This window comes from Drosophila persimilis, unplaced genomic scaffold, assembly GCF_003286085.1.
Source record: "Drosophila persimilis strain 14011-0111.01,24,50 unplaced genomic scaffold, DperRS2 tig00000579-arrow-pilon, whole genome shotgun sequence".
Classification (NCBI taxonomy): domain Eukaryota; kingdom Metazoa; phylum Arthropoda; class Insecta; order Diptera; family Drosophilidae; genus Drosophila; species Drosophila persimilis.
The window spans coordinates 2,325,547-2,468,683 of record NW_020825322.1 but is presented as its reverse complement, the minus strand read 5'-3'; the positions used below and the strand labels follow the sequence as shown (position 1 = coordinate 2,468,683).

Here is a 143,137-nt window from a genome sequence, read left to right as displayed (position 1 = left end):
TTGAATGGAGCTAAAAGATTAAAGAATTTAGCTTCTATCAGAAAATACAGAATATACATACCCATTGGTGTCTGGAGTAGAAGGTGTAGTGTTTTTTCTTATGTGATGGCATTGAAATGATCTAATACTTCTTCTTGTATTTTGGCGCCACTCCTCCTAGCTTTTTTATTTCTTTTACTGCGGCCATTCCTTCAGCCCTTCCCTTCGGGGAGGGGCGGATGGACAGGCCGTACGACACATGGATTGAAACTCTGCTCGAATATAGCGTCTGCATTGAAATCCTGTTTTAATTGTACCTCTGGTGGGTCCGGAAGATTATTTATATTACACAATGAAATTTTTACTTAAACTTTGAAATGGCCTGTCACGCCGATTTCGATAACTCCCACGAGATGGTCACACCAAATGCGCGAAAATTTCTTTAATTATATTGTATCATATTTTTTCAAATCGCCAACAAATAAGAAACATTTTCCTTGTCTTTTCCAATTTTTTGATGTTTTAAACCTTAATTTGTTTTTGTAATTCAAGCAAAACTTAAATCATAAACGCGTTTTTATTATTTTTAAGGCCGCACTAATTTCCGTACGGAGTGCGGCCACACTTCATACACAGCTGTTCGGCCAAAATGTGCGGGAATTGGAATTCGCAAATTTTGTATCACACTTTTTTTCGTGAGTAATAGAAAAATGCATTTGCAAGTAAAAAACAGCAATTTTCACGTGTCCAGCGAGGACACACAACATTTAGCTCTAAATATAAGCAACAAAATGAGGTACAGTATGATAATAATATGCACATATGTAAGTAAATACATATGTACATATGTATGTCTGTACTTTTCACATACAAAAAGTTATATGTACGTCTGCCAACAGCCACGACATGACTCCTGGTCAATTTTTTAACCGCCTCATCTTAAAGAAAGTGAGGCGCATCCATAACCATTATTGCTTTCAACCTACGTTCGGCCTAAAAAGCCAGTTACAGGAATATATGTACATATGTACATATTGGTGACTGTATGAAATTAGCTGTATGTCAATAAAATTTGGCATTTGGACTCACCGCGTCGTATTTAGTGGACTTTTCAGCCGTTGCTGGGTAACAATTAGTCGGCTAGTCGGCCTCAGCTCTCTCACTTTCCGTCTCTCTTTCCAGCGCTGCTCGATGGTTAGTGTTTTGTTGTTCTTGGTATTTATTTGCGCTCGAACGGTTTTAGTAGCAGTATAATTGCCCCACTAGCAGCGGAAGCGGAAGTGCTCATCACACACCCGCTCGCTCTCAACTCTCCCCCACAGCCTCCCCTCCCCTCCCATCACTTCACCCCCACCAGAACGTTCTCACTCACTTGAGACACACAAACACACAGAGGCGCACACAATAACAAAAAAAAAACAAAGCAAAAAAATAAATCTTCCATTTTCGTGTGTTTTACTAAATAGAAGTATCATCGATTCGACCGAAACTCATTTAAAAAGAAAAACAAAGCAAAAAATAAAAATAAACGACGCGCTATATATGTACAAATAATACATATGTATGTATGTATTTATATTAACAAAACACCGGATTAAACGAACAACTTTAAATGCCCGAAATTCTTTTCTATAGAAATGCCAGGTGCTGACGATTCCGCAAAACTGCTGCCAAAAACCAAAAACCAAAGCCTGGAAGGCGTTGGAATGCGAGTAACATAACGGATTTTTTGAGTGTTGAGTGTGCATATAACACTGTATAACAGGATTACACTCGAAATGCGTGTGCGTAACAGCGTCGACCCAATGGAACCAGGAATTCGGAGCCATTTGCCAATGGTAAGCAATCCAATTTAAAATTAATGTGCACACATTACAACGTCCCAATTAATTAATAATTAGTTATCAAGTAATTTTTTGATATTAATTATATATTCCCATATCGGTATTTAATTATCACCGGTTGAGAGATAAGGCCACCCATCATTCTAAAATCCGTTCGATCGTGCGTGTGTCCCACTGTGCGGCGCTGTGAAGACGGCGCTTGCTTCCAGCCGTTCAGCTGTCATCGTCTCATTCCAGCCACAAATACCATCAAAATCAACAGAGAACAACGTAATAACAACAACGGTAAAGAGGCTGAGCCCAAGCAAAAGAAACAACGCATTGCTCGTAAAATTCGACTCATCCATCCCCTCCTCCCTCACGCCAGAGAGAACAAACAAAAAAACGAAAACGAACAAGCAGCAACGGAGGAAGATGAAAATTCACATTCGTGAAGTACAGCAATTAGCGCAAACTGTCGCCCCCGCACGAACCAACAACAACACCTTTTTCTTGTGATGATCATCGCTCTCGGTCTCGTTCTCGCGCGCTCTCAGCGATTTCTCATTCCATCGTGCTCTCTCACTTGAGCGATCTCTAGTCGGTGCGTGCTATCTCGCTCTGGCCACTTACCCCACATACATATGTATGTATGTATGCATCATTAGCGGCGGGGGTGGAAATCGTTCGCTTCCATTAGCCTGTTGCTTTTGGCTTAGAGAAAAACAACGTGAGCGGCTCAACCACAGTGAATTCTAGCTAATGTGAATAGAAACTCCATTGAGATCGTTTGGTCTTTGATTAAATATTGTGTAGAATTTAATAGAACTTAAAGCGAATTCGCCACAGAAGAGGAGGCTACATTTCTTAGGAATGTAAGGGCTATTTATATCCTTTGTACCCATATACGGACTATTACTGTACTCTCGCTTTCGGCATTCCTTCTCCCCTTCGACAGAACATCCTCTTCGTCGTTTTGGCTCATTGGCATTTGAAGCGTCTCGTGTTTCCCGTCTATGAATGCCTTCTGTCCATCTGTCGGCCTTCGTCTGTCGCTTCCACTAAGTAATCCCTATGGATATGTGGATGATAACCAAATCCCAGGAAGTGTGCACAAAAATGTACATAAATTCGTTTTACTTTTGGGTCCGTGGGGGCCCACCGCCGATCAGACACGTGTCTTCGTTCGGGTCCATCTTCATCGTTGCTCATATTCCCTGCTTTTGGTGTTGCTTGCTCATCATCATCGCGGCTGTGCTCTCCCGTTTATTCATTCTCTTTCATTCAACGCTTCATTGCAACGGTAATTGCTTCCAAATGCTTAAATGCTTCCATTGTACCTCTTTGTGGGTCTGACATCGGCCGTACATCTCGTGCTCCTTCTTCGCGTTTCCAGTTTCGGTTTCAGTCCCCTCCGCCTGTGTACGGGATGTCCAACATGTGTCGTCGTCATTGATTTGTTGTTGATGGGCATGAGGCCTGTGTCTGAAGAGCGTCGGAGGGGGGATGGATACGTACAGCCGCCGCGCTCTATTGACATTTGTCTGTCAAAACCCAAAAATCAAAAACGAACAAAAAAAAATCTCATTCAAGGGGGCGTCTTCGGTTTTTATTTTTTGTGTGTGTTTCGATACCCTTGCAAAACGAGCATTACCATTTTGAACACAAGTTTAAAACGGAGGAAAAGAAATATCTCCTATCCTATACGTTGGAATAGCTACTCCGTAAGTGTTGTTTAGCCGAAAATCGAAGCGGTAAATCCTTAATATTGTCCCATCAAATCGGTCGGATAAGAATTCTCAGTGCTCTGATGATGAACCAAAGACCAAATTCGAACCAAAGTGGTTGTAAAATCGTGTCTATCTTCAAAGCTACGTCAATCGATCTGCAAGGGTATAACAATCTTCGGCTAGCAGAAATCTTTCCTGTTTGGTTTTTTGTGTGTTGTTCCAGGAGGCGTTACTCGTAAATTTTTACTTGGCTGCTGGAACCACGATTCTTTTTTGTTTTTCTTGTTTTTGGTACGGGGCAACATTTCGCACAACCCGGAGAGAGAGAGAGACAGAGAGAGAGAGGTGGAGAGAGTGCCAGAGATTGATGGAGCCATGTGTGTGAGGGGGAGTGTCAGAGTGCTGTAGGGAAGGGGCGGAGGGGGGAGTCTGAGCGCATGGAAAGTTCTTCGCTGCATTCTGGGCCAGTCGAACGCTCGTTTTAATTATGAGCCCAGCCTTTGTTGTGCCGTTCTGTTTACAGTTGTTGTCTTCGCATTACCTCTCTCCGCCACCCCCAACCCCGTACACCTCCTCACTTCTCCTCTTTCATCGTTCTGCTTCTTTTTCTTCTGCTTTTTGCATGCGCATTTTATTTAAATTTGTAACCTCATTCCCAATCGCATGCTGAAGAAGCTGAAGCAGCAGCACCACGAGCAATACCCAACACCAGCAACACCCAACACCAGCAATTGTCAATAGTTCTTCGGATTGGGGAAACGTTTTCAAGTGCTTTGTCACGAGATCGCACGGCCAGGGCCCCACACAGGGAAGGAGGTTCGTGCGAATTGGCCTGCTGACAGAGATGCAGTTTCATCAGCTGTGATGGCGGTGAAACCAGCAGTGACTGCGACAAATGCCCGACAACGGTTGGTCACATCATTATATCGGAGAACCTTCATCGCGAATGTTCAAAAAAATCAATGAATTTTCAAATATCAAACTCTCACTTGCACCTTGCAGCTTCCATATCAAGGATTTTTTCAACTCTAAGAAAGAAGCCGTATCCAAACCGGACCTTTTCGAAGTTTTGAGCATACAAGTAAATTTGAAAAGCTGCACAAATATTTTCCAAGGCAATTTTGTTCTGGTACCACTTTAAGCGCCTTAAAAGTAACAAGGCAAACTGAAAGTTTCCTTTCATTTAAATAAATGCTATAACGAGTGGGAACAGTACAGTATCTTGATTTAGCAGCTTTGGCTAACATCCTACGAGTATGCTGCAGCTTAAGTTATCGACATAAGCCGACTAGCTAAAAATAAATTAAATATTAATAACTAGGGGGCGTCAACCCCTGGCTCTCTCGCTTTGCTCGGTCGCGCCGATATGAGTCAAGTATGGGACGACGACGACGACCCAAAACTATTTTATATAAAAATGTTCAATAATCTATTAAAACTTCATAATTTTTTCCAGGTGTTTGCCCTGAATGGAGAATGCTAGATCATTCAGATAATCTTACTGTTGAGATATGGAAGGACACACTACCACATGTATGTATAAATATTCATTGGTGTACTCTATATTAAACGAAATCATTGTTTTCCCTAGGTTCTTTCCTGCGGACGAGGGATTTCATAAATTGTCGACTTTTTGGGAATGTTATATAGAAGGTATGGTCCTCCAAATATGAATGTCTGGATATGTATATTAAATCGCAGTTTTTCGGCTCCTCCCCGTCGGAACGACAAGCGCTGTCGGCCTACGGCTCATCTCCATTTCGGGGGCATTCCCGCTCCCGGGGCCCGGGATGGGGCCGTGGAGCTCTTTATGCCAGTTTGTCTTATCAATGTCAAGAGAGTTCCCTTTCCCATATAACACTTTTCCATCGTGTGATCGAACATGCAAGCAGCGTGTACATGCCCATACATACATACATACATATGTATATTTACATACTATCTGGTTGAATGGATGGATGGATGGATGGATGGACGGATGGGTGTACCTCTACAGCCTCTACACACACACAGAAACAGACAGAAACACACATGGCACATACATATGCATATGTAGGGCAATGGTGGAGCTGTTGCTGTCACTTTTGTGTGGCACTTCCGGCTAGGGGGAGAGAGGTAGGCATGCTACCGCCACCGCTGCTGCTGCTGCTGCTGCTGCTTTCTTTCGGCTGCATCTGCTGGCCACCAATCAAGATTTTAATGCATTGGACCCGATGGCTAATTTATGCCAGAGTATAATATCACTTAAGCTGACTCCGCTCTCGGGAATGGAAGTGGAAGTGGAAGTGTGGTAGTGGCAGTGGCTGTGGCTGTGGCTGTGGCAGAGACAGTGGGAGTGGGAATGGAAATGGTATTGGGATTGGGGACACTATCTATAAACAGAGTCATGTCATGTTAGCGACTGTCCTCCCCCCCACCATTTCTGTTATCCGTAACAGGGCACCCGAAGTGCTAGACAACGACCTGGTTTCCCCACGGCTGCCGAACGGTATGGTTCTGGGCCTCGTGGCCTCGTGCCTGCTCGGGGGACATCCCCCACAAATCGGGTTTCATTTTTTAGTACAGCCCGTGCGACACGACGAGCCGCCCCGAACAGTAGAGAGCGCTTGGTCGGGTCGGGTCGGTCGGGTATTATATGTATTTTTAGCGGAGGCACGCGACGCCACAATCGGAGGCTTGAGGCTGCTGGGAACAGATTCCCTGCCACAGCAAATGTTTTGCATGCCGATGCGCGTGCCTCTGCCACCGTTAACAGGGGCAGCGCTGTCTCTGCTGCCTCTGCTGTCTCTGCTGTTCTGCCACTGCCATGCCCCGCCACGGTGCAGCGCTACTTCGTACTCCAATGGGGTTTTGCTGCGTTTTCGTGGAACAAGTTTTTAGTACGTGTTCCGCCGTGTCAGCATACAGTCGTTCCCAGCAGCGACTATCGGAGCTATCGGACCCACAGAACCCGTACAGGTCGCGCTCGCTTGGGTTATCTGTCTCGGTTTTGCTCGCTCTCGCTCTCGCACTCGCACTCCGCCCCGCTCCCTCTCTCTCTCTCTCTCTCCCTCCAACTCCAAATCAACAAAAATAAAAATCAGAAGAGCAACAAAAATATTTAAAAAAAAAAAGAAAAACAAAACATAAAACACATCTAAAATATAACGGCACCGCCGCGACATACCGCTCCACCCAAAACGCTCCAAACATTATTTGTGTGATTTTCCCCTGGATTCTAACTGTTGGGGGAAATTTTGGTATATTTTTGGGTAAATTCAAAAGGAGTTCTAATTTTTTGCCTGTGCAAATTCGAGTGCAACAAAAATAAATCGAGAATAAATTATAATCAATGTGCCGTGCCGAATGACCGAAAGGAAAATCGCAATTAAAATAAATTAAAGATTTTTTTGTGTGTGCGTACCAGCGTAGCAGCCTGTCCAGCTTCCTGTGAAAACCGGTCCAGCATCCGACGCGCGATTGCACCTGCGAGAAGCCAAGAAATTCATAGAGGAGTAGGAGAAGTGGCACACCACAGCACAGCACAGCTCAGAGCGAAGCCTCCAATTCCAAGACGTGAAAGAAGTATAGGAACTGGCCGCAACAGGGGACAACGAAGAAACCCGTTTTTTGGAGAAAGGAAAAGGGAAAGAGGTGCTGGTTGCCCACCAAAAGGCTGCGGGCCCGCACCCCGAGAGCCTGCCAAGGCCAAACCGTAAGCCCCCCTCCCCGCCCGTCTATTGTTCCAAACAAAAGAACAACAAATATCCCCACAAAACATTGGACACTTCTTTATGGTAAGTTCTTCGAGTGCCCAAACACCTTCCCCCCCCTCCACCAGAATTTCCACCTCACTTTCGCACTTTTTGGCTGCACCTTAAGGGGGCTCTCTCTCTCTCGCCCTCTCTCTGTCTCTGAAAGCGAAATCTAATCCAATCCAATCAGTCAATCAATCAATCAATCAATCAATGCAAAATGACTTGAAAAAAACACTGTTGCAAGTCAATTAAGACGCAAGACGTTGGACATCCATAGACTCTGCAGGAGTCTGCAGATGAGGGCCGATAATATGCGGTGGGTGTGGGTGTGGGTGTGAGGTGGTAAGGAGGGTAAGAGGGGCCTTTCGCTTCCGGACAGGCAGGCCTACTCTAATGAACTTTGAATTTCCACCTTCAGTAGAATATTCCAATTTCCAATTGAAATCTAAATAAAATAAATTGCAATATTTTCGATTGGATAGATTAAATATCTCAAAGGTTTGCTGGTATTATCCTGCAATTTGGCTTAACTTAAATTTCTTCTGGGCCTATTTCCCAACTTTGTTGCGTTTCCCCATTGAATAAAAAAAATTTAATTATTTAAATGTAAATAAATAAAACATCTTTCAAAGCTGCAAATTTCGGAAGTTTCTTTTCAATTTGCTGGCAAATAATTCCCCCTAACTGGGTCAACTATTTCCGTATACCCATAAATCACTTGGCAGAAGCCGAAGTAAATCAAACGAAAACTTTATCAAGTCAAATGTTTTTTGTTTCTTGTTTAATTTTCATTGAAATTGTTCAGTGAATTATCAATTATTTATTTCATTAATTTGATAAATACATACATATTTTACTGGCCTGATTTCATATTGCACATTTTTGTTGCAAAAACACCACAAAATCGAGTCGAAATTTGTGTGTGTGTGTATTTTCCTGACAAAAATTCTTGAAGAATTTTTTTTTCAATTAGAAGTCCACAAAATTCTTATCGCACACATTGAGCTTCGAGATTTTCGATTTTAGGAGAAAGCTGTTTGACATTTTTGTGGATTCCGATCAATGGAATGCTCATAGGATTCCACCTTGTCGATTTTTCCTGCAAAGATTTGGCCGGGGGGTTGGGTGCCATAATTTAATTGCTGCTTAAACTCTCTAACCTTGGATACCACCACTCTCCCCCACCATCTACCTCTCCAGCCATCTGTGAACACTCGGTAAACTTTTAGCCAATTGCCAAATGACAAAACCAACAAAAAATCTTGTTTGCCAATCAAATTTTTCAAGTGAAGACCACAACAAAGCAACTCGAGAGAATCCAAGGGGTAAATGGCAGAACAACAGAGTGGGTGGTGGCATGGGTAGGGGCAGGGGCACGGGCAGGGGCGGGGGCACGGGCAGGGGGTTGATTGAGTGAGAGAAAACGCTCAACAAACCAGACCAAAAATATGTCCCTCTTTGCATTTTTCTTTCTGCTACCTCTCGATGCTTTTCAAGTCACAAAAACTGCTTTCATCCTTTGCACCCTTTAGAGGGTAATTTGCAAAGAATAGATATACATATCTGCACCTATTCTTGATCATCCAGAACAGAGGCCAAAGAATCAACAGTCTCTGGTTTCAAAGGGTATCAAATGGTTCGGCATCCGAAGACTTCATTGCTTGGCTCTCCTTTCGGGGTCTTTTTTTTAAGCTGAAACTTTTCTAATCAAATTAGGAGTCTGTCGGCATTTTGGCAGGGTGGATCCGGTGGTTGGGAGGGGGAGGCTGTGAGTGTGATGCTGTGAAAGTGAAAATTATCAAAGTCAATTTAGAGTCGGTGTGGAAGTGGAGATACATACATATTCCAAAGGCAGTGGCAACGAGGGATGGGAGGAGTCACTTTCTGCCACTCTCAGTTATGACAAAAACATGTCAGAAATCACCATTTGGACTACTTACTTGCCTTAAGGTCGTGAAACGCACTGTTGGCCCCCACACCCCCCCATAAAAATGTTCATCATCATTTGTTGCCTGGCCCGAACTGCAAATGGCCAAAACTTTACACATCTCAATGACCTTGGATCACCAGTCCTCCCCCCGCCTTATTGTACCCCCACCAGAAAACATATTTATTTATAAATGCGAAACGAAAATGGCAGATGGAAGCAGAGAGCCAGAGAGAGACAGAGACAGAGGGAGAGGCAGAGGCCAGAGGCAGAGAGGCGGTGGGAAAAATAGAAAAGTTTGCTGCATAAAACTGAATTACCGGAAATTGGCCAACAAAATAAAAGGAAAATAAACGGCAATGCGAAAAAATGCTGGAAGCTCTCTACTTCGCTCCACCCAAAAGTAGGTGCTGCCTGCTGCCCGAAAAGAAGGAATACGACTGCGAATCAGAGCGAGAAAGAGAGAGAGAGTCGAAAAAGTTTTTCCCAATACCTCGATGTACTTGTGGATACAAGGGTGTCTGGTATTCCATTCTGCATCGGATATTGATAGCCAAAATATCCAACGATAGGCAACGATAACGATAACAAATATCGAGAACAGCAAGCCCGAGTTCCTCGAATATCCCTTGAAATGACCCTCAAGAAACAGCCATATAACACCCATACCCATAGATGGGTATTTTCATGGTCGAGTCAATCGACTCTATATCGTTCTTACTTGTTTGTTACCTACTTTAACTCTGTTCTGGTGCCTCCTCCTTCTCCTTCATTGAATTTCCTACTCCTCCACTCTTCGCCGAAAGTGTGTGAAGCGAGTGAAAAAAAGTGAGCAAAATAAACAAGAAACTAGCGCAAAAACTTTGCTCCAACTGAAAGAGACAGAAGCACACAGATAGAATGAGACAGGAATGCCACAATACAGAGTAGGACAGATAGAGAGAGAGACAGGGAGAGGGAGAGGAAGAGATGTGCCAAATATGGAACAGAATGAAACCATTAACCGAAAATATGACAAAGGCAGAAGTCGCAGCCCGACTGTGGGAAAATGTCCCCAAGAGAGTGAAATTAGAAAAGAAATGGTAGAGAAAGCGAGAGGCAGAAAGGGGCTAACGACAAACATACGAGATGTGAGGAAATTTGTGAAAAATACTTTCAACTGTTTTGAGGACATTAATATAGGTTCAAAAGGATCTACATATTTGATAAAAAAAGGGCTTCGTCTGTGCTTGCTTCAAATATCCTTTATCCCCAAACTACATCAGTTTCCAGGAACTGTCGGAGAAGCTTTTCCCCAGCCCCAGCCCCTCGAAAATTATATCTTTCATATTTTTGTGCATTTTCTTGAGTTTTCATTTAAATTTCGTGTTCGCAGCCGTTTCTGTGGCTGTTCTGTTCTGCTCTGTTCTGTGCTACAATAATTGCAAGTGTGCCACTTGCTTTTGACACCTGCTTTCATCGTGGGTGGGCGGAGATGGTACTGGGGAAGGGGAAGGAGAAGGGGAGGGGGAGTCATTTATTATGGCCAAGAAGCTGGCCTTGCCCCGCACTCAGGCGCCTTCGTTTCGCCCTATTTTCTTCTCCACCTACATTATGGTACCCTAAATGAAAAGTACAATGATTTTGGTCAGATATTTGTTCGTAATATATTCGATACGATTATTATATGAAAGAGTTTTTGCAAGTCCATGACTCTGACAACAAATATAAGTTATGGAAACATTCGGTCTTTGGTTAAATATTATTTGGTAGGAAACATTAGTGGGGATACATCTGTAAGGGTATCAACGGTTTCGGCTCTTGATGCTGGATGCCATTGTTGTTGCTGGTTCTGTCGCCGTTTGTAATTGACATGAAAATTTAATGCCATAATTTTATTTTGCACTTGGCCTCGCACTCCACCAACCCAGCACCCCCCACCTCCCACTCACCTTCCAGTAAGGCATGGCCCCGCCCGCCAGCCATCGCCCACCGCTCCTTCAGTGGTGTTTGCCTTTGTGCTTTTTTAGATTAGAAAAGTTTTGTCGTTGTTTGTAATTTTTTTTATATATATATATATTTACGGATGGTGTTTCTTTTTTCTCTTTTGCCCTTTTGTTTAATGGGCCCGCAGGCGCGCCGCCCCTTGAATAGGCCAAGGGAGAAAAAAAGGGCATAGTTTTTGGTCAACTTGGAAGTGTTTGAAGTGGACGAAGGAGCCGAAGGAGCCAGGTTCATTGTCATTTAGTCCTCTTGCCGTCAGAAGTTTGCTTCCTTTTTTATTACGTATAGTTTTCAAAAGAAGTGGGGGAAAAAGTTTTGCGATCAATATATTTTTATTCAATAAATATCAAATTTTTTTTTTGTTTTTCGTCTGATGTTTGCAGTATTTAATTGAATTAATTTCCCATAGCAAGAACTAAGAGTTTTTAAATGGTTTTTAATGGAATTATGTGGATTCTATTCAAGGCAAATATTAACTGTAATTGAAAGCGATTAAAAGTGCGGCCAAATGTAAAGAAAAACCCATTTAAACTAAGTGCAAGACCATTCGAACAGATTGCAAATAATAATTTATGGTGTGCTACGGATGGTCCATGGTGCAGCTTTCATCAAGGAAAGTTCCAGCTATTCCGTTTCTTTTTAGGGACTTTTTTTCCCTTGGAGCTGTATCCTTCTGTTGTGGAAAAACTCTCTCCTCTGGATACGCTCGGCGTTTACTTACTCTGCTTCTTGTTGAGTGCAAAGTTATTAAAAATTAAACAACTTTAAAGTGGTTTACTTGTAATTAGAGCCAGGGTCTTCTTTGTGCTTAACATCTCGCTCCGAATGGGCTTTTCACGTTGGTTAATTCGCATTTATTTCCCGGCCATACCGTATGTCCGGGAAATGTTTCACTTTACGGGGGAATCCTGCTTTATCATTTTGGTTTTGGTTTTGGGTTTTTTGTTTCTTGTTCGGCTTTTCTGCCGGAGGGAGTTTGTGCTTCCATTTGGGCAGAAAATCGCACCGAAAAGGCTCCCGGGCGCCTTCTGCATTCGAATGACCTGCTCAATGCGGGCTACGCCCCCACGCCCCCACTTCCCCCGACGCCAACGCCAAAGGAGGAGAGGCGAGCATGCTTAATAATTCAATTCGTAGGCCCAGTCACGGGAAGGAGTCACGGAATACATAGCAAACAAAAAGGAAAGAAGAAAATGCCCACCAAAAAAAAAGCTAGATTCGGTGGCCGAAACTTTGGATACCCTTACATATCCAACTTTCGGTAGATGCCTGGATCCATATCTGCCATATCTTTAGCGGGGATTTCAAAATGGAAGTAGTCCCTTCTCTATCCGCAATGCCCCCTGCGGCTAGGTTAAGCCATCCTTAAGCAGAGTGCTGCTGGGCGGTGACCTGGGGCCGGCTTGAAGGCCGTGTCCTCGGGCCGCGTGACCATTTCCACCTGACCCGCACCGCTACCCAAACAGCAAACAGAAGCAAAATGAGGAACAGAATCATTCTGTTTTTTATGCTTTTTGGGTGTGTTATTTGCCTTCATTTGCATATACAATTTTTGAGTGGTGCCTCTCATCCGGCCATCTCGCATCTCCCACTGATGGGGGACCCCCTCCAGCACAATCTCTCTCTAGCAAAGTCTCGTCTCAGATCTACAACGGACTGCAGGATCGCCTGTGCAGGCTGTGCTCTAGAAACTGGATCTAGACGGGATCTTGATCATTGGTGGAACCTTCAGCCTACAGCCGGGCAGGAAACTTGTGAGTAGAGTCCCTTGCCACAAAACCCGAGAGACTTTTGGCCTAGAAAAATCAAGTCCAATAAGTCCAGTAACCCATCCAGTAACACTTGCAGCAGGATCTTAAGATCAAGATCCCAAATTGTACAGCAAACAGAAACAGAAAGAACTTGTAGAACTCTTGATGTTCCTTATGGTTCTTCCTGCCTTAGGAATACATACAGGCTTCATCATATACATACATACGTGCTTCAGGCATGTTACAGAGGAGGGTCGAGTGTTAGACCATTCGTTGGTTGTTCATTGGGATTAGTCCGCGTTAAGTCTGAATGACTATCAAGAGCATTGCTTAGCGACTGTTGATCCTGATCAAGAATATATGTAACTATGTATTCATTCTTTTTGTTTGCCGAGCATCTAATGAATGCCAAGATAATCCCTTCTATGGTTTGAATAGTGGCACATGAAGCCAGTCAGAAGCTGACTGTTACCACGAGGGACAGACGACGGGACGAGCTATTCCAAATGAATGCGGTTGGTGGAGCGTATACGGGGGGGCCTGTTGCCAGTTGCCAGTTGCCCGTTGCCCGTTGACTATCCAATCACTTACTCCACTCACTCATTCATTTGGTCATTCGGTTGGTCATTCATTCATTCATTTCGGGGCCGGACTCTTGGGTCGACTTTGCATTTAAATCAATTTAAGCGTTTTACAGTCAGTTGAACCTTTTGTGCCCCATGTCATGTGCACACACACACACACAGATAGAAAGAGGACTCACACTCACACTCACACACAGACAAACCCACAGGCATAGAAACAGAACAGAAAAATGAATGTTTTTTCCGGTTTGGGTCAGCGGGAAAGGCCCAGAGGAGGAGAAGAGAGAGAGAGAGAGAACCGAACTCAACCGCAGACTAGAGATGGAAAACGGAAAACCGAGCATTTTTACATGAAAGCTTAACCGCAAAACTTAAACCTCAAAAGCCAACAGCTAAGGGAATTTAAGGAGCCATTCCTTCGCCGGCAGCAACTATGTATTTATGGTCCAGCTTGAAGCCAATTGGAGAGCCATCCATTGGACAAGGCTCCGCAATTGTCACATCTTGAATACCGAATCAATGATTACTGAGAGGCCCAAATCGGGGACTAGGAAAATCAAGAAAACAGTAAAGGCTTAAAGGGATTCTTCGAGCAGGGTGACAAAAGCTGATTGCTGCCCAACCCAGAGCTGTCCGTTACTCGCATCTCTATGATGTTCTGTCTGCTTGGAATGCGATGGGGAAACCTCGAGGCTTCAGCAAAAGCCCTAAGATATTCCATGCAGAGACTCCACTCCACTCGATTCCGTTCCACATTCGATTCGATTCGATTCGATTCGATTCGATTGGAATTTGGTAACCCAATCACGTGCTCATCTCTAGCGCGCACACACACACACACACACACACACACACACACACTGGAAAAACGGTGGAAAGGCGGAATACGAGAGACATTTCGTTTTGCAACTGTGAAGCCGAGAGAAAATTATGCAGACACTTAAATATGCCATAAAATTATTTGAATTCTGCATCAATTCTTTGCATTTGTATAGCTCCTTGCCTGCCCCCTCTTCCCACAGCTATTTCATCCCTTTAGCAGAAGAGGAAGAAGGGAAGGATTTCGATTTTTGTTTTGTTTATAACTCGAAATTTATTTATTTTTGGCTCAGCTCGAAGGAAAAATATATACAAAAATACTCGCACTCGTATGTGTACGTATCTTCCAGGGTCTGTGCTGTCTTCCTGTGGTCTCTGTTCTCATTGGCAGAAGAGAGACCAATGGGCTCAAAGGGTTATTGAAGTTAGAGCATGGAGAGGTTTCCTCAAATGTATTCAACTTTTCGATGCATTGTTGTTATCTTGAATCATTTGATTTCGTTTCTTGAAGTATGAGTATTTTGTGGAATATCCTGTACACATAGTTTGGGTGCACATTTGATTCATTTACGGCATGTGTTTTATTTTATTATTCACTCTTTGGAATCCATTTAAATGACACTGGTTTTTGCCAGACAGATGCTCGGATAATACAATTTATATGTTCATTTCTTTCTTAATTTTTTAATGAGCTTTGGGCCTTTTTTTTTGGGTGGAAACCACCGTCCCACAAAATCAATGCTTCCATATGGACTCGCGACAAAATGGATGTTGGGATATGCCCTTTTAGAGGGTATTTCGATTTTGAGTTGATTGGCAGTTGGAGGGCCAGAGAGGGAAGGACTCTCCATTAGATGGCAGGATCTGTAAGGGTATTTAAAGCGTGCTTCGGGGCCGTGAAAATATCCTTTCAAACGTTTTGTTTTTTGCTTTTGCTTTGTGCTCTGATGATTTTAATTTTTATTGTTGCTATTTTTGTTTTGTTTTGCTTTTTTTGCTGCTTTTGTTCAGCCCAAACAAGCGTGTGAAAATTACAGCTGTGTGGAGAACAGGATGCAGGCCGCACACAGCACAGAGCACAGAGCACAAAGGACAATGGCCAGTCGCCGTATGGGAGTGCGTGTGTGTGTGCACCTGTATCTGTATCTGTATCTGCATCTGTATCTCTGTGTGTGTGTGCCTGGTCCTAGCAGCGACCATTGTCACAATTGTTAAATATTTATAATGATACAACAATTTTTTTATTGCTGTCTGGACACTCGGGTAAATTATTAAGCTTTCTGTCAGAGAGAGAGGAGAGGATGTCCAGCTTCCTGTTGCACTTGGACTGCCACGCCCACTAACAAAACAACAACAAAAAAAATAACACTTTTATTTACTCAAAATTAAATGCAACATGGAGCAGACACAAAAAAAACACCAACATCAGAAAAATGGGAATGGGAACAGTTTTTTGTTGTTTTTTTTTTTTTGTTGCTTGCAGTTGTTGCAGTTGCAGTGTTGCAACAATTGTCCTTCCTATGCACATGTCCTGCCAATGCCGCAGGACAAATTTTAATTTGCTTTCGCTGTTCGTTTTAATGAATTGGTATGAATTTATATGTTGAACACATTTCACTACCGCCGCTAAATGATGACAAAACAAAATAAAAAACAAAAAAAAATAAAAAAAAATAAAAATAAACATAAAGAAGGCAGGCCGCGGGGCACGCAGATTGATACTTCCTTTGGGATCTATAAAACACACTCATCCGATTCGTACAATAAAGAAACACTTACACACAAATAATATCGAATAAATGATAGGAAACTGTATAGAAGGCAGCGTGATCGTATCTATAGATAGATAGAACACTACCCTCCCCGAAAACTCTTGTCAGAGAAATATATATAATCATATTTAAATTAAATATAATTCACTTTGATTTAAATATAAATGTATTCAAAAGCCCGTAATCGAAATATAAAATACTTAAAAATACGTTTAATATTTTATATTGGTAGTAAATATATTTATTTTCATACCAATAGTAAAAAACTTTATTTTTTACTTAATTCTCGATGAAAATCTATGGGTATAATTATTCGATTTTCATGGCGTTTTTTTCCTCTGTGTCTACTCTGCACTCTCTGTGGTTTTCTGCCGTTCGCTAACGATTCATTCATTCATATTCCTTGTGCACTCGACCGAAATTGAATCGATTAGGAATCCCTTAACACCTCTCTAATAACCCTTAATCGAGACAGTAATCCCCGCACTTTACATGCCCATCACGGGCTACATAATTTTCGAAAATTTTACGCTGCCTAATTTTCGGCGATTCGGATTTTGGAGTACAGAAAAAATTGAATTTAATTGCTGGCCACCTGCAACCTGCCCACAATAGCGCGTCCACCTTTCGAGGGCATATGCAAAATGGTATTTCGCTTGTGAAAAATGTTCTAACTTGTTGTCCAGGCCAAACCGCCGCTGCCGCCGCACACAATTGATGATGATTAATAGGAACAATGTGGGCGGAAGCGGTGGTGGAGGGCGAGGGGCGGAGCGCGGTGCAGTGTGACGGATGGGATGGTAGGGATTGTTGCCCTGGGGATGCCCAGGCGGTAAGGGGCAACAGTTGGCGGTTGACGGTTGGCGGTTGACGGTTGACGTTAAATTGAAAACCCAATAAAACACTCAATTTATTTAAATTGCATACTATTGACAATCCGCCCCGACTGACGGTGCAGCCAAAGCGCAAATTCATTTCGTTTTATTCCGTTTCACACACACACAGGCAGGCACTTCCTTTTATTTTCTCTTCCTCTTGCCTCCCATTGTCTCCTGGGAGGGCCCAGAGTCTCGAGGAGCGAGTGCGTGTGTTATGGCTCTGATTAGCTAAACAGGACACGTAATGCTTGGCACAGCAAAAGGCGACGACAACAACAGGCAGAACGACCCACGAGCACAACAGAAAGGACAAAAATGTTGAATATGAATGCCGAGCAGAAAAAACCAAAAAAATTGGCAAATAAAAACGTAAGCAAATCGCAAATTTGTGAGCTGGTGGCATTAGGGAATCCGGGAATGCCCTAAAATATTTACGGAGATTCTAAGGGGGTTGGAACAAAAATTCTCAAACATTTTTGCCATACGATTAGATTTTGCGATCCAAGATATCGATGAAGCTCTTCTGCTCAAGTTTTCCAAAATTGTAAACTGAAATTTTGGTTCCCTTCGCGCAATATTCTATCACCAGATTTCGGGCTATCGCGGGGGGGGCGTGCTGCACCATCCAGCATCCACTAACACGCAGCCACCCCCGCAGCATCAGGCGAAACCCATTTGTCATAAAACATAACTCAGCAATTGCCCACGCCCCAATGAGCCCACGTACGCCCATCAATTGTCATTTTTATCAGCGTACCATGTCGCGCTTTCGTTACGTTTTTTCTCTTTTTTCTATTGTTTTGTTCCGTACTTGCTTTTTTTCATTTTTGTACCCTCTCCAAAGAGTATTTTGATTCGGACAAGAAGAGAATCAAACATTTTCGACCCTTTAAAATATGAATAAAATACTATATTTATTCTTAAACAGCATTTACATATCTCTACTTATTTTTTTCCATGCTATAACAATAATAATTCCTGTTAATAATAACAGGACAATAAACATTCCTGTTATTTATTTATTTAAAATTTTTATTGTTTTTATTGGATTTTTTATAACAAAAAATGTAATTTATAGTGCCTTTTATGATTGTAATTTATATATATATAAATTGTTTTTCTTTTGTAATTTTTAATTGTTCATTTAAATATTTTTTAATTGTTCATTTAAATATTTTGATATTTTTAATTATCTTTTTTTGATAGTGTTTTATATATTTTGGTGTTCATATTTTTGTTTTTAAGTAATTTATATTTATTATTATATTTTATTAATTAATTAATTAATTTCATAAAAAAATGTTCTATTTTATTGTACAAAACATGCAGTAAAGGAGCTCTTGAGCTGAGATAAACCGTATCCAAATCGGGTAGGAATAAAGGATCTGCCGGGGTCTAGCAAGAAATCGGCGCAAAGTGTCCTGCCTTGCATATAGCTCTGATCTTCTGTTCCTGCCCTAGATCCTGTTTCGATCTGCTTTGAAATTTGCTCTGTTCTCCATTTCCTTCTGCTGCCGATCCTGCTCCTGCCGCTCCAGCTCCATTTCAAGCTCCAGCTGATTTCACCTTTTCAACTTGTTGGGCCCTTTGCTTCCCCACTGCTTTTTGCCTACTGTTTAAAGCTTTTGCTTCCTTTTTTTGTTCTGTTTGCCCCTGATGCTTCTTCTCCTGCTCTGAACCGTGTCTTCTCCTTCTCCCGCACTGCTTGCTCTACTGCTTAGCCAGCGTGACGCTGGGCTCGTCTTCTTGTTGTTGCTACTGCTTTCCCCTTGGCAGCGTCTCGCATTAAAATTTTAAAATGCGTGCCCAAATATTCGTGCTTCCTTCTTTTTTTTTTGTTTTGTTTGCTTCCCATTGCCGTTACATGTTCTTCCCCCTGTGGCTGCCCAGCCCTAGCCCCACTCCGACATTGCCACTTGCGCAGCTCTTGTGGCGCTGCCTTACGCCCTCGCTGTTCTGTTTCGCTGTGTTGTTGCGTGGTGGCGCAACAATTGCCTGCCACCCAAACACCCGGCCACCCACCACGCAAATGGTCGATGTCAAACTTCAGAAAAAACAGCGAAAGTTCAGATGAAAAAGTGTTGCATACTTTTCAGCGTTGCTTTAAGAGCTTTAAGAGACGATTTCAATGCTGTATAAAAACTGTTGCTGCCGCTTGGAAAATAGGTAAAAACCTATTGAAATTATATTCAATGAACATCATTTCTTTCGAGGAAGTATCCCAGGGTCCAAATACTCGCATCTTGGCTTTATTTGCTGCCCCCAAACTGTTGCTGGAGATACATTTCATGGTCGTATCTTTCGTTGCTTTTGCTGTGGCTGTGGCTGTTACTGTAGTTATTGTAAGCCCCAATGCTTTATTTTGCTAATCAAAGAGAGCTTTAGCTGCCGGCCATGACATACAACACTCCGCCTGTCTTTGTTTCTGGGGGTGGTGTTGTTTGTGGTTGATTCACTTCAACTTCAACTTCAAAGCTGCTAAAATACTATGTATTTCAAGTAGATATTTCTGACATTTTTGTCTTGTTTGTGAATTGACTTAAAGACGTTTTAAATTGATGGACTTCTGTCTATTAAACTGTTTAAAAATGCACAAATATTTCGAAAAGCAAACTAAAAGTGACACAGCTTTAAAGCATATCAGAGTCAGCCGCAGGATTTGCACCTTCCGGGACCGAAAACCAGAACAACAGTTGCTTCTTGAGCGGTTCTCTGCGGTAAAACAACTAATTTTATTCCTTCCTTCCCCTTTCCCCCTTCCCCCCACAACTAATTGCCAAAGTCTCGAAATAAATTGAACTTATCAAAGATTCGCTGGGTAAAACTTTGACCAAAAATTAAATAATTTTCTTGCTTGGCGATGGATGCCTCGGGGCAGTGGAAGTGGGTTGTTTTTGGGCAGCATATGGTTATTGTCCTGAACTGGTAGTACCATCCGCCCATTGCTCATTGCCGGGGCAGAGGCATAAATATTCCCAGCTTCAAGTTCGTCCTCCTGCCTCTGTCCTCCGTCTCTGTCTCTGTTTTGCGTGCTCTGGACTGGGCCCAGGCGCCATCCATGTTGCTCTATTTGTCAGCTCGTGAAACAATCATAACTTCCCTTAGCTCCGTTGCCCCTTCCCGTCGCCGTTGCCGTTGCCGTTGCCCGGCCCTTGATCATTCCTGGCTGCATGGCCTGGCAACGTTTTTTGGTTTGGTTTTGGCTGCCAACTCATGTAGAAGGCTATCTCCCTTCCCCCCCGGCTGGAGTCCGCTGCATACATTTGTTATGCTATTTGGGCAGCCACCTCGACTATCCCCCTTAGGGGCCCTTCTGCTCACTTCAACGGCCTCCTGCTGATGCCCATCCCGATGCTGTTCCTGCAGTGTTCCCCCTGTTTGAAAAATTCATTGAATCATAGGACAAGACAGAAAACGCACTGTTCAGGGTGTGTACGAGAGGGGGCTCCACAGAGGGCTGGGGTGGGGAGAGGAACGATAGCCAGGCCCAAAGCAGAAAACAGCACAAACATTTCAGCTTACATACCACCCCCCTGCCACCCCCTAATACCCTTGGTTCCAGCCCCTCTTTTCTAGTGCGTGTTTTTGGGGGGGGACTCCAGGCTGATATATTGCGTATACGCAATTTCTGCTTGCAACAAGAGGTTGCAACGGGGTATGAGTGCAACGCACGCGAGAAAGAGAGGGAGTGAGACAGAGAAGGCGTGTGGAATGTGGAAAGTGGAGTGTAGGCTGAATGGTAAACTAACGATGCCCCAGCCACGACTCGGACATCCTTATCAGCAGCAACTGGGAATGGAAGCATATGAGAAACAGTTCGTTCGCCAAAAAATGAAACGAACAGAGCTACAGAGAGATAGATTTTATGGAATTTCATGACTCTTATGGGAGGCGGCACCGTTTAATGGTCTTCTACTGTGGTTCTTCGCTTCTGTGATCTCTAATTATTAATGAGCTTTCAGATAGAAACGAGGTCATACATTTATTCTATTTTTCGAATAGAAATGTGGGGGAGTAGAGGAAACTTTAAGGATAATTGGGCAAAGGAAACCCGTATCCTAGTAATTCTTTAAGCGCTACCTCAATCACTGGGATTATGCATAGATATGTTTTGATATCTTTCATTTTATATCTATCATAGAACACTTCACTGCTTCTTCTATACTCCTTGATGCTTTTAGCGTCCTGTTATTTCCTTGCCTCGTGGCATCTCTTAGTTTCCGCCCCGGTATTCTACCCCACAACTGAGCCACTGTCCCGCCCAGCCATTCCCCGAAAAAAAAGGACACCTTCAACATAAAAATTGCCATTCAATTTCCTCTTCAATATCCTCTAATCATGCTGAAAAGTATGCTACGAATGGCGTCCCCTCCCTTTTTGGTTTCTCTTTTCCGCCCATTTGCCCGAGCACTCCTCCTAATAGCTGCGAATGGTACGGAATGGAATGGAATGGAATGGAGTAGCTTTATATAATATCTATCTATCAAAATTAATATTTCAAAGATAACATCGACAGCGGCAGGAGCAGAGTCATTTCCTTGGACACATTTATATTTATCAAAATGTTCGGATTTTTTTTCCTACCTCGAACGACGTGACATAATTAGCCAAAAAACAAAAAAAGGAAACGCAGCGGTGGGCGTGTCCCCGGCATTAGGGCGTAAAAATATTAATTTCCACTTAAATGAAAAATTATGCTCAATTTAAGCGAATTTTTATGGCGGCTACGCTGGCAAATAAATTCTTGCACATAAATTTGTGCTCTCCTCCTCCTCCCTCGCTGCCTCGGCTGCTGCTGCCTACGCTAATAACAATAATAATAATAATAATAATCAGCAGCATTAGGGCGGGTGGAGTGGGGCGTGGCACACACACACACACGGCGGTAGAGGGAGGGGTGGGGGGGAGGGGCAAGCTAATGCGTGGCTATCGTTGGGCGATTACAATTTTGTTATTAATTAGATGCCTCCGACGGCGGCGTCGTGTAATAATTCACAGCTCTCTCATCTGTACATACGCACATGTGCGCGACTGTACCTGTGCCTCTGTGTGTGTGTGTGTGTGTGTGCGAGTTGTTAATGTGTTGAGTATTAGTGAGAGTTTAGGCCATTTCGTGTTTGAGTTATCGGCGGGCAAATGAATAATTGAGCAGTTAAAGCAAACCAAAAGCTCAAACGACCTTTTGAATGATGTTTCTCTGTAATTAAAAGAATTTTTCATTCGATAATTAGAAACAGGATCAATTGGAGTTCAAGTAGAACTCAAAAACATCTATTTAGTGTTGGAATTAAGAGGCGGAGATTTTATGTCGATACCCAAAAAAAACTGTACACGAAATAAATAGCCAAATATTTATTACCAAAATCGATGCCAAAATGAACACCAATACCGTTAACGAATAGCCATGACCCAAAGCCAAAAACGAGCAAATGGAATGCCACCATCGAGAGGGAGAGAGAGAGAGAGAGAGAGAGAGAAGGAAAAAAAGAAAATACCAAAAATGCAAAGCAAATGTATGCCCGGGCATTAGTTTGCCGCAAAATTGAACAGTTTTCCAGCATTTTGTGGCCTCGGCTACATTCCATACCAATCCTCTGCTTCTGCTTCTGCCTCTGCCTCGTACCACATCGCACTGCTCTTCAGGCCACTGTCGACCCCATCAAACGACTCCATGCCCGGCGGCCTCTATCAATTTCAATTGCTGTTACTGCCGCTGGCAGTGTAATCAGTTTTTCGCTTATTGCCGCTAACTTGGCTCGCACACAACGAGGTCAAATCAGACACGACACGCCTACGCCCCCGCTCCGGACTCCGCCATCCAGTCCTGCCGTCCTGCAGTCCTGCCGCTCGTCAGTCGCCTCCACTTCACTCCACTTTAGCGGCTCATGGAGGCTGGAGCGGGAGCGGGAGCAGTATATTGGATAATTGGGCAATGTGCAAAATCATTCGACACTTTTGCTCAACTATTTTTACCCCAGCCTCTGCTCTGCTCTGCTCTGCTCTGCTCACAAAAATGTGTTCATCTCTGGGCTCTATATTTTTTGTTTGGGGGAGCAAATGTTTTCCGTTTTATATGCTGATTAACTATTTGATGCCACTCATTACAAGTCGAGAAGAGCTTAAAGATATGTGAAAATGAAAGATAAAGATCGCTGAATCATGATGTATCGCGCCATCGGAAATATAATCGATACCCTCAAACCTATCGAAGTCTGTGAAGCGTCGCAACTTCCCATCAAGCAGACGTCAAGTCGAAGTACATGTTGGCGCTTCTCATCGATATATATCGATAGCCAAGATGCCTCATGCATCAAGGAATCCATCACGAATCCCTCACTGTAATGTCCATCGTATGAGGAGGCTGCTAAAAGGTATCCCCATAGTCGTGATATGGCTCTCGTTGTCTCCCTCGTGCCATATTTATGTTTTATCGTGTGCTGACTGTTTCTATTTGTGCTCTTTTGTTGCTATTCTGTCGAGGTGTACGCTGCACACAGGGAGTAAATGTGGCGTTTGTTCATTTTGTGCCTTTTTCAATTGGCGAGAAATGTAAATTAAATCAATTTCTAGTTTACCAACCGCCTATTTGTTGTTGTTTTTGTTGTTGTTGCTGTATTTGTCGCTTGTTGCTCGTTGGCTGTTGCCGATTGTCGATTGCTTTGATGTTGCTGCCGCCGCCACGGCCATTTATTGATAGTCAGTTTTTTGTGCGAGTGCAGAGTATTTTTGTTTAGCCAACAAGTGGAGAGCGTGGAAAAAACAGCCGCACAAAACTGCACTAGGAATTAAGGGAGCAAATATTTTACAACAAAATAAACGCCATAAAAATCGTTGTAAACATTGATTTTAAATATCCCTCTCTCTCTCTCTCTCCCTCTCTTTTCAGGTGAGTTGACAAACAGAGATTTTGGAGAGCTCTGAATGGGGCTGTAATACACGTCCAATCAAAAAGTGAGTTCGTTTTGGTACTTTTCGATGATGGGAATATACATATGTTATATTTATAAAAACTTATTCAAGGACGTGCACTGTACATATATCCTGTACGAGTATTAAAGTTGTAAGTTTTTTGTGACAGCGTAAATCGGAATGCATAAAAAACCCAAGGAATTGGCTGGGAAATTTCATTAAGGCTGCACAATTCTGCAACAACAAAAATCATTAAATGCACGAGTCACTGGGATTTCAATTAAATATAAAGCATAATTTATTCGATTGCCCTTTGAAAAAATATGCTATTTTTAGTTTAGTTTTCGCATTTCCTCAATTCATTGCTGCCTCCATTGAAATATTTATATTTATATATATTTTTTGGCTTACTTCGAAGACAAATGCGGAACGAGGTGAATTCTTTTTTTAATTAAAAAAATATGCCACATCCCCCCATCCGTGCACCGCATTTTGCAAGAGGTAAAACAGGAAGGCAGGAGAAAATATAACAACTACTAGTGGAAATATAGGAAATAGAGTGAGGGAAACCGCAGGCCCCCCCCTCCTCTCCCCTGTCTGTTCTTCAGTCAAATTCATTTTGAGTCGGAAATTTATTTTTTTCTTGACTGCAATTTTTCCCCAGCTTTCTTCTACGTCTTTTCCTGCTCTCCTTTTTTTTTTGTTTTGTTTTTTTTTTTTTTTGCTCTGCGACAGCTTTTCATTTGGTAAGGGAACCAGGCAATCCCCTCAACCCACTCAACCCTTTGCAATCCCCCCTTCAGCATCCCACGGCGAATGAAGCCCTTTCTGGCTTAATGCCTTCCTAATTGAAAGTTGCAAAAATTACAGGTGAAACAGAGTGCCGAAAGAGAGGAGAAACGAGAGGAAGAGAGGGCTCTGAGGAAGGCCAGAAGAGGCAAACCGCAAATAATAATACGAGGAGGGAAGAAGAACCGGCACCAACTGGAAACAAAGCTGTCTAAAAGGGGGTGGGGTGGTGCGGGGGAAAGAAAAGTGCCACAGCCACAGAGCCGAGAGAGAAAGCGAGAGAGAGAGAGTAGGAGAAAACTAGCTGGATGGCGAGGAAAACGAATCAGTGTAAAAAAGGATCGACTAATGTCGCCCAGAAAGAGGGAAAACTCTTTAAAATGGTAATTAAAAGATGGATAGAAAATATAGTAAAATCTACAAAAAAATCTGCAAAAATTCTACCTCGATTTTCTATGGATTTTTCACAATTTGCTGCCTTAAATTTGCAAAAAAAAATTGCAGACAGACAGACGACACTATTATGCGAACCTCGACTGTGCCGGAGTGGAAAGGAATGTAGAAGAGGGCCTCAAGAGAGGCAGGAGGTCCCGACTTGGCTAAGCTTCTTATTGAAAATCGAACCCAATCAGATCAAACCCCGACTGTACCTTCGTCTGTATCTAGGAATGACTCTATACCTCCCTGTGAACCCCTTGCTAGGAAGCCCATGTCTGGAGCGATTTAATTAAGTAGGCGTGGCATTGGATTATAATCATCGCCCCCAAAAAACGAGCCGCAAATCGAAACAAAAATCGAAATCCAAATCCAAATCCTAATTGATTGCCAAATTGAGTGGGGGCCGGCGGGTCAGAGCATGTATGACCTTGTCGACCATTTTGTAAAACAAATTTCTCTGCCTCCTTTTGCTCTCCTTCTCTCGGCCCCAAACAAAATGGCAATCTTTATTTAGTTTGCTTTTCCTGCTGGATGAACGGATGGATGGATGGCTGGCTGGGAAAACTCGGCAGAAACTGTATAAATAGTTTATTATCAAATCGGATCGGATTCACGGCAAAAGTTTTTGGCATAAAAATAAGAACTTTCCAATGATTTTTCGATAACTAAATTAATTTGTCAGTGCCCAAATATCCAGAATGATTATACGAGTATAATTGGAAAATCAACTTTCGACAAAAGGACGAACATTCAAAGCATTCTGCCTCAAAGTTATAAATTATTGCATCAACTGGACGACAACTTTATCTAAGAAATTGAGTAAAATGACAATCAATTATTTGATTTAATAAAATCGATTTTACGATGGTCGATTCTTCGATAACTCTCGATTCACATTCACTCATCTCTAAGTTCGAGGTATTTGTATTTATTTAATGAATTATTCAAGTTATTCATTCACTTTACTTTCTAACCATTATTTATTTGATTTAAAATCAAATATAATCGATTTTACGATGGTCGATACACTGATAACTCTCGATTCACATTCACTCATCTCTAAGTTCCATCAACGTTGTTTTTTGGCAACATGATCATTTATTTATTAAAGAAAATCATTAATTTTGATGATTCATTATTTTTGATTAGCTTGTTTCTTCCTTGTTTCATCCTGCATCGATATTTTCACGTTGCCGCCCATCGCTGATTCGCTGTGCCCTTTCCCCCTGGGGCCAAATCATTCACTTCAACACTTTTCATTTTGTTCGTTCATCTAATTAAGTGATTAATTGTTGACCCACGCCCACTGGCTCCACCATGTCCCCACTCTCTCGCTCTCTCTCTCTCTCTCTCTGTTTTGTTGCCGCCCCTTCTGTGCGTTCCCCTTTTTTCTCCTTCAGTTGCGTTTTCTCTGGGATGGTCCTGGCCTTGCTCCTTCCTGCCGTTCCTTGAGTCAATAGAATCAAAAACTTTTCAAATTGTCATAATTATTCAAAATTGTTTTCTGCCTAATTTGAAGTCAACGTTTTGCTTGTTTTGCTCTTAATTTCTTGGCTTTCATTTGAAAGCATTTCTTATTTTTATTTATTTATTTTTTTGCCTCGATTTCTTTGTAGCAAATGCAGACAGAGTTTTCTCCTCTTTCGGTGCTTCGTACATTTTTGTGTTTGGCCCACCCTTTGATTAATGGCCATCCTGGCAATTGACAAGAAATTCAGCTCAATCTACGGAGTCGGAGACGATGTAGAACAGAGCCCAATGGGCGGTACATGCCAGACCGACCTTAGAAGACCTAGAAATAGATGCAAAAGAGGAGAAATGTTGCCAAGAATTTTTGTGGCTGAGCCAGAGACAAGCGACAATGAGGACCAAATTGTCACAGATTTTTCTCCCTTTTGCTGTTGCCGCTGCTGTGGCCCTGCGGCATTGAAATATGCAACAGCAAAGGGCGATGGAAGGGAGCCTCGAGTGGGGCGAGGATAGAGGGACATACCAAAGGTGGCTGCCAATTTATTTTGCATTTTCTTGGGTGATTTTGGATTTTCTTACACTTCTTACACTTCTTACACTTCTACCACGTACCTCCTGGCTCGAAGGGCGTATTACTCGTATATTCTTAAAGGCTACCCGTTCTTTTATTTGGAAAACTTAAATTTTTTCCATATAAATATTTCATGAAAAGCGGGCATCCCATGGTCGAAGATGAGGCTTTTCCTTGGCTTCTTTTCGTTTTTATCGCGACATTTTGCTGCAGCGACTTATGCATGTATGAGAGGGCGGCTGGTGGGTGTGGCAATGAGTTAGGGGTGGGTGGTGGGGGGTGAGGGATATTTGTTGGGATAGGACCATGGCATTCCTGCATAAATCGCATTGATACGTTTACAACATTCTGGCCAAAAAAAAAAGGAAAAAAGGGGAAAAAGATGAGAAAAAGAGAAGAAGAATTTTTGCCTTTGTTCGGTTAAGCGAAGCCCCCGTTCAAGTCTTGGCCACGTTTTATGGCTAACCCCTCGCCCGCCCTCTGTCCTCGCACTCTGCTTAACCTGCACGTGACATGAAAGAGTCTCGCTGCTTGGCTCCGGCTCCGGCTCCGGCTCTGTCGCTGTCTCTGTCTCTGTCCCATCTGTGCCCCGTTCCGAGACGTGTCCGCATTGAGGTCGCTCCTTTCCGAACTTCGACCCGGACCCGGGGCTCGAGACCCGGAACCCGGCACCCGCCACCCGCCACCCGCCACCCGGCACCCGGACTCTCCAAAACTCCAAGTCCCAGTCTGCACTCCAGCCTTAATGACACAGAGTGAAGTTTTTCGGGGGAAAAGCAGCAGTCCTGGGAGCCCCGGGAGCCTGCCTGCCTCTGGTCCGTGCGAGAGGAGGAGAGTATGTGACAAATGAGGCTGAAGCTGGGCGGCGGGTTGGCACGGGGTGGTGGCGCCTGCAGCAAGTTATGGCCAGAAAAGAGTGCACACAGAAAAGGGCTCGGGGGGCAGAGATGGCGGAGGAGTGCTCGTATGGCATCGTGTCAGATGTGAAGGATGATTTAGCATGGATTTTATCTATGCCTTCCTCCGAATCAATATTTGATCAGCGATTACAAATTCGAACCATATCTTATTCCATATATCTTTGCCCATCGGAGGTCTCCTTCCAGTTGTCCATGATCTAGACCAGGACAGGGTCTCTCCCTCTCTCTCTCTGAATCGCACTCTCTGATTGACTGCCAAATGCGAATAATTCAAAGTTCCTGACAAACTTTCCTTTTCGCTGTTGTTTTTCCCCCATTTCTTTTGCTTGGATTTCGTTTTTCTGGTTTTCGGTTGCCCCGTCCGGGAACTTTTGGGCCTAGTAGAGAGAATTTATTTTTATGACTCACGCACTTTTGCGGCTTCCGCTTAGCTGCTGCTCCATCAAAATGGAGCCATCAACACCTGCTTAGAGGGAGATGGAGGGCCAGTTCGGGCCGAGGCAGGGGAATGGAATGTGTGCTTAGAGAGAAAGGGAGAAAGTGGGAGTGGGAGAGTGAAAGGACCAAAGCGAGAAATATTTCTTTTTTGAACGCAGAGAAACTTCGCTTTGAGTTATGGCCGGCAGTCGGCAGTCGGCGAAACTCAATTTGAATAAATTGTTGAAACAAAACACACTCACACACACGCACACACACTCATACTCCCACACATGTAGTACAAAACGAGGGGGAACGTTGTGAGTTGCTGCGGACACCGCAACTCTACAGTTATACCCGATACTAAGTCAGTATGGCTCTCCTCCGGCAGCGCCGCTAATATTAAACGACACGACAAAGAGTGCGTGCGAGAGAGACAGAAAATCAGTCTGAGCGTGACGTCGGGCGCTGCGTAGCCAATGCAAATTGATTTGTTCCTTTTGGCTACAAAAATTATCTGATCTGATCCAGATTCAGCAATCTGATAGATATGGTCATTATCTATGATTCTGCGTTTTTCGTTTTCGCAAATCTGCAATATTGTGGATGCAACAGATTTTCGTCCTTTGTGTGGGCGGAAGGGGGTGGGGCGAAATTTTGAGATATACGTTTTATAGTGAGATCTAACAGAAGTGCGGATACCAAATTTGGTTACTCTAGCTTTAATAGTCTCTGAGATTTGTGAATATCCCAAGATTTGCATTCTTTGCGGGGGCGGAAGGGGGTGTGGCGAAATTTTGAAACAAACTCGTCTCGGTCCGATATATTAGGAGTGTGGATACCAAATTTGGTTGCTCTAGCTTTTATGGTCTCTGAGATCTAGGCGCTAATGTTTTACTCTAAGCAAAGCCGCCTATGCTACGTGTGTGTTAGAGAGAGACAGGGCGAGAAAAAATGAAATTGTTTTCTTGATGCTGACTATAATAATAATACGATCCAATTCAGATTTCGCAGTCTAAAAGATATGGTCATTCTCTACGATTCTGCGTTTTTGGTTTTCTCGTATCTTTAAAATTGTGGATGCCACAGATTTTCGCCCTTTGTGGGGGCGGAAGTGGGCGGGGCAAAGTTTTGAAATATTTTTGTAGCAGTGACATATCACAGAAGTCTGGATCCAAAACATCGTTGCTCTGGCTCTTATAGTCTTTGAGCATTAGGCGCTGAAGGGGACGGACAGACGGACAGACGGACGGACGGACAGACGGACAGACGGACGGACGGACAGACGGACAGACGGACAGACGGACAGACAGACATGGCTCAATCGACTCGGCTATTGATGCTGATCAAGAATATATATACTTTATGGGGTCGGAAACGATTCCTTCTGGACGTTACACACATCCACTTTTACCACAAATCTAATATACCCCAATACTCATTTTGAGTATCGGGTATAAAAACACAGTCCAACAAACTGAAATTTGGGAGCAAACAGAAAGAGCAAAGCCATAAAATTTAAGGGTATGAGAAAAGCCGGAGAGAGAGAGAGAAAGAGAGGATTGCCCCGACCATGTGGATACCCAGTAGCTACGAATTAATATCCCATATGATACAGCTATTTCTTGATTTAAGGAACCTCACCAATCCTCATGGAGAGGCGATAGAGAGTCCTTCGTTCGTTGTGTTTTTTGGAGATCTGTAATATATATACCTGTCGGTATATACCCTACCTACGGACCAGGCCCACCCCCGGCCCTGTGCTGGGTGGGCGGGTGTAATGGGGGGGCGTGGCAGGGTACTGATTTTCTTTTTTGCGGCAGTCCATTGAGGCTGCCAAACTTTTGCGCGTTTCCGACTCTAAAATGAAATTTACAACGGGCCACGAGCAATGTGGGAAAAATATCGTACTTTTCCTGCCTCTCCTTCCCCCCTACAGCCCCCCCCTCTTCTCTCTGTCTCACAGAGCTGCAATTGCCAACAGTTTGAAATGTTATGGGCAATGGGGGTTTGGGGGTTTGGGGGGGGGACTGGGAGCCCTCTGCATGTGTGAAGAATCAAGACGCATAAATTTCCAAAAGCAACCAAACAATAAGTACAGTCAGCACAAGTACAAGTAATAAGCTCTGAAAAGAGAAACAAAAAATATATTATTTATTATATGGGATATTTTTTAGAACGTTGCAAAACTCGATGCCACAATGATTCGGATATTAATCGTAGAATTTCGATTTTCGCCAGTTGGGAGTCTTCACTGTAGCTGAAAAGGGAGGCTGAATGGAGCCGCCCACGCGGCTTTTAAGCTTATTTACTGCTTATATATTTTAACACTCCTCCCCCCCCCCCCTCCTCCTCCGTGCCCTCCACGTCCCCAAATCCAAGGCCTCTTTCGGATATCCCTCACAGAACCCCTCCCCCCCCTCACAGACTCCCTCCCCTCCAGTTCGACAACAAACGAGAAATGAAACCAAACAACAACAAACGATTTCCCCTCTTCCTCCCCCACCCCCCCACACACTCCGTTGCTCCCCGGCCATACCCTACAATATATTTTATTTTTCGGCAGCACTTCCGCTTCCCAGTCCCCCTGCATCCTGCATCCCGACCCCCCCTCCCCCCTCCCCAACAACATGACAAATGGCTGCAAATCGTCTTCCTGTCGCGACCGCCGCCGCGTTGACAGCAAATGGCAATGGTTCCAGGAGAGCAGGGGCTTTTGGAGAGCGTGGACGAGTGCAGAGTGCAGAGCGGAGAGCGGAGAGTGGAGCAGATATGGGGGGGTATCCGGGCGGCGGTGCCAGGGCAGGCGTTGGTATATTTTTTATCGTTATTTTTCATTATTTATTTATTTATTTAGCATTTCTTGTATATTTTCGTTATATTTATTCCTCTTTTGGGCTCTCCTTTTTTTGCTCTCTCTTTTTCTTCTCGCTGGCTCACGTTTTTGTTGTTGTTGTTGTTGCCCTTCTTTAAGCGAACACGAACCATTCTTATCTGGAACTTTTCCGGGTCCCAGCGCGGAAATCAGAGAGACGCAATTTTCTTCTCCAGCCCTGACTCCGAACGCCGGGAGGAAGAAGGGTCCAATGTGGGACGGGGGTAAACTAAAGAAGCCCATAAAGAAATCGCCAAAGAGCGACAGAGAGAGAGGAAGCCACAGGAGAACCAAATACAATAATAAAACACATTAAAGTCAACCAATAAAAATTTCAAATATTAAAGCGTACCTGAACAAAACATTGCAATTTTCAAGTAATTCAACCTCTCGGGTACTTGAAGCTTGAGAGCGGAGATTTATGGGGAAATTTTATATACGGATAGGACCACATATCCTCGATAATGGGGGACAATCCATGGCGATTTGAGTAAATCTCAAGATGTGGCATGGCCATAAACCATACCCTACCATAACTACTGAAGACTTTTTTACGAATTTTAATATATTTGGATTTTTGCATTACGGAATTTACAGTTTCAGGGAAACCTTTAATGCTGAAAAGTTCGACAAATTGACATTTTGTAATATTTTTTTGGAATTTATGACACAACTGACGGACATTTTTCTACAGAACTCTGCAAGCAACGATAGAAAGCACCATCGAAGGGGAACATTGAGAACAGAACCCACCCAACCACCTGCAAGGGACACAGAAGTAGACCTCAAAAGCCATGGTAAATGATGGTTCCTTTGTCACAAACACGAACTACATATTCTCCAGCCAGCCCACTGCCTTTTCAATTAACAGAAGAAAAAAAAAACACTGTAATGCTTTATAAACGTTCCACCCAAAAAATGACAAGCAAAAAGCAAATATCGATCGTAATATTCTGTACATTCGGATGTGGCCGAATCGGAGTCGAGTTGATCTACATTAAAGTTGGTCTAAACTGTTGTGCAACACCTCAAGCCAGATGTTCAACTTCCCAGCCTGCAACACCACTTAGAAAAGTTGTACGCCGGACAAAGAAAAATTTCATTTCCCACTCAATCGATAGGGAAAATGGTCGTTTTTTTACACCAAATTACAATCCAGGGCAGATATTACCATTACCAGAAGAACTTTTTCATGGCCCTACCCTTCATCACTTACCAATAATTTCCGTTTATAAAAAAATAAATATACTTTGTCAAGTTTGCGGTGCTGAACGGCAGTGGGAGTGGGGAGCGTGTCGTGTGGCAGATGGGTGGGTGCAATGTGGAAGGAGGTAATGGCCTAGGTGAATATGATTGTTGCCAACTTAATTGCCGCAATTAAGTTAGCGGTTAAGGACCAGGGGACCCAGGGCCAGCGCCAGAGCCACAGCCACAGTCAGGGCACCTCGAATGTCCTTATCCATCCATTGTTTAGCGGTGGCCTTCCATTCTGTTCCCGTTTCCGTTTCCCTTTCTCGCCCGTTCTCTTCGTTCCATTCCATTCCGTTTGTTCTATAAATGTTTTAAACATTTTAATTAGTTTTAATAAACGCAAGGCGGCCAGCAGCAGAGGTGGGTGTGTGGGTAAAAAACTGTTTGAAGTGGCTCGACTTCGTCAACAGTTTTGTGTCAGGTCCAGGTCCAGGTCCAGGTCCAGTTCCCGTTCCCGTTCCGTCCTGATCCCGTCCACACTTTCCCTACTGTTCCTGCCGGCGGTCTGCCTTTCTCTCGCTGCACACACGACTTGACAATGAATTCCGTGCAAAAGGTCGTCGCCCACTTTTTTGTACTACTCCGTATTTTGTACGAAGCCGGTACCCAGCAGAGGGTACTCCCGGTTTGGTGAGTTGTTGGTAACCTTGAGAAGGAAGTACAGATGAATGTTGATCCTAAGGTCCCCCAGAAATATGTAGGACTTCCAGAAATAATTATAATACTAATCTTAATATTTACATATATATTTTTTCCTTTGAACCCACTAGTTGGGGTTTGTTTTTTCATCTGTTCTGACTGTGGATTCTTTATGGCCATCCTCTGATTAGATTCTTTTATTGCCAGGGTATTTCAAGTTCGGTTTCGTCTTGGCCTAAATGTATTTCATGCAGTTCTTTTTCGTTTCGTTCGTGTTTTCTGTGAGAGCTTTGGCAGCTGCTGTTAGCTGTTAGCTGTTGGCTGTTCGCTGTTCGCTGCTGCTGCGCTGCTTCAGCTGCGGTCCTTTTAATGGAAAGAGAGAGAGAAAGTGTGTGGGTGTGTGTGGGTGTGTGTGGGTGTGTGTGCGTGTGTTTGTGTGGGTGTGTGGCCAGTGAGGCGTATGCGTAATGTTTAGTTGGTGGTCGCTGATGGGCTTGCTGCTTACAGCTCCTCCGCTCTCGCTCTCCCTGCCCTCCCTGCTCTCCCTGCTCTCCCTACTCTCTCTCTCCCTCTTTGGCTTTGGTTTGGTTCTGGGTTCTGTTTTCTGGTCGCTGCGGTCTGCGAAATTTCCCGCCGTCTAAACTAAGTTTAGTTAGTCGCTGTTGTTGTTGCTGTTGCTGTTTGGGTTGCGTGTTGTCAGTGCATTGTTTTTATGTACTCTATCCCGCTAACGCTTCACCCTTGCACCCTGCCTCTTGCCCCCTGCCCCCTGCCCCTTGCCCCTCTGTTTGTGATTGGGTTCTTGCGGCCAGGCACTAAATAAGTTGACAAGACTCTGCGGCTCTTGGCCATAGGTGGTTGCCTGTGGTTCTGGATTGTGTGTGTGTGTGTGTCGCAAATGGTCACCAAAACCTCAAAAGGCTTGAAATTTCGTTGAAAATGGTCTGTTGGGTTAATTTTGGTTCTTATTCCTGGGTTAAATCTGTTTGAACCCACAAAAAGCGGGTGACGGCTGACGGAACAAACGGATAAGGAAGATACCTTCCTAGAGTACTCCTTGATAGGGTAGTCCCACGAACGATTCAAGATCTGTTTTGTAAAAGAAAAGCAAAGACCAATGGCTTATAGATCTGTCAAGTGGAAACAGCTACAGCTAATAGATATAATCATAGAAGACCAAAGATTATGTCTCTACCAAGAAGAAGGATATACGCAGGCGAGAGAGAGAAAGTTGGCTGGATGGGGCTATGTTTATGTGCCTGGGGGGTAACGTTCCTTCTCTGTCAATTCCCTGGGATTACCGGAGGAGCGCAACAGAGTACAAATCTTCCGCAGTTCCCTTTTACTGATTTCGTTTTTTCATAGCACATAACTTTCTTCAGTGGATTTCCCCGCCCCCCGCAAAGGACAAAGATCTTTGTTCGCTGGCTCTTCATCAATCTAAGTCGTATTCTCACTTGGTTTTCTCCATCTTTCTCTGGGATTGTCCCCATTTTGTCCCTGTGTGAACCGTGGAAAACTGCGATAACTCCAAGCGAGAGAGTGAAAGAGAGTGAGAGAGAGAGAGATTCGCCATCTTTTTATATTCCTTTTCTGCTGGGACTGGGGCTGGCTCTGACATCGATTTGGCCGCTTTTCAAGTGCACAATTCTCTTTTTTGCTTTTTTTTTTGTTCGCCCCGTCCTGTTTTGTTCGGCTTAGTTCTGTTCCGTTCGGGTTCCCTTTTGTTTTCTTCGCGACTCTTTTTTGTTGGTGGATATCGCAGTGCGACATTTGCATAAGTCCGCATAGAGCCGCTTCAATGTGCGGCCTCCCCCCAGGCAGCGGCAGCGGCAGCGGCAGAGGCAGCACCTTACACTGCTGCTCATCCCTGTACGAGCAGAGTGCACTGTATGCGTTATGCAGGTGCGCTCTGCACCTCCACCCGCACCACAGGCGCACCCACATGCACTCTCCACCGTTTTGCACTTTATTATTTACTGCATTTCCAATATCGTCGTCTCGCTGCTGCACCTCAATGTCCATGTCCTTAGCCATGTCCCTACCCCAGCCATCCATCCATCCAGCCATCCGTCCACTCACGGCCGCAAGGACAAAATGCAATTCGTATTTTTTTTTGGATCGATTCGAATTCGATTCGAATTGATTGAACGCGTGCTCGGAAGGATAACTACATAATCAAGGAATTATTGAAATATAATATGTGCTCTCAAAAAAAAGGGGAGAAAAAAAAAAAAAAAAAGAGCTAGCCGAAAATAAAAGATAATGTGGAAATGCATGCAGGGAAAATTTTTTTGGCAAAGAAAAACGAACTCATAATTAACAATAAATAGTCGACTGGCATAAACAATCGCTTAATCGATATTTTCATAATTTATAAAAAAAAAAAGAACGCACTTTATCGAACATTTTTGATCGAATTTCCAGCCACGCCATGAGCTTCCCTGGAATTTACATTCAGTTGAACAATTTTCTCCCATTGATTATCCCTGCACTACACTTTTCTTTTTTTTTCTTTGCCGGCGCCAAAAATAGTAACATTTTTAGAGGAAATCGGACTCGAATATTCCTTCAGTCCATTAGGAATAAACCTAAGTACAGAGAGGCCTCTATCTGGGCGAGTGCAGAAAACCCTGTAGCTGAATGCATTTCCTAATTGATGGCATGGCCAGAACAAGCCAGAACAAGCACAAATAGGAAGGAGAACGAATAGCAATACCCAATACCAATGGCAGAAATAAGAAGCACAATTCAAACAAAGCAAAACAAAAGGAAAAGCAGAAACAGAAACAGAAGAAGAAGAAAAACGCAATGAAGTTTTGCACAATTTAGTGAACATTGTTGCCATTTAGTTCGTTTTTTCTTGTTGTTTCTGTAATGGAAAAAATTGACTTAACTGTACTGCAACAGCAATAATAGCAATAGCTGCCACCCTGCCTCTGCCACTGCCCCTGCCACAGCCCCTGCCACCCTGGCAGCACCCCTGTAGGCATTAGAAAGTCCTTCCTCACAGCCCCAGGCACGCCTCCATTTCGTCTAACCCTTTTTCCTTTTTTTTTCTTTCTTTTTTTTTTGCTGCTGTTGTTAGGAACTTTGTGCCCATTATTGATCCATAGCCTAGCATATAGTAAGTATAGTATAGTACATGCAGGGACTACCTTAACAGAGGGGCGTAGCCTACTAGAGGGCCTAGCCACCCCACCGTGCACCCCCCTTGGGCACCACCCCTCTGGGGCATGCCTAATACGGGTCTTTATTTAATTTAATGCCATTTTGTGCCACTACCACACAATAAAGAACAACAAAATTGTAATAATCCCCAATGAAAATAGACAGTAACATCAATTGTTTTTTGGTGTGTGAATAAATTTGCCCACAAAGTGGAAAAAACCAAGGGAGAAATGGAGGGGCGGTGGGGGACTGCTAAGAGAATCTTTTGAGGACAAGGGAACCCTGAAGAGTAAAGAATTGCAGAGAAGATTAATAAATATTAATTAGTAAATATATTCCCAATAGGGGACAAGCGCACTCGCTTCGTTTGTTCGCCTACCCCTGACTCACTCGCTTCGCTTGCCCGCCAAGCCCCTGACGCACTCGCTTCGCTTACTCGCCAAGCTCCTGCTCACTCGCTCGCGCCGATATGAGTAAAACAACGCGCGACGACGACGACTAAAAACCCTTTTTATATCCACAATAGAGAGAGATACTCTTTGAGTATCGGGCGGGTGTAATGACATCTGTTTGAAGGTAGCTATTCCCCACCAGAGAGAGGGAGAGCGAGACAGAGAGAGCGACGGAATGAGAGCTGCGTCAAGCCTAGGCTCAAAGGCTCCCTCCGCACAATGGGATGGAACAGGCCTTGCTTGCTTGGGCATCAAAGGACTCTCCCAGACTCTCGTTTCGCACCAAGAAACCCTCCTTCCTTCCAGTCAAGTCGCTGTGCCCAGAGGGTCTGTGTGTGCTGGCGGAGAGAGAGAGAGAGAGAGAGTGTTGAGTGATTTAACAAAAGGCGCTCAAAATGAGCTTAAATTCCCCAAATGCGCTTAGGTGGAAATTTTTCTGCAAGCAACAGGAGCGCCCACATAAAGAACAATTTAAAGCGTTTAAGCCAAGTAGGAGAGGAGAAACAATGCAGGCCAAGAGTGGGGCATAGAGTGGGGCAGGTCCTGCACCAAGATAGTGGCTGGGTAATTGCAAGTGTGTGCGTGCGTGTCTATTCATGTGCAACAAGGCGCCTGCTGCCAGGGGAGGCTAGGCCAAAGGGGGCCAGGGACAGGGAGAGGAAGAGGGAGAAAGCAGGGCGCCCAGCGGACATGTGTTCCTCATTTTTTTCCATTATTGCTGCTGTTGTTGTTGCGGAGTGGCAGCGAATAAGAGATAGAAAGCCCTCCCGCTGTTTCTGCTGTATAATAAACAATTCCTTTTTTTAAACACGCCTACATACATGCAAGCACACACACACACACACATGCAAGACATGAATGGCAACATACAGGCACACAGTCACTGGCACTGGCAGGACTCGCACTCGTAGGCGTCATTCTGCTACATTTGCGAATGACATTGATTCGCTGTAAATATTTCCCATTAGGGAATGACATCATTCGAATGATTTTGACACAAACACACACATCAATGGAATTCGCCGTGCAGTAATTCGGGATATTAAGGGAAATTATGAAAATGAATGGGGAAAAGCCACCGCACGACGAAGGATCGGTAGCTGCTGATCACCGGCATGGTTCCTTGCCCCTAAGGATCCCAAGTCTGTCGTCTATCATTTCGAATAAGTGGCATTCCCTGCTACCGACGAGTGCTATTCATGCACCATTACATGTACTCGCCTGGCCGGTCTATGCGTGTCGCACTCGCTTTCTTTTCAATTCGTTTTGGCGCTCCGTTTCCCCCACGGCATGCATACGCCACACTCGTAGGGTCCACAGCCCAGCCATCTGGAAGTCCTAGTCTTGGTCCCCCACGCCTCCTGGAAGTCCTAGCCCCTTCGCCGCCCCCAGAGGCAGCCGAGCGCAATTAAATCGATATTACGCGAGCCTGAACCTGCCTAATTGCGGATGACACGAAATTGTTTGCGCTATAACAATAAAGCAAAGCGTACCTGCTGCCCCACCACCAGCAACAGCAGGCTTTAGCACCTCTATTATGCCAGAACAACAACAACAAACAGGCCCATGAGTAAAGTTCAACTCTTGGCCTTGCTTGACCCAACGAGTACCGAGAGAGCACCGAGAGGGTATCGAGAGCGAGAGCGAGAACCGAGAACCGAGAACACTGCACCCTCGCCTTCTGAGCTGGCATTGAAATTGATTAAAAAGAATACAATACATTTCTAATTGGCAACTGATTCAATTTATTGGCCGCAAATTGAGCAGAACTGTGTAATTAACTCTGTGTGTGTGGGAGGGGGGGGAATACTCTACTCGTATTTCAATGTTAGATGAACTTTGAGGGGGTTCTTTCGAAGAGTACCCAATCTTCTTGAGTCCGATCACAGACCTCAAAAGGCACCTAACCATGGTACTATTACGGCAACCCTAGTGAACATTAGTAATCCATAAATTTATGGCCACTGAAAAGGTATGTAGATCGCATCGAGAGGTTGCCCGACTTCTCAGTCGTGTCGGAAGAGTAAAGAGCTTTTGAGCTGGAGATTCGATGTGGATTCTTTATGGTAGATCTTTGCGATTTGGGGTAAAGCTCAGGATCTTTGCAAATCAGTTTTCTATAAATCTAGAGCTTAAAGGTTTCCCCTTCAAAAGAATTAAGATACCGCTCATTTCTTGCCTTGGCCATGAAACAATAAAAGAAGGACACGTTTCGGCTGGGTCTTAGCACCGCCAGGCCCCCCCCCCCCCCCCTTAACGCCCACATGCATAATTGAATTTAGTGCTGTTTCTCTATCCCCAGCTCATTCAGGCCATTTCCCCCACTGCCAGTGCCACTTCCACTTCCACTCCGACTCCCAATTGAATGAGGTTCCAATTTGATTGCATTAACATTTGACATCATCAGCAGCAGTCCCGAGTACGGGACTCTGGTCAGGACGGAGACGTGCTCTTAGCCATAATACACACAAACACACGCACACACAGAGGCATACACGCAGGGCACTCTCAGATACAGATACAGATACAGATACAGGGACAGAGACAGAGACAGATACAGATGTGTGCATATATTAACAAAAGGTTTTAGTCCTTTCTGTGGCTCTTCTCGTCCTTCGGGCTGCTCTTGTGATGTTGCTGGTGCTTCTGTTTAATATGCAGGATTTTGTTATTAATATTCAATTAAAAGGTTTCTCCAGAAGTGGCCTGGGCGCGGGCGTGGACGTGGGCGTCATGGAGGTGGTGATGGAGTGGTTGCGGGGGGGTCAGAGGCACCCAGGCGGAAGCTGTTGGCTGGTGGGCGTGGCTGGTATAAGTATTAAGGCGTCGCGAAAAGTTTTGTTATGTGTTTTCTACTCCTTCTACTCTCTCTCTAGTCCTCTCTTTTTTTTTCTTGCTATTTTTCTTTGGTTAAATTGATGAATTTATTGGCCCTGCCACGCCCACATAACTCACATCCCCCCTGCCCCTTGACGGGCTGTGAAATGTTCTCTCACTAATTTATGGCTAAAGAAAAGGCGGGGGGGAAACGCACATAAATTTGATTAGGATTTCAGGGGCACTGGGAACAGTTTGTACAGGAGCGGTTTTTTTCCAAACTGTTCCCAGTTCTTGTTTGAGTTGATTTCGGGCGCAACAAGAGGGGACTTGACTTGATACTTTTAAATGCCCTTTTCAGAGGGTATTACGATTGCCATGTCCTCCAGGTGTCCCTTTTTTGTCCCTTTGCCCCGAAATTCCATGCCCGTCATGACGTATATACAATATATACCCTATGACGTACAATATATACCCTTCTGTACCGAATCGGACAACCCTATCATATGGCTTCTATAGGGAAACCCTGCACCGGCAAGTGTATCGAAAGTTTCGGCCTTAACTTCTTGCTTTGTTGTTGCTATCAAAAAATAAAGAACAAAAGGATAATGAACACATGACAACCAACAAAGGCACACACAGCAGAGTGTGTGTGAGAGAGAGAAGGATATATGGTATAGTTCTGTGTGTGTGACGCAGTTTTCCGCTGAAAAAGGAAGGGTTTTCCGACGCTGGAGCCAGCAGCAACCGGCAGCACCTTTGTTTACTCCCTTTTGCCGGCAAATGTAAGATATTTCCAGCGAAAATATTCCCCTCGTTCGTGAGGTATTCTAATTAGCATATTGCTCCTCCCCTCCAGCTACTTCCTCATAACTTTCACCCTCCCACTCCGCCATTTTGTGTGTCATTAGCGTTTTCGGGCCATGTGTTTTGCTGTTGTGCTGCCATCTCCGGTTTACGGTGTACGGTGTTTGGCGGAAAAATCTTGAAAACTATCTACACAACAATTGTTAATCGATTTCCAATTATCGAGCAAAGAAAGCATTGAGGACGAGGCCTTGACACCGAATCCACGAGCAAAGATTCGGTCGCATTCGCTGAACAAATTCTCTATAAACAAACAGACGCATTCGGAGCAGAGACCCTTTATTACAAGTAATTCTGAATGTTCTATGCTAAAGAACTAAAGTACTAGTAGATCTGGTAGTAGATTTGCTCGAATTTGGCCCGAAAGGTGGGACAAAAGTTAGACAGAAAGAGCGGAACCAAGGCCTCGAGTTATGTTCTAAAATTCTTGGACTCCGCCTATCATCTCTAGCCCTAATGACCAATTTGATTCGTTTCCATCTATGTCTCTCTCTCCCTCTTCTCACACCAACACTGGCCGTTATATTTCGCTCCTCTCCACCGCACTGCACTACGAAGAGTGTGTAAGAAACACAATTTAAAGTGTAGATAGATCTGATTCTATCAGATTTCTTCTTCATATCTATGGAAGTTTTGGAAAATCTCCCCGACTGTAGGGACTCTCCATCTTAAAGCACAAAAGTCATGTGACAGAGACTGAGAGAAGACCTTAAGTAATTTTAATGTCTCTCGCCTGCAAGTACTGCATAAAGGACAACTTTACGGAGACCCAAGCCAAGCCCTAGAAGCCACCTTCTTCAATCTTCCTCAGTCTCCAGGCCCCAGGCACGCAACATAAACGCAAAGGGAAGTCCCCGGGTGTGCGGCGGGGGCTGGGGGCAGGAGACTATCGGGGAAGTGGTTTTTACTATCCAACGAAAATCTACCGCAACTAAAAACAAAAGTTATGTGTGCACGAAAAATCATGTCCAGTCATTTCCTGTACAACTTTCGGCCCAAGGACCGGTGGACACAACGCCAAGGCACCAGGACGGGACAGGACAGGCCCGGACAGGACCAAGCCAAGCAGGGGGCCAAGAGTGCCTTGGCAAGAGGCTTTCTGGCGCTGGCCTTTTATGGTCATAAAAATTTTATTATAAATTTTAATAATTTAGGCAAGCATATTGCTGGCAGCGAAAAGAACAGGGACTCCGGCACCGGCACCGGCACCAGCACCGGCTCAGTATCCGTATCCGAGCACTATCCAAAGTTTTCCCAGCCCTGTCCTGCTCAGCCCTGCCCGCCCCTCTATATCACCTGGCACATACGCACGCCGGGCATTTCCGGCTCTATATGCTGGCACTTCTGAGCCAGAGCCGGACTCCACAAGCAGACCAACGGACAGACGGAACCGTACCCGTACCCGTACACGGACTCGAACACCGACACGGACACGGACAGAGGAGAACACAGTCACAGTCAAAGTGCAAATGCCGTAAATCATGGCGCTGGTAAACAAGCAACAGAGAACTGAACAGAAAACCAGAAAGAAAACAAGAAAAGGACCTGCCATTTCGAAAGGGTCGACGATTCAAATACGCTCGCAGACCAGATCTCGTAATAAACATATTGCCTGGATATTGGATATTGGATAATAATCGGATTTGATGGGGAACATAAAGCAATACACTGCCCATAATCCCATGATGTTTGGGAGGGGGGGAATCTTAACAGAAGGCCAGGAGCGAAAGGGATTCCCTTCCCATTTAAGCATCGATTCTTCCATGTTAATCGCATTAATTGTTGCCGATAGTTTGTATCCTCTTAACGGAGAGATATATGTATATATAAATGAAATAAAGAACAACGTCTGCACCCAGTGGGAATGCCCTTCCTCTGCACACGGGGTATCCAGCAAGAAACGGAGCCACCAAAAAAAAAAACAAACACCATAGCCGGAGCCGTACGGCGTTACGATTGCAGCGGAGTGAAAAGGATAGCCACAGCGATACGCGATATGAGGATATGGGTATATGGTGGGATATATACGGATATAAATACCCGGGTCAGCTGCTGTCTTTTGGCGCGTTTCGTTCCGTGTGCTCTCTTTTTTTTTTGGACTGCTTTCTTTGGCCTTCCATGGGGCGCCAATTTGATGAAATCGTTAGCATTACCTTTTCGGGGTAGATGTCGACGCAGTTAATGCCTCGGGCGGCTGTATTGGTGGGGCGTTGGGCTGCCATTTTTTTTATTGTTTTTGTTTGTTAGGGCAATGGATCACGTGTACCAGCACCGCGATAAGACCAGAAAGAGGGTGGGGAGGGGGTTTGCGTGGTTGCAAGGTGCTAAATGCATTTTACCAGCTATTTGGTGCTTAATTTATTAAATCCAACGCCAGGGGAATGGACGGGCCACGACTGGCCATTAAAAGAACGGGTATAAATTATATCGATTGAAAATCAAACTCTATCTCTCTCTGTCTCTCTCTCTCTCCCTGTGGAGATGGAGTGTCCTGCTATGTCTAAGGCAGCTTTAAGGTCCTTAGGTCAGCGGCGTAAAAAAAAGCTGTGAACGCAAAAAGCAAAACCGAATAAATAAAAGACAAAAAGCAAACAAAAGCCGCAAATGCCAAGGCCAAACCTGGCACGGACAAGGGGCTCAAAGAAGAGCGCCAAAAGGAACATATGTTTGTGTTTGTGTTTGTGTTTCTGTGTGTGTGTGTGTGGAATGCATTCAAAGAGAGGTGGGAGGTGGGGGTGGGGGTGGGGGTCTGGGGGTTAGGGTGGGGACAAAGCAGCGGAAAATACGAAAAGTAAAAGGAAAATGAAAAAGGAAACACTGAAGCAGATACGCGTGCAAAGCTGCGCGCGAATATGTTTCAATTTCACGGCAAGCGACCACAGACTTACATTTACAGTTGCACACTCTGCCGTTACCGTTATGGCAGCAGTTGCAGCTGACGTCCGTCCCTGCTGCTGCCTGCCTGCTGCTGCAGTTGATGCCACCAAATCCAGACAACTGACAACCCACGCACCCCCTGCTGTTGCCCTCTCTCTGTCCCTGTCTCTGTCTCTGTCCCTGTCTCTGTCTCTCTGTGTCCACACAGCAGCAGTGATTTTAAGCTTTCATGTTTTTGTACGCGTGGCTTACGGGTTACTCGTGGCACCCACCGGGTATATCGACGACTCTAGGCCCATTGGAATAGGGAAAACTAATCGAGTTGATATGTCCTGGATCCTGGAACCACACCGATCAAGGGGTTCCACACTCGTATCTGATCCTGCAGTGGATTAAGGATGTACACACGCAGCCAACAATGCATCAAAGTAGAACAAACTAATGTCCATAGATTCCGAAATAGTTGTTCCCAAATAACAAACAAAATCGTAGGCCTAAAAAACTAGATAGAAATGCACTCAAATTTTGTTCTTAGGTTTCTTGGCTTCGAATTAAGGTTCCAGTTAGTTGTTGTTCCGAAAAAACCATTCGGCTTTCGAACCATTCGAACGAAAAGCAATAGCAAGGTGCTGTTCAGCGCCCAAATGTGCTGTTGAGCGCAAAACACAGGGTTGATTTGATGCTTTGTTTATTTTCTGGAAACTGATTCGCAGGAAAACAACAATTTAAAAAGAAAAACCCAAAGATAGGTGGCTGCCGAGAAGCAGAAAAGATATGAGACTGGTTTTCTACTTTTTCACCTTTAACTCTCGCCTGAGCCCTTGAAAATCAATCAGAAATGTTAGCCCGAAGTCGAGAAACCGTCCCAAAATCGAATTCAAGAGGTGACATTTCATAAACTAAAGACAAAACAAGGTATATTCCTATACCTATCGTATATATATACCGAAAATGATAGCAATCGAACAAATTAACAGCGGTTATGGGTATCCCGAAAGTCGTAATATATTCAAAATATATCATTCGTATTCAGTTCTGTTTGCCTCGCGCCCTGCACATATGTACATGCACTCTACTCTCTTCTTATTCATTTGGTTTAAACTTGACCCACAAAAACAAATTTGATTGCATTCGTTGCCATGCGAGGAGCAACCCAGAGAGTGAGGTGGAGGTGGAGGTGAATGGTGGCTGCACCTTTTCCACCGTTTTGTTTGTCCAATAATTATTTTTTATGGAGTTTGTTTTCGCTGTTGATTTAATTCGAATTGCACCGAGGGGGCGAGAGCCGTGCTGTAATTCAACTAAAGGAATACGCGGAATTAAATTTAATACAAAGGAAAAATAAAGGGGTATAAATGTGCTCCCTTGGAGCAGAAGCAGATCCAATCTATTTATTTATTTACCCCATGCCTGTCCAACATCCTGTCCGCCCCAGAGAGAGAGACTGAACGACTAGCAGCCCTGCCATCTACTTGACATGTCGATGACTCCTTGCTAGCGCCACCTGGCAGTTATGTTAGGCTGTATCTCCGCCAGGTGGCGTCAGTATGCTGGTCTTCAAGCAACACAAGGTGGCGCCATATTCATATGTAGAATATGTCAAGATCACGTTTTTAAGAAATTTAAATCTGGATATATAAATATGAAAATAATAATTCTACTGTTAAAGTGTAACTTAATAAATTGAATCTCTCTCTTGCAGCCGTACTAACACTTCTGCGGCGGCGAAAATGAAGAAAATGCGCAGAAGTCAGCTTTTACGGGTGCTTCCCCTGGCCGTACTGCTGCTCGAAGTGGCCCTCCTGCCCGTCTCCGTGCTGGCCAAGTCGAAGAACAAGAACAAGAACAACCAAAACAACGCCCATCATGGCGAATCGACGGCCTCAGCGTCGGCCTCGTCCAACGACGACAACAAGCCCCGGAGCGGCGAAAACGGGGGCCAGCAGTTCGCCATGGAGCCGCAGGATCAGACAGCCGTTGTGGGATCCCGAGTGACGCTGCCCTGCCGCGTGATGGAGAAAGTTGGGGCCCTCCAGTGGACCAAGGATGATTTCGGCCTGGGCCAGCATCGCAATCTGAGCGGCTTCGAGCGTTACTCGATGGTTGGGAGCGACGAGGAGGGCGACTTTTCGCTGGACATCTATCCGCTGATGCTCGACGACGATGCCAAGTACCAGTGCCAGGTGGGACCCGGTCCGCAGGGGGAACAGGGTATCCGTTCAAGGTTTGCAAAGCTCACGGTTCTGGTGCCGCCGGAGGCCCCGAAGATCCTGCAGGGCGACTACATGGTAACCACTGAGGATCGCGAGATCGAGCTCGAATGCGTGTCGGTGGGCGGCAAGCCAGCCGCAGAGATCACCTGGATCGACGGCCTCGGCAATGTCCTCACCAAGGGCATCGAGTACGTGAAGGAGCCGCTCTCCGACTCGCGCCGCATCACCGCCAAGTCCATCCTCAAGTTGGCGCCAAAGAAGGAGCACCACAACACGACCTTCACCTGCCAGGCCCAGAACACCGCCGATCGCACCTATCGCTCCGCCAAGCTCCTGCTCGAGGTCAAGTACGCCCCCAAGGTGTCTGTGTCCGTCGTGGAGGGGGCCCTGGCTGGCGGCAAGATACCGGAGGGCGCCGAGGTCGTGCTCAGCTGCCAGGCGGATGCCAATCCCCCGGAGGTTACCTACAGATGGTTCATCAACGACGAGCTCATGACGGGAGATTTCACCACCAAAATGGTAAGTGCTGCCGCCACTACATACCTCTCTTCCTCTTATCTGACACCCCAAATACCCCAATCTCCAACAGATCATTCACAATGTCACCCGTTCGTACCACGATTCGATTGTCAAATGCGAGGTGGTCAATGCCGTGGGCAAGAGCGAGGAGAGCGAGACCCTGGACATAAGCTGTAAGTATCCAAGTACTGACCAGCAACGTAACCTCCTTTGATTCTTTGTCGCAGTTGGACCCGTGTTCCGCAAGCGTCCGCAGACCGTTGAGGCCGACCTGGGGGCCACCGTGAGCATGCGCTGCGAGGTGGCCGGCAATCCTACACCGGAAATCGAGTGGGTTAACGAGAACTCCGCCCAGGTAGGGACAACAAACGCTACTCTCGGGGGAACAACACTCACGCTCTCCCCTTTTCCCTTTCAGATCGTGGGCCGTGGCACGGAGCTGAAGATCAAGGTGAGCAGCGAGACGGCAGGACGCTATATCTGCAGGGCGGAGGTCACCGGATTCCCGGAGATCGGCGCCGAGGCACTGGTGCATGTGAAGCGGGCCCCAATCATCACCTCGCACAAGGTGCAGTTCGGGGCGGTGGGCAACAAGGTGAAGATCGAGTGCCTGGCCTTCAGCATACCCAAGGCCGAGCAGATCCTGTGGTCCTTCGAGAACAAGGTGATCAACATGAGCAGCGCCGATCCGGACATATACATTTTCGAGGAGCAGCACCTGCCCGAGGGCGTGCGGGCGGCCCTGATCATCCGCGAGAGCCGGGCGACCCACTTTGGCAAGTACAACTGTACCGTGATGAACTCGTATGGCAGCGACTCCCTGCTGATCACCGTGGTCCGGGAGCCGGGCAATATACCCGTGCTGCTGGTGGTGATGGGCTCGATGTTCTCCGTGGCCATCGTCCTGATGATCGTGATGATTGTGGTCGTGTACAGGAAGCGGCGCAACCGCAAGAAGCCCATGCCGGCGGACGTCATACCGGAGGCATCGCGCGGCGGCGACAAGCTGAACGAACTGAAAAGCGAGCTCCGATCCAAGGCCTACGACGTGGAGTACTCCGAGGCGGGCAGCGAGGGCCTGGCCATCACCCTCAACCAGTCGCCGATGCCCGATGTCCAGATGAAGGGCGCCACCCTGGGCGTGCCCCTGGCCGGCCCCGTCAAGTTCGATGAGCGCTTCTCCGGGGACTTCACCGACCGCTACAATCGCCAGTGCCACATCAAGAATCTGAAGAACCACCAGGAAAACGCCTACAAGGAGACCTCCGCCAACGGATACGCCCACTACTTTGAATACGCCCTCGACTACAGTCCACCCGCCGAAGCAGCCGGCGGCAAATCGGCCAAGAACTCCGCCGGTGGCAAGAACTCCGCCACACTGCCGCACTCGGCTGCCCCCGTCGGTGGTGTGGGATCCGTGGCAGCCGCTGCGCTCGTCGGTGGGGGCGGTGGGGGTGCCAGCCTACCGCGCAATCAACGTCACGATCAACAGCAGTCACAGCAGGCCAATGGATTCATGGGTATGCATAGTCGAAGACACAAATCTTCCTTTGATTCGAGTAATTTTACCGTGCCGTACCGTATTTTGCAGGACAACCGCTTCTACAGAACGGCATCGACAGTCGCTTCAGCGCCATCTACGGCAACCCCTATCTACGCACCAACTCCTCGATCCTGCCCCCTCTGCCACCGCCAAGCACCGCCAATCCAGCGGCCACGCCAGCCCCACCGCCATACCATGCTGCCCGACACCACCACTCGAACGGGGGTCTCAAGCACTACGGCCATGGCCACGGGGCCTCCCTGGCAGGCGCCACCCTGCACACTAGTCCCGCCACCGCCGGCGGACAGCTGATGTCCGGCGGAGGGTCAGCGGCGGCGAGCCTCAACAGCGGCATTGCCGGCGGGGCCGGGGGCAGTGTGAGCGGCAGCAGCTCGAATTTAACGGCTAGCAGCAATACGCTGGCCGCCACACCGTTGGCCCAGTCGGGCGTCGCTGGTGCCCAGTGTGCCCAGAGTCCATCCGGACAGTTCATACTGTCCAACAATGGCAAGGGTCACACCCAGAAGGGCCCATTGGCCACCCACGTCTAAGGAGGTGGCCAACGAGCAGGAAGAGTCAGTCTCTCTACCGATTTACATACACACATACACACATATACATATATACATCCATACTTAGACACACACACAACACACCACCCCACTACACATACATATATCGCATTAGAGAGCCATTAGCGTAATCGTAATCGTAATCGTAATCGTAATCGTATTTTAAAATGTGTCTATAGCGGAAAAAACTCTAGAAACCTAAGCGAGTGTGTAATTTTTTTTTTTCCACTATATATACATATATATATCTATACTATATACAAGAAAGAAAAGAAAACAAAACCGTATTGTGATTTATAGCGTTAATTATTTGATGGCAAGAGGAAAGCTCTCGTTGGAAAAACACGAAACGAAACGAAACGAAAAGAAATGTAACTCGAAATGAATGGCAAATTATATCAATTAGTGCAAATTTTAAGCAAATTTATTATCGATGGCAAGGCGGCGGGACCTTGTCCCCCCAGCCCCCTACCATATCATAGAACCTTATCAATTAAAACGCAACGTATCGAACAGCAAAAAAACAAAAAACCAACTACAAAACTTCAAAAGTTCATTTTAAACAGCGAGTTAAAACAAAAATTAAGAGCAAAGTGAAAACTATACAATTTTAAAGCAAAAAATAAAAAAGAAAGAAGAAAAGAAAAGAAAAATTTAAATTTAAATTAAATTAAAAATAGAAATATAATCATTAAATGCCTGTAGTTAGTTCCAAGTAAAAAAAAAGGATAAAGATATGTAAAACAGAAACAGAAACAAAAAAAAAAAACAATTTCTAAGCCAAAATTTATCAAATTTTTAGACTTAAAAAAAACAAGAGTAAATTAAACAAGAAAACAAAAAACGAAGAGAAAAAGTGTTAAGCAAAGGAGGAAGGAGAATAGCTGAATTTGACCTTTGACCCGGTCAAGCTTAGCCAAAATAAAACACACACAGACACACCCACACACACACACACACATATCGTTGAAACATCCAATGTTACCATATCCATATCCATATATATCCACAGTATGAACACTGAGAAAAAATGCCCTACAATGCCCCTTAGAAAGTCAGTATCATTTTGGGAGGGAACAAAATAGAAGAAATTGTATAAAAAATATGAAACACATGTATTTATAAACTAAACTCGAAAGTCCATGGATTTTTGGCGGGGAAACTTTCTAAATGAAGGCAGCTTTTTTTCTCTGAGTGTCTAAACAAATAAGCATGTACATATACCAGAGAAGATTGAGCGGAAATGAGACCTACTGGAATTCCATGGCACATACCTTTCAATTGGAATGAAGGAGAGGGCAAGCCAAGTACTGAAGGTGGAAGTGCCACTGCCCTTGGGGATACATCTTTTCGCATTCTCATACGCGAGTGATGCCCAATGCTGCTACCCAGTTCATTGCCCCACCCCGCCACGCCCCCCTAAATATATTATGTAAAGGATACTCCAGACTTGACCGGGTATCGGATACGCAGCGCCAGCATCAATGTGAAAACTTAGAAATTTTTTTGTCTAGCCCATAAGAAAGTAAATGAAATTTAATATTAAATCAATTATGTATAAAAAAAAAAGAAAACAAAAGAAAAATCAAACGAAATATATATGTATATCGAATATAGAGCATATATATAGATGTGTATGTCAACGCTTAAATAAAGTTAGTAACTAAGATTAGCGAGAACATATTTTTTTGTTTGCTTGTTTTTTTTATGTCAGCATAGCGGATTAAGCCTACTTATAAAGAAAAATATACATACATACATATATGCAAACAATTTTAAAAGTAACATTTAAAAAGCTTAGACACAATTTGTAAAACATTTGAGCGATCTACATACCAAAAAAAAACATAAAACAAAAAACAAAAAATAAAAATAGTAAAATCGATAAGTGAATGTGAAGCGAAACTTTTGAACACGAAATGCTGCCTTATGATTCCTTGTTGGGTTCTTAAAAACATTAAGCCAATACTGTAATTAATTTTTTTTTTAAATATACACACATATACATACATACATGCATACATAAGTACATACATATTTATATAGAGTAATACAGAAAATGCTTTAAATGTTTTTTTTTTTATTTATTGAATCTTTATTTATATTCACTCGAATCTACGCTATTCTTTCCTTGAGAGCTGAGCAGAGAGCTTTTTCCTCGAAAACAACTGAAAACTGAAAAAAATAAATTAAATTTTTGGATAAATTATCAAACGATTCAATTAAGCGTTCAATTAAATAGCAGTTAAACGAGAAACGAAAAACGAGAATAAATCCAAGAAAACAAAATCCTATTAAGCCAAGTATTCGTACATTATATTTGTAACAATTACGAAAGGGAAAATGTGAACTGCATGGAAAACGATAACTAAGAACGAAGTGCGTATAAAGGAAAAGCATGCAAGCAGAAAAAAGGAAACAACAAAAACAAAAAACGAAAACGATAATTCAATTAAATCTTAAGTCAAAAAAGAACTCAAACTAGTTGAAATGAAAAAACCATAAAAAAAAACGAAATAAAATAATTCAAAATGCTACCAAAAAAAAAAATTCTTTTATTTGGTGGATCCTTGGAGACTGTAAAGTACATAAATGGTAAAAATGTATTAAAACATGATTGAATATTTAAATCTTCGCATATTTTTTTGTTTTATCTTTTTCATATTTTTCTTTGTTATGTCGTTAGGACTTTTTTCCACGATATTAAACCCCATTTTATTATTAATTTGTTGCAAGGGAATACCTGTAATTTTTAGATGAAGCCATGCTTTCACTCAACTGAAACTTAATTTTAAAAAATCAAACCAAATTTTTTAAATCCTTAATTGAAAAGGAGAAAACCAAACCCACAGCTAAAAAATACCAAGACGCAAAAATACTCAAGTGCCTAACAACGGACAAAACAGCAACTACAGGGCGAACAAACAGAGTAGAGCAAAGAGAGGCAAGATAGAAGGGAAAACAAGTCTTTTAATTTCTGGTTGCAGCCATTTTGAAATTTCGAATAAAAATAATGCAGGAGTGAGAGTGAGAACGCAGGCCAGAGAGCGCAGTCGCAGCTGCACAAACAGAGCTCTCTGCGCTCTCTCTCTCTCGCTCGCTCGCTCGATCCCCTCGGCTGGCTGCGCATGAGCCTAACCACACGCTCTCCCTTAGCAACAATTGACTCGAAAGAGCGAGAGTGCGTTGTAAGCCTTCATGGTATGTTAAAAAAACGGGTGAGCTGAACCATGCATGCGCTGTATTTGGCTGAGTATTTTACCCGCTTTCCATACCTTTTTGTTTCTCAGCAACATAAGATCTCTAGCCCCATGCTGCCAATGCATCTCAAAATTCGCGAATGTAGGATAATATACGAGAAGAATTTACAAACAGTATTATCTTACGCGGTTTAGCTCAAGTTGTTCGCTTGTTTAAGTAGAGGGGCTTAAGTGGGCAAAGCTCGTTTTTCATTGCTATTTTCGGTATATTTTGAAAATGAGTGGTATAAATGAGGTATGTTTCGGTATATTTCTGAGGGTCAGACGGTATCCGCGGCCACACTGCTGCTCTGTCGTGCTCATACATGCAACGAAAAACTGAGTTGGGAGAGCGTAATTTGAAATGAGCAATTTATCGTTTTCATTTATCGATAAATCCGCGGTCCAATGTTATCAAATTTCCAATTTTTTTGAACCGAGCGGTTGCTGAGCGCGTCGTCGTCAAGTCAAAAAAGGTTCAAAAGTTGATAACGGGTTGTTGAGCCGGACAAAGACCACGAATAATAGTATATTTCACATTGCCTGCAGTTTAAATTTTTTTGGGTGACAGCAAACGAGAAAGAAGGAAAGAGAGAAATAGTTAGTGCATGTTTGTTCAAAAAAAAGGAGTGAAAAAGAAACGACAACCATAACAACAAACACGCAAATCGAGTGTGTCCCAAAAGCAGCAAAAACAACAATATGGCAGGCCCGATCTGGCCATAGCCCATACGGTGTTTCCTTCCAAAAGTAATATCAAACCACAGAAAAAAAGCCGAAAGGAAAACCCTAAGGAAAAACAGCAAATACTTCGCGAGTGTGTGCGTCGTGTATCGGTGTGTGCGTCTCTCTCTGTGTGTGCGTGCGTGTAATCGTCGGGAGAGAGCGCGGAAAGGAGCGTCTCGTGTCCGTTGAAGAATTTGAATTTCGTTTCCCTTCTGTTCCTGCTGCAAAAATATTTGCCACTATTCCTGGTTTTTTTGTTAATATTTTTTTTTTGCGTGGAAATGTCGTCGTCGCTGTTGTCGTCGTTGACGTCTCTGCCACCGTCGGCGTTGTCGGGAGCGCGACTCTTTTCAAATGTTCTGCCCGCCTGGCTCCTAAATACATAGAAAGAGGAGACGCAGGGAGGGGAAAAAGGTGCAACATTAACTAACGAGATTTGAAAGAGAAACAACAATAAATAAAGTGCAACAACAGAAGCAACAAAACGAACTGCAACACACAAAGCAAAAACACACACACAAACACACTTAAAAAGAATCGGGCAAAGAAACAGCAACTGGAAGGAATACTAATACTGGAAAACTGGATTACAATGCATTTGCAGCGCAGCAGACAGCGCAGTCGCGCATTCACTTGGATTAACAAAATGTTCGCTCTGCCGCTGCTGACGCTGACGCTGATGCTGGCGTTTGCAAATTTGCCGAGCAGCGTCCAAGGAACGGGTAAGTGGGGTACGAAAGAAGGAAAATAAGTACACGAAAAAGAGGCGAACGGTTAGGAAACGATCATACATACAACATAGGTGGGAGGGGTGGAGTTTCTGCTGGTTGGGGCTACTAGATATTTTTGAGGGACAAATTTGAAAAATTCCTTTTACTTGAGAAATCCATTCAAATAGAAATTCCTCATGTTTCGCGCATTCCTCTTATTTCCCCTTCCTTTGTGCTGCTTCAAACACCTCATTCCACCTTTTCCTCATTCTTTTATGCTGTTTTCGTGTTTCCTTTTCGTTTGTATGTTCTTCGGGGTTCCCTTTTCCTGGCTGGTTCGCTTTTCGCTTTGTCTGTCTTCGGACAGGTGGTCGGTCGTTCGTTCGCTCGTTCGTTCGTTGCTGCAGGCTCTCGTTCGCTACCGTTCTCTCCCGCTCCCAATGCTGCTAATGCTTGCTCTCTCAGCTGCAGCCCATGCCAGCCGCCTGCTCTCTTTTCTTTCCTTCCCCCCTCTCTCTTTGCTGGCTGCGCATGATCTGTTCTGTTCGTTTGCAGGCTCGTCTCTCTCGCTCTCTCTCTCTCCGATTTTGTATGCGCTGTGCACACCTTTACAGATCATTTATGCCGTCGGCAAATCAGTATTTGCTTAGTATTTTGATGCTTTTTTTTTGTTTTGTTGGTATGTATTTATTTTGAGTAGACATTTCCTCTACAGCAGATGAAGAAACATGAACTGTCCACGTACTTTTATTTGTCCATCAAACACTTCCATTTCCACTCGCTATAAAAGAAGAGCCAGCCAGCCCTATTTGCATATGGAAACACTCCATAAACAGGGCTTGGCCTGGCTCTGGCTCTTGTCTAATCATTATGTAAACACCATACATAAGTACATACGTTCATACATTTGTATGCATGCATGTGTGTGTGTGTGTAGGTGTACGGATAGCCGCAGTAAATGTCAAACTTTCCAGGAATTACAATTTTTAAGTGGAATTTTCACTGATTTGTGGGTAAATAACACATAAATAAAATAATACAAATAATAATTCCAAAGAATTTCTTTGGATTAAATCGACTTGTGAACGTATGAAAAAAATACTACCTTAAATAATCATTAAAAATCCTTGCTCAAAATCCATTTTCTTGAAAGTTTTTTTTCGGTCTGCGGATCATCAATCATGAGGTCTCTATCCCAGCAATTAAATAATCATTTCCAACAAAAAATAAAACCATGTACCTTTTCTCGGTGGCAGATCATTGAACCATTTGGTGGCAGCATTTCCTCAGCTCAGATTTCCGCCTCTCAAACAATTTTCTCCTGTTTCTTGACGAAAAAAAAAACCATTTGCATTTTCCCTAAAAGATACGAGATACAAGATACGAGGCATGGGATCAATCAATGGGCAATTTGTCCAGATTTTAGCTCCTCCTCCGCGGCTTTTTCAAGTTTATTCAACTTTTAAGATTGGAAAACAGTTGTTGGCTGTTTTTTTTTTTGTTGTTTTGCCTTTGAGTGCATTTTTTGTGCAGGTTCGGGATAAGTAACGGTTTCCACGAGGGAACCAAAGAACCAACCACCGCATTCGATTTCATCAGAGAACAGAAAACGACAGCTGTGCTGCGCTGCTGCTGCTGCCGCTGCTCCTGGAGCCAAAAATGGAAGCAGCGGCGGCGGCGGCAGCGGCGGCAGGAGAGTCGGGAGCAACCCCTGGGTATTCGGCTCTCGCTGGGGTACCGTTCCTGTTCCTGGCGGCATATTGCACAGGCGCGTCCTTTTTGCTGTTTGCTCAAAGATCGAATTACGATAAGCCAGAAAGAGACAGAGATAGCGGGCAAAAGAGAGACAGCGACAGCGACGGAGAGGTAGAGAGACGGGAATGGGAATGGGGAGGGGAAGGGGGAGAACCAGATGGATGGGCTCCTACCTAGAGCCCCGAACCGCAAACAAGTTCTCGATCTCTCTCGATCTCTCTCGCTCTCTCTCGCTCTCGCTCTCTCTCGTTCTATTCTCCAGATACTTTTGTATCTTTTTGCCTGTTTTCTTTTCAATGTCGTTCGACATGCACTCTCTCGCTCTTCGTGTTGGGTTCTTTTAGCTATTTCCTGTATCCTGCCTGGCCGCCTGCCTGCCTGCCTGGAAGAACACCCTAAAATGGTTCTTGACTTTTGTAAGTCACGCACACAGAACCGTCCTTAATTAGCCCCTGCCCATGCACTCCCTGCACTCGATCTCCACTCCAAGGAATTACTAGACGTCTGTATGTGTATCCTTCATACAGCAGACTATCCGTGTGGCTTGCGGATCGTTAATTGTGCATTTTATGATCGAGAATCGGAGTGGATCATCGCCCCGAGAGGTAAATGGAAATAAAATGAAAGCCTGGCTGGGAAATGGGAAATCAAATGGAAACCAAAATATCCCCTTAGAGAGCGTTGCAACCGTAGAGAAAAACGAATGAAGGGCGAAACCTCCGTCTCCTGGCAATGTGAAAGTGTCTCCAAAAAAAAAGGGAGGAGGCTGGGATCCTCTCATGGCGGCGTCTCAATTAATTTGAGACATCCACTTATCGACCATTTACTGTCACATTTTCATAATTAATCGATCCAGCCATCGATCCAGCCAGCCGTTTGGTAACTTTCTCATCGGTAACCCGAGAAGAGACTTAATTAAAAAATTACCAAAAAAATGCAGCAAAAACAGCAAAAAAAAATTCACTTAAAGGCGATGCTAATTTCTCAAGTGTTAAATCTGCTGTTACCCGCTGCTACTGCTGCTGCCCTTTCCCTTGCCGCAAACTGTTGCAAGCAAAACCTGTAAATTGATAAAGCCCAAAAGAAACAACAAAAAAATCAGAGAGCAGCAGGAGAATTTTATTTTGTTGCTGGTCACTTGATATAGTCCCTGCCCCTGGCCCTGCCCCTGCCCCGGGACCTGCCCCTGCCTGTGGCTGAAGAGCAGTTCCGTTTGGACAAGCCAGACTCCGACGCCGACTCCGTCTTCGACTCCTGCCCCCCGAGTCTTGCCTCAGGTTTTGGATCAGGTAGAATTTCGCCTTGCCCTGTTTTGTTTTTTTTTTTTTGGCAAGTCTCTCCGGAAATCCAAAGAAAAAGTTAACAGAAAAGATCGAAGCAGATCTTATAGATCATTCTGATATGTTTTCCCAAAGAAAGAGAAAGAGAGAGAGAGAGAGGGAGAAAGAGAGGCCGTGCATTGCATAAACATGAAATCTTGTATTTGTATTTTTTCCCAGCGATCTCCTCCCAGGCCACAGATACAGATACAGATACAGATAGATCTCTGCCTCTTCGCTTTGACAACTTTCCAAGTTTTTTTGTTGTCTTGGGAAAATGCCTGTTGCCACAAATGGTTGTGCCACTGCTGCTGCCCCAACTAATTATGAAAACAGTCGTCAAAGGATGGATCGATCTAATGGATTCGATGGGATCCAAATCTCATATTTTTGGGTGGTTTTTAATGATGGACCTGCCCTCTCTCTCCCTCCCTCTCTCTCGGGCTATGGATTCTGGCCAGTTTAATGAGTTTTCTTTATGGCCAGGGCGCAGCACACACACACACATGCACAGATACACAATCCATAGCCACAGCCACGAGATACATACAAAGACAGAGATACTGAAGAGACGCACTGACCGAACAAGTTTTTTTTTCTCTTCTTCTTTTCTCCTCCTCCTCCTTCTGAATGGCTGAAAAACCTTCTTCTTGGGTTTGTTTCTTGGTCTCCGCTTTGTGTGTCTTATTCTTGAGCATTGAATCAGTAGAAGGAGAAGGAGAAGCACAAGAAGACGCAGAAGAAGGAGGAGGAAACACTTCATGGCATGGCATGGCATGGCCTGGCCTGGGACGGGTCCAAAAAGGCTGACAACCTCAAGCAAAACGAAAGAGAGAGAACTCACAGAGAGAGAGAGAGAGAGAGGGAGAGAGCGAGAACGAGAACAAATGAGAAAGAAACGAAGCAACGGATCCGATCCGATCCGACCAGACCAACAGCAATTTTTATAGATATTACCCCCAAAGTGTCGTCTTGTCGTGTCTCTCTTTCTTTTTCCCTCTCTTTCTGTTGCTTCTTGGCCAGGGCCAGGCTTAGACTTCGACTGGGGACTGAGGCTGGCCCCCTCTTCATGCCCTGCACGCGAGATTCGGTTCGGTTTTGGGGCCCACATGCGATCCATTTCGTTTCTCTTATACAACAAATGCGACCATGGCTCTCTCTCTTCGGAGACAGTGCACTTTTTTGGCATAGGAAAAGCCTACTCCTTCCTCTCTCCATCTCTTGTGTCCATCAGGGGACTTGGAATAGACAATCATCATTATATACACTCGAGCGGATCGACGACAATCGTTGATTTCGTTCGTATCTCGAGCTGAAACTGAAAAGTGCTTCGCATCTGTATCTTTGGGCTGGTCTTCTGGTCTTCTGGACTTGTGCGTGTCTCGGATAATCATCTGTTGGCGCTGAGAGCAGTACACGGCAGAGGCAATAGATTTGAGGCTAAAGTGGTGCGATGCATAGATACTTTGGTCGTAGATTATAAAATAGAGAGCTAAAATGTATCTAAAGATGGTCTACACATCATAACGATACACTGTTTGACTTCAAATGAGCATAAAATGTACTAAAGATACATTCGAAATGGTATGAATACATTAAAGATATGAAGAAACTGCTAAAGATACAAAACGTTGAGTACAGGTGTGACCAATGGGCATTTACAGATATCTTTGGGCCTTAGGAATGCAATTACAATGTTAAAGATGTATTGGAAATAGCGTAGATACTTTTCTATACGACTAGATATACTTAAGATATTTTTGAAATGTTAAAGATGTACTGCAAAAAGCGTAGGTACATTTCCATGCCACTAGATATCTTTAAGATACTCTTGCAATGTTAAAGATACACTGCAAATAGAGTGGATACATTTATATGCTACTAGATATCTGAAAGATACACTTGCTATGTTACGTAGATACATTTCTAAGCTAATAGATATCTGAAAGATACACTTTCAATGTTAAGGATATACTGCAAAAAGCGTAGATACATTTATGTGCTACTAGATAACTTAAAGATACACTTGCAATGTTACAGATACACTGCCAGTAGCGTAGATACATTTATATGCCACTAGATATCGTAAAGATACAATTGCAATGTTAAAGATACACTGCCAGTAGCGTAGATACATTTATATGCCACTAGATATATTTAAGATACTCTTACAATGTTAAAGATACACTGCAAATAGAGTGGATATATTAATATGCCACTAGATATTTGAAAGATACACTGCAATGTTAAAGGTACACTGCAAATAGCGTAGATACATTTCTAAGCTACTAGATATCTTTAAGATATCCTGCAAATAGAGTGGATACATTTATATGCCACTAGATATCTTGAAGATACACTATTAATGTTAAAGATACACTGCAAATAGCGAAGATACGTTTCTAAGCTACTAGATTAAGTGGATACATTTATATGCCACTAGATATCTTTAAGATACTCCTGCAATGTTTCAATGTACATTTCTAAGCTACTAGATATCTTCAAGATACACTTTTCGTTGGCTTCAACCATTAAAGATACATTTCAAATGGCATAAACATCCAGAAGACACATGCAGCAGCCTCTGCAGCTGCCACTTCAGAATGTATCTCGAATGACAAGTATCTGCGCAGCTAATTAATGCTTCCACACGGTCATTAGCATCTTCCGAGTTCACAGTTGGAGTTGAAGCGATCACTTAGCATCGAATGACATCCAAATGTATCTGTCAGATGCAGCAACCTGTCGGACATTTGCATAGGGCCATTCCCAGTCGATGGGTTTATTGGCTGAAGCGCCACCACCAAAGGAGTATCTGTATCTTTGGCTCCTCTCTCTTTTTGTGTGACAAATTAGCAGCCCCCTCCCTCCCCCCCCAGTCCGTCTCATCCCTACCCACAAAAGCCGAACCGATAAGTAAATATGAATCCAAGTTGTGTTTTTTTTTTAGCTTTGGCTAAACATTCACACGCTGTCGAATGTCTGCCGGAAGTGTTAAATGCTTCAGTTTATTTAAACTACACAATAAGCCAGAAAGACGGAGAGAGAGAGACAGAGAGCGAGAGAGAGGGAGAGAGATACATCCATATAATATCACTCATATGCCCATTATTTTTATGGATTTTCAACTTGAAGAGAGAGAGAGAGACGGGCAACCCTTTTAATAAGGCCGTCGTCGTGGTCGTGTAACACCAACTGTATCTGTATCTGTGTCTGTTGGTTCGTGTAAAAGTATCTGAAAGTGTGCGTGTGCGCCTGCGTAGCGTTTGGCGCGCATTTTGATCCAGCCTCGACCTCTTGAACTCTCTCAAATAAAGGGAGGGATGGATGGTCTCTATGTTTCCCACGTTTCCTGAAATACTTCCTTTTACTCGCTCGCTCTCTCTCTCTCTCTCTCTCTGGGGCAGTGTATCTGCATCTCTTTCCTGCGTTGTGCGTGTGTGAGGGCGGATTTTGTCAAAGTGTCGCATATGTTTTCAAGTGCACTTCAATTACCCAAAAAAAAAGAACAGAACAGAGCATGGAATACTTACAACTGCAGATGCGCTTCTCTTCCGTTTAGGGGCTGTTTACCCAATGCCCTGCCCCAGCCCCTCCTCCCCCTCCCACTATCTCCCTCCCCGCTTATCATTCGCTCAATTACATCGTAGGGTAGGTCATACTCCATGTCGTCGTTTTCATAATATTATCTTTCATTTGGTTGGTCACATTATGCTAATCATTCGCGGGAACAGATGGGAATCAAGTGGATGGCTGGAGGGGTCCGGGGAGGCGGGGAGCACTCTCTCAACTGTAAGATCTTTGAGGTTATGCCCCATACTCTATCATCGTTTTTCCATGCACTTCTAAACAATGGCAAAAATATACTCAACGGCTAAGCCACACTGGAAGAAGGGGACTATCTTTCAATCACTTGTCAATGGGTAATGTTTATTTTTTCGCTGATTGAACCATGAGAGCCATGATTGATTGTGGCTTCAAGTGTTTTGTGTGTCATTCGATATTGGTATTATCTTTTGGCGGGTGGCGGGGGGAGGGGGTACTGAAATATGATAATATCCGCATCTCATCCACAATTTGCGACGCAAAAAGCTTTCTATGCTGCTGCACTGATAAGAGCGAAACAGACTCTGAGACTGAAGATCGAACGATCGTTCGGTGGCAGGGGCAGGGGCAGGGGCAGGGCAGTGGGGGCGACTTGAATGAAACGTTCAATAAAAATAAATACTTTTGTGTGCAATGGCGAATAGAAAATAGGTAGAAACATGGAGAATGGAATGGAGGAGACGAAGAAGAGACTGCAAGAGATGGGGAGAGGCATGCAGAGGCGTTGTAACAACAGCAGGGGCAGGGGCAGGGGCAAGGGCAGTGGCAGTGGCAACAAAATGCTGAAAGATTGTAAAGTGTTAATGAAAAAGTAGCCGAGATCTCGCTGGAGAGAGAGGCCCCAAAGAGAAGACCACGGCTATGGGGAGCAGCGGCGGGGTGTGGCGGACAGGCGGGGGGGGGGAGGGGCAAGTCGTAAAACGTATAAACGAGTGTGGGAACCAATGACTGCTCTCTCTCTCTCTCTCTATCTGGCTCTCTTCTTGGATCTTTTTGGGTTATGTGGCATGGAATTTTGCCTTTGCTTTTGCGGTTGCTTCTTCTCGTGCCGCCTCGCTCCCCCCCCCCACCATGTGCTGCAGCGGCCTCGTCTATTGTTGGTCTGGTCGAAGACCCATCGAAACGTCTTGCGTCTACGGCTTTTTGATAGATTAATAGGCCACACAACAAACACACACACGCACACAGTCGGAATTGTCGTCGGTGATAGCAAAAGACTCCCCCCATCCCCCTCTATCTATCCAAAACAAACCCCAAACCCCAGACCCCACCAATTCATTCGTAGAATTGGTTCATGCCTTTTTAAGGGGGAGGAAGTTTGTGGTTTTTGTGGTCTACAGAATTGTTGTTGCAACATGTGTAGATTTGGGGGCATCTGTTGCAATGGTATTAGGTTTTCCGATCCACAATTAAGGCAACAATCAATCATGGCTCTCTGGGATCTATCCGCAAAGACAGCATATCCGCAGATTGATAACTGATCGAAAGACACTCCCCTTCTTCCAGTGTGGCTTAGCCGTTGAGTATATTTTCGACATTTCAGCGATAATATTGATTGGAAGTGCAGGGAAGGGGCATTTTATGATCAGTCAGAGATGAAGAAAAGCCTTCAAGTGATCCTTGAATACAGGAGAGTTGAGAGAGTGCTCCTCGTTCTATAAAGCCACCCATTTGATGGAAATTGATTTGCATTTCATGGCGAAATACTGCTCGCACAGAAATCATGAATGGACTTCTTCTAATTCGAGTTGGGGCTGCGCTTTGCGGGGGGGGGGGGCCAAAGCAGGAGGAGGAACCGCCGATAAGGGATTTGCCTTTGGCTTCCATTCGTCGTGGATGGGGGGGAACGGCGCCCGGGGGCTCCGACGATAAGACCGAAAGAGCTTCTGGTTTCATTCATGACCCACACACACCCCATCCCCCCCCCCTCCACCCCCCTGCCAGTGGGGTTATATTTATTTACATTAATCGAAGATTTGTTCGCCTCCATCCTTGGGTTTTTGGTTGCCCTTTTTTGATATTTATTTTATTTTATTCTTACAGTCTTTCGTTGTATTTTTGCAGATATCTATATCTATATAATATATAGTTTTTTTTTTTGTTTGCTTTTGCTTTTTTGCTTTTGCTTTTGTTTTTGTTGCCTTTGAGAAAAGCGTGAGAAATTTTTGGCCGTGGTTTTGTTTTAGTTTTTTTTTTGTTTTTTGCCATTTTGTTGCTTCGTTGTGGTTTCTTTGTTGTTGTTGTTGCTTTTAGTTGTCGCAGCTGTTTTTTTTTTATTATGCTGATAGCGTTTTGCTGCTGCTGCTGCTGTTTTTTTTTATACATAATTTCTTGAGAGAAAAATTCAAATTCGATAAGCGCCACCGCCGCTTGGGAGCGTTTAAACATTCACAGTATTGTCTGGCCCCCGGAGACAGGACTGTTTTTTTTTTGTTTAGTTGAACATTTAAACCGGTTATCGATAAACGATAAACGATTACCAAAGGATACCCAGGTGCCAAGAGGGCCAGAAATGCAACGAATCCAAAGAATGCCTTCGAAATTTCGTTTTGTGGGTGAGCTGCAACTCAAGTGCTAAGCCACGCTGGAAGAGAGAATGGTATCCCAGAGATACAGATGCCGCCACTCCATGCCCGATCGCACAGAAGGGTGACAGAAACCCCAAGAGGTGTGGCCCACCCACCCATTGGCTACCTCTGTGGCGGCTTTACTTAATTAATTTCCACCCGCGAAAAACCGAGAGAGAGAGAAAGGGGGGTGGAGAGAGGTGGAGAATACTGAACGCTTCATCGACAGAGCGTGAAAAGATTTTGTGTTTGGTTTTTTTCCGTTTTGTTTTTTATTGCGTGTGATTTACCGGCACTTGTAAAAAATCTACATTGTATGGGGGAGGGGAGGGGGGGTGCTAGTTGTTGGTATTTACGCGCCGTTTAAACAGATGCCTGCACATGAAAATTGGCGGCTCTTCGGCTCCAAGCAGACAGACAAATGAGCTGTTAATTGCTTGAGTCGGTCTAAGCCCGGTTAAGACCCAATTAAAAATGCCTAACGATATGTGTAATGGATGGTTGGAGCGGGCATTGGATTTCGGAGTTGGATTTCGGATTGTGCATCTCTCTCGCAGTCACGACATTCGATGAAAACAGGCGTGACTGCGACTGTGACTTGGCGAATCTCTCGCCGGGCAGATTGTGATTTCGATCGTTGAAACGAAGCAAAGACACACCGAAAGAGAGCGAGCGAGCGAGCGGGATGGGTAGGTGCTAAGCCACAGTGGAAGAGAACCGCACCGCACCGCACCCATCATCGACTGACTGACTTTGACTTTTATTTGCTTTTCTCTCTCTTTTGCATTTGTTTATTGTTTTTTTTTTTTTTACATTAATTGAGGTCAATTAGTTTACACACAGATGCAGATACAGGCAGCTATAGATACAGATACAGATACGAAAAGGGGGAGAGGGAGCGAATCAAATGCAGGGCATCCTCTGAGGAGAGCACTCCATGTCATTCTTTTTTTTGGGAGATGAATGACTCAACTTTGAAGCTATGTATCTTTGTATCTTTTTGTTGTTGCTGTCGCTGTCATTAGCCTGTTAATCAGGGACTGCCAGTTGCCACAGATACAGATACAGATACAGATGTATCTGCAAGATTTATGCCACGTCTTGTCCACAAGCCATCGATCATCGAATGTGTGTGTACGAAGTCGCAGACAGACACTGAGAGAAATTTTCGCCAATACAAAAAATATTTCTCTCTCTCTCTCTCTCGCAGTGTGTCTTAGCAATGGACCCCCCCCTCTCTCTCTCTCTCGCAGTGTGGCTGAGCAGTAGATCGAAAGAGTGGCTTTATGTCGTTGTGTATGCAAGCCACAGAGCCCCCTCCTTCAGGGCAGAGCCTCTCCCCTTCCCCTTCCCCTTCCCCTACCCCATTCGGGGCCGCAGACAAAGCGATTTATTTATCTCTCTCTCTCCCTCCCTTCCTCCCTCCCGGTGGCAATCAAAACTTATTGTCGTCGGGGTCCGAGAACCGAATCGCGCACCCCAATCCAGCCCCAGGCCGGCCCCCAAGACTCCCCCCCTCCCCCCTCCCCCAATTCCTACCGTTTACCGTCGCGACAAGGCAGGAAATCGCCACACGCCCAATTAGCAAACAAATATATATTTTTATATATATGTATATATCTTTTGGCTGTTTGCGGCTTCGTTTGTTTAATTTCGTGTGCCAGATACTATTTTTTCTCCTTTTTTTTTTTTTTTTTTTTGCATTGGAATAAGCATATTTCCAGAGTGATTTTTTATTGCTGAACTTTTCAGTCTTTCCGCTTTCTTTGCTTGTATCTGGCGCCCCTGCTATTATTTTTTCTGCAACGCTGGACAGTTCCAAGTGCAGTGAACCTTCCTTCTTGTGCGATTGGCCACGGAACAGGGGAGCACAGGGGGGGACACGGCGAACGAGCGAAGATGATGACGATGTGACTTTGACATGCCGCCCGTGTGCCCTTAAAAGGCACAGAGATACACAGATACAAGCACAGACTCCCTCTCCTTGAGGGAATAGAAGAAGCAACAAACAAGAATGTTTCCCCCCGTGCCCCCCCCTCTCGTCTCTGTGGCATGTTAAGTAGACATAAATGGGCGACAAGTTGGCCAGATCTCACAGATACTGGTACTCGTCGCATGTAGTACTTCTCATGGCAGGAGTTGATTGACCAAAAGGGGAATAACTTACCGAAGAAGATACTTGGGCATACTTGGGCTTGCGTGGCGTGGATCGATCTATGTTAAATATCAACGAAATATTTCTATTTATTTTCACACACTTGCATTTCTGTGTCCTTCCAGATACCGCGTTGATGGCCCGATCCTGCACACATATGGGCTGCCAGAATGGCGGCACTTGCGTCACACAGAACAACGGAAAATCCTATTGCTCGTAAGTTATATCTTCTTCATTCCATTCCTTGAATCCCTCTAGAAATCTCACTCTAGAATCCCCTACTCCCCGAAAATCTTCCTCCAAATGAAATTCAAAGACAATAAAACACACACACCTTTCCAAATGCTGGCATTCCTCTATAATAATTTACTTAATTTATTTAAAAAGGTATTTTTTCGGTATTTTTTGTACTTTTTGATATTTTTCGGTATATTTTACTTCTTGATATTTGTTCAGTATTTTTTTTGTACTTTTTTTCACTTCTTGATATTTGTTCGGTATATTTCGGTATTTTTTGTACTTCTCTTTCGTTATTTTTTGTATTTTATAATTATAATTGTTTAGTATTTTTCGGTATATTTTGGTATTTTTAATATCATGATTTCCTATCTCCTATAAGAAAGCTGAACAAAATTCCACAGAAAAATTTGCCCAAAAAAAAAAATTGTCTTCAAATTCAAATTTATTAAAAAAGTATTTAAAAACTTATTTATTCCGGTGTCTTTTTTTTAATATTAGTTGAGTACTTTTTTGGTATATCTTGGTATTTTTTATACCGTTATATTCTGTTTTATTATCTCCTATAAGAAAGTTGAAAGAAGAAAAATAAATATAAATTTGAATCAATTTCATTTGAACATTTCTGTCGATTTCTTGGCTGTATTTATATGTATCTGATGATCCCAGAAGATGATTGGATCTCGAAAAATAGTTTTGGCATGATTCCGATTTTCGGATACACGAAACCGTAACCGAAACCGAAAACCCAAACCTTCCTCCGCCATTCCCCAGTCGCCATTCGCCATGGAATGCAATTCGATCTTTTCTTAAAGATATTTATTCCACATGCACTGAGAGATCTTTAATTATGCCATGTCTCTGTCTCTGGTCTCTGGTCTCTTCTGTCTCTCTGTCTGTCTCTCTGTCTGTCTCTCTGGTGTCTGTGTTTTCGTCTGGTCTGGTCTTTGCCGTCCGTTTGGCCCGCTTCACAGACTCGTAAAAATTGTTTCAACGACAGTCTGTCAAAATATATGGATACTCGTTCGTCCCTGTGCCTCTCTCCCTCTCTCTGTCTCTCTGTCTCTGTCTCTCTCTATTTATAATAACTCAAACAAAGTTATGCGTTGCGTACGTGCCGTTTGTTTTGGGCCGCATTTGATTTATTACAAAGACAACAAAAACAAAATGAAAGAAAACCGAAAACCGAAAACAAAACGAGGAACCACAAAACGAACCAAGTGAAAATCATGCGAACCAGCCCAAGGCACGAACCAGTCGCTCTCTCGCTCGTTTAGGGGCAAACCGATTTGCGAGGAATGTCGTTCAGCGTCGAACCCGAACCCAGACCCGAACCTAGACCCGAACCCGAACCCAAACCCGAACCCGATGCGATGATGCGACCGATCCGATCCGATCCGTTGAGGATTGTGCGGGCGCTTTTGTCTTGCTCTTCCGCCTACTCCTCCTCCTCCTCGAACTTTCCTTTGTCTCTCCCTCTCTGTCTAGACAAATTTCAAGTTAAATTAAAAGTATTCCACTCTCCGTGCAATGTGTCCTTGAAATGTGTGTCTCCTGGACTTGATTGACATATGCAAAAATCCCAAGAAAAAGGAACAACCGATAGACGGGGGATCCTTGTTCCGTCTGTGATGCAGGGAGGGAGGAAGGGGCATCTATCTTTGGGCAATTACATAAAAGCCCGCTTAGTCTCCTTCCATTTTTTGTTTATTTTTTTTGGAGCCAAGGAGAAAGACACGACCCAGCCAATGGCCTCCCTCTCTACCTCTTTGATAAGATCGCTTTGAACTTTTGAGACTTGAGAGCAGTTCTCTCTCTCTCTTTCTCTGTGGATCCTCCATGGCTGATCCATTTACCGCATTGTCTTGATTTGTGAATTGCTAGCGGCTAAGCAGCTACGCGAAATGATTACGGCCTGGCTGTGTGGCTTGCCTTTTATTTGGCTTTTACGATCTTTTACGAGTTACCTGGGAGACTGGGCCTCCGCTGGATCTCCTCTGCGGATCTCCTCCGACTCCACACTGACTCCCTGTCGTCTTGTTTGTTTAATTGACTTGATTGCTACAGTTTGATGCAGTTTGAGGAGACTGCCACGACAAGCGTTTATGTCGAATCTCTGTGGCTCTACGGCTCTTCGGCTCTACGGCTCTGTGATCTACGTTTGTTACTTGCCTTTTTTTGGCCATGTCAAATGTCGTGTAGCCAACCATCTATCGATCTCTCCTTCGCTTTGCTCAATTATGCACTCGACTCGACTCGAGTCTTCTACTCTTTTCGACCAGAACAATGGCTTTGATTTATATGGCAAATAAGAGACCCGACCCGCTTATAGCCTCCACACACACACACACAAAAAGAATCGAAAAACTTGCGGTTTATGACATGTTAATGAGCAGCATCGTACGACAGCAAACAGCAAACAGCAAATCTCTTTGGCGGACATTTCTTTTGAAGTATCGAAACGATCGATACGATCTCTAACTGTGTTTTTTGTTTCTCTTTCACTCGCTGATGAATCAGACCAAAAATGGAAGAAATATAAGTAGAAATCTCAAAACTTAAAGAAGAAGGAATGCATTTATCTGGATTTTAATGGCTTAAACTAGTAATTGGACTTGGGGTTGGCCAGAGAGCACTCCTGAAAGATACTCCCGTGGTTACGCACCACAAAGAGGGTCTTAAATGTGCTTGGGATTGAGCATATGAATAGATGGATGGATGGATAGCTGTATTCTCGCTGGTAGTAAGACATACTCGTTGAATGATGGGCAGATGTACTCGCTGAAAGGTAGATATTTTATAGGAAAGTATGCTCGTTCAAATATATAGATATATAATCGTTAAAAGACACATGTATGGATATACTCTATGGTAGAAAAGCACATGCATATATAAGATATAATCTTTGAAAGATAGATGTACTCGTTGACTGGTAACTGTACTCGTTAAGGGATGTTATCGTTGATAGAAGGATTCTACTCGTTGTTAGAAGGATTTCACTCGTTGATAGCTCGATTCGGTAAAGGCACTCATGATGGGATAGCTTTAACCTTAAAGATCTGGCAGATCTTGACATCGTTTTTTGGTTACCAAAAATTACAAATAAATAAATTTCGATTAAATATAAAAAATAAATTCTAAGAAGTTTTGAGTATCGATAATGATCATATGATTAGTTTTTGGATGCATAGATACATTGAGATATAGAAAGAAACAGTTTCTGATAGATAGGCAAAAATATGGTATTTGTAGATGGATGGCAGATAGATCGATAGATAGATAGATATAGAGCCGCACTTAAGTATTGGCAGCTGTTTTAAGAGGTTTTGTATCTTAATATACGATAAATTAATCGAAATTTCTATAATATTTCTAAAGATTGCAATTTTGAAACCAAAAATGGTCTAAAATTTGTTGTAAAAAACTGATGGCAGACCTCAGATAGATCAAAAGATAGATACTTGTATAGATAGGTAGATGGGGCGTTGAGGGAGAGAATGAAAGTGTTGCCTCTGTAGATGCAAATGTAGCTGTGGCCAAATCTGCATTGAAGGGAAGTTCCTTGCAACCAGACCCTCCCCCCCCCTTTCCGAGGGGAATACAAAATTAGATGCCAGAAAGTGAATCGCGTGGGGGAAGAGCGAAGGTAGCGACGGCAGCAGCAGCGAGTGGCTGTGTGGCAGCGAGTGGGAATGAGAGTCGAGTCGAAGAAGTCCAAGTTTGTTGCCTAAGTCTTTTGTTTGCCTGCCTCTTATGGTTGCTCTGTGCCTCGTCTGTTTTCTTGGCCACCACACACACACACGCACACGCATACACACACACATAGACACTATTCTCGTCTGAACAATTTACGTTTTTATTTGAACTCTTGGCTCACACGCTTTGCACTTGAAAAATGTTCTTTTTCTTTGGTTCTCGGATCACTTGTTTTCTTCGCTTCGCTTCTCCCCTCTTCTCCTCTCCCCTCTTCTGTTGCTTCTTTGGCTTTGGCGTTTTCTTTGGAAACACGCACACAGCGCAGCAGAACAAAAAAAAAAAAATACAAAAAGAAAAGAGAAAAAAGTGAAAAACCAGAAATGGAAAAACCAAAGAAGGGGAAAACCGAGGCTGCAATTACTTTAATTAACTCATCATTAAGCCCAAGCCCAAGCCCATTGGCCATGGACATGGACATGGCCACGGCACCCCACCCCACCCCCGGCCTCGGCCCCGGCCCCAAATCCAGGTCTCGAAGGGAAATGACAATGGAAAATCTTTCATCGGGGATAATCTGTGTGGAAAGGCGAACATTTGTGTATCTTTGGGATGACACATTTACACAGTGGCGGCCATTTTCGTATGTCCGGCCATCCTTCGGATGTGAATCGAGAGGCCAGGGAGAGCGCTAAAAGATGGAAGGGCTCTCTGGAAGGGCTCCCCAAAATAAATGTTGAAAAAAAATAACTTGTTTGCAACCTGCTCTGATTGCTTTTCTGTGTTACACAAGTCTCGAGATCGTTTCGATTCCCCTTGGGATCCTGCCTGCTCCACGTTTCGAGGTCTCTTGATTTTTTTATATTTTTTTTTCGGTGCTATCCCGAAAAAAAAACCCGCGCATAGCCGTAGCGAATATTTTTATTGTGCATTCCGTTTGCATTTTACATTCTTCGCTTCGATCTTTTTTGGTGTGTGCGTGTGTCCCTTTTTCCTGCCCTTTGATCTGCTTTTGGCACTGCTTTTTACTCCCTTTTTGGCTCTGTATTTTGCTCCCTTTTTGCTCCTCATTTTACTCCTTTTTTCTCTTTCCATGTTACTCAGTTTTTGCTCTTCATTTTATTCCCCTTTTGCAGTTCGTATTACTCCCTTTTTGGTCCTCATTTTACTCCCTTTTTTCTCTGAATCTTACTACTTTTTTATATTTCCACTTTACTCCTTTTTTTCTTCGTTTTACTCCAAAATTGTTCTGCATTTTACTCCCTTTTTGCTCTTCATTTTACTCATTTAACTCATTTTTTGCTCCCCTTTGGCTCTTCATTTTACTCCCTTTTTGCTCTTCGTTTTACTCCCGTTGTGGTCCTCATTTTACTCCCTTTTATGCTCTGCATTTAACTCCTTTTTTGCTCTTCATTTAACTCCCTTTTTCCCTGCGCTTTACTCCCTTTTTGTTCGACTTCTTCTCACTCTTTTGGCTCCCTTCTTTATGTTCATTTTCTACCCTTTTTACTCCCTTTTCGTTGTACTTTTGTGCCCTTTTTGCTCCCTTTTTTGTGTGATATTTTTGCTGTTTGTTGCCCCTTTTTGGCCTTCTCCTGCTCTGGTTTTTTCGGTCCAAGGCGTTGGCGTACAAAATTCCTTTGGCCAGGTTTTTTCTCTCCCTCTCTCTCTTTCCATCTCTGTGGCTGTCTCTGTCTCTCTGGTCAAATTAAAACGTTTTATTGAAACTCAATTAAGTTGCGCATTCTCACGAAACGTTGGATGATGGAGGATGGAATAATGGAAGATGGAACAAGCAGCCAGAAGCGAAGATGAAACTAAAAAGTTGATGATGATGATGATGATGGAGCTGTGTGTGGAGCAGATCAAAGCAAAAAAAACAGAGAGAGGGGGAGAGACGTGGTAGGGTAGGGGGGAGGAAAGATGTTAATTATTCGAATGTTGAATGATGCATTACATAAATCTGGGACTTTTGTTTGTCATAACTCATCTCGAGCGCAGAAAAGCGCAAGATTTTCCCAGGCACACACACACACACACATGTTAATTATATGGAAATATACATACACACACATGTAGATATATGGAATGGTTTTTCCAGAGATTCATTTCGATTACCAAATCGTTTGGTTTATGGTCTAGAAATGAATTTTGAAACAGATCTTATGCCGTATCCCATAGAACTTTCCCCATGTGTTGCACAATTGGCTCTTCTAGGGGGCACAGTTATTTCTAACCTGTATCCGTGCATCGAGTATCTGTATCTATGTATGTACCTGAACCTGTAAAAACCATTTTGACGGACCAGTGTCGGCGAGAGATGCCTTTTTACCTGAGCCACAAAACGACAAAAGCAAAAACCAAACAAAAACCGAAAGAAGACCCTAAATCTCCACAAACAACAGCTGAAAATGGATGGATGGATGGATAGACCACTGATGGATGGTAACGGGGGGGGCAGGGGAGTGGAGGGGAGGGGAGAAAATTCTTTCTTGGGTGTAAAATTTTGTAAGGCGGCGACGGACGGGGTCACGTCACGCACATCGTCATCCCATAAATACCATTGTTCTGTTCCAGCTAAACAAATAGCAAATGTCTGGGTGAAAGGAAGCGAAAGAGATGGAAGCAGAGGGAGAGAGAGAGAAATGTTGCACCTGCCCATTCCCTAGAAGAGGGCGAGAGAAGAGAGTAGTTTTTCACGTGAAAAGAAAAACACCACCACCACCACCGAATAATCATGTAATGCGAGAAGTGTGCTCTCTGCCCCCCTTCTGGAGGCTGCAGTTATGGAATGTGGAACGAGCACTGGACCAGATCATCAGAGTATCAAAGGTCGAGCTTATCTCTTGTCCGGCCCTCCGTCAACTGATCCGCGGGCAAATGGCATCCCTAATTAGACAGAAATTCGCTGAGAGTCGCACTGGATCATGGATCATGTTAATTAGCAAAGCGATACGAGAGGTACAGTAGGCCACAAAACACACAACCGATTGTTGTGGGGAGGGGGAGCGACTGTGAGATCGATAAGCGGCGATAGGCGGCGGTTAAACGAGAAAAATTATGCTTTTAATTGGAGGCTTTTGTCAACGGATTCCGAAAACCGAACCTTTGATTGCTCTCTCTCTCTCTCTCTGTTGAAGCTTTGGCGATGCTTGTGCCACGATAAGCACATTTAATGCCTGCCTCCTCCTTGCACCCTCCTTGTCCTCCTCTCTGCTGGCTGACTCTTCTATCGATCGATCTTGATATTGTGCAAAGCTCAGCAGAAAACCGTTTGCCAGCTGCACACACACACACACACAGACATGGTGTGCTTGTGTCTGGGAATCGTGTGAATTGCACTAGAGAAATTAGATACTCTATAAGGAAAACAAGACCCCACGATAAACAGGAGCTGCTGCTGGTGGTATGCAGGCGGGCGGGGCTCTCTGGAAGCCGTAGATAAGTCCAAATGGAGACCAAAAGATGAATGATCATCGGGCGATGACATTAAATCATACGCTCTCTCAAACATAATCTATACACCCCACTGTAGCCCCCCCCCTCCATTGGATGCTGCTGCGGTTACCCATTCGTATCGATCGTGAGAAGAAAAATATATTGTACAGCATTTTACTCCATACTATTTCGCACTCTTTTGGTGCTTTTATGATGATTTTTGCAGACCGCAAAATTGAAATGGAATCGAGGTTTAATATCCACCCCGCCCCCCTCCCGTACTTTGATCAGATCTGATCTGTGATTAGATTATTTCTTGGTTTTTCTCACAGAATTCGATTTCTTGTGAGATTTTTGTTTGCGGTTTTCAGAGATTTTCCCTTTCTGTGTGTCCACTCTTTGATGGCTATAATTTCCTCTATTCCTGCGAGAGAGGATGATAACTAACTAACGGCTTCTGTTCTCTGTGCTGCTGCTGCTGCTGCTTCTGTGACTCATTCTCGACCATGGCTAGGATCATTGCCTACGGAGGGGCCTGCCTGTGGACTGACTACCAATGCTAGTCACGTTTTTCTCTCTCGGTCTCTCGCTCTCTCGAGAAAACAAGTTACCAACCGACGTTGGAACGAGCCCAACCAACTCCATTTCGAACAGCCTCCCTGCCTCCCTTCCCTCCTCCCGTGTGCGAGTATAATTTATATTACATTAATTTTTTGCTATTTTTTTTGCTGGTTGCTGGTGGTTCGCTGTCGCTGTCGCTCTATTTATCTCTTTCTATGCTTGGCCAGCAAAAAGCCTGACACCTCATTTGAATGATGGGGGGACGGGGGCACGGGGGAGGGCCACCGCTCGCTCCTGTTTCGTTTCGCCTTTTTGGCCACCCCCTTCGCCGTCTCTTATCAGCATCAGAGATCGCCTGACACAAACGCAAATGAGACTCGATGCTGCCTTGCTGCACTGCTTGTTCTACTTGCACTGCTTGCTGTCCGATCAACTGCAGTGCAACGACAGTGCCGCTACTGTTTTACTCTCTTTTGGAATTTACCCGATGCTTCGTATTATTTTTTGTCTATTTTATGAACAGTTTTTTTTAAATCTCAAATTATCGAAGAACTTCTTGCTCGCAAATAATTGAATACTTAAAAAAACCTAGATCTTTACGAAATATAATTCGAACCCCTATTATCGGAAGAAAACGTTCGACTTACATAAACGCTTTTTGCCACTGTAGAAAAGTTATGGAAGCTCTACTGTGAATATATTCTATGCGTTTATTCCTATTTTTTCCTATTATTTTTCACAGTTTTTTGGTCTTGGAAATATTGAAAACATTTTATTTATTTTTTTTGTATTACCTCTTGTTTATTTATTATTATTATTGGTTTTATTTTTGAATTATTTTTTTACATTTAGCAAAGGCTTAAAAACAAAATTGAGATCACTTTAAAATGAATAAAAATTGTCATGCTGTAAATATTGCCAAGTTTCCTGATTATTTTTAACATAAATTAGACAATAAAAAATCAAATTATGAGATGGTCCGCCAAATTGTCAAAAATTCGCATTTAATGGACTGAAAATTCATGCGATTTTTTTTATACGTGTCCTGATGATATTTTTGTAGCCAAAGCTGAAGTTTTCTACCATTTTTACCGTTTCTATTGCATGCTATTTTTGTTGTTGTTAGATTTCAGTGTTTTTTAGTGGCGTTAATTTCAAAAAAATAATCGCACGTTAATAGAAGCTTATGCTACTACTATTACTGCTACTTTTGCTCTTCTTCTACTACTATTACTACTGCTATTACTACTACTATTACTGCTACTGCTACTGTTTTTGTGGCACTCCGACTACTGTTTGCCTCAGCCTGTCCAGGCTCCTCTTGAGCTCTCCCTCGGCAGCCGATCCTCCTTCTCCCCCTCGTGTTGCTTCTTCTTGTATCTTCGATTTCAATCGACAAGCGAGCAGAGAGCAGGGCCTGTGCTGTGCCTCTCCTTCTGCCTCCCCGCTATCGCTGGCTCTTTCTCTCTTGTCGATTGCTACAAATTAATGCTAAATCGAAATCTAAAGCATTTTCACACACTTGTAACGGGAAGTACGAAGCTGAAAGAAGAAGAAAAAGGAAAAAAAAAAATAAATAAAAAACGCTAAAAAAGAAAAGCCGTTTTTCCTCCTGGTCCAGCAGTCAGTCTTCTCTCTCGCTCTCTCTCTCTCTCTCCCTCTTTCGAGCAGCATCTCTTTTGGCCTGGTCAGCAGCCGCCTCTTAATGATTATTCATTGGCTGTTGTTGTTGTTGTTGCTGCAGTTGCAGTTGTTGTTGCTGTTGCACAGCGCGCCCCAGCAATGCGTGTAATTTTCTCATTGCCAGAGACCCCTGGAAGACCAAGTAGAAGCACCAACCGATGGAGATGCGAGCTCGCGATGGAGATGGCGATGGAGAGGGAGATGGAGAGGGAGTACTAGGGAGGAGGGAGAAGAAAAATTTAATATGCAATCAAGATCGCGCACAAATTACCGTACATAAAAATTGTTTTCTCAAGGGAAAATCAACAACAACAAAAACAACAACAAATGTCGGGGAGTGGAGATGGCGAAGAGAGACCAAGAGAGGGGGGGGGGGATGGTGTGGCATATGGTGGCATCATTGTCATTATTCCACCAATTTGTTGCCTGCTTTGTTTCTTGTTTTTTACCTCTTTTTTTTCGTATAAAATATTGTTTATGGGAAGCTTATTGAGCCGATTTTTCGGCCTGGTTTTCTCAGGCATCGAAAAAGAAGAATTGCAGAAGAAAAACCCTTCATAGAAGTGTTTCCAGAGGAGTAGGAAATCTAGAACCTGCCTGCAACATCTGTGCAGATCCAGCCCCAGCATCAGTAGCCCCAGACCTCTCCGTGGCAGCTGTGAAAGTGGTCCAGTGTCCAGGTCTGGGGCGGAAATGGGGCTACTTTGTCAGCTTTAACACTTTGCTGGACGGCTCTCTCTCGATCGCCTTCTGGTGGCAGCGGCTTATCGGCCAGCGGCGATCGGAGATCTGGCAAAGTGCCGCTGTAAAGCCGACAAGTCCATAAACTAGTTAAATATAGTATATCCCCCTCTGTATCCCCCACTCTATCCCCGCTCTTCCAAATACAACAATTTTTAATCAAATCTAATAATCGAAATGTGTCGAAATTGCAGTTGCGATTCACGTTATGTCGGCGACTATTGCGAATACCGCAATCCCTGCTCGACGGTCCGTTGCCAGAATGGCGGCACCTGCCAGAAGACCTTCGGCAATGGCGGCATCTCTCCCGGCTTCTCCTGCAAGTGTCCGCTCGGCTTCAACGAGTCGCTCTGCGAGATCGCCGTCCCGAATGCCTGCGATCGGCATCGATGCTACAACGGCGGCACCTGCCAGCTGAAGACCCTCCAGGAGGCCACATGCGCCTGTGCCAATGGCTATACGGGTAAGTGCTCAACATAGAGAAGAAGTAGGAAGGGAGTATCTCATCGAATGGCTATCTAATATTCCAGGAGAACACTGCGAGACGAAGAATCTGTGCGCCAGTTCACCCTGTCGGAATGGTGCCACCTGCACGGCCCTGGCCGGCAGCAGTAGCTTCACCTGCACCTGTCCCCCCGGCTTCATGGGACGCACTTGCGCCGAGGATGTCGAGGAGTGCCAGTCGAATCCTTGCAAATATGGCGGCACCTGTCAGAATACTCATGGATCCTACAAGTAAGTGGCAATTCACTGCAGCCGTGCGGAGGTTTAAGTACGCTCCAAGGAGAAGAATCGTTGCGGAGGTTTAAATACGCTCCGAGGAGAAGAATCGTTGCGGAGGTTTAAGTTCGCTCCAAGGAGAAGAATCGTTGCAGAGGTTTAAGTACGCTCCGAGGAGAAGAAGCGTTGCGGAGGTTTAAGTAAGCTCCTAGGGTGGGAAGGAAGAAAGGGGAAAATTTATTTAGCAGAACGAGTGAAAAGACAGAGATTCTACCTTTGGCCCTGGGACCGCTTCCAAATATTGTTGTGGTTTCCGAGTTGGACTGCCGGCGGCTAGTTCCGCCGGACTGATCCATAGCCAATCGAATGGCGGTGGCGAAGCCTGTGATAACTCAAATGACGGCGACAAGTGCAAATTGTTTGCTTTGTTCGACAAAAGATCGGACACGTCTGATTCTAAGCAAACGAATTCTCTCATTTGCATTTCCCTTTGGACTTCCTTTAATTAATGGCAATTTAAAACTAATAACTTATAAAATCGCATTCAAAGACTGTCGAACGATTTGCATAGTTTATTGATTATTGATTTTGTCGTTTAGGCAACAACAAATTGCCCGCCAATTTCCACTCTAATTAAAATACACAAAACGACGACCGATCGAGCGATCGAGCGACCTGCCTTTAGAAAATAAATCAGACAAAAGATCCCAAAGTATCCGGCGATCTTTTGTTGTGGAACTGGTTGTTTAAATGATTTTCTCATTTGCATTTTTAATTTGAAACACACAAATTATCCGAGCAGGGGTCTATCTGGGGCAGGGGATAGGGGGCTACATCTCCACTAAAAAAGAGAAACCAATTCGAGCCGAAAAGTGCGATGTGAACATGTGTTTGCTGTTTGTTTGCTGTTTGTTGCAATTAGCATAATGTCAGGTGTAAAAGGGAGAGCATTTCGTAAACGAATAAATTGCAATTGAAGGGGGGAGCCATTGCCCTCCCCCTCTCGTTTCATTGAGGATGCCTAATGATCTTCTGCCACTGTTGAATGGCTCTCGCTCTCCTGCTACCGATTTGCATAAACTAACCATTCGATTTGAGATTTTTATGATGTTTCCATGCTAAATATTCTCTGTCTCTTAGTCATGGCTTAGTGTTTCGCCCTCACCTCCTACCCCCCGAAATGACAACGATTTTATTTGTCATCTGTCAGTCGGTGGTTTATTTATGAATGGAAACAAACGTTGAACACAAACGAGAATAATTAAGGTATTTGGTATTCGATATTCGATATTCATGGCTGTGGCCAATTGAATGTCGCTTTTTTTTTGCGTAATTTTCGGGTAGCACAGAGCCATGAATAATTCAGAGTCGGTCAAAGGTAAATCTATTGATGTGTATACATGATTCATTGAGGCGTATCCAAAGATCCCCACAGAGGAAGGAGCCAAGCTCTCCTGCTCCCAGCCTCTCCCTGAGAGAGATATTGGCCCTTGGGCTAGTCGGCTGCTGGGTGTTCGTTCACATGTCAATCAAATATCCATCATTTTGACCACTGAATATAACCTACACATGTATGTACACTCGAAGAAAAAATCGCATAGTAAAAAGAAATTAAACAATCGGTTTTTGAATGCAAAAAAATTCAGATTTTTAAATCTTTTGAAAAGTATTTTTCATATATTTCAATATAAAACGATTTAAAATAAATAAAGTTTATTCAATTTTTGGGAAATATTTTATCGAAATATACAAATATTGATTTAGTTTTGAAATATATTTTAATTATATATCAAATATATTTCCATTAAATATTAACTATATTTCCATTAACTTTTTTATACATTTTTTAAATGAAATATTTTCATATAAATGGTAAAATGTAGTTAAAATCACTTTATATTTACAATTGCCACTCTCGAGAGTAACGATACGATTCTCAGAGTTTTTTCTCAGGTTTTAGGTGCATATGTATTTTTATTTTTTAATGGCGTTTTTGGTTTTTTTTTTAATGTAATTTACTCTGTAAAAAAACCCTATGGGGAGTAGATGATGGGTTCTGGGCTCCCCAAAGAATTGTATTCGCGATGTTCGACTATTTTTGGGCAGCCTCTTATGTTGTGCCTCTCTTTTAATTGTTTAATTTAATTAAATGCTCTTTAATGGTCTTAATTAGTGCTGCGACGGGGCGTGGCCCCAGACATGGTCGTTGTCTTTGGCCTTTTAAGGTGCCACCACGTAGAAGGTGCCCGAAAAAGAAACCCCAGAGCCGAAACCCGTTTTTCCGGGCTCAACAAAACATTTCTCAAGAATCTCATTGCACTCCGGAATTGGAGTTGGAATTGGAATTGGAGTTGGAGTTGGAGTCGGGGCTGGAGCTGGGCTTACATGCCACAAACAAATTAAGTTTAAATCACATTAAGAATAAAGAACAAAGAAGTGGCAGGCAGGCAGCCAGTGGAAGTGGCATCAAAATTGTTGTACAAAATCAAAGTAAGAAACAACAACAGAACTGGCCATAAAAAAAGAGAGTTCCACTCGGAATCGGAGTCGGAGTCGGAGTCGGAGAGAGAGAGACAGAGAGGTTTGGGTTTTCCCAGAACCGGTTAAGGAACTCCTCCCTCTCTCTCTCTCTCTCTCTCTCGCTCTCGCTTGTGGCAGTGGCATACACACACAAACGAAAGATAACCCCTCTCTCTGTCTGTCCGATCGGGATACCAAATCCGAATCCAAATCCAGATATCCGTATAGTACTGCAAACGGAAGTTCCATTCCTCCTGGCGGTTGCACTCTTAACCCCACATTTAATTGTTCTATCTCTATATCTCTCTCTCTCTCTCTCTCTTACTTTACAGCTGCGTGTGTCCCACGGGGTATAAGGGCAAGGACTGCGACGAGAAGTACAAGCCCTGCAATCCATCGCCCTGCCAGAACGGCGGCAATTGTCGATCGAATGGCCTGTCCTACGACTGCAAATGTACCACAGGTGAGTGTTTATCGGCCCATAAGTACCACACATATATCTCCTATAAGTTATAGAATAGTTTCTAAGAATGAATGGGTTTCGTTGCAAAAAAAAAAGTGCGTTGATGTCTTGGAATGCCAATCGCTGTCTCAGCCAATTCCAAATGCAAATCTTGATGGCAGTCGCAAGTCCAAGCCAAGCTTATAATGGTTTCCGATTGCTGGCAGAGACCCGAGGCCACAAGTTCTCAGCTGAGACTTCTTTCAGTGAGTTCCGATGAGAACAGTTCTCGCCGTCCATGACTCATGACTAGCCACGAGCCAAACAGAGAGCCAGAGAGAGAGAGAGAGAGAGAGAGAGGGACTCGGCTGCTGCTGTGGATGCTATGGCTGCTGTGGCTGCCACATTCGCCCACGCGGCAAATCGACTACTGGCTGCTGCCACAAGGTTCAAACTCGTTTGTCAGCCACTGCCCGGCTCTGCCTCCCCCCACGCCGAGAACCCAGAGCCTCAGAGCATCATTCATCAGTTTGGTTCAACTTTTACATCCCAGAGACACAGGAGACCATTCGATTCCATTCCATTCCGCCATTCCAATCCCCCATGGCCGATCCACAGCCCATTACGAATTTCATCGAGCCGAGATCGTGGCCTCATCTGCTTCTTTCCAGCGCCCCGTTGTGGTGGCTCCTTAATGCGCTGATTGTGTGTTGCATGACCTCCTTAGGGCGTAACTGTGCTTAAGCATTCATTCCACTGATTTGTGGGAAGAGTGTGGCATGCACTCAGGCAGGCAGCGCATGCGGGAGCCCCCCAAAGACTGGCAGCCTCTTTCGACTATGGAATTTTCAGGATCTAACCACTGGAAAACGATCGATTTTAAGAGACTTGTCTTTGTACAAACATAAACCCTTATCAGCGAAGCTCGATTCAAGGTTCATGTACACGGCATGTATATTGTTGCTGTTGCAATTCATTTGCTTGTGCGGGCTTAAGGGAAGAAACTATCGAGATTTAAGTCCTTCTTTGTTTTTCGATTGTTTCTGCTAGGGAGCCTATCGCTTTGTATCTTCCCCTCTTGCTGCCCCCACCCTTTCCGCACACTCTTCAGCTTCAGCTTTAGATTCAGATTCAGATTCAGCAGAGAGCAACCTTCTTCTGTCGTCAATTGTCGCCCATTCAATGCTATTTCTTGTTGTATTCATCATCATCATCATGTAAATTGCTCGCATTGCATATACCCATTAGTACCCCCTGTGTACGCGAGTGTGTGTGTGTGTATGTGTGTGTATGTGTGTTTTGTGTGCAATTTTCAATTAATTCATTTCAATTGAGGAGAATTGCACACGACATTATTTGCAGTTGCAGCAGCCATCAGCAACAACGGCCGTGGGGGGCACAGTGTGACCAGCCACTGGGAATTGTCACTCGCCTCTGGTCCGCTCTGCGTCCCCCCGTCCTTCTGTGTGTCGTCTGGCCTTTTAATTGCGCCCAATCAAAAATTCTAATGAGACAAAACGCGAACACCACAGGGCAGGGCAGGGCAGGGCAGGGTCGGACTGGGTTTCATTTTTGGATCGAATCGGATCGCATAGAATAGGATCGGATCGGATCGGATCGGATCAGTGGTGGGATCGTGTGAAAGTGTGACCGAAATTTGCAATATTTATTACGATGGGAAATGTTATAACGCCTTTTTGCGGCTGGTTTCTTGTTGTTTCTGGCTAATGTTGAGCAATCCCAACCGAATTACAACAGACAGACACGACACGAAGCGCCCTGTGGACATCACGGCGCAATGGGGCACATAGAGGCTGTGGCTGTGGCTGTGGCCGGGGATGTGACTGGGACTGGGACTGGGACTGGGGCGGAGGCACTTTGGCATCTGTGGGGGAGGGGAAGTTGCACTCATTATGCAAAATAAAGAAAGAAGAAACAGAGCGAAGAGCCACGAGTTGGGGAGGTCTGGGAAACAAGTTGGAGAGACCAGCAAAAATTCGCACAGAAACGAGAAAAAAAGGAAGGTTCAGAGGCCTCAAACTCGATCGTTTCTATGGGTGTCCTGTCCTTGCAGGAAAGGAAATCTTCAAGTATTTAATACGAGCCTTCGACTCTCATTGGCTTTAGAAACTGAAACAGAATTTAAAGGAATTCTTTGTGGTTTTCTCCATGCATATATCATATCATTGGCCGTCTGTTGTTGGGGTTTCGGATAGATATTGATCCAATGATCTGATCTGCAAACCGAGTGTTCCCGAGTGTTGGAGAGTTCAAAGTGCGGCGGTCACTAAGTGACTGGGTGACTTTTACTGTTGAAAAAAAAAAGCGAAACGAATATGAAACATGTGTCTGTGTGTGCAACAGCAGATGTTGTTGTTGTTGTTGCTGTTATGCTCTGACTCTTTCTTTCTCTTCCTCCATCCTGAATTGATGAGCCTGCCTTGGTTTATTTAAAAATAAAAAAGAAAGAGAGATGAACGAGAGACAGACACTTAAAATGCCACTCTTCGTGAGTTCGTTCCAGGGTTCCAAAGTTCCAGGCAACAAGTTGCAGCAGTCTGTCTCTTTCCCTCTTACATGCCATACATATGTGTGTGTGTGTGTGTGTGTGTCTCGACTGTGGGCCCTTCCTTTTGTAGACCCGATACAAAATACTAAAAGACAAAAACGAACAAAAAAAACTCAACTTAAAACCGACCAAGCAAGAAAAACCATTAAAAACAAAGCTTGTGGGCGAGCGAGAGAGAGATAGAGAGAGAGAGCGAGAGCTTTTTTTTACCCCAAAAAACCATTGCAACAAGAGCAGCAGCCAAGAGAAGGAGAGCCAAAGAGAGAGAGAGAGAGAGAGATCACACATAAAGTGCGATTTAATTCCTCGAAACAAACACAAACACACAAGCACAAGCAAAGTAAACCAAAAGCAAAGTAAAGCGCAATGAACGAAGCCCAAAACTCGATCGAGTGTGGAGCGGCAGCGGGCAGGCGTGCGCGAGAGAGAGAGAGAGAGCAACCGAACACATGCCAGACAGAGAGGGCAAGAGCAAGCCGCGCCGAAGCGCGCGCGCAGCATAAGCAACATTTGTGTATACCCTACACCGCAGAGAGGCATTATCCTTTCGATCGAATGTTTGGCAGCACAAAAAATATTAAATAAAAAATATGGATTAATTTAATTCAATAATCAATATATTTACGACATATTCGCATTATTGATGCCACGATGGAGAATCGATCGGTGAGGGCATGTAAACAGTCGCTTGTCCGTAGCTGGCGTTCACTCTGTATGTTGGAGAGGGAGGGAGTGTAGTGTAGTGTGGAATGGGGTAGAGCCCGACGCTCGTTTTGCTTGGCGCGCATTCAAGATAGCGCTGACCGGGCTTCAGCCAGCGTCCGCGTTCGCGTTCGCGTTCGTTCGCGTCGGCTTCGGGCTTCGGGCTGCGGCTGTGGCTTCGGCTTCGGGTTGGGGCTGGCCAGATATGAGACCGTGGGAAAGAACAACTAAAGACGTGTTGTACACACACACACACACACAGAGCATATAGCGCATACACACACACACACATGTATGAATGGCTCTGCGCGACGGCAGCGGCGGTGGCTGCCTTTCCTCGGTCTCTGTTTTTTACGTTATATTTTGTTTGCCCATTCGCTTCGCATGCGCAGCAGCAGCGTTGTTGTTTCGTTGTTCCGTTTTCAACATTGCCCGCCGCTGGCTATGCGCAGTAGGGAGGAGGGAGAGAGAGCGAGAGCGAGTACAGGTAACTTTTCTAGAAAGAGAGAGAGAACGAGAAGGGGAGAGCAAGCCACGCCGGCTCTCTTTCTCTGTCTGTGGTGTTTGGAACAAAACATGTGCAACACAGCTGCAGAGCATTCCTCCAACAAGGCGATATTTTTAAGCGGCCTTTGCGCTTTGTGCGGCTCCTTCGCCACTGACAACCACCTTTTCTGTTGTATTCTTCCATTCCCTCGTCTTTTGTTGCTTCTTTGTTGTTGTTGCCTTAAACGTTTTCGTTTATTGAAGCATTTTATGATGTTGCCATAAATCTGTTTATGCACTTCATTGGACACACACACACACACACACACACGCAGCATGTGCATTTCCAGCAGCCTCTGCCTTACCCTCTTATTAATATTCCATGGACAGAGCAGTCTTCGGAGAGAGAGAAAGAGAGCAGTGGCAGAGGCAGTGGCAGTGTGACCGTTTCATTCATTGAATCTTCCTTCGGCAGATTCGCAAACGAAAAACAGAAGCCAAAATGCACAGAAATCTGATCACTTTTTTTAATCTGAAACTGAAACTAAAAATATACTAAAGGTATATAAAATATATGTATGGTTTATTCAAGGCACATCCACTACGAAGGGAAATTCAATCAAAAATGTATTTAAAAATAAGTTTAAGAATGAAAATATATTTATCCAACAGTATACATATGTATGTATATGATTGATAGCTACAGTCGAACTTCTTTCCATATGGAATTAATTTTTGTAGAATATAGAACTACAGTGTCCTCCAAATAAAGTCAGTAACAGAGAAGGTCCTATAGGAATACATAAGCAGATGATCTTATATATATGATTTTATATATGATAAGCATTATTTTTGTATATCTGTAATAATCAGTTATATATCGATCTAGAGTAAGGTTTTTGATAGAGGGGAAATTATTTATGGATTACAAAGGAAATTTATGAATTTTCGATGGGTATTATTTTGAGTGATGATTAGTGATTTGAAAGCCACCAAAAGGTGGTTCCATTCCCGTCTGTGTACAGATAATTTATCCTTAGATTTAATCAAAGTATAAGTTAAGGGTTCAATCGATCTATGATCGATAACGATTAGCAAACGATCACTAACGACTTTTGGTTTCTCTCTTTGTTTTCTGGGACAGGCTTCGAGGGGAAGAACTGCGACCAGAACATCGATGATTGCTCGGGGAACATGTGCCAGAACGGTGCGACCTGCATCGACGGCATCAACGACTACCGATGCAGCTGTCCGCCGAACTTCACGGGCCGCTACTGCGAGGACGATGTGGACGAGTGCGCCCTGCGTCCGGCCGTGTGTCAGAACGGAGCCACCTGCACGAACACCCACGGATCGTACAGCTGCATCTGCGTGAACGGCTGGGCCGGCTCGGACTGCAGCGAGAACATCGACGATTGTGTGCAGGCGGCCTGCTTTTACGGTGCGACCTGCATCGATGGCGTCGGCAGCTTCTACTGCCAGTGCACCAAGGGGAAGACGGGGCTGCTGTGCCACCTGGACGATGCCTGCACCTCGAATCCGTGCCACGAGGACGCCATCTGCGACACGTCGCCGATCAATGGCTCGTACGCCTGCTCGTGTGCCACCGGCTACAAGGGCGTCGACTGTTCGGAAGACATTGACGAGTGCGACCAGGGCTCGCCGTGTGAGCACAACGGCATCTGCGTGAACACGCCCGGCAGCTATCGGTGCAACTGTTCGCAGGGCTTCACGGGTCCCCGCTGCGAGACGAACATCAACGAGTGCGAGTCGCATCCCTGCCAGAACGAGGGCAGCTGCCTGGACGATCCGGGGACCTTCCGGTGCGTCTGCATGCCGGGCTTCACGGGCACCCAGTGCGAGATCGACATCGACGAGTGCCAGTCGAGTCCCTGCCTGAACGACGGCACCTGCCATGACAAGATCAACGACTTTACGTGCAGCTGCGCGCTGGGCTTCACGGGCGCCCGCTGCCAGATCAACATCGACGACTGCCAGTCGCAGCCGTGCCGGAATCGGGGCATCTGCCATGACTCCATAGCCGGCTACAGCTGCGAGTGTCCGCCCGGATACACGGGCACCAGCTGCGAGATCAACATCAACGACTGCGACTCGAATCCGTGCCACCGCGGCAAGTGCATCGACGGCAACAACAGCTTCACGTGCCTCTGCGATCCCGGCTACACGGGCTACATCTGCCAGAAGCAGATCAACGAGTGCGAATCGAATCCCTGCCAGTTCGACGGCCACTGCCAGGACCGAGTCGGCAGCTACGTCTGCCACTGCCAGCCGGGAACGAGCGGCAAGAACTGCGAGATCAATGTGAACGAGTGCCACAGCAATCCGTGCAACAACGGGGCCACCTGCATCGACGGCATCAACTCGTACAGCTGCCAGTGTGTGCCCGGCTTCACGGGCCAGCACTGCGAGAAGAACGTGGACGAGTGCATCAGCAGTCCGTGCGCGAACAACGGCGTCTGCATCGACCAGGTGAACGGCTACAAGTGCGAGTGTCCGCGGGGCTTCTACGACGCCCATTGCCTCAGCGACGTGGACGAGTGCGCCTCGAATCCGTGCGTGAACGGCGCTCGCTGCGAGGACGGCATCAACGAGTACATCTGCCACTGCCCGCCGGGCTACAACGGCAAGCGCTGCGAGACGGACATCGACGAGTGCAGCAGCAATCCGTGCCAGCACGGCGGCACCTGCTACGACAAGCTGAACGCCTTCGCCTGCCAGTGCATGCCCGGCTACACCGGCCAGAAGTGCGAGACGAACATCGACGACTGTGTGACGAATCCGTGCGGCAACGGCGGCACCTGCATCGACAAGGTCAACGGCTACAAGTGCGTCTGCCGTGTGCCCTTCACGGGCCGCGACTGCGAGAGCAAGCTGGACCCCTGCGCCAGCAATCGGTGCCGCAACGAGGCCAAGTGCACGCCCAGCTCCAACTTCCTGGACTTCGCGTGCACCTGCAAGCTCGGATACACGGGCCGCTACTGCGACGAGGACATCGACGAGTGCTCCCTCAGCTCGCCCTGCCGGAACGGGGCCAGCTGCCTGAACGTGCCCGGATCGTACAAGTGCCTCTGCACCAAGGGCTACGAGGGCCGCGACTGCGCCATCAACACGGACGACTGCGCCTCGTTCCCGTGCCAGAACGGGGGCACCTGCCTGGACGGGATCGGCGACTACAGCTGCCTGTGCGTGGACGGGTTCGACGGCAAGCACTGCGAGACGGACATCAACGAGTGCCTCAGCCAGCCCTGCCAGAACGGGGCGACGTGCAGCCAGTACGTGAACAGCTACACGTGCACCTGTCCGCTGGGCTTCAGCGGCATCAATTGCCAGACGAACGACGAGGACTGCACGGACAGCTCCTGCCTGAACGGCGGCAGCTGCATCGACGGCATCAACGGCTACAACTGCAGCTGCCTGTCCGGCTTCTCGGGGGCCAACTGCCAGTACAAGCTGAACAAGTGCGACTCCTCGCCCTGCCTGAACGGAGCGACGTGCCACGAGCAGCGGGACGAGTACACCTGCCACTGCCCCAGCGGGTACACCGGCAAGCAGTGCGGCGACTATGTGGACTGGTGCGGCCAGTCGCCCTGCGAGAACGGGGCCACCTGCAGCCAGATGAAGCACCAGTTCAGCTGCAAGTGCTCCTCCGGCTGGACGGGCAAGCTGTGCGACGTGCAGACCATCTCCTGCCAGGACGCCGCCGACCGGAAGGGGCTCAGCCTGCGGCAGCTGTGCAACAACGGCACCTGCAAGGACCACGGCAACAGCCACGTGTGCTACTGCTCGCAGGGCTATGCCGGCAGCTACTGCCAGCAGGAGATCGACGAGTGCGCCTCCCAGCCGTGCCAGAACGGCGGCACGTGCCGCGACCTGATCGGCGCCTACGAGTGCAACTGCCGCCAGGGCTTCCAGGGCCAGAACTGCGAGCTGAACATCGACGACTGTGCCCCGAATCCCTGCCAGAACGGCGGCACCTGCCACGACCTGGTCAAGGACTTCAGCTGCAGCTGTCCGCCCGGCACGCTGGGCATCATCTGTGAGATCAACCAGGAGGACTGTGTGCCCGGCGCCTGCCACAACAACGGCAGCTGCATCGATCGCGTCGGCGGCTTCGAGTGCGTCTGTCCGCCCGGCTTCGTGGGCGCCCGCTGCGAGGGCGACATCAACGAGTGCCTCAGCAATCCCTGCTCGAACGCCGGCACCCTCGACTGCGTCCAGCTCGTGAACAACTACCACTGCAACTGCCGGCCGGGGCACATGGGGCGCCACTGCGAGCACAAGGTGGACTTCTGCGCGCACAGTCCCTGCCAGAACGGCGGCAACTGCAACATCCGGCAGAGCGGCCACCACTGCATCTGCAACAACGGGTTCTACGGCAAGAACTGTGAGCTGAGCGGCCAGGACTGCGACTCGAATCCCTGCCTCGTCGGCAACTGTGTGGTGGACGACGACGGGTTCGGGTATCGCTGCGAGTGCCCGCGCGGCACCACCGGCGAGCACTGCGAGGTGGACACCCTGGACGAGTGCCAGCCGAATCCGTGCCAGCAGGGCGCCGCCTGCGACAACCTGCTCGGCGACTACGACTGCCTCTGCCCCAGCCGGTGGAAGGGCAAGCGCTGCCACGTGTACGACGCCAGCTATCCGGGCTGGGGCGGCTCCGGCAGCTCCAGCAGCGGCCTCGATCGCTACGCCGCCGATCTCGAGCAGCAGCGGGCCATGTGCCGCCAGCGTGGGTGCCAGGAGAAGCAGGGCAACGGCATCTGCGATGCCGAGTGCAACAGCTACGCGTGCAACTTCGACGGCAACGACTGCTCGCTGGGCATCAATCCGTGGGCGAACTGCACCGGGCCCGAGTGCTGGAACGTCTTCAAGAACGGCAAGTGCAACGAGGAGTGCAACAACGTGGCGTGCCACTTCGACGGCCACGACTGCGAGCGCAAGCTGAAGAGCTGCAACTTCCTGTACGACGCCTACTGCCAGAAGCACTACGGCGACGGCGTCTGCGACTACTACTGCAACAATGCCGAGTGCAGCTGGGACGGCCTCGACTGCGAGAACAAGACGCAGTCGCCGCAGCTGGCGGAGGGCGCCATGTCCGTCGTGATGCTGATGGACGTCGAACAGTTCCGGTCGCTGCAGGCCCAGTTTCTGCGCAACATGAGCCACATGCTGCGGACGACGGTGCGCATGAAGAAGGACTCGCTCGGCCGGGACATGATCATCAACTGGAAGGACACCGTGCGCATGCCCGAGATCGAGGACACGGAGTTCGCGCGCAAGAACAAGATCCTCTACACGCAGCAGGGCTACAAGACGGGCATCCAGATCTACCTGGAGATCGACAATCGCAAGTGCACCGAGTGCTTCCAGCATGCGGCAGAGGCGGCCGAGTTTCTGGCCGCCACAGCGGCCAAGCATCAGATCAACGCCTTCCCCATCCACAGTGTACGCGGCGTCCAGAGTCCCGGCGACGATGACGGCGGCGAGCCGCCGGCCAACGTCAAGTATGTGATCACGGGCATCATTCTGGTGATCATAGCCCTGGCCTTCTTCGGTATGGTCCTGAGCACCCAGCGAAAGCGGGCCCATGGGGTCACGTGGCTCCCGGAGGGCTTCCGCGCCCCGGCCAGGGAAGGCCCTCGGCATCATCGCGATCCGCGCGGCCAGGAGATGCACAACCTGAACAAACGGGGGGCGATGCAGAGCCAGGGCGTGGGCCAGCCGGGCGGCCAGTGGTCGGACGATGAGAGCGACATGCCGCTGCCGAAGCGCCAGTGCAGCGATCCCGTCTCCGTGGTGGGGCTGGGCAACAACGGGGGCTATGCCAGCGACCATACGATGGTCAGCGAGTACGAGGAGGCCGACCAGAGGGTCTGGTCGCAGGCCCATCTTGATGTGGCCGATGTGCGAGCCATCATGACGCCGCCCGCCCACCAGGACGGCGGCAAGCACGATGTGGACGCGCGCGGTCCCTGCGGCCTCACGCCCCTGATGATCGTGGCGGTGCGGGGCGGCGGCCTGGACAGCGGCGAGGATATCGAGAACAATGACGACAGCACCGCCCAGGTGATATCCGATCTGCTGGCCCAGGGCGCCCAGCTGGACGCCACCATGGACAAGACGGGGGAGACGTCGCTGCATCTGGCCGCCCGGTATGCGCGGGCGGACGCTGCCAAGCGGCTGCTCGACGCCGGAGCGGACGCCAACTGCCAGGACAATACGGGCAGGACGCCACTGCATGCCGCTGTGGCGGCCGATGCCATGGGCGTGTTCCAGATCCTGCTGCGGAATAGGGCCACCAATCTGAATGCTCGCATGCATGACGGCACCACGCCCCTGATACTCGCCGCCCGGCTGGCCATCGAGGGCATGGTCGAGGACCTGATCACCGCCGATGCGGACATCAATGCGGCGGACAATTCGGGCAAGACGGCCCTCCATTGGGCCGCTGCCGTCAACAATACGGAGGCGGTGAACATCCTGCTGATGCACCATGCCAACCGCGATGCCCAGGACGACAAGGACGAGACGCCACTGTTCCTGGCCGCCCGCGAGGGCAGCTACGAGGCCTGCAAGGCCCTGCTGGACAACTTCGCCAATCGCGATATCACCGACCACATGGACAGACTGCCCCGGGACGTGGCCAGCGAGCGGCTGCACCACGACATTGTCCGGCTGCTCGACGAGCATGTGCCCCGCTCACCGCAGATGCTCAGCATGACGCCGCAGGCGATGATCGGCTCCCCGCCGCCGGGCCAACAGCCGCAGCTGATCACCCAGCCGACGGTTATATCGGCGGGCGGCGCCGGCAACGGCGCCCACGGGGCCGGCAAGCAGAGCAGCCAAACGGCCAAGCAGAAGGCCGCCAAGAAGGCCAAGCTGATCGAGGGCAGCAGTCCCGACAACGGCCTGGACGCTGCCGGCAGTCTCAGGCGCAAGGCCAGCTCAAAAAAGACAAATGCGGCCTCAAAAAAGGGGGCCATGAATGGGAATGGGAATGGGAGTGGAAATGGGAATGGGAATGGGACGGGCCTCAATCCCGTACAGCTGATGAGTGGATCCACGACGGGTGCGGGATCCGGTGCGGTAACGGGTGCGGGTGCGGGGGCACCACCCCAACCACCACCCACATCCCTACTGTCGGCATCGGCTGCCGGGGCCGGAGTGATGGCCTCGCTGGAGCTGGATGCCTCCTCGCCGCTGGGTGTCCTCGGAATGAACGGGAACCTGCCCAGCCCGTACGACACCAATTCGATGTACTCGAACGCCATGGCCGCGCCACAGCCCAGCGGCCCCAATGGAGCCAAACAGCCGCCGAGCTATGAGGATTGCATCAAGGTGAGTGTCCATCAGTCGAAGGAGCCAGGAGGAGCCCAGGAGGCAGCATCTAATTGGTTTTTGTCCACATTTCACAGAACGCCCAGTCGCTGCAATCACTGCCGCCCGGCAATGGCCTGGACATGATCAAGCTGGACAACTATGGCTACTCGATGGGCTCGCCCTTTCAGCAGGAGCTGCTCAATGGCCAGGGACTCGGAATGAACGGCAACGGCAATGGGATCATCGGCGGCAGCCGCAACGGGCCTGGTGGCATGTGCGGCCTCGTCGGTGGCCTGACGGGTGCCGGCAGCAATGAGCAGGGTCTCAGTCCCCCCTATTCGAATCAGTCGCCGCCGCACTCGGTGCAGAGCAGTCTGGCCCAGTCGCCGCACGCCTATCTGGGTGAGTCCATCCAATTCCATGCCAGAATGCACTTACTAATCGCATCTGTCTCTCGTTTTTTGTTTTTTGTTTGTTTGTAGGCTCTCCATCGCCAGCCAAATCACGTCCTAGTTTGCCCACATCCCCGACGCACATACAGGCGATGCGGCACGCCACACAGCAGAAGCAGTTCGGTGGCAGCAATCTAAACAGCTTGCTGGGCGGCGGCCAGGGGCCACAGAGCTCCCCAGTTAGCTTGGGCATCATCTCGCCCACCGGCAGCGATATGGGCATTATGCTTGCCCCGCCCCAATCATCCAAGGGCAGTGCAATAATGCAGACGCTATCCCCACAGCAGCAGCAACAGCAGCAGCAGCAGCAACAGCAGCAGCAACAGCAGCAACAGCAGCAGCAGCAGCAACAACAGCAGCAGCAGCAACAGCAGCAGCAACATCAGCAACAGCAGCAGCAGATTGGAGGCCTGGAGTTCGGTTCAGCAGGTTTGGACTTGAATGGATTTTGTGGATCTCCGGGTAAGAGTTGTCGCCTGCCCAAAGCATGCAGAAAATGCAGAAAATGCACAAAATGCAGAAATAATGTATTAATAATCTCTCTATTCCCATATTTCGCAGACTCATTTCACTCGGGTCAAATGAATCCGCCTTCAATACAAAGTTCAATGTCCGGATCATCGCCATCGACCAACATGCTATCGCCGTCGTCGCAGCACAATCAGGCCTTCTATCAGTACCTAACGCCGCCCAGTCAGCATTCGGGCGGACACACGCCGCAGCATCTCGTCCAGACACTGGACAGCTATCCCACACCCTCGCCGGAATCGCCCGGACACTGGTCCTCATCATCGCCGCGTTCGAATTCGGACTGGTCCGAGGGCGTGCAATCGCCGGCGGCCAACAATCTGTACATCTCGGGTGGCCATCAGGCCAACAAGGGATCCGAGGCCATCTACATATGACGACGGACGGACAGACTGCCAGAATGCCAGAATGCCTGAATGCCGCCCGAGGGCCGCTGAGTGCTGGAACGACGGACCGAACGGTGGTGCATGCGACTCTTAAAGAGTCCCTGGGACTACGTTCTACAAATATAAACAAAAGAAAAGCTAAAAAACTATATATTTTTAGGTTTTTAGTGTCTGTTTAGGGAATAAGTTTTAATTTAAAGAAGCCGATCAAAATAGAAAGAGAGCGAGCAAGAGATAGATACAGAAACAGAGACAGAGAGAGAGAGAGAGTAATAATTTGTAATAATTTAAATTCTATATTTTAATGATTGTTGTACAGTGCGCGTTGAAATCGTTGGATGATCTAGATCGCATATATATATATATATATATATCCATACATATCTACCCATATATGTAGATATCTTTTAACCATCTAGATGCATACGTAGACTAAGACTAAAAGGACTTAAGGGGTCGTCGTTTTGTGGCGCATTTGATTTGTCGTAACGTCATCGTCGTCGCTTCCAGTTAACAAAACAGAAACAAAAACAAAAGACAGAGAAAACCTTATACTAGCGAAAAATACTGAACGATTGGCACTCTATACCGTTCCGATCAGATATATGTAGCTATAAGATCTAAGGACACATACACACATACGGATATATATACATATATATATATATATATATCATTAGGCCTAAGTCTAGGCTACGTTTAGCCATTAAGCTTTTATCGAATTCTACGATTATCTGATATCTCCGATATATATCGGAGTTCTGTTGGTATCGAAACTGAAGTGCTTATATAAACAAAATTGTTAGATATACTACCCATCAAAATATCCCATTTTTTTTACACCACGTTTTTTTTATTATTATAATTATAATTATAAAACTATGATACGATTATTGTGTATTATTACATTTTAAACTAAGCTAAACTGTAAAAAGATTCTCATAAATGTTTGAATTAAGGCGAGAAAACAATTCCACAAAATCACAATCATATAAAAGACAACAAACAAACGAAACGCAACAACAAAAAACAAAACAAAAACACACAAAAAAACAAGACAAGAACGAATAGAAATGTAAACGAAAAGAAAAGACCTTAACCAGCCAAGTTTTCTATATATATAAGCCCCTCCCCCCTTCACACTCCCCCCTAAAATCTAAGTTGATGGATAGATATTTTCAAAAAATATGCAACGGGGAAATTAGATACTAAAACTTAAACAAAAAAAAACCGATTTTCTTGTTCGAATTATTACAAATTTTTTATTTGAGTTTTATTCATTCTTCTTTCCATCTCTATTTTTTTTTTGTTTTTCATAAGTTTTTAATGTGTAAATTGTAAAATTATTTGTTTTCCTAATCTAAACAGCAAAACAACAAACAGAAATGCAACTTTTTTTGACATAAATAATAAATATTAAATAATTATTTTAAAAACAATTAATTTTTGTCGATATTTGTGTATGACAGAAGGGAATGCTAGAAGCGGCCATAGATAAAGGGATGCATAAACCCAACTGGGAACGATAGTACATACATATGTATATTTAGAGGTTTATTCCAAGGCATTGCATGGCTCTCCATCAGACACTCCAAAAAGTGGGTTCATCTTCTGGGCATTGACCGCTTAAAAGAAGGCTTTGAAAGTCAACAAACAATCAACAAATGGCAGAAGCCATTAGCACGCAACTAAGCATTGGAAACCCTACAGCCTGCAGTCCCCAGACCCCACTTCCATATCCACTGTGAGCAGGCATCGTCCAAGCAGCACAGGCATGGCTTTCGGCTAGCCCCTCTGGACAAATATTTTCCACAATGCTGACGCGGTATGGCATCATAGTTTTCTCATCCGTCCATTATCTATGAGTATAATTTTGTGTGTTAACACACTCCACCTGCGCCTGGCTTTGGCTGAGGAACCCTGATCCCCCCCCCCTAATCACACAAGAAAGATCATCAATGCACCGCAATTCCCTCTCTGTTTGACTTAATATTTACTACGGTAGAGGCCTTACACAAGTGTCAAGAGAGGCAAATCCCATCCGTGGATTGAGTTTGTGGTTGAGCCCTTCCTAGAGTAAGTACTATCGTGGTGTCTGATTGGAAGATGTTCCTCGGTTGAGCCTCGATATTGATCAGCGAGGTAACGACTTCATAGACGACACCTGAAAAAGACAAAATATAATGAATTTATATAGTTATTTGAAGCTAGTAAACAAACCCATAATTGAAGCATATGCAGCAGTAAACAACTCAATTTGGGTGATTGCGATGTGTATTACATTTAAGTTAACATATTTTCGTTTTTAAGCGTAATTGGTTGCTGCTCTTTAGATAACGTGTCCCCCAGCACACCCACACAGCGGGGGACCCGTGGAGTGACTGTGTGCGTTGTGTCAAGACTTATTGTACAAGCGAGAAAAAAAAACATGAAATTTTGACTAAATTAACTTCTTTGTTTCCTCCGGGATGGGCTCAGTGGTTGGCCCTGAGGACGACGACGTGGTTGTGGTGGTGGTGCTGCTGCTACCACCGGTTGTGATGGTTGTAGTTTTAGTCTCCTGGCCGTCCGAAGCTGTAGTCGTGACTGTTTCAGATGATGTGGTCTCCACCGTATCGTTGTCAGCGTTTGCCTTCTTGCCACCGGGCACAAATGGACAGACGCCGCCCTTGCACTCGAACGGGAACTCCGGCCCCGCCTTGATCACATTCCCCTGGGCGTCCTTCTTCTCCCACGGATTCCAGTAGCGCAGCAGAATGGGCTGCACGAACTTGTGCCAGATATAGAGCAGCAGCGGAATGATAAAGCACGGCACGCACACCATTTTCCTTAAACAGCTGCCGGGTGGTTGGTTACTAATATTCAATTGTTCATTGGGAAAACCCCGTCTGCCACTCACCTGTTAGTATTTTCGTAAAAACTATTCCTTGATATTTGCCCGACGTAAACTTAATAAGTTGCTAGTCAGCAGCTGATTTATCGATAAGATATACCGATTTAAAATTTAATGTTCTATTGTACGTACATATTCCTCGTGTTTGATATTCCGTCAAATATTACTAACTAGATAGAACCTTCAGCCCTGCCCACATAATTTTATCCGATTAATGAATCAATTTTCTGCTTGACTGGCTTGTTTTAAATACTTGACTTGTTTTCCTGCTACGGCGATGGCTTTTATTGTTATTGCCTCAATTTTGGTGTCTCGTATATCGATAAGAAATCGAACTTAGCCCCGTTAACCCCAGTATGCTCAGGAACGGAAGGCCAGATTGGAAAAAAGTGATGCAAAAAAACTTTAATTTTAGTACATAGTTCATACATATTACATATATACATTACATTCATTTCATATTACAAATTAAAAATATTTTTTATTACGGAACAAAATGGGAACGGGTCCAAAAAAAACTCTCGCAAAAACTATTTCTTGCGAGCCTTTTGCGACATCGTTTGCGAGCCTTTTGCGATATCATTTATGATAGCTCGCAAAGGAATCATTTGTGAGCCTCTTGCGATATCATTTATGAGTCTTTTTTGATACTGCTATGGGTATCATATTTCTATCATATGCGGGTCCGAATGCGAGCGTTTTGTCGGGTTAAGTCTCGCATTTGACTCGTATGCGATATCATTTGGGAGCGTTTGGTTTGCTGGGTAGGTTACCCTATATACGACCAACTCCGAAAGAATCTCCTGCGACACTTCTGAAAGACTCTTCGGGAATAAAAGAGTCTTCCCAACAGAAAACAAATTCAACTTTTGACGAACCCCTGCGACTCTGCGGCGATGGAAAATGCTTTCTAGGCTATCCCCATACATAGATATTACAACAGACGTACACAGCGCGTTTGATTGCCGCCGCTGTGTCTAAACTTCGATCTAAAATTTAGATCCTAAATAATGTTCAGAGCGTATCGTACGTTTGTTGTTTTTTTGATCTTTGTGATTGTGCTTCGCATTGTATACATATCTTCGCTCTTTACTGATTTCTTTCTAAATCTTTTTGTCTTTTTCATTGCAAATTTCTTTTTACATATGTAACTCGAACGTCTGTAACTGGAACAACAGCGTTTAACTCTGTGAGTCGAACGTGTTCCTTGGATAATGGTGATTCGAATTTTGGAATGTATGTTCAACTACCCAAAGCCCAACCCAGCTCAGCCGAGAGTCGGTCATAATATGTCTGCTATAGGTATAGGTAGGTATATCAAAGCATTTATTGTGGAGCCCACAGATGGGGAAACAAACCAGTTAGCCCAACAGAGGACAGCGATAGGGCACGCCGGCCTTGCAGCAGTACTCCCTGCCGGCCTGCAGATTGGTGTTAACCCACTGATTGTGGCAATTCTTGATGAACAAATAGGCCCGCTCCTTGTGGCAGTCGTGGCCGAGTGCAGAGCAAACAATGTTGGCCGAGTTGGGCAGGTGCTGGACGATCTGGACGAGATTGGTCAGGTTAGGTTTCTTGGTTCCGTCTCGATTGTCTGATTGTCTCTTACCGCTTCCAGGCACTTGGTTTGGCACTGCTTCCGTCCAATCGCATTGCACGGGTACATGCGATCCAGCTCCTGATGGATGAGCGGCGCCTCCTGCAGTCCATGGTGCATTTGCGAGGAGAGGAACACGCCGCATGTGCACGGCACTGGGTGGTTGTCCAGGTTAGAAGCCGATGCAGATGCTGGCGCTGGTGTCGGCGGCGATGGCAATGTGTTGTCCAAACTGTTAGAGGTTGTCGTCGTCCCTGTGGCTAGAGTTGCAGGCGTTGCTGGTGTGGTGCTGCCACAGGCTTGGCTGCTGGTGCTGAAGGCTTCAGTGGTGCCACTGATGCTGGTACTCCTGCTAGACTCTGTGGTGCTGTTGAGCTCTGGCTGCGGTGTGGTCACAATTATGAACTCCACGGCGGCTGGCCAATCTTCCTCGGTGGTTGGGGCTCCGGTAGTGGTGGTGGGGAGTGCCAATGACTTGCTCCTTATGCGCTTGTCCTTAATGTAGTTCCCCTTGCCGTACAGCGGCTTCTTGTAGGCGATCTTGGAGGCCTCCAAGTGCACAGTCAGCAGAATCAGCAGCACCGGCACCAGCAGCATCGGTCGGAAAGACATCTTATGGCAGGCTGGGAACGGATCGGGCTGTGAGCAGGTTCAGTGGAGTGCTCCCTGGCCGTCGCGACTTACCCATCTTGATCTGGTTAATCTACTGTTTGTGTTACCCAGACCGAACTCGGTTTTTATAAACGATTTTTCACCTGAAGTTGCAGTTTTCTTTGTTGGCTCTCGACCCAGGGCAACCTTGCTGGGAGAGCTCCAATGAAGTTCAAGTTTGGTCGCTGCCATTTGGGTCAGGGCGAGGCCTGAGACAGCAGAAACTTTCCATCAACAATAACCAAGCCAAGCGAACAGTTGCAATGCTTTCATTTCTTAAGTTAACAGACGCCTAAATCATATCTATAAATATTATCGAATATTCTACCATTAAAAATGGTGTGCTACATATAATTCGAATTTTCCCCCTCGTCGATGATGACCGCCATGAGCTTATTGCGCAGACGGCGCCGGCTGTGGGGCTGCAGGCAATGCATCTCGGCCTTCACCATCTCGCCAAAGGCTTCCACGTCGGGGGTGTAGGTAACGCGGTCGGCCAAACGTCCCAGCATAGTTGTGGCCGTATCCAGAATAGCCTGGGCGGACGAGCGGCTGTGATGCGGATTTATTTTGCTGGCGTCAGACTCGTCCTCGTCGTCATCCTCGCTACTATCATCCGAAGCCGACTGATCGGCTGGGGCACCAGCCCTTTCGCTCTTTACACTTTGGCCAAGAATCGCGTCCAGGGCCGCCAGATGCTCATCTGTGTCGGGCTTTGGCCGCTTGGCCACGCTGACCGCTGTGAAGGGCGGGCTTTCTTTGTGGCGCCAGTTCTTCAGATGTGGCCTGTAGAACTCCATGAACTGATACCAGTAGGGCAGCTGCACGCCCGGCTCGTTGATACGCAGGGCTAAGGCCGAGTACTTGCGCCGTATGCTGCCAAATTTGTTCACTACATCCTCTTCGGTGAGCTGCGGCATCGCTTGACGTAGGGACAGGAGAATCCTGGCCAGGGCAAAAGACCGACGGCCTTTTTTGTTGTAATCAGGGTCCGTCGGATCGTAGAGATTCCGGTGGCGTTTGAAGAGCATCAGAAGGTGCTTCACTTGCGGCGGATTCCATACGATGTTCTGTTGGAGCGAAAAGGGCATTGGGCAACAGTGTGAAGTTATTCTTTATTTGAGGGTCGTACATGACTTTCTTTTGGCATCGCATAAATTGGTGGCAGGCGTCTAATATTTCCGTACAAATTGTTTAAAAAAGTTGGCTCTTTTTTTGTTTATGCGGAGTGCGTTTAACAGCCCACTTGCACGTCTGACAGTATCAGTCTGTTAATGTAGATGGCGTTTGATTGCGCATTTTGAGCACATTTTGTATTTACAGTGTAGATCTGTCGGGAACAAAGTTCAGGAAAGAAATAATATAACATGAATTTTCTAAATTATTAAATATAAATTAAATCAAAACGATGCACTTTCAAGGTATAAAATTATACCTTGACATGCGTCTAACAGCACAGACGACCTGTTAACAGCACTGTAACGACTAACAAAACTCTTTAAGACTACGGTTATTTTGTAATCTGTTATGGTTATTCCGGTATGATGTATTCTTTTTCGTGTGATTTTTTTTAAATGTGGTTGTGACGAAATAAATATGCTCCATTGGAGTATCCCTGCTGTTTAAAAAGTAAAAGCTATTAATAATCTTGGATCATGTGTTCTTAGAACAGTCAGTAAAGTCAAAAAAGAAAGTGTCATATTCTAATATTTTCAGAAACAGCTGAGTTGCGCGCTTAACAGCACTCATCAGCACTCTGTTGTTGCTATCGTTGCGAATTTTTTATCTCCACCGTCTGGTGAAGGGGCAGGGCAAATAATCATAAAAAACTCACTTGTAAATGAACTTATCGGCTATCGCAGCGACACAATTAGATTAGCCGGTGCGTCGCCCCAAAATCCGGAAAAAGTTCCAATCCCTCGCCAGAAAACACAAGGAATACAATGACGGAATACGTGCCGGTGCGCGGCTACCAGGAGCTGCAGAACTTCCTTAAGGCTTACGAGAACAAGCAGGGTCCCATCTATTTGTATTTCTACGGCGAGAAGGACAGCAAGGGCAAAAGCTGGTGTCCGGACTGTGTGGACGGTATGAAAGCAGAGATGTACCGATTTCCATTTCTTACTCTTTGTCATTTTTCTTCCCCACTCGTAGCTGAGGAAACCATTATGACGGCATTCCGGAATCACGCTCGGCGGGCTATTGTCCTAGTGATAGACGTGGGCAATCGGGATGCCTGGATGGATTGCTCCGACAAAAATGGTTTCCGGAAACCGCCGCTCTCCCTCAGCTCAATACCCAGTCTTTTGCACTGGAAGGGGGTCGAGCGGCTGGAGGGCGATCAGCTGCTCAAAAGCAGTCTCCTGGAGCTGTTCTTCGAGGAGACGTCCCTTAAGAGTGGACCGCCATCGAGTGCTCGTAATATTAACAAATGAATTTCCTATTTCGATGCAATTTGCAATGTATGCGTATGGGTGTGTGAGCTGCCCCTGCTAACATAGCAACTTACATTCCAATTTGCGTTAAAATTCAAATTTGCTCGCTGCTTGTGTGAATACAATCCCTCTCAAATCACACCAATAAAAATTGTAAGTGGGCTACCAAATCCGATATGGTTTCCCTTTTAAATTTCATGTTTGTGTCTTTAATCATTCATTCAACAGGAGTTTAACAGTTTAACATTTTCCAATTCAGTTAACATATAGCGTATTTTGTTACATTCGAGCGGAAAAACTGAGTAAATTGGTTGAGTGGATTTTTGAGTAAGAGAGTTGGAACGCATAATGGTTGGGCCGTTTGGTCCCTCTTGCTCTCTTTTGCTGGGATTTTTCTCTATTGCGTGATGTGATATGTGGATGGATTTTTCCTCGCGAAAAATTCCTTTTTCAGCTTAACAATGTCCCTACATTCAATACTCCAAAACGTTCTCTTAAGAATTATGTTGCTGGCAACATTCAACTTGTATGGGCCAGACTCATGTTCCGAGAAATCAAGCGGATGGAGCAACATTTTGCATACCCTGGGGAAGTGGATATTATAGAATTGAGAAAATGTTTGCCATCAAAGGTGCCAATATATGGAGAATCTAGTCACTCTCACAACGATATTTTGGAGTTTATTGTCTTCTTACAGAGACCGAGAATAGGTATCGGAATCGGGATATATATGTACATATACAAGACACTAATCAAATCATGCATATTTCTAAAACATATCTATCTGAGAATATTTCTTTATTAATTACGTTTTTAAAAAAGCTTGGTATTCCTTGCAACATTAAATATGTATGGGCCAGACTCATGTAACGAGAAATCGATCAACACTGTTTCTCAACACGGCGCGGATTGAGCAACATTTTGAATACCCTGGAATTCTAGAATTGAGAAAATCATCGATGTCATCGATATCTGCTGAAACAGCATCTTCATGTATAATTAACGAAACAGGGTATACAAATGCCCATACTTCGGTGGACAAGCAACAAGTAAGAATTTACGTGACACTCCATACTCCATACTCCCAATAAATGGGAGTACTTGAAAGTAGTTAATCTCTTAGAAAATGTATTCATTAATCGGATAAAATTATGTGGGCAGGGCTGAGGGCTCTATCTGGCTAATAATATTCAACGGAATATCAAAATTGAGGGAATATGCTGCTGCTGCTGTTTGAGCAAAAGTGCCTTGTGCGTCTGCTTACAGTGGACAGAAAATCCAGATGCGTATACACAGGGCACTCAGCTCAAGACCACCGCTGTTCCACGGCAGAGTACATCAGTGCTGCCATGTTTCCAGAGTCAATATTAGCTAGACTTGGAAAAAAAAAAATATGCTAAAAATGGCTAAAACCCATGAAACTAAATAAACCTCCTCTTCACTATTTTTATTATTATTATTTTTTTTATAAATTAAATTCAAATATTATAAACGCAATTCGTAGTTGTGGCAACATTTCCCTGTCTTCGCAACTCATTTCTGTAAAATTTCAAACAGGATGAAAATTAATTCGAAAGTTATTAATTTAATAAATAAATCTTATGCTTTAGATTAGACTTGACGTTTTTGTATGCAAACTGTGGCGCAATTGAGTTTTTTAAAACTTACATTTAGAGCTAAAAAAAAGGGGAACTATTTTTGAAAATATGCTAAACAGCCTTTAAAAGCTAATCCACGTTTGAAAATGTAAGAGGTGTACAGCTCCATGGCGCATTCGCTCAAAAACTGAGTGAAGTGGTTGAGTGGATTTTTGAGTGAGAGAGTTGGAAGAGAATGGAACGTAAAAGTCCTCTTTGAGTTCAATCATAGCCGAAGTCGAAGCCGAACCCGAACCCGAAGCCATCCGAAGCTCATACAACATTTGGGGCCAAAGGACGAACTGTGGCGCCGGATAACGGAACCCAAAGCACCGGAACACTTCGAGGCGAAGCACGCGGCGCACGGAACGGCACGGCAGCCTAACGGTAAACATTGAATCGGCGGTGTTATCATCCTTCATCCTCGTCGTCCGGTTACTGTTTATTTTTTTTTGTTTTTTTGGCGTGCTTTTAGTTCGTTATTCCGCTGACCGCTTATCGTTAACTGTTAACTGTTAAACGTTTACCGCTATCCGCGGACCGGAACGTTTACCGCGAGCTGGACTGCACCGTGATACCGTTACGTTACGCGCCTTTGAAAAGCCAGCCACAAAAAGAAGGGCCATGAATGGAGCAGAACAAAGAGTGTTGGCCATTAAGTAACGCCACAATCCCCGAATGTAGGTAAAAACCAGAAGGGCACCCACACACACACACACACACACACACACACAGCCGTGCTTGGCCAGGGAGATGGGGAGGGAAACGCCTGCGGTTAGTTTTGAACCCGTTTAACCCGCTCGACGCTCTCGCCAGGACGTGAGATGTGCGGCTGGATTGACGGCAGACGCCGCCGTGTGCGGAGCAGGCCAAAAACTGTTGCATCCTTGCCAAACCCATAGAGAGCATGTACATATTTCTGATCCAGAATCCATCCTAACTCCTGGATCTCAGAGACTGTAGGAGTTAGAGCAAGCGAAAAATGGTATATTTACAATTGTAATTAAGGACTCCATGCCCAAAAAGTGTACATAGTCTGATATACACTGTAACAGCTAGATCGATCAAAGATCGATGGTTCCCCAATACCAATAGGGAGGGAGGAGCACTCTCCACACACGTTCTTCAATTGCCTTTGCACGCGTCTTCATTTGTCGAATTATCTCCGGCTCTTTTCTGGTATTTTGTGTGTATTTTTTTTGTTTAAGAAATTTATTGTATGCGCAAATAAATAACGACGAACGCTCTCAGGCCTCCGATGCTCTGAGGCCCATTTGGCGGCCTGGTGCTAATAAATATGCGAGATGACAACAAAATTATTTGAACAAGTCGAAGCGAATGAAATGGGAATACGCAACAGAGAAAAGGTTGCATATACTACAAACGAGTATGTACAAATGTATAGATGAGGGGGAAAAAAAACACACACACACACATCATAAATTAAATGAAATTGACAAATGTGAACGCGATCGAAGAGAGAAGTTTCGGCCCCATGAAGGTCACAGAACCTCGGCACTTGACCCATGATCTAATCCAATTGTTGACTTCAATTTCGACTGTGATGCCCAAGATTATGCTGAAATTTAAAAAAGATTTATTGCTACTTAATAACGATAGATCTAATAGTTTGAAGTCCATGAAGGCCACAAGTTAGTTCAAATTTTTTGGCATCTTCCGCTCTTCTGAATATTTTTCTGGCCTCAATCGATTCCAAAGATACATAGATACCAGAGCACTTCCCCCTCTAGATTTCGTATGAAAATTCTTCAATGAACAAGTCTCTCACGAGCTCTCGACCCTGGCATACTTCTGTTGCAAAAATCAAAATTTAATGAAAATTCGAAAATTATTTGAGATTTATAATAAATGAAATTAAATTTGATTTTGTCTCCTGGTTGTTTTGTCAATTAAAAACCGAAAATACTTAATGAGGCACGTAACAAGCCAGACAGCTGTCCGTAGGAGAGCCTAGGAGGGCTTGGGGCATGCCCCTCGTACCCCACATACGCGTACGTATCGGTCTTTCTCAGTCCAAATTCAGCGAAATTGTCATTAAAGAAGCTCGTAAAAATTTGAAAACAAAAATTGCGAATAATTTATACGCAAAACAAAAATATATATATGCACAAAATTATATAGATCTTATGCGAACAGATCGCATATGGATAGTTTATGGGTTTTATGGGCTTGAGAGGATTAGGGGAAGACATGGAATTGCTTTTTTTTTTTTTGGATCGGACTTAAATCTTTTAGCGTGGCGTCGATTTGCAATAAATATATACTCTGCGATTTATAGTGTCATTGAAAATCATAATTTATTTATAATTCCTATAGAACTGTCACAGATAGAGAGAGAGAGGAAGAGAGAGGGAGAGAGATGCATCTGTGTTTGTATCTGTATCGCTGCGTGTATCTTGGTATCTATCCATAGAATGTATCTCTGCACCTACATAGATATTTATTATTATTATATTTTATTTAATTGACGCATTTAGTCCATAACAACAGCAACAGCAACAGCAACAGGCACGGCAAACGTGTAGTGCATATATCATCGATACGTGGAAATTATATCTATAATGATATAGCAGATACACACATGTATCTGTACGTACGTGTATCTGTATCTGTATCTGTATCTGTATCTGTATCTGTATCTGCTGCTGATACACACGCATGCCAGAGTCTTGCATATATCCGAATATATCGAATTGGAAGTCAAAAATAAATATATATTTATATATGTAGTATATGCGAACAAATCCAATCAAGTGTCACACACGCGCTGGAATATGACAACAACAAAAAAAACGAAAGAAAACAATAATGGATGGATGAACCTCTGGTTGTGGCTTGACCCGCAAAAACAAGGTTCATTCGTTGGAACGGAACAGATTGGAAGTAGATCCTACCTATATATTCCCTGGAACTTTTTTACAAAGTGAAAGAAAAAGTGCTCCTTCTTTTCTGTAGAGACCATCCAATCCTAGCCGAATATATTGCCGCAGAATATGTATTGGGGAAAAAACTGACCTTACCACCGCAGGTTCCACTGTGGGCGAGTGGAATGCCCCGAAAGGGCGGTTATCTATGCCCTCTTCCAGCACCCCAATTTGTTGGTAATGAGCCATGTGGTCAGCGCCGTGGCATTAGCTGAAAAAAAAACTACAATTGCGATAACTTAATGTGTGTGCCCTGCCCCTGCCCCACCTCTGCCTGCCACGCTTTTACTTGGACTGTGTCCGCTTATCAGAATGTGCAGAAGTTCTCTTCCACTGATAGAGCGGAAGTGAGAGAGAGAGAGAGAGAGAGAGAGAGGGGGACAGGGTCGAAAGAGTCGAAAGTCGAAAAACAAACAAGCGTTTGTATTATTTTTTTTTTTGCCGCCAACTTCGTTGCTAATGACGACACAGTAGGGGCGGAAGGGGGAGGTTACGGGCTTACCTGTACGGGGGTGTACGGGCTGGATGGAGAGAGGGAGAGGGAGAGAGAGCGGGCAAGGGGTGTCAACTACTGCCACACTATTTGGAAATCGTTAACAACGTCAATGGCAACAAAAATGCAGCCAAATATTCTGTTGCTTCTCCCCCCTCCCCGTCCCCCTCCCACCAAGCACTCCTGCTCCTCCACAGCGATTCTACGCCATTGATTCGAAAACGTCACACAGTCGTCTGTCGACTGTCGACAGTTCCCTCGATGAAGTTCCGTTCCTCCCAGTTGGACGCCGATGCCGGTTCGGTGCGGTTCGGCATTGGATTCGATTCGGTTCGATTCGATTGATTCTTAACTGTTTGCTTAATGGCAATTTGAATAAAAGCCAGTACGAGTACGGGTACGAGTGTCGGGTAATACGACCCATGGGTTACCCTCATTTTGGGTGCAGTATATGAGGGAAAACAGTAGGAAAAGCTATACGCTCTGGCGGCCCACTGGTTATTGGGTATACACAAATATATGTGAACAATGGCAATAACCGTAATGGTAACAGCAGCCCCCAATAAACAAATTAATTTCCATGGGAGAGTGTTCCACCTCAGAGAGTAACCCTTGCCCCTGCCACTGCCGCTGCCCCTTTTCGGAGCAAAGTATCTCCAGAATGTTTGAAGATAGTTGGAGAATTGCACAGTTGGGCGCCGGTGCCGCTACGGTTCGGTTCGGTTCGGTTCGGTTCTGTGTTCTGTTCGGATGCCCATGTGTTTGCCTCCATTTAATTGCAATTGTAATACGAATTATCAACAATGGCAATAACAATAACCGCAAAGACAATAAACACATTTATTTTGTCATTCTGATGATCGTAGCGTGCTTGGACGGAAAGAGACAGACAGACAGACAGACAGACAGACAGGAAGATACATATATATGTACATACTATATGGTGTACAATAAAGTCATATAAAAGCGAAACCGCCTCGTGATTGTGATTGTGATTCCGCTTGTGATCATCATCATCATCATCGTTGAGCATCAAGAAACCGCGACAAAAACAATCAAGATTGATCGCAATCGGAATCGTTAAGTGTTTGCCCTACAAAGATCTATTTCACAGATAGATAGATATGAAGGACTTTGAGATCATATTGTTCCTTCCTTCAGGGACCTTTGAGCGGCTGCTCAACGACTTCTACGACTGACCTTATCTGTAATGAGTCTGTGATAAACATTTTCCACCCAATGTAATCGCTAATGATCATTAAGTGCAGCTATCTAACAGATTGTATCTGCTAAGTCATCTGCAATCACGGCGATTTCCTCCCAGTTTGATCAGGCATAATGAGCTCCAAAAGGTTGACTAGTCATGGATGGGATTCTATTTGGCCTGAGAGGCACTAATAAGATCAAATATCAGCAAGTTTTCTCACTGATTGCTTACACCCGCTAGTCACTGATTGATCCAACATTTGCACAAACAGCGAGTCGAGCATTTTTCACTCTATTGCCGAGTATTTGCTGATCTCACAAAAGCCAACCCAGGCCCTCCCCTCAGGCCCCTCCACTCTGTCGTTAATCGATCCATTCAATTACAGCATCAGTGTCTGTTTGTGGAAGTAGTTAGTGCCTTTCAACGTGACGTGTCAATACTGCGGACAGTGTGTGTTGATTCTTTCGATTATTTTTGATTATTCCGTGGAGTTTCATCGAAGGATGACACTTTACCAACGACTGCTTTGATGCTCTCTTCTGCTCAATCCCCTCCTCAAATGCAGTCCTGATTCTCATGTAGGGCATTCAAAGGTCAGTGCCATCCCTATGGTCGCCGGCTGTGCATCTGCAGCTTTCCACACGTCCGATCTCATGATTCCATTTTCATTTTTATTATTTTTTGTTTTTTGCTTTTGATTTTTTTTGCGTGCTCGATTAAAATCGCTCGCTCGCTCGCTCGCTCGTCTCTCGCTCAGTCGTGCTCTCGGTTGATGGCGTTTTCTATTTCCAATTTCATTTCCATGTGGAGTGGGGGAGGGGCGGCGCTGGCGGGGCAGCGGCAGCGGCAGAGGCAGAGGCAGCGACAGCGACAGAGAAGCTGAGGCTGGGGTCGCTCAGCGCCGTGGCCGCATCGCATCGCATCGAATCGCAGTCGCGCGCTGTTTTCAGTTGATTTTGGCGCGTTGTCGGAGCGACAGAGGATCGTTGAACGTTGACGGCATTGCACGCGTTTTTAGACGCCCACGAAACGCGATCCGATTGGAAATTTGTTCTGCTTGCCTTTCTGATTGGGAATCACGACTGATAAGCTCTCCCCCCGTTCCTATCTATCGCCCGTCCCCTCGCACTTATCACAGTGTAACACTTTGTAACACAGTCTGTGTGTGTGTGTGTGCAGCTGTGTGCGTGTGTGTGTGTGTATACAAATGCATTAACTGTAACTGTGTAATTGTTTACAGCCTTCCTCCTCTGATAACGGGCCGCATAAATTACGGTGAAAAGCAGAAAGCTGATTGAAAACTTTTCGCATTTCCCAATATTTTTTTGAAGGCAATCTTGTTGTTGCCATTTTTGTGAATTTTTTTTTTGTTAATGTGCCAAACCAAAGAAAAAAGTTAATCAAAACTAAAAAATACAAAATAAATCGGAAATTTGTGCGATAAGCCAAGCCCCCCTCCAGCCGCGCTCTCTTTTGAACGGAAGCTAACGGGAAGCTGATAAACAGTTTGGCGCTCAAAAGAGTGGAAGGAGTGCTTCAAGAGTGGAAAGCAGCAAAAGCCGGCATCATCAGCAGCAGCAGCAGCAGCAACGGAAGCTCTCAAAAGAGAGCAAGAGGCCAAAAGCCGGCAGAGGCGCGCTCAAAGAGAGGCCGAAGGAGCAGCAGCAAGAGCCGTTTAAAGAACAGAAGGAGTCTTGTGTAGCGGTCAAACCAGAGCCAGTAGCAAAAGCAAAAGCCAAAGCAGGAGCAGATCCAAGAGAGAACGAATAAGAAGCATCGAGCCGAAAGCCGGCAGCAGCAGGCGGCGCGCTCGAAAGAGAGGAACACGGCAGCGCTCAAAAGAGAGGCCAAACAGACGAGGATAAGCCTGGCCGATTGAGCTCTATTCGGCTCCGCTTTGAGGTGAGTTTTGAGTGAGTTTCTCTAGGAGGGGGTTGGACCGAAGTGTATTCAAGCAAGGTACATCGCGACACAAAAAACCGCTACAGAGCGAATGAACGGGAATGCCGCCTCACCTTGTGCTGTGATACACCTTTGAGGCAGGCAGCCAGCCAGCCAGCCAGCCCTTTGAGTGAGGTTTTATCTGTGGGGTCTAGTGGCAGGGTGAGGGGGGTACAACCACGTCTGCGCAGTGTGAGACGGGGGTCGAAAGGGGGGTGACCAAAGGGCGGCTGGACTGCCAAAAGAGCAGAAGGCGGAAAAGAGATGAAACAACAACAAGAAGAGCAGCCCAAGAGAACACAACAACAAGCAGAAGAAGAAGAAGAAGCGGAAGGAGAAGCAGAACCAGAAACAGAAACACCAGCAAAAGAATGTAACACAAAAACAACAACAAAATCAAAAGCAGTGCAAACCAAAAAAAAAAAAAAACAAACAAAAAAATACCAAAAAGCAGCCATAACGGGACAAGCCGAAAAAAAGGCAGTTGAAAGCGTTAGCGGGGCAACGGCGGCCGCAAAAAAGCATCCCCGCAAAAGGCAGCGGCGAAAAACAAAAACGTGCCCCACAAATATTGCACAAATCTTATTGTACAATACGAGACGAGACGAGGCGAGAGAATCCTGAATCGAAGCAATATCCTAAAGCAATTTAATCGTCTATAGATATACGGAGTAGCTCCATACATCTAGAATAAATAAATGTTGAAATATTTCTGCAAATAGAACTAGAAAATCGAGAGATTGTATTTTTGTTGTTTTTTGTTTTTTTTTTTTTTTGGTGTGTGCCAAAATCAAAAGTGTGAAAATATTATCAAAATAGAAAAATAAATGCATAAATTAGCTTAGAATAAAAAAAATACAAAATTAAAATTGATGCCAAAATCGAATAAATAAATAAAGTGTGCGCGCTAAAAGAAAATGAGATAAATTTAAATGAAAAACTAAATAAAACCCAACCCAAACCAATCCGAAAATTCCAAAAACAAACAACAAACAAACTCAAACAAAAGCAAACAAACAAAAGCAAAACTCCAGGCGGCTTCTCGGCGATGACGACAACAACAATAGGAGCCACAGTCGCACCAGCAGCAGCATCACTGGAGCTCCAGAGCAGCGCAGTCCATCTGCAGAGACAAAAGGTAAGTGACCTGCCACCCAGCTACTCCCACTTGCAGCACAGTCCCCCCCCGACCAAAAAACTCCCACTCGAAACTCCCCCCCCCACACGAACGAACATCTATGCTCGGATGACGAAGCCTTTGATACCCTTTTCTATAGTGCTGGTCATCCGATTAAAAGATAACTAATTCCTACTACTAACTATCTTTAAGTGATGTTTTGTTGGATTTAGATTAGAAATAAACGCGAAATCAATGCCCTTTGGGAGGAGTCTCTCTGCAAAGGTAGATCCTAGATCCTCGCAATACCCTCTGCAAAGGGTATTTGTGGAGGCAACAACAAGAAGCAATTAAAAATTCTCAGTTGGCTGCGCCGCGGCCGCTGTGCCCAAAGAGCGGGTAGTGCGAATTTTTCATTGCATACGCACAGGGGCAGCAGCTGTTCGATCTGCTGGGGAGAGCAACAGAAAGGAAGGGTATCGGTTGGGCGGGTTGCTGGAGATGTATGGATGTTGTGGCCAGACCTGGGCTGGGCAAAAACAATTTTTTTTCGCTTTCTTGGGGTTTTTTTTTTGTTGTATTGGATTCCATTGTTGCCGCACAAAGAGTGCGCCTGCGTCTTCCGTCAGAGAGCCAGCAGCAGATAACGGAGAGGGAGAGAGAGCGAGAGAGCGAGACTGTCCTGCTCAACATTTGAGTAGGGAGCTCGAACTAGTCGAGGCTTTAGATACCCTTACAGCTTCCTTGTTCTAGAAATATTTGCATGGTCCATCACACAATACGAGATTCATTATACCCTGTGCAAACAGAGTGAGAGAGAGCGTAAGGCGGAAGCACATGGCCACCAAAATGAGAGCAGTGACGGAGGGCCAGCCAGCACTCTCACGTTTCAGAGAATTTGAGTTGATTTTGGGGCTATCCGTTGGTCCCACAGTGGAATCAACGAGAAGTTTTCCAACTACTCGTTACAAAAACTAACTTTTAGTTGCCTTTAGTTGCCCTGGCTAGACTCGATTATCGATTACCACCTCGATCCTATCGTATCCTTGTTTTGGATAGCCTTAGCCCTGTCGAATAGATCAGAAATAGGTCGAGTAGAATAGGCAAAAGTACGACCATTAAGTCTTTCAAATATATTTACTTTGTATGGAAATGTCGGAGGAAGAACTAAAGAAACCAACGAATCTGATGGGACTACGAAGCTGTCGTGTTTTTAATATGGAATGCCCATAGTACGCCTGAGGCATCGTGATTCCAGTCCCCAATTCTTTTGGGTTGAGTGAACCCTGTTTCTCCCTCGCACTCTCTCTCTCTGTCTGCCTCTCTTTTGGCGGTTCTCTGTGGGCTCTCATTTTGAGTGCATTCTCCGGCGGCCTTGAGTCGAATTGAGTTTGAGCAGGTTTTGTGCAGACTTTTGCCTGTGGCTTACCACACACACACACACACAAACGGGAGACACACACACTGGACTCGTTCAGCCGTAAGGGCCACCGGCGTCGGCACCGCTCCCGTAACCGTATCTCGGTGTCGTATTTAGGCCACCACCACCCCCAGCCCCAGCCCCAGCCCTATCCCTACCCTTATCCAGTCGGAGTCCTGGGCATCATTTCGTTTTCAGATTTCCTCTTTTCTTCTTCTTTTTTTTTGTATTTTTTTCTACGCTTTGTCGAATTGCGTATTCGTTTTTGGCTACTTTATGGGTCCTTTCCTTTTTTACGATGCTTCAGCTCCAGCTTCTGCTCCTTTCGCTTTTCGTCTGCCTTTTGTGGCGTCTTTCTTTGGCCTCTGGTGCTACTTCCGCCTCTTGGAAGCCCATCCACAATGCCAACACGAGGGCAACAACAAATTGGCGCCATTAGTGATATTGTAATCAAGACATTAGCATACACACGTACATTCATACACAGCCATAGGATATATGTACCTACAATACGCAGGATATGGCATAGGATATATTCTTTCAGGACTCGGGGGGTTCGGTATGAGGCGGAGTCCTAGAACTGGGGGCACAGCTGAGATTCAAACACCAACAATGGGTATTTTTAACAATTCCTTGGGTACTCTTCTGCTCGGTAATCATTGTTTCGAGGAACTTGAAACTTACTCAAAAATGTAGGTCTCTAAATTTATTTGAGACTGCCACCGCCCCACTTTCTGTCTCTCAATTCGCCAATTTTCCCCATCCGCACTATTACCAATAAAATTAGTGACAAACACCCCGCCCGCTCCCCGCTCCCCGTGCCCCGACCCACTGACAAGTGTCGGCTTAATATTCAATCCAGCGAATGCACAAAGCGAGCCCCAAGGAGCACGTTCGGGTTTTCCCTGGGGGCCTGGCCCCAGTGCAGGCCCCCATAATAGCACTCATTAGGGCGTTCTCCACTTTAAAGTTGAAACCTCACCTAACCATATCCATGCCCCCGTCCAGCGTTCTCGTCTATCCCCCCCGCCACCTCTCTGTGTGGACTTTTCGGTTGTGTTCTGTTCAATCAAGAGAAATCAGGGGGAAAAACAAACCGAAAAGCAAAAAAGGAAAAGATTTGCAGACAACAACCGATGTCAAATAGTAGTGTAAAGCAAATGTTGTGTGTTTTAGGCGGGTATATCTATACCGTTAGATGGTGGCGCAGCGAGAGGGAGAGGGAGAGGTAGAGAAAGGGAAAAAGAGCGACAGGGGGCACCACTAATGAGGCCCTTGGGGAACATATTAAACTTCAGACAGTGGCAACAACCACACACAAAGAGCCACGCCACAAGCACACATGTCCGTTCCCCCCCTCCCCCCTCCTTCCATGCAAAAACGGTGTGGGGGGCCAGCGGGTACGAATTTTCCTTGGAGCTCTTCTTTGGAGAGGAACTTTTTAATTTTCAAAAAGAAACAACAAGAAAGAAAAGAAAATAAAAGAAAATTCCGTTTCGAACCGAAGCCCTAGCTATCCTGGCATATCCACTGCTTCAATGGCAGCTACTTATAAGATCTAGAGATCTGCTTATCATAGCATATCATATACATAGATCCGTAGATAGGAAAAATGATTCATTCTGCACGTTCCCTGGCTCTGATTCAAATCGGACTCACACTCTGTAGAAATTGAAGCAAAAGCATTACAATTCCCAATACTGTATTGCATTCCAGTTTCCAGAAAGCCCTAAGATTTTCCTTAATGCCATTTCGATTTTCATTTGTATGGGTTTCAGCTTGTTCCACACTCTTGGCCACTATCTTGGATAGTTTGTCCTTTCCCAGTGCTGCTGATATTCCAACTGGTCCGCCCTGGTTCTCCCTGATCCGCCCGATTGTCTTGTTCTTTTCCGGGGCGGAGTAAAGGAAGGGATTGATCCGCAACGCGCTTCCAGTGAATTCCTTCGGAATTTTTCGATGAAACTGCAATGAGCAAGATTATTTTATTTAATTTTGAATTATTTTATTTTTTATTAATAAGGTTTTTATTTCTTTTTAATTTTGATTGTGTTTTATGTTTTTTTTTTAATATTTATTTATTATTTAAATTTTTTAAATGATTTTCCAGAGAAAGAAGCTGCAACGAATATCTGCGTTCCAAAAAAAGACCAAATAATATTAAAATAAAAAATGTTCAGAAGAGTAACGGCCACACATGTCAGGGGTACACGATTTTCGTAGGCTGCACAGGGTATGTTGAAAGCCCGGCAGCTGGATAATGCAGGGCGGGCCGGAAGGGTGGCGCCAGTGTTTGAGAGGGCACTGGAGGGGGGGACGAATCACAGTGGGGACTGGAACACCACATCCTCCAACAAACCAAAGAAAAACCGAAAAAACTTCGACGCTCGAGTCCTCACAACTGACTCACAAAATTAAAGTAATAATAACTTTGTTTCAACCTCCCCTCCCCCCCCAAAAAAAACCCCACCTCCCCTACCCGCTCCCTTCACCCATTCTCTCTCGAAAAACTTATATTTTTTCTTTTCTCTGTTTTGTTTCTTGCTCTTCCCCTTGCCCTCATGCTGCTTCCTCTTCATTTGCCCTCTGGCTGGCGCCCCTCTCTCTCTCACTCTCAGTGACGAAAAGTTGAGGGAAAATGGCTTTTTGGATTTTCCCTGAGAGTGAAATTCAATTCAGTTTGCCAAAAAAAACACAAACTTGCATTAAAAAAATCTTTCTAGATCTTCGAATCGTTTTTGCGGTTGAAATCGCTTCTACTTTAACAGATTCCGTGACAGACTGTCTCTCAGAGAGATTTCTATATGTATTTATTTTGAAACTGTTTCCGAATAGTGTGGATTTTGGATTTGCGTTCTTCTGAAATGCCATTCCACTGCATGCATATTATTTCGCCCCGAACAGGCAGGTGGCAGCCTGTCCAAGGGCCACGGGAATCAAAGCGACTTGTGAACTTTCCAACACAAACACCAGCAAAATAATAAAAATAAAATTAAAAAACAAAAAAAACAAAAGCCAAAACCGCGCTCTCACGTCTGGCGCTTTTGTTGGCTCAGCGACAAGGCAAACAAACAAACAAACACACAGACACACACACACACACACACACACACACACACAGAGTGAAAGCAGGGGAGGGAGCATCAAGGAGCAAGCAGCAAGGAGCAAAGTCAAAGTTGCGAGTGGCCCAAAGTAATATTAATGGGCATGGCAGTTCATTGTTTAAATTTCCGCCCAAACCCCCCCGACCGCCCCCGGCTTATTAGTCCAGGACTGAGTGCTGGACCCTGGACCGTGGACCCCCAAAAAAGCAGCAGCAGCATCAGCATCAGCCTACACAAACAACTATGCCACGAGTACGAAGCACACTCGTTGGCGCTGGGGGGGTGGAGCACTCGGCAATTATTTGCATACAACACTCAAGGAAGCGAGGTAGCGAGTAGTCAATAGATGGGGTGGCGGTAATTTATGTGTATGTTTGTGTGTGTGTGGGTGTGTGTGTGTGGGTGGAAAAGCTGGAAAAACATTATAAATAAATCCACAAATATTTGAACCCAACTTCATATGCCCAAAGGGCGATAATGGCTTCCAAAATAAAATTCAAGAGAACAAAAACTGAATAGGTTCGTTTTTGCTCCTTTTTCCACCAAAGAAAACACAAACACCAGGAAAATAATACAAAAACAAAAGTAAAAAATTCCATAAAAATTGCAATAAATTCATAGAAATTGAGTTTTGGATATACAATATGGAAATTTTCTACTACTGGCCCGATGGAACGGCCTTTTGGCGGAACACGTGCCGCGTCACCTCCATTTCCTGGCAAGGGGCTGTCACAATTCCTGCAGCACGCTAAGCTCTAAGTGAGGGTGACCAATCGGGGTTCCAGCTAATAAATTGAACAGTCCCTGCTAGGAGCTCCCACCATTTCATCGGCCAATGCATTAGATCGCCAGCGACAGTGATGCATTCTGCCTTATCGCTGCCCTCCAGAGCTACACAGCTGTACCGAGGGTCGAGATATTGCGGCACAGGCTCGTGACAGCAAGCCGGGACCCGCCTGCAGGGCAGAAGAGCGAAAGGCTGTAAGGGAGGTCCATGCCGATGCAAGGGAGGGCCAAACCTTTCTGGAGACTCCTTTTTTGGATGGATCTGAATGATAAACTCGACAATTGCCAAGATTTCTTGTTTACATTTTATTCAGAAACTTTTCCAGCTGAGAAACAAAGGGGTGAAACACCTACCGCCTTTTCTGAGAACTTATAACGATGCTCATGAGCTTGAAGGGTGGCAATAACTTCACTGCAGCTAGCAGCGGATACCGATTGGCTATGCACTTGGAGCAAAGGGCGATCTGCACTGCTTGGGCGAACCGTGCCATGGATCTTTGATAAGCGTCATCGTGTTCTGGCTTCACTTTCCGTGCACGCAATCGAGCGCAGTAGCTCTGCAAAGACTTGACAATCTGCATCAGCTCCCTGTTGGGTAGAACGGTCTTCTTGTTTACGGTTGCCACTTGCTGGATCGTTGTCAGGAGAGATAAATGCAGCTTGCTGTAGGCGGCTCCCTGGGAGACCAATGGCGCCAGTACTGTCCATCGCAGGAGGCTAGCCAAGGGGTTGACGAATGGCCCTGGAGTGGCACCGGCTGGCAGCCCCACGCCAGGCGGAGGAGCCTGGCATATGACGGTTGGGTTCTCAGTCATCCATTCGGTAAAGACATCTAAAAGAGCCTCCGGCGGCGGTGTTAGGCCGGCCGATCGCTTCTCATTAAGGTAGAGATCGGCCACAGCAACCATAAACCTAGCTGCAAAGTGCGGGACAATCATGGACAATTGCTCCAGTTTCTCCCTTGCAGGTAGCGAGTGCAATGTGAAATCAGCGGCAATTTGTTTGGTAACTTCCTGGCTCAGTGTGCTCTTGTAGCCGACTTGTTGCAGCCAGGCGCCGGCCGCGGTGAGCACTGGGACCACTGATGCCGACACGGCAGTGCTTACTAGCTTGACGAGCTGGCTGCTGCGTCGCGGTGATAGCTTGCTGCCAAAGAGTGCATGAAAAATGTCATCCCGTCGTGGTCCTGGCTTCGAGAAGAACTCAATGAGCGCAACCGTCAATTGATACTCTTGCATGAACGCCATCTGGGGCGCGCGTCCGCCTCCATCATTGATCCGCTCCAGGAAAATATTTTCCGAAACGATTTTGATTACCAGATCTTGTGTATTTCGGCCAACCAAAAGAGTTTCTGCCAACAAAAAGTTAATTGCAATAGGCTTCAAATAACCTCCACTGATCCACGTGCTGCCTGTACATACCCAACAGAATAAGTGCCTCGGAAGCGCATTTTGGAAAGTTTTCCGGCTTCAAGCTCGGATTCAAACGAGAGGCCTTGCCGCGGGCCGCCACTGACGAAGACATCTTTGAAACAATATTCGATGGTACTTTAAATACACGAGTTTTTGATTTGCTCTACAAGTTTTTAGCACGTGGCGTTGCCATTCATTTCGATGGACTCTTATCGATACCCCCGCTTGATGCCTCATCGAAAAGTAGGGTATTTCTGAAAAGGTTTAGCGCAGCTTCGAAGCGCAAACGAATGGCCAAGTAAAAAAGAAACAGAACGTTATTTAAACTAAACATTTTGTTGAATCTTTTTTCCACTCATTGGTAAACACTTCTACCAAAGACTAAGCAATACCGAGATGTTGTATGAGGGACGCGCGCGGCGTTTCAATTCTCTTTTTACCTCTGATGCGTCTCTGACCGCTGCTAAGTCCGTCCCAGAATCCCATTGCTCAAAATTGTGGCTAAGTGGTGCTGAAAATATTAAGCATACGACAAAGACTTTTCGCCAGAAAATAATTCTTAGGTCAATTATTATTATGCAGATGAAGAAGAAATTCGTTTTAGCGCTTGAAAGCGTCAATTGGGCGACGAATGATAAACAAATATAAATGATGATGCAAACTTTATAGATTTATTTTGTATTATTATAGCCATGCTCCGATTTTCGCCATTGTTTGCGGCTACGATTTCGGAATAATAGGTACGAATTGAAATCTGTGAATCTAATAGGATCCCAAAACTGTAGAATGAAAATAATATATTCAATGGACCTTAATAATATGTTTTAATTATTTTTTACTTATTAAATATTGATTTTATATCATTTAAAAATAATCATTTCAAAATCAAAGTGAAAGATTTTTTTTAAATTTTTTTAATTGCATATTAATTTATTATTAATTTAATTATATTATTATTATATTATCAGTATTATATTTTATATTAAAAGTAATAGTGCTCGGAGGCCAAGTGTTTCTATAATTAAAAAATAAAGTAAAATATTGATTATGCGTTTTCGGTTTTGATTCGTAAACTCAGCGACAAAAAAATACGCACTCTGATATTTTATGCATTTTTGACTTCTCCCGCGTGGGGTTTTCCCAAATGCTATTCGATTCGTCTAAATTTTGTTTTCTGTCAATATTAAATCAATTCCAAACAAAACCACATACTAAATTGTTTGAGTTCATATTCATAAAATTATAAAAAAAACAATGTTTCCAACTAACATTTTTTTCGGTCATTGAGTTTGAATTTGATTAAACGAAGAAAAAAAATTCAGTATAATTATAGAAACGATTTATTCAACAAAAACTAAATTTTTTCCAATATGTTATTTTGTTTTCTATTAACTTACAATAAATAGTATTATTGCATCATTTTTTTTGTTAAATTTGAATTAATTAATATTTTTGGTATCGCCCTTGGCTTTTATTGGGCATCGAATCGTATAAAGCTTATAGATATTCATCCGTTATATCCTCAGACCAAACTTCTTCTATGATTTCCCCTAACTCAAGCGTAGTTTTTGGCTTCCACTTCCCTTTTTTGGGCTTAGAAATTTCCTAACGGATTGAGGTCGGGACTGTTAGAGGCATTTATGCATACGGCAACAAATTTTGTGAGTTCTCATCAAGACATTCAATTCCCAAAAAATTTTGAACCGGTTCATAATTGATGTTAAACTGCATTTACTTGAATCATTGCCCCCAGGCATAGAAAATGAGCAAAAGTGCACGAAATCTCATTCCATTTTCCATTCCATCGAATGGAATTTCAACAAATTACCGTTATTCTCACTTGCCCGAGTCCGAGAGAGGGAGAGAGTGAGGAGGAATGCAACAGAAATCCTAAGACTGAAGAGGAACGGAACTGCTTATTATTATGAAAATGCCATCATCGTTGAATGTCAAAATGGCAGGACAAAAACATTTTGTGCGCACAAAATAGTACAACACAGTGGAGACCCCACTTGACGGATGTGCACGTATGTATATAGAGAAAGAGAGGGGGAGGGAAGAGAGATGGAGACTTGAGGGGTGCTAAAATTCCAGAAGCTCTTAGCGCCAGTCAAAACCGCAGACCCCTTGGTCGTCTGCTCTCCTCTGTCGCTGGCTCTGCCTCTGCCTCCATCTACTCTCGTTTTTGGACTTCCACTTCCTCTGTTCCTTATTTGCCCCACTCATTTTTCTCCTCCTCGTCCGCTTCCCCACTCACTCACTCACGCGGCTTTCCCGCGTTCTTTTCACTCTCTCTCAGTCTGTGTTTGTCCAGGGCTTGGACTGGCATTTTAAGTGATTTAATGTTTGGCTTTTGCTGGAGAAGACCCAAGATGAGGTAATGGCAAAACGAGGAGCCCAAAGCCCCCACCAGACAGAGAGGCAGAGAGGGGGAGGGACTGGGGAATTTTTTGGTCGGACAGAAAGTGGGGAAAAATGCTGTCGCTGCCGAAATATTGCCAGGCAAATGTTACGCATACTCAGCATAAATCTGCCCATGTACAAACATCATGCAGGCAGGGACTCCCCCACAGCCACTGGGAGCCCAGAAGGGCGGCAGTGTGTGCGGAGGGGACAGGCGGGATCATTGGGAATCGGGCCAACAATTTATGCCACAGGTGCTGGCTGGGGCCAAGAAAAACGCTGTCGACGCGTCGCCCATTGTTACCCACAATTAAACGCATTTTACCCTGCCGCCCCCCTCCATAACTTAATTTCTGCCTTTCCATTTTCCCCAGAAAAGCTGATGACTGGCGGAGTGGTGAGTGGAGGGAGGTCTCTGTTCGCAAATTGAAGAAACGAAAAAGTTTTTGTAGATTAAGTCAACTTCCAGTTGGTCCTGGAACTTTGGAAAGCACAAAGATAAATATGAAGATAGATCAGGAAATTAATGAAATGGCACCGAGAGAGTTTAAGCCAAGAAATTAACAAAAAACAGCAGCAGCAACCAGAGAATCAAAGGAGGAATGTATGGAAAGCCAAACGAAAAAGAAAACTTTGGTGAAACCCTGCCATATGTCCACACAGAGATAAATAGCATAGTACACATTTTAATTATGATAAATATTTGGTTTTAAATTCCCTTTTTTATTCACTTTGATTTAAAAAAAACTGCTTTCTCGAAGGCCGGTAATTTGTCGGAACGAAACATAATAACAAGGTGCTGTTAAGCGCAAACACACAGAGTTGCTTTGATGATTGCATCAGCTGTTTATGCTTTGTTTACTGGAAAGCAGCTGCTCTTTTTCTTCATCTGGCTTTCCCAAAGCAGCTGTCCATAGTATCTTCTTCTTCACCGGAAACACTAGGAATCAATCAAAATAAAAATACGAAAATTGTATTTTAAAATAAATATCTTACATATCTTAGAGTCAATTTCCACTCTCGGTATTTGCACCGATGTTTGCTATTGGCTTAAATTTAAAAATCTAATTAGATTATTCTGCAGAGCAGACTTTCCATCTGAATATTGCTTTGATTATCCAGCCACGATCCATTATCGCCATCAAATCACTGTGAAATTTCCCATTTTCACTTTCGAAAACAGAATCTGAGCGGCAATTTTTGCCCGTGGAAGCCACAACTAGCCGCAGGAAGGACTCCTGTGTGTGTGGGTTGGGTTGGGGTTGTGGGTTGTGGGTATCGGAAAACGCCCAGTCAATGTTGTGACTACCACTTGTCGGTCTCTAGGGCTCCACCCACAGTCCACTCCTGTCATCCAGCTGTCTCTCTGCCTGCTCTCTGCTGTATCCCTGCTGCCTCGTTGGCCACTTTTGGCTTTTTGTGCTGACATCGTCTAATTTCAATTTATTTAGCCTCCCAATGACAAGGCACAAAATGCACTCAGTGCGGGGTACAGGACAGGGCAGGAGGATTGGGGACATGCTTGGAGTGCCTGGCTAATTTCAATGTCCTCCGGCTCTGGCGCTGTCTCCTCCAAGCTCGCTGGTGCTCCCCAAAAGTTATCCAAAAGTCAGCAGAAAAATTGCCGGCACTCGGAGAATTTTGGCTTGTCTCTGCTGGCAACCGAAAAATCAACAAGTGAAAATGCAAATGTGATTATTTATTAAGCGCTTTAAATATTGCCCCCCCCTCCCCCCTGCCCCCTCCCCACCTGCCCCGCCTGGGCTTATTGTGGCTCGGGCTTGGGCTTCCATCAACAGGTTACAGCTCGAGAATCGAGAAGGTCGCAAGGTAAACAATTTTGGTGTCTGTTCGCCACACCCCCACCCCCCCTTTCTGTCGCCTCGGTCGCGTTGAAATGGAAATTCATGGGCCAATTGAAAATTCAACAGGAAAATTTATAAACGATTTCTGGCTGTTATTTTGTTCTCCTTTTTTTTTGGCTGGTAATTGCCCGTAAGACGGTTTTCTTTGTGTCCCCATCCCATTCGATGCCCCTCATTTCCTGCCTCACTCTTGATTAAACGTCAATAGGATTAAAGTATTCCTTGTGCTTCTTTACTTTTCCCTTCTTTGGCTTTGCTTTCCTCCATTTTCCCCGGATTTTCTTCCCGCCCCACCCTGTGGTTGTTGGTGCATAATTTTGGCTTCGAAAGGTGGAATGTGGAAGCCCCGAAACGAAACAAAATTCATGGCTGGGAAAATGCCGCGCACACTCTGATGCTCTATATTTGCTATAAAGCCCAGCTCCAGAAGGAGCAAATGCACATTTTCTAGTTCGAAGAAATATTATTTTTTATTTTTTCTATTCAATTAAATTATGTTTTAAATATTTTAAATTGGATTTCAATACAAAAAAGTGTTAACTTACATTTTGGCATAAATATGAAAATATTCGAAAATATAATTCTTGCTTGAAATTAATATATATTTCCTACAAATTACAAATTACAAAAATAAATATATTTTTTTTATTGTTAAGTGATTAAATATACTTTTCAATACATTTATGTTTAAATACAAGGGAATTTCAATTAATTTCACTTAAAATCGAATATGGCTTGTAATTTTTCTCTGAGTGTATTATTTGTTCGATTTAGAGCAAACTCTTTGATTTCCAATTTGTTTTCTTAGAGGTTTCCTCGGAGATCGTAGCTATATAATGCGGCGGATAATCATTCCAAACTTGTTCCCAAAAAGATTCCCCAACTGAATGGCTGCCCCCGGAAGAGTGAGGCACAGAGTGAGGATGAGAGCTCCCTGCCATTCCCAGGGGTGAAATTCTTAATGAGCCAAGTTCCAGCTCGGTTTCTCCCCTCTGCCTTCTCCCTCCTGTCCTTTGTTGCCAGCACTTCCCCACTTCCAGAGTTGCTTGGCTTCTGTGCGTCTTGGCATGCAAATTAATTTAAAACAATTTCTTTTCTGGTTTCGTTTCGTTTCGTTTCGGCCCTGGCAAACTAATAAAGTATACAAAATATTCTACTCCATTCTCCCTCCATCCACTTTGTGTGCCACGCCCGAAATAAGCATCATTAGGCGCTTAGCAGGTGCCTCCAGTGAAAGTGGAGGATGTGGCAGGATGTTGAAGATGATTTTTCAAAAAACGTTGGCATTGCATTTGGCAAAAATGGGCGACAGCTGGAAAGCAGAGCGCCGCCTCGCCTTGAGGGCATTTCCATTTTACACATGCCCCCCATCCCCCACCCACACGGCTTGACTGCCTCACCACCATCCTGCCACTGAGAGTCTCCCAAGAACACGGGGCTGCTCGAGTTACTAAGAGGCGGAAGATGCTGGCTGGAGGTAAGGAGAGGGCTGTAGGTTGGTCCCTTTCACAAGAGCAAAAGCGTGTCGAGTCAAAAAAAAAACAACAAAAATGCGTAAAGGTGTTTTTGTAATGCCAAAATGAGAAAGAAACCAAGAGCACTCACACTATAAGAAACGCCCACATACACACACACACAGATACCGATACAGATACAGATGGGTTGAGGAGCCTTTTTGCCAGTGAAAGGTCCTTTGTCGGTGTGTCCTGCTGCTGCCGCCTACTGCCTTCCAGCAGCACTTGCCTTTCAAATTGCGTATTGGCAGCTTCAGCCTCAGCTTAAATGAAATGAAACGCAAAAATGAAGATGGATCACATATCAGCCGTAGAAAAAAAGAGCCACAGTAAAGTGTTGCTAATAGCCGGGGAAAGGGAGAGCAAGAAAAGTAGGCTGTAGATAGAATGTACAATAGACTGAAAAAAATGGTGTCCTCAAGCACAAGTTGAATTTAGTAATAAGGTGACGTCGTGCGCTGTGGCGAGGACCATCCACGCTCTCCCTGCTCGAAGAGCGACAAGCGCTAGAAAGAGATGGCAAACATTTTACGTTTACGTTTTAGAGACGGATGGTCCTCGACAGAGAGCAGATGCTGTGACGGCGTCACAAGAATTCTCACGATCACGATCAAACCCCTAAGGTACAATCAGGTGCCAGTCGATCTCTAGCCATCCAACTATTGCCACCTGCAAATGTGGGGTTTATTTAAATACATTTAGCTCATTCATTTGTCAATTTTGATGACACCAGAACATAGAAACCATCTACGAATCGAGTGATAAAGCCCATCATTTTATTGGCTCCATCTGTTGGCTGCTTGTTGGTTCCTCCCTCCCTGAAGAGCCTGCTCCGAGTCACATGCTTTGATCTCACAGAATGTTGCCAGAAAAATGGGCAAAACCCATCAATTTGTCACCTAATTATTTTACACTTTGCCACTAATTAAAAATCCCGAAAATGTGTGATCCAACCGCATAACTACTACACTCTCACGTGTCTATAAACGAGTATCGACCTACTATATCCACTATATCTATAGCTAATGTGTGTGTCTTTCTCTTTCATTTTCAGGTATGTTTATTTTTGCACCCGGACATCCAATTAGCTGTGACAAAATGTATCTACAACTGTGCGGGGTATGTGTATGCACTAATAACGGATAGATCCAATTGCCATTAAACCCAATGACCAATGGACAGTGTAGATGCCCCCATTCGTGGCATTAAGCGTCATCCTGGTGTGTTCAACAAATTGGCATTAGTTTAATTGCCAATGAGAGGGGAACATGCTCATACTTACGTGCATAAGTGGGTTGTTGATCCAAGACCCCAGACCCCAGAACCCATGAACGAACGCCACAGACAACGCAAATTATGGCTTATAAAGTTCCAAATGAAATTATAGCTATTGAATTAACTAATTGCATTTGCTTGCCGTCCGAAAGGGGGACAAAGGACACTACCACTACTCGACCAGTACTCGTCGCCGCTCGTCGGCGCTCGAACGGCCAATCAAGTGTAATCAATGGCTTGACGGGGGTAGCTGGGGCAGCTGCTCCTTCTTCAAAGGGTTGTCATCTCTTAAGGATGATTAAATTTTGTGTGTGTGTGGCTCAAGAGCACTTTCCGCACAAATATACAGGATGCTTCAGTGAAAGTCAATCGCTACTTCAGACCAAAATTCGATTTGGAAGCCAGTTTTGAGCTGTCTTAGAGCGTTTGATTTGTCTTTGGCTGGCTGTTTAAGCATCGTGGAGTGTGTGTTGAGGGATAAGCCCTCGGAGTACCAGTATAGCAGTGTCTTTCTTCAGCCTTTAGCTACCTTTCGGTATCGGATTTCATTGAGTCCTCTCCCAGCGACTGCTGTCTGCGTGTGAAAACAAAGTCTTAGGGCAATTCCAACGCCTTTAAAATAATAATACAAACTCAAAATCCGAATGAGAGATGTGTGTATTTTAATTCCACTTTGAAGATGCCTGTTACTTACTCTCGTCGCATTCTCCGACTGGAGGGCCGCTTTATGGCGGTTAATACTCAACATACCATCTCCATCGCCATCTCTGGCCCTATTGTTCTGTCAGAGTCTGTCTCTTACAGCCTGGTTCCTGCGGTTAATGCCACGTCCCCGCTGGCTCTCCTTCGCGGCATGTTGCGGTGCGAGTATTAGCCTCGTGGCAGTCTTTTTTAATACGCTTAGCATCTACTCGTACTGAATATCCCCGGAGCTCTTGGTCTTTGACTGTACCAACGGGGACTGTTTCTGTGTGCCTGTGGGCCTGTGATTGTGGAGCCTACCCTCACTACCCTCCCTACCCTCCCTACCCTCACATATCCTGCCACATTCATCGGGGCGTTGTTAATGACGAGCTCTTGCCACACTGGGATCTTGAGTTTCGGGCTTGAGGAACCTCACAAAGAAAGAGAACCGTAGCTGTAGCTGTAGCCGTAGCGCATGAATGCATGCGAGATATTCCCCAAAAAAAGAAACGAAACGAGGGAATATTGTCTGTATTGGCAGTTCCCTTGCCCCCCCCCCCCCCCCCCCCCCCCCCGCGTCCAGGACCATCAGCCATGAAAATGGGTTGCACGGGAAGGATGAATACGAGAAGGAGCCCTTAAGCCTTTGCCATGGCAATTTGTTTCGCAACAGTTGAACAAATTTTATGCAATAAACCCGATGAAAGTTTACCCTTCCCCAATCCCCCCCCCCTGCCCCTTTGGGAATGCCTTCTCCTCCCGCCCCCCCGCTCCCGCTAACCAGCCGACAGTCAGTCCTCTCCTCTGCTCATGCATGTGTAACCCATTGAATCTGTGTCTATATTTTGTGGCCTAAGGATATTTCGTTTAACTTTTTCTGATTGAAATATTTCATTCAGCCCAGCCACAGATATATGTATGTATGCATCCATCTATCTCCCTCTGACTCTCCATTTTCATCTCTTGCGAATGCTAAGCTGCAATTTATAACAATTTAATTTACACATAACTTTCCACTGAGCCCTGACTAAGCTACAAAATGTGTTCATCGCAGTACAATCCCAGCCAAGTGTCAACACGGGATCGTACAGGGCGGCTCTTAATAACAGTGTGGGAGAGAGAAAGGGAGAGAGAGTGAGAAAAATATTATGCAATTGCAATTTAAAATGTTTACCTTGTGGGCAAGCCAAAGGGGGAGGGGCAGGGGGACGTGTTGGATAATAAAATTTATTTGCAATTTAAAACTAAAATGGAAATTCGAAGATAAAACGACCTACTTGTAGATGGGCTGCAAGATGCAGGAGGCAGGAAGCAGGATGCAGGATGCAAGGATTTGATTGCCAGTCAAGTGCCTTACACAGAGTGCAAACTCAGGGAAAGTAAATAAAAACTATCGTCTCTCACATCTGTATTCCCCAATTCAATCCACTGTACAAATTCCAAGGTCTAGTCTTCAGCATCCAGCATCGCTGCCACATGACGTGGCCCTTTGATGCTCGATTAGCGACGCGGATTTCGCAAATTTATATTCGCTCAATAAATCAATTTTTGTTTGCCATTTAATCAAAAACAAATATTTGTTTCGCACTTTTTACGGGTTAAAGAAAAAAACGAAATTTCAATAGAAAAACGCTGGTTTTTTCCTATAAGTAAAATACCAAACGCAATATAATTCAGACTTTATTTTTTAAATTAATCATTAATTAATCTTTTTTGGTAACATACTTGGCACTAGTTGGGAACAGATCCTGTTATTATAAGAACGAGCCACAGGATGGGTTCCAAAAGGCTGCTGAAAGTCCACTTCTAAATACTCAATTGCTCGAAGGAAGAATCTAAGGGCCTGAGTGGCATCGGAAACAACAGACATGCCGTGTGCACAGCTAGTCGGCTCGCGACTGAAACAGAGGTTCGCTCCCACGAATGCAAAAACAAAATACAAGTCGCTGGTCGCTGGGACCATGTCAAAGACACACCGGACTAATTCCATAACATCTTTGGATCCACTTCCAGTTCTCCAGTGATTCGAAATTTACCAGCCACATGTCCATCAATGCCCCAAAATGCCCATAAAAAAATCGACCATTTACTGAATGTATTGTATACGCAAAATACTGAGAGATTGAGACTGAAATGATGTGCGAAGTAAATTTCCATTAGGAATACAAAATGAAAAGCGAATAAATCAACCTGCCCACTGCCCACTGGCCACGGCCCACGGGCCATAGAAGAGAGGGCGCCCAAACATATTTCAGTGTTTAATTTACAACTGTTTTTGGAAAATTTTCAAAATATTTATGGTCCAGAACTATTTATGTTCTCAGTGCGGGGAGGTACAGCAAATATATACATATATAAATTGATCGTAAATCTTGGCCAACTTCTGCCTTTCGATTTGCATGTCGCCCTGCGCCCTAGTGGCGGCCCCTCCCTCCCATTAGCGGAGACTCGCATAAATTGTGATTTTCCTCTCCATATTCTTTGTACGAGTATGAATCTGGCCTCTCGCCCCTCGTTCCTCGTCTTCCTCTTCTGCTTTGATCATCATTTCATTTCAACACGAATTAGCATTTGGCAACTTAATTAAAAAGTTTTCCTTTGGGGATGGGGCTGATGCCTGAGGCTGGGGGCTGGGGCTGGGGCTAGGGGCTGGGGAGACGACACTCTCAGACACACTAACATGCAACAAGTTGACGGCTGTCCATGACGCACACGGGAATTTATGAGTGCCACAGCCAGCGCCCAAGAGCCAAGGGGTCTGGGGAGGCGAAGACCCCAAATCTGAAATCTGAAATTATTAAATTTTATTTATTCGGTTTTCTTTTCTCGTTTTTTTTTCTTTTTGTTGGTGGCACAATTTATTGGAAAAATGTAAATGAAACATAAATATGGGACAGTTGACAGGTGTCTCTCTTTCTCTCTTCCTTTCGCTACGATTTCCCGCTGATTTCTCTCGCGGATTTCTTTCCCTCGTGAATTTATTCACAATTTCTATAATTTCTATAATTTCTACAATTCCAATTTCAATTTGTGGCTGATTTCTTTGCAAACTTTTCCCCCAATAACTCTCTCAAGTTTTTCCCCATATTTTCGCCTTCTTTTCAGACTTTACGCTTCAATGTCCTGTGGCCTTTTTCCATCCTTAAAGCATTTTCAATGGCATCGTTAAGGGGTGACGTGTCATGCTCTGTTTAACCTTTATTCTGTACCAGCAAACGTTGTGTACACAGATATACAGATATGTATATGTATATAAACAAACACATAAATGTTGGATAGTTCTCTCCCTGTCTGACTGTGCGCCCAAGCTGAAATGCAATTGAAAAGCCATTTAGAAAACTCAGTTAAAGGAACGAATGTGTGGTGGTAGCTAGCTTCTTGGCCATATGCATACCGAGCATAAAAGCCGGATAAAAAGACGCTATTAGGATTAGTCAAAGAAGCAACCAATAAGAGAACGAGATACCAGAGAACACTTCAATTTAAAGGTTTTTCCCCCACTGCTGCTCCTCGTCCTGCCGCCACTCCTGCAGTTGATTGCTCCTCCAACTACTTACTCTTGCTCCTGCCCCCTGCACCCTGCACCAGATCAATTTCAGTTAAGTGCTGTACTTGGCTGTGTGCTCCCCCCTCCAGATGTTTTCTGTGTTTTTTACTACTAATTGAGTTTCCTAATTGTATTGTTGGTCCATCTTCTGGGGATACTCTCACGGAAAACTGAAAAGGCAACCACATTTTATGCTTAAAATTCAAGATTTGATGAAATGATGTCCAATTATAGTTGCTCCACTTTTCCTACAATAATAAATACGAGTATCAGTAAAGTATTTCCCACAACTAACACTGTAAACAATTGTGGAACAGCTGTGGAGAGGCTGTAACTGTCCAACAGATACTGGAGAAGCTGAAGGATCATCTACGATATACATGTATGACCGAATGCTTTATTTTCATTTGAATTTGGAAGAAGGCCTAGGGGAGAGTGGGACGGGAAATGTGATGTATACAGTTAAGAACGGTTCCGATTCCCACTTGGCGGGAATCGTGCAAGCTGGTAAAATCCGCGACGAATTGAGCAATCACCTGAATATGAGCCGCCAGCTACGAGACAGCGAGTGAGTGTCCCATACGTCGAGTAAGTAGTACGGTTAGCTTTGCTGTTAGAAAACCAAAAGTTCAAAGGATCCCGCTAAAGTTCCAGATCCAGTCGAGTAGCGTAAGCTAGCCTTTGGGGGATTTGCATTCCCATTTCGCTAGAAGTAAGCCCGTTTTGTCCATGTTTACGAATCTGTGGCGGCTCAATTGCCATTAAGTAGCACCAAGTCACAAAGGTTTACGGATGAGGCAAGCCACAAGCAACAAAGGGTGGCACAAGCCACAAATTAGGACTGCGGCTGCTTCCAATGTTCGATGCAATAGCCCGGCTCTGCGTTCGGGTTTGTGCAGGTAAAGCATTCATCAATATTTGATCCATCTAAGTCTAGCGGCAAGTAGGGGAGTTTCGGGTTTCTATAGATCATTCGCTGGGCGAATCGAACCCGCTGGGCTCTGAGGTAGAAACAAAGGAGAGAGGAGATCGCCAGAATTCTGCATTCTACTCCATAAGGACCAAAGTAAGGGGCAAGACGCAGCTGCTTGACCAGAGAGGACGGCAATGCCAATTTGGGGCCTGTCAGAAAGGACAGCAGCTGCTTGCCAGCGGTTACACGAGTGGATACCTTGCTCGGCATTGAGGGGAGCTTTCGCCAGGATCTGTACGTGGCCCAGTTGCGGGATAGACAACACTTGCCATACCCAACAGAGCCAGCCCCAGCCCACGACACACTTTGATATTCTGACAGAGTTCATGTTAAGCCATCAAATAAATAAAATAAAATTTTTTAATTGCCTTAAAACTATTCAAAAACATTCATTAAAATTAGAAAATTAAGTTATCAGGAATTCGTTTGGGTCGGAATCAGTATCGGAATTGGTAGGTATCATTATGGTGTCCACTTGTGGCTCCATTTACGGATTACATTTGTGGATCTAAAGTCAGACCTAGCCTAGCCACTCTTGTTGTTCTTCTTGTTCCTGTTCCTGTTCCTGCGGCGGATGGACCTCTTCTTGCCCTTGTGCACCTTCCTCTTCCAGTGGCGCTTGACCTTGGTCTTGCCCCCAGATGGTGTAGAAGGGGCGGCGGTTGTGGCTGCTGAGCTTGTGGCGGCGGTAGTTGTGGTGTCAGCGGTCGCGGAGGCAGCAGTCGTGGTGGCGGATGCAGAGGTGGTGGTGGCTGTGGCAGTCGCCGCGGTTGTGGTGGCTGTAGCAGCCGCCGCGGTGGTGGTTGTCGTGCCGGTGCCACTGGTCTGTCTGACCAGGACACAGCCGAAGAGGGCCAGGAGGAGGAGGACGCAAGAGTACCGCATGTTGGTGATAGTTGGATTGGCTGACAACTGATGCTTTTCCAGAGACCAAATCGGGGCTTTTATAGCTGAATAGATCTGCTTTCTAGATCAGTTTCTAGCCGAAGCCTCTTTGGGTTTATCCCGAATCTGGAACGCTTTCTGGGTCTGGCTAAATGTAAACTGTGTCACCAATGCGAATAGTTCGGTAACAAAGAGCGTTCGGGCCAAACAATAATTCGCCAAATTGTTCTTGCGCCTCTGGCAACTGTTCAAACACGAGAGATTTCGCTTTTCAGCCACACACTACAACCGTTTGAATAGCTCCATTTCCCATTTGCCATTGTGTAGTGTCATATTTCTTGAATTGTCAGCAGTTCGATCCATCAGCATGATGTACAGATGATTACATCATGATCCTCTCCCAAGCATCGACTACCCAAAACCGATCTTTTATATGGCATGCGGCAGATATATTTTCTCTCTGTTCTCTCTCTTTTCTTTCGTTATCTTCAGTGAGAATTCACTGGAATATATTAAAATCCATTTATATTTCTCTTGGAAAATATTCATGCACTTCTCCCTAGAAATTCTACAACTACTAGTCCATTATTTATTGCCATTATGGCCATCAATTTGAATGGGTTCAAACGAAAACAGCTAGTGCCTTGGTGGGCTGTTACGCCGTCTAATACATAAGTACTATTATTAGTTCCGCATGGTATTCCCTTATCAATCTTTCAGCTATCCAATTAGAATTTGATAATGACTTGTACCGTCTATACAGTGAGTCCTGCCAGTCCATCATACACACATACACCCACGCATATTCACACATGCTTGTACTTGTGTTTGTGGATGAAATTCTCCTGAGGTTCGGCTTTAATGCATTTAAGTATCATGCGATGGGGGACGGCTATGGGGTCCGGGTCCCCAATGCAATTAGACAAAAGCCGAACAGCACAAGAAGCAGCAAGGCAGTAGTAGCAACAACTACTTGATTAACCACTACAACTATTGAATGCAATAACAACAAGGCAATACAGCACTCGACTAGCGAATACCCATTATTCTTGCCCAAGAACCGAGCCCCGAAGAAACGCAACAAAAAGGCTTGATAGAAAATTTAGAGAAGAGAATGTATGAATGTGTTTATAATTTAAAATTAAAACTAGTTACAGTTTTCTAAAAGATATACAAAATAGAAATATCAAATCTTTAAATAATCAAAATTTATTTCAATTTCAAACTATTTTCCAAAAATGAGCCACAATTAAACTATGCCTTATTAAACCATTCGATTAAATTTTAAAATTTTTAAGACCTAAGATAGAAATGCATTTCGTTGCTTAAAATTATATTTTTTTAAACATAAATGATTGTCCTCGTTTTAAAAGCATTTAAAATTATTTCAAATAATAATTGTTATTGGAAAATTCCACTTATAGTTTTTGGATTTGGTGAAAATTAAATTTAAAATTAAGTAAAATGGATAAAAGTATCAAAAAGGTATATTTAATACGACCTATGTTTATTCGAAATATTAAAACACTTTAAAATAAATATCACGTATTAAATTTGTAACGAATATATTTAGATCAAATACTTTTTATATATACTTTTTGCTGTTCCTTTTTTTTTGGTCTAAGTGTAAATTATTCGATTCTCAGCGACTTTTTCCATGGCTGTATGCATAATCCCATGCTAGCTGAGTACTGAGAATGCCCCATTTGCTTCAACAGAACACTGGGTATCAAAACAGCAAGCGCAGGAGGAAGGACATGAGAGCACCGCCCTGCACCACGCCGCTCTGCACCGTCGTATGCAACACGCGAGCACTTGAAATGCTTTTCATAGCTAAGTAGCCATGTAATGTGACATCATGTGTACCCGCATGTTAAGTCCTTACCCCCGCGCCGCCCCCTACCCCCTCTAAAGCCATTTGCTAAATTGGCCTGGTCAATGAAATAACCTCAGCTCTGGGGTCCATTTTCACCCAGCCATCAGCACCCAGCACTGTGCCCTGTCCCTGGCCAAATGCTATTCGATAGGACATCAGTGATCCTTTTTCCTTCCACAGGGATAGAATTTTGATGATCGTTGCTTTCTCAAGCTCCCCACAACCATCGCTTATTGTAGTTCCAACAGAATCATAGTTATCCCCATCCTTCTTGGTGGTGAACCACATTGGACACTGTCCATGCTTCATTTATGGTCTGGGTCCTACTCCCAACCACCATGCTTCATAGGGATCCGGTAGATCCACCCACTGCTTCTTGAATGGATGTGGGATTGAGGCGAGTCGCAGGCAGAAGGACCAGTAGACGATCCAGCTTCCAGGACTGTTGCAAAGAAGTATCGCCTGAGGTTTAGCATTGTTTTCCATTAATTCTCATTCGTAACTTTTCCAAGAAGCTTGGCACTCCCAAAAGCTTGAGCTGCCATTGAAATGTTTCATTTGAGGCAATAATAATCACTGCAGATGCGATTTACTCAAGTGTTTGATTGGCTGCTTCGATTGGGCTTCGATTGTTTGGATTTCAATGAAATATTCAATGCTGGCGGCACAGAAAATGTCTCCCACACATGTGGCCCCCCACCACCTGCTCCACCCATCGCCCCATCGCACCATCGCACGCCATCTGGCCTGCATAGAGGTCTCCCCAGTGGCTGCATCCTGGGAACAAATTGGGGCCCAAGGCGAGCCTGGGGCGAAGTGCCAAACAACCATTTGGCCGCAGCTGGTAGTAAATTATTGTCATTTCGGTTTGTGGATGATAGCTGGATTTATTTCCCATGAAATAATGTCTCATCTCTAAAATGGCTTCCAGTCATTAATTCCGATGAATTCGTAGTACCACAAAATACATGGAAAACGACTCAAAATTGTTTGCTACCCTCGAGATTTGAAAGTGGCTGGAATCCTCTTGGACTTTTCGTGCGGTTTTTCAATTCATAAATGGCTCATGATATGGCCAATTAATTGTCTATTATCCCAGCCACGCCCCGAGTTGTAGTCCTTCAACAGGAGCAACGTGCCGGGAATACATTAAATGAGAAAAACTCTTGAAAGGGGAAATGGCGAAATGGGGAAACAGGAAAAAACGCGATGCGCGATACGCATAAATTGCCATGAGCATGTTTTAGCTGCAGGGTGGTGCAGGGGTGCTGGACGGGTGGTGCAGTAGGGGGGGCTTGGCACAACACAATTTTCCTATTAGTGAAAAGGATTTTGTTGCAATTAGAAAATGCACTTCGAGTGGAGAATGGGAGAGAGTGCGGAGCCGCATGATTGGATTGCATTGTTATCCCTTTCACAAAGCAGCACGAAAGGCACGAAAGATTGTAGTTAGTTTGTATGCATGTATTTTCAATGAAGGAATAGCCTCCGATCCTATATTGTATTTATAGGCTTCCACCATCATCAGTTGCCGTCTGAACCCAGAGAAATCGAATATTTGCAATACGATTTACAATTTAATACAATACTTATAATGGAAATGCAAATATTCGATCAAATATATTTTCTATTTGAAATAAATATTTCTCATATTTTAATTGAATATATTTCATATTTAGATTAAATATATTGTTAACAAACTGAATATAGTATATACATATATAATATACATATGTATATGTACGTATATATTCAAATATATTAAAAAATACCTAAATAAAGATTTAATTTCATTATTGAATCCGTTCCTAAGATTAGACTGTCTGAAACTTTAAGACGAACCCGATTTTTGCCTTGCGCTGCATAGAAGTCGATCGTATACATATATCGTATAGCTCTCATTGGAACGTTGGGTTTTATCTCCCCGTCAAACTCTGACGAGAGTCGACTCTGGCCGCCCTTTCTCATATTTTACATCGCTATTAGCTTTTAGTTGGCGCCGGCTTTCAGTTATACTGTTCCTTAATGAAGCGTATTAGAGCCACAAATTAAGCAATTAAAAATGCATGTGGACCCTGGTCCATGCATTTTTCACACGGAATGCAAATTGAAACTTTTCCCCTCTGTTTGTGTTTGCATATTGGGTAAAAAAACAAATGTTAAAAAATGACATATTTAAAATGCAGAAATTTCATAGTTGGTGGGCGCCTTAATCCGATCCGGCTAATGCTCTTTATTAACGAATGCCCAAAGCTGTTGTTATTGTGAATGTGATTTTGTTTGCTTTTTTTTTTGTTAATTTCTTGTTTGTTTAGATGAGAAAAGTTAACAGTCCGCTTCCCCCGGGGGGGACACTGCTTTTGCTTATAAAATTTCCACCAAAAAAATACGATTCTATTTATTGCAATAGCCGTTGCCATAGTCGCAAATTTAATAACATCATTGTGGCTCTGGCTGCAAAACAATTTTTCCATTCAGCTCGTTATAATTCTTTTTCTTTTCCATTTCAAATTCCATTATTATTATGTTTTTTTGCTTTTTCTTTTCTGTGTGACAACGTCAAAGAAATCATCTCAATTGAAAGCAGAACACACGCACACGAGCGGCGGCCTCAGAAATAAAACTCTTGACGAATATAAAAAGCGAAACAAATTAAAGAAAAACAAAATGGGAAAAAACCAAATAAAATTATTGCTCAAAGCGTCTGCCGAAATATTTATAGAGCAATAATTTATGTTTTATTTTCTCGCACTTTCCTCACAAATTGCCAGCAATTATAGAGCCTGACATCCCCAATCCCCACTCCCCATCCCCCCTCGAGAACGAGAGCAAATCGAGTTCTGCTCTAATGTTTTTTAATTGTTTTCCCATGTCCCTGGCACCGAAAGTAATGTTTTTTGTTTCTTGCTTTTCCATTCAATGCCATTTCTTGGCATTTAATTAACAGACGACAACGATGACGGCTCCACGGTGACTAATAAACATTTTTGTGGTCCCCGCTGTAAACAGAATTTTATTGGTGAAAAAGCCGCACAGAATTCCTTGAGAAATGATGAATATTTTCGAATAAATGTGTATTCCGAAATGCCTATTTCTGAATGTTTCGCTTTGCGAACTATTGAATACAAATCTCGCAACGGGTCGTCCCAGTCCCAGTCCCAGTCTCAGTCTCAATGTATTTATTGTTATGGCTTAATTAATGCTTTTCAATTTGAATTATTTGGCTTGGACAATTGTACCCTTCCAAAGAGTGCTTCGGACTTGCAGCATCTACAGCTAAATGCTCGGGGGATCTGCAAAGGGTATCAAAATCATCGACTCTCGTGGTCAGCCTCGGTTGCTTTTCTTGGTCTCGGATTTGATTTATTTTCCTTGGCTTTTATGGTCGGCTCTCTTTATGCAGGTGCCAGCGGAAAAGTGTTTCCCCCCACCCCCCATCCCGCTACCACACTACACCCTCTTTCATGTGCTTTCATTCATTCTTTATTATTTGCCAGCATCTTTTATGGGATTATTTTTGGCTCGAACACAGAACCAGAGACGGAACGGACGCCAGTACGGATAGACTTCGGTACAGATAATTCATGGTACATATTCATTAATGGTGGGCAAACAATTTTAATGTTTAATGAATGGAAGTTGGCAATTTTATATAGAAGATAAGATACGGAAACCTCGCCTTGGCCTCACTACTGATAATGGAACATAACCAAACGGCCTAAAAGATAGATATGTACATATGGACATACATATAACTATGTATTCGCATTTATCAGGAGAGTCCAATATTGTGTTGAAACATTACACTGGCTCATTGAACTTCATTTAAAGATATTACATATTTAATTGCACTCAAGAGATATGAGATTGTTCCTAAGGTTTGTACTATTTTTTCTCCCAAAAATCCCATTCAATCAATTTATTGATGCACTGCAGATGCTATCTCAACAATATATTTTCAAACTGATTCTGTGGCTTGTTTCTACATATAATAACAAGATATTTTCTTACCCTTGGGAATATATTTAGTAATAATTGATTTTCACAATAAAGTCTGAACTACTTTGTGATTGTCATTTTACTTGGAGAAAAAACTAGATTATTGGATTGGAAACATTTTTATATTTGAATACAATTTTTCTTTTACTAAACAATTTTTTAAGAAAAAATCTATGATTTAATAAACAAATATTTGTTTTTAATTTTACGAAGAAAAATGTTGCATGAAATAAAAAAATGTTTGCAGAGCCACCAGAAAAGGGGAATCTTTGACAAAAAAATTAGCTCCCGGATATAATTGGAATAATCGAACAATTTATAAGATGTATGTGGGTACCTTTGCTGTGGAAACTCGGTGTTGTTGCTTTGATTGTTGTCCTTTGAACTGTTTAAATGAAAGTACTTCCAAATTGAAACGATAAAAAGTCAATTGCCTGCCATTTTTTGTTTTTTCTTTTAATGTGGGAGACTTGGTGTCGTTTAATAAGAACTTAGGGATAAATTTAAAGAGATTGCATTCGTCTGGTCGCAAAGACCAAACCACTTACGGATATTTACACAGGATTTGAAGGACTCTCTCAGTCTCTCCCCTAGTCTCCTGTACCCTGCCATTCAACACTGGCACCTTCTTTCATTTCATTGAAGCCATCAAATAGTTTGTCCTTTTTGGTCAGCAAGTCAGTCGGCTTACGAGTGGCTGGGGCAAAACCTTTCAATTTGTTGGTCTTGTTAACTGCTTGAGGGAAAAATGCTTGTGCCTGCATTTAGAGCCACAAAGGCCCCGCAACCCACGGCGCTTGAATGGGGATGGAGCTGGCCACGGGCTAAGGGCTTGAGGTCTGTAGTATCATATCCAGTGAGCAGCATCCCAGACGAATATCGAAGCTCTGTCCGAAAAGGCAAACACAGCATTTAGAACCCAAACACACGACGATGGATGGATATTTCGACTAAGGGACTAAGGGATACCTGCTAATCAGATCTCAAATGAAGGTGCAAGGCAAGAGGCTGCCAACGAGAGACACTTATCACTTATCATTTATCGGCTGTGCGTGAGACATGAAGGGTTGAATTGCCTTCAGTCCATCCCATTTATATCTGTGGCAGGTACAATGTACATACGGGTATATGGAGTAAATCAAAGGCCTTGGGTCCCCACTTGCTGGCTGATGTTTCCGAATGTTGTTTACCCAAACACAAAATAAAAACAGAGAAAACTTTGGAAAAGGGGCGGCAGGGGCGGCAGGGGAAAGGCAAAGTGAAACTTTATTAATTGCAAGCAAGTTTCTAACTCGTCATCGCCGTGGCTCTGGGTCTGGGTCTGCGTCTGGGTCTGGAATTTTCAGTTTGTTTAGGTAATTAAAATTATGGCCGTGTCTGTTCTGTCTGCATGTGTTTCAAAATGTGTTCTTTGCTTTTGATTTATTTTTGATGTATTTCTTTATTTTTTTGTTTTGTTTTTGTTGTTCAGCCTTTTGGTTAGTTTTGTTTAACAGCAGCAATTAAAGCGGTGCGAGTGACGTCAGTGGGCGTCGGACAGGACACGCCGCAACGTGGGCTTATATAATTCGGGCTTCCAAATTTAGCAGAGTTTCGGGTGGATTTTTGTTTGTGATTTGGGGTTGTCAGATCGGGCTTATATAAGACGGAACCCGGCCCCCGGAACCCGGCAAAAAAAAGCGAAATAAAAAGGAGCAAATAAAACGCTGGCCAGTAGCCGCAGACAAGCTGCCAAGCAGCCTAGCATATGTGACTATTTTGAGATGTATGTGGGTGTGTGTGCATGTGTGTGTGTGAGTGGTTGTGTGGGTGTGTGGATTGACACAATTGTCGCCCAATGTCAATGCCTTGGGAAGAGCGGAACTACGCTACGTGGCACAGTGGGTTGAAGGATTTCGTGGATTATGTACGTGCTATTGTTTAGAAGTTTCCTACGTCACAGAAAAACTTTTAACCTCCCCCCATCCCCACGCCGTCTGCCAGGAGAAAAACCACATCTTATTTTAGTTAAATATTGGGTTTAAAAGATCAAACAAAGTGAAATTAAATGGAATCAACTTTGATTTAAACATAAATTTATTAAAAATTATGTATAATACTTTAAAAAAATATATTTTAAATTTGTAATCTAAATATAAAGAACATTTAAACTAAACATGAAAAATATTTAATTTATATATTAAATATTTATATTTAACTTAAATATAAAATAATGAAGTGAAATATAATAACTATGTAGATAAAATATTTGCATAAAATATATTATATTGTATTTTAATTCTAAAATATAAGTAAAAACTCTTTCTTGATACAATTTCCACACTCGTTATAAATCTATTTGTATAAATTTTTAAATCTCTATGTAAGAAGTCGATTCATAGTGCTCTTTTTCTCTGAGTGTAGTTTTGGGAAGACTGCTCTTTTTGGAAGCCACAATATGTACCAGGAGAGAGGTTACCTCTGTTTTCTCCAGGTGTTTATTTACTTAATTAAATTGAATGAATTTGGTTTCTGTTTGAGAATATATAGTTTGTAAATGTAAGCAGTAATGTGATTGAGTTTCAGTTTTCTCATACTTCGTCCCACTGTTCCGCTGCTGTAATACTCCCGCTTGGCTGCTCTCGCTCCCCACTGCGCAGGCGGCATCCGGATACTCTTTCATTTTGAGTTCCGCTCAAATGAACTCTCACTCAACGTATGGGCAAATGGCACACTTACCTCCCTCTCTCTCCCCCTCTCACTCTCTCGCACTCTCTCTAGCTATTGCTCTGTTGTTCGTACTTGTTCTTGTTGCTGTTGCTTTTGCCGTGCTAGTTCCTGTTCTTTTACTGTTATTTGCATGGTGCGTTGCCCTTGTAGCTGCTCTTGCTTGCTCCTTCTGGTGCTGCTTCTTCTTAAGCTTTTATGTAATTACATCGCTTTGCTCTCGCTCGTCTCCCTCCCACCCTTTGCACTTTGCACTCTTCTGCCGAGGGTATTTTTATTTTAAGGCGATGTTTGACCATTAAGTAGATGTATTTGCATGTTTTTGATCTTAAGAAGCTTTCGTAATACGGAATACCTTTCACGGATCCTTTATGTGAAAGCATTTGCTTTCATTCGAGTACAATCGGTGAAAAAAAAATTCTTTGTGGGCTTCCAAATATATATTTCAATCACACCCTTAACAAAACATATCTAAGCCAAATTGTTTTAAAATCGAATGAATATACATTTCATATAAACAGTGGCTAGGGTATTTAAAGGATCGACTTTCGATGATTTCGTTTCTTTCATGTTTTTCGCTTTTATGTGATTTTGACCCCATTTGGGGGGGATGCCGTGGCGCTTACCTTTTTATAAGCTTTGTTTTCCTCCCCTTTGCCAGCAACACTTGAAGGATCCATAAATTGTAATTAAGGCAAAATACAATCCTCTGCCAAACAGTAAGAGAAAAGGGAAAGAGAAAGCTTGTGCCTTGTTGCCTTGCGCTGTGTGTGTGAGAGTGGGCCAGGCTAGGCGCCAAATTTCGCAAGGCGTGACATCATTAAAAAACAAGTTGAAACTAACTTTTAATTAGATTACTCAGCGCCAACGTCAGCTGTTGCATGCATGTGGTATGGTACTGTATGGTATCTGCACACAGCAATTTTAGCCCCATATCATCCTCCCTCCCCAAGAACTTTCCGCGTTGACTGCCGCTTGTCTATTTCTTGGCAGGGGAAAATTTTCACTTTCTGACATCACAACAGCAACAGCAACAGAAGCAGAATGCTGAAAGCCCTGAGAATAGGTCAAAGCTTGAGAAATTAGCCAGCTATCTGTTATGTGTTATGATGGCCAACAGCTAAATGACTTTCATTTGCATTTTTGGATTCTCTGAGAAATTAATCGGAATCAGAGAAAAAATGCCTTGAAACGATACCTTAAATTACGATTTGAGCAAAAAATGCATTTTACATGTTTATTGAAAGACCTTATACATATGTATGTAGTAAATGACATTGCCCAACCCCCAAAAATTGTCAATAATGCGCATACGTCACAGACTCATGAACCAACAACAAAGCAACAACGATCAGATGTTCCTAAGTGTTGCCACCATAGTCTGGCAACATTTACTACGCGTCTACTTTAACACTGTTTTCTAGTCTCTCTCTCTCTCTATCTCTCTTTGCTGCTGACTGCTGATACATTTAGATGCTAATATAGAACAAGAAATTAAACAAACCGTAATATATGTATGTAAAACGGAGTGGGCAAACTGGAGCAATGGTTAGCGACGGGGAACAGCAGCAACAGCAGACTAACAGACTAACAGCAGAACGAGATCAACAGCAGGTTAACAGCAGATAAGCAGCACCGGCAGAAGGAAAGCCCAGCAGAGAAGAAGAACAAAAAAGAGACGTAAAATGAGAATCGCAGCAGCTAGAAATAATATCGAGATCGAAAGATCGCGCCGTGGTGTTTAAAATAATTGTTCTTACACTTACCAGCCTATCGCGATTCAATATTATCAATAAACTATCATTTAAATAATACTTTACACATACATATACATATATTGAAAAACATTGTTTTGGTTTTCAGCATTTAAATATCTACATATGATATTAAAGAGGAATTAAATTTTTTTGTATGCCATGCCATCCTGCTGGTGCTTACCGCCATCAAATGATTGCTTTGCAAATAGTTCATATAGAAAACCATTTTCCAATGACAGTAAAACCTCACCATCAGGAGCGATGCGGTGCCATATGTCATGAAAATATTTACAACCACTTGAAACTTGCATTGAAAACTGATGCAATATTCACCCAGCAGCTACAAACGTTTGGGGTGTGGGGGTGTGGGCTGTGGGGGGATCGGGATCTGATCCGAAATAAAGTCAAGGAAATATTCCCATAGCCGTGGGTGGTGGCCATCGCGAGAGGTGAGAGCCAGAGCCACATCGAAGTGAATGTCTGGCGTCATAGCGAATGGAATTTGGCATAAATTTCTATGGTCTCTTGGTCGCCCCCTCTAGTCGTACTCGTATGCGCGCTGTCAACGACGCTCTGTAGGGCATAGACAGTGAAGAAAATGCCCACCCCTAGGGGATGGGATGGTGGGGAGGGGTTTCGCTGGTCAGATGGGGCGGGAGGGTGTTGCCACAAAGACAGCGACATCCACAGCGACAGCGACAGCGACAGCGAAAACGGATGCCATTTTTATTATTTTTGTTTTTGCCGCATGCCCCTTGGGCTGGAATCAACAGTTTGATTGCTACACTCGCATTTTATCACACACACAGACACAGGCAGAGACACAGTCATGCTGATAGATACATTCTCATGGATACACTCTACTCTCCCACAAAGATACACACGTGTGTGTGTGTGTGTGTGGCAACATTTTAGTTCGTTAGTACCGAAGTTTAATGGGCGACACTTTGGCCACAAATTAAATCAATTCATTTTTGTTGAATGCTGTTGAATGCGACAATACATATGTATACATATGAATCCTTGAAATGGGGGACTCGCTTCAAATGGGGGACTCGCTTGTGCTACAAATATGGCTGTGGGGTAGATGGAGCAGTCGTAGTGCAATCAATCAATTTTTGATTGAATCAATTGTGAAGATATTTTGTGGCTTGCTCAATCGTGTCGTTAAATTGATTGAATTGATTTCACTGATCAAGAAGCAACGATAATCACGAATCGAATGGCATTTCCTTCCCATTCGAAGGGGAAAAAAGATTTCGGACTTCAATGAAATTCAACTCGAAACTCAATTGTAAAACATTTTCAACAAATTCAACAAAAACTGGAATTTAAAACTAACATTATTAATATGGTCATCCTTGGGGGCCAGCCAGCCGACCCCAAACCTTTTTAATTTCATCCATTTTCTTGTCTTTAATTTTAGCCAAAAAGGTCAACTTTCGGTGCAGAATTTCAATGGGGAACTTCTTCGAAAAATTGAAAAAGAAAATGTGCCGCAACCTTTTTTTTTTGTGATTCTGACTGACAGACAGGCTTACAGGCAGACTGGCTGAATGGCAAACAGAGACACAAAAGTGAGACAGACAGAGGGGCCAAGAGCCAGGCATATTGGAATCCGTTAGTCATGCAAGTGGCATGGGGCGAGGGGTAAGGGGCGGTAGGAAGGCAGGAAGGAAAAGTAGCAAAGGAAAAAATGCTAAAAGGTAAAGTGCAATCGAACATTTTGTTAATATACTTTATGAGTTTCTGCCCTGACGACGACGACGACGTGTTGCTGCCATGCCCTGCCCTGCCCTGCCCTGCCCTGCCCTGCCCTGCGCTGCCTCTGCCCCAAGCAAACAAAGAAGAGAGAGGGAATGGCGTAATGGAATAACTGAATAGAAGAGTCAGAATAAACGAAAAAAGAAAAGTTCCAAAGTGGGTGAGGAAATCCAAATTCCTTGATTTTTTACCAATTGACAAACTTTTGATGCCCTAAAAAAAATGAGTATTTCGAGGACAATTAGGGAACTCGGCAAGGACAACAAAAATTCACAAAATAAATTGTACTTTTTTTTTTACTATTTACTATTTTTAGAGAAATTATTTTTTATTTATTTAGTTGAAAATGTGTGCAGAAAATAAAATAAATTATATCAATCAATATTTATAATAATTTCACTTTCGAAATCATATTCCAAATTTATATTCTCTGTCATCAGAATTTCTCCTGGATTTCTGATTGTTGAACATTCTTATATATCTTGGTACACATGTATGTGTGTATCTTTTAATGGGCTTTGGTTTGGCGTTGGTGCCCCCCAGGTTCCTTTTGGGGTCCTTTGGATTCTGTCCCATAAGACGCTGCTGCCTTGCCGCTCAGTAAAGGGCATACAAAATGACATTTTTTGTGTGTCCTGACTGACAGGCGTCCATATTGATGTGACCCACCTTCCCTGTTCCCTGTCAGCCCCTGAGCCCCACCCCAGCCCGCTCTCTCTCCCTCTCTCTCTCCCTCTGTCTCTCTTCTGTATTATCCCAAGGTTTCATTTCATTTTTCTTTTCGTTTTCTTTTTTTGCATTTACCTGAAGGCTCTGAGACTTTTTGGCCCCACCCCACCTCCACCCGCCCAGCGATTTGGGTCGCCTCCAAGACAGAGATAGAGGCAAGAAAATAGCAACAAGCGGACGGACGCCTTCTTCCTCAGCGGTTTTTGGGGCATTTCTTCTCTCCTTCTCCCGTTGTTATTATTTTTATTTATTTATTTCAGCCTTCAGACCTGCCTTCGATTACATACAAGACCATTTTCTCTACATTTTGCTCCGCTTCGGTTTGGTTTGGTTTTTGGTGGGGATTGGGGTTGGGGTTGGGGTTGGGCTTGAGGTTGGTGGGGTTTTATGTTAATGGCAAAGAAAACCGCAAAAGGTTTTCAGACTTGAGCATGCCTGTTCCACTGTTCCAGTGGCAGTGGAAAAATAGGAGAATTCCGTTTTGTTATTTGGGGAATTGAAAGTAAATAACGGATGTCGAGAAAAGGGTTTTCTCTCCCGCTCTCCCTCCGTGCTGGGGAGTGCTCAAACTTTTCGGGTTATGAAAATACTTTTCCTTCTTCGAAGGCGAGTGCTAATTGGTCATGCGATATGTCCCAGGGGGGTCGTGTGGCAGTCAGACTCAGGGCTGAGAGGTGTACGAGTAAATGGGACTGGGAGTGGGACTGGTAGTGGGACTGGTAGTGGGACTGGGGCCATCATCTCTGCCCATCCATTTCCGTAGAATATGCATAATTTGCTGAAATGCCTTTGGGGTTTTCCCTTGCCCCCCCCCTGCTCCCCTCTGCTCCCTGCACGAATATGCGAGTATCTGTACGACTTGCATTTCGTGTCAATGGATTTTGCCGCTGTTTTTTTTTTCCTCCCCATTTTCATGCTGCACAAATCAACGGATATTGTGCACTGACAATTTCCGCCCTTTTCTGCTCTGTTCTCGGGCAAAAATTTCAAAAACACGCCAGCAAAACTTTTCCATACAAAGTGATGACGGCTTCCGACTCTGCTCTGCCCGGCCCGGCCCGGCCTGGCCTGGCCATAACCATCCCTAACCCATTCCTTTCATAGTTTCGCTCCCATCTCAGCCCATCCAGAGAGCTGTGCCTCATTCTCATTCTCTAGAGGAAGGCGTTGAATGTCAAGCATGAATTGTGGGCGTGGCCATGTCATGGGCATGTCGTATCTGTCGTTGGCCCGAAGAAAGTCGAAAGTGGGCCAAAGGAGCAAGTTGTGTGCATAATGAAGAGTGAAAATGGAAGATGGAAGTCGAGTGGCGTGGCGTGGCGCGGCGTGGCGTGGCGGCGGCAGAGAGTCCATGAAACACCGCTAATTGCAATGAAAACACTTGTTGGCCGCCTCAAAAGGTAAAAGGGATATATATGTATATATATATATGTGTATATGTATGTGTGCAACAGTTCCAACCAAAAAGTGAACGAGTAACAAGAAAGTGAAAAGTTTTCTGGTACAGAAAATGTCAGCCCGAAAACGTTAAAAATTCATGGCAAGACTCCCCCCTAAAAAAAGAAAATGTCAAGCAAAGAAATTGAAAGATTCAACTGAGAATAGAAGAACATTCGTCATTTTCAATCAGACACAAGCCGTGTACCGCTCGTCAAACGAGAGATAATCTCTGGTTATCTTCAAACATAACAAAGCTTCTTTAAAATCCGATTTGCGTATCAATCTGATATTCCATCCTCCCATCTCGTTGGCATTCGACTGGCTGGCATCTGTTGGATGTGGACTGTGGACTGTGCACTTCAATTTGCATGTTGCACGTTGCACTGCTGTATCAATAGGAGAGCAGCCAGTGGCAGGGACCAAGTGCGGGCAGGCTGGTGCAGGGGCCAACCATATAGTTTACTCTTGCCACAGATGCGTTCTAATCCCAATTTAATCAATGGCTGCACAGCACACACACCCGGTGGCAGATTGTGGGTGTGTACTGTGGCGCAAGCATTTCAATCGTTCAATCAGTTGCCTGACAAATTGAACCCTTTAATGGGGGGCACAATTAACGCAAGCATCCAATCATCCAATAATGCTGGCCCTTTGACCAGTTCGGACGAAGAAATCGAAGGATTAATAGCAGCATGTGTGCTCAGTGCTCGCCCCACAGCATCTCCCAATCCCCCATCAGACAGATGCCATATGCCACAGGCCAAATATACTGCCCGGCGCAATCAAGCCCAGCAGTGGAAGGAACAGCACACCACAACACAATGGGGCACACTTTGTTCAGGGCGAAGGAGACCCACATCGCGGCTGGGCTTGATTCAATGGGGTTCAATGGTAGCTCCCTTTTAGCCCAGTTTATTCGGTAGTGTGAATCGCGCAATTAAAAAAACTCACATACATACAAGAAAACAAAAAAAAATACAAATACAAATACAAATGAAATTGAAAAATTAATTCATTAACAAAATAAACCTGACATTATTTCTCATATGCACAAGTACAAAGCCTAAAAGTTAAACAAATAAATTAATAAAAGAATAAAAAAGTTTAAAATATTGATAGTCATATAAAAATATAACTAAAAAAATATATAACTGATAATATTCTTCAAATGCAAATACGCTAAAGGAAACTAAAATAAAAAGAAGTTTTAGAT

General features: G+C 44.6%; 8 protein-coding genes across 10 annotated transcripts; 3 read left to right on the top strand and 5 right to left on the bottom strand.

Annotated features, from left to right (window-relative positions):
* Positions 1-5,168: 5,168 nt before the first annotated feature.
* On the top strand, positions 5,169-48,367 carry LOC6598466 (irregular chiasm C-roughest protein). Of its 2 annotated transcripts, none has more exons than XM_026990410.1 (6): positions 5,169-5,185; positions 45,149-46,178; positions 46,249-46,351; positions 46,406-46,533; positions 46,597-47,698; positions 47,770-48,367. In XM_026990410.1, exons 1-6 carry the CDS (start codon positions 5,172-5,174, stop codon positions 48,270-48,272), a joined length of 2,880 nt encoding a protein of 959 aa, XP_026846211.1. In that variant the 5' UTR covers positions 5,169-5,171; the 3' UTR covers positions 48,273-48,367. The 2 variants fall into 2 exon arrangements, with proteins under 2 accessions (XP_026846211.1, XP_026846212.1); XM_026990411.1 differs by lacking the exon at positions 5,169-5,185 and adding an exon at positions 7,166-7,308.
* A 3,620-nt stretch (positions 48,368-51,987) lies between these two features.
* LOC6598467 (neurogenic locus Notch protein) lies at positions 51,988-91,745 on the top strand. Its single transcript, XM_002023659.2, has 9 exons — positions 51,988-52,980; positions 64,496-64,586; positions 74,918-75,186; positions 75,254-75,458; positions 78,296-78,426; positions 83,307-89,521; positions 89,599-89,905; positions 89,986-90,417; positions 90,517-91,745. The coding sequence occupies exons 1-9, from the start codon at positions 52,851-52,853 to the stop codon at positions 90,858-90,860; spliced, it is 8,124 nt and encodes a 2,707-aa protein (XP_002023695.2). The 5' UTR covers positions 51,988-52,850; the 3' UTR covers positions 90,861-91,745.
* Positions 91,746-92,826: 1,081 nt separating this feature from the next.
* On the bottom strand, positions 92,827-93,964 carry LOC6598469 (UPF0729 protein GD16342). 2 transcript variants are annotated; one of them, XR_003408956.1, is made up of 3 exons: positions 93,769-93,961; positions 93,090-93,706; positions 92,827-93,033 (listed from the first exon to the last, which is right to left on the bottom strand). XR_003408956.1 is itself a non-coding variant. In XM_002023661.2 (3 exons), the coding sequence occupies exons 2-3, from the start codon at positions 93,691-93,693 to the stop codon at positions 93,021-93,023; spliced, it is 387 nt and encodes a 128-aa protein (XP_002023697.2). In that variant the 5' UTR covers positions 93,694-93,706; positions 93,769-93,964; the 3' UTR covers positions 92,827-93,020. The 2 variants fall into 2 exon arrangements, 1 of the variants encoding a protein (XP_002023697.2); XM_002023661.2 differs by having other exon boundaries at positions 93,320-93,706; positions 93,769-93,964.
* Positions 93,965-95,065: 1,101 nt separating this feature from the next.
* On the bottom strand, positions 95,066-96,178 carry LOC6598470 (follicle cell protein 3C-1). The gene is made up of 2 exons (XM_002023662.2): positions 95,372-96,178; positions 95,066-95,309 (listed from the first exon to the last, which is right to left on the bottom strand). The coding sequence occupies exons 1-2, from the start codon at positions 95,969-95,971 to the stop codon at positions 95,124-95,126; spliced, it is 786 nt and encodes a 261-aa protein (XP_002023698.1). The 5' UTR covers positions 95,972-96,178; the 3' UTR covers positions 95,066-95,123.
* Positions 96,179-96,263: 85 nt separating this feature from the next.
* Positions 96,264-97,251, bottom strand: LOC6598471. Its single transcript, XM_002023663.2, has 2 exons — positions 97,143-97,251; positions 96,264-97,080 (listed from the first exon to the last, which is right to left on the bottom strand). The coding sequence occupies exons 1-2, from the start codon at positions 97,158-97,160 to the stop codon at positions 96,355-96,357; spliced, it is 744 nt and encodes a 247-aa protein (XP_002023699.2). The 5' UTR covers positions 97,161-97,251; the 3' UTR covers positions 96,264-96,354.
* Positions 97,252-97,775: 524 nt separating this feature from the next.
* On the top strand, positions 97,776-98,638 carry LOC6598472 (thioredoxin domain-containing protein 17). Its single transcript, XM_002023664.2, has 2 exons — positions 97,776-98,098; positions 98,165-98,638. Exons 1-2 carry the CDS (start codon positions 97,954-97,956, stop codon positions 98,443-98,445), a joined length of 426 nt encoding a protein of 141 aa, XP_002023700.1. The 5' UTR covers positions 97,776-97,953; the 3' UTR covers positions 98,446-98,638.
* Positions 98,639-113,445: 14,807 nt separating this feature from the next.
* On the bottom strand, positions 113,446-114,619 carry LOC6598547 (uncharacterized protein C7orf26 homolog). The gene is made up of 2 exons (XM_026990470.1): positions 114,517-114,619; positions 113,446-114,446 (listed from the first exon to the last, which is right to left on the bottom strand). Exons 1-2 carry the CDS (start codon positions 114,617-114,619, stop codon positions 113,446-113,448), a joined length of 1,104 nt encoding a protein of 367 aa, XP_026846271.1.
* A 12,674-nt stretch (positions 114,620-127,293) lies between these two features.
* Positions 127,294-127,653, bottom strand: LOC6598548 (protein new-glue 2). The gene is made up of 2 exons (XM_026990469.1): positions 127,462-127,653; positions 127,294-127,374 (listed from the first exon to the last, which is right to left on the bottom strand). The coding sequence occupies exons 1-2, from the start codon at positions 127,651-127,653 to the stop codon at positions 127,294-127,296; spliced, it is 273 nt and encodes a 90-aa protein (XP_026846270.1).
* Between the last annotated feature and the right edge of the window lie 15,484 nt (positions 127,654-143,137).

Coding starts and splice junctions, on each gene's coding strand:
- LOC6598472 (XM_002023664.2), top strand. CDS start 97,954: ATGACGGAATACGTGCCGGTGCGCGGCTACCAGGAGCTGCAGAACTTC. Junction 98,099..98,164: donor GTGTCCGGACTGTGTGGACG/GTATGAAAGCAG, acceptor CCCCACTCGTAG/CTGAGGAAACCATTATGACG.
- LOC6598467 (XM_002023659.2), top strand. CDS start 52,851: ATGCATTTGCAGCGCAGCAGACAGCGCAGTCGCGCATTCACTTGGATT. Junction 52,981..64,495: donor GAGCAGCGTCCAAGGAACGG/GTAAGTGGGGTA, acceptor GTGTCCTTCCAG/ATACCGCGTTGATGGCCCGA. Junction 89,906..89,985: donor GTCGCCGCACGCCTATCTGG/GTGAGTCCATCC, acceptor GTTTGTTTGTAG/GCTCTCCATCGCCAGCCAAA.
- LOC6598547 (XM_026990470.1), bottom strand. CDS start 114,619: ATGTCTTCGTCAGTGGCGGCCCGCGGCAAGGCCTCTCGTTTGAATCCG. Junction 114,447..114,516: donor CGAGGCACTTATTCTGTTGG/GTATGTACAGGC, acceptor TTTTGTTGGCAG/AAACTCTTTTGGTTGGCCGA.
- LOC6598470 (XM_002023662.2), bottom strand. CDS start 95,971: ATGTCTTTCCGACCGATGCTGCTGGTGCCGGTGCTGCTGATTCTGCTG. Junction 95,310..95,371: donor AAACCAAGTGCCTGGAAGCG/GTAAGAGACAAT, acceptor AATCTCGTCCAG/ATCGTCCAGCACCTGCCCAA.
- LOC6598466 (XM_026990410.1), top strand. Junction 46,352..46,405: donor CGAGACCCTGGACATAAGCT/GTAAGTATCCAA, acceptor TCTTTGTCGCAG/TTGGACCCGTGTTCCGCAAG. Junction 46,534..46,596: donor TTAACGAGAACTCCGCCCAG/GTAGGGACAACA, acceptor TTTCCCTTTCAG/ATCGTGGGCCGTGGCACGGA.
- LOC6598469 (XM_002023661.2), bottom strand. CDS start 93,693: ATGGTGTGCGTGCCGTGCTTTATCATTCCGCTGCTGCTCTATATCTGG.
- LOC6598548 (XM_026990469.1), bottom strand. CDS start 127,653: ATGCGGTACTCTTGCGTCCTCCTCCTCCTGGCCCTCTTCGGCTGTGTC. Junction 127,375..127,461: donor CCGCGACCGCTGACACCACA/ACTACCGCCGCC, acceptor CGCCACTGGAAG/AGGAAGGTGCACAAGGGCAA.